Below are 144,179 nucleotides of genomic sequence, written 5' to 3' on the forward strand. Positions count from 1 at the left end.
TATGCCTTAAATAGATTCTAGATATAGGTGAGACTCCTTTGATGGAGTTCCTTCTTCATCTAATGCTTCAATGGAACTAGCTTTTACTACATTAGGCTGTAATCCTTTTGACATAATTGGGGCATGAATTGGGATTATATATTTTTTTCATATGCCTTAAATAAAACCACTTCTTGATTGGATGATTCATCCTAAACTGATGCATGTAGAAATGTTACATAACAAGAAACATCTAAGTTACTTCACTTTTGGGGTACTAGTGCTTATTTGTACGAGAAATCATCATCATCTTTTCTAAGAAAATATTGTGGAAAAGGTTAATCAAGGTGACACACACTGCTAGTAGAGGAAACATTTGATTGCTTGATCCACTTCTTGTACCACCTTTGCTTACTCTGAGGACCATTTATCAGGCCAAAGGCAACCATCATGATTTCGTCCCAAATTGTAGGATCTCTATCTTTTAAGGTCTCCATGACTTCATCATCCTTGACATCCTCTTCTGGTTGGATATATTCTTCCTTTTTACTATCATAATCTTTCTCTTTACTTTCTTCATCTTTCTCATTAGACTCTATCACTACTTTTGGAGAGGCTTCATAAGGGAAGGATAATCTCTCTGTTGCTAATGATAATTGAGCCTTTTTCTATCTAAATCTCAACCAAAGCCCTGATACAATTGTATTCCAATTCTACTTAGCAATATTCAAAACTTTTATATGAAACTCTCGATGCTTAGCAACTAGAATAATTGATTCCTTGAATTCAACATCAAGATTATTCAAGACTTGCCTCTCTAGCTATTGTAAAGGCATCAACTACTTATGCAATGTCTAATATTGCACCAGCAGCTCAACATAAGTCTTCTATACAAGAGCATGCTAATCTTTGGAGATTTTCAATCTCAACTCTTCATACCATTGATTGAATAACTTGATATAAAATTTTCCTTAAATAAGATACTTGAATGTATCTATTGTTTTCTACTAAGAATCATTTTCCTTGCATGCTCCATGTTAGTTTGTTGTAAATAGATAAAAAGCTCCACCATCTTAGAGTGCTCACGATCATAACTCTATTTGAGATCAACATATACAGTCATATCCACAAAAACCCTAGATGGAAAGTGCTATATAAAAGTCATAACCTCCTACAACGTTTTCAAGGCTTCTAAAACATCCAAATCCTAAAACTCCAATTGATTAGCTACTAGAGAAAAACTAAACTATCTAGTTTTCTAATCCACAAGGTTACATAGAGTAATAAAACCTTTTGATATAGCACTCACTATAGCAAATTTTGTATCCAAGTTAATATTTCCCAATTTGAAAAACTAGTTTTTTACCTACGGACTTTGTGAAAATAACAAAGACAAATGCATCAATAGATAAATCCACATTACTCTCCTTAGAAATTGCATTCACTACTTTCTTTGTAGTTTCCATATCATAACTAGCAAATAATAAGTCGTCTAGAACTTGTTGCCTTGTACTATTGGAAGCAGATAGATTTCCAACATCCTTCTTTCTTTCCTAATCTTCTCTACAAAAGATAATGACAGTTTCCCTTTTCCTTTTCTAGTAATAGGAGTTATCTACAACATAAAGGGATTCATATATGTACCATATTCATGCAATGTTCCCAAGACTATGCCACATTAGGAGGAATATGGACTCAAAAAGGGCCCTTTAACTTAAGAGTTCATGAATCTCCTAATGATAATAGATTTGAGGTGGACCAATGGGAGAGGAGGTGGTATGCATATTTTATCCAGTCCCTTTTCCTTCTGCCCACCAAAAGTAGGCTTGTCCCCCTAGATCCATCCCCCGAACTTTTACCTCTAGCAACCTTGTCCCCCATCCTAGCTCGACCCCACAAGGTGTCCAAAAGTGAGGGACCAAAGTTGAAAATTTTTCCTCCTCTACCAAAAGGCTCCATTTCTCTCAAAAAATGCATTTCATATTGTGTATACTTCAAAAGAATATTTTTTTGTGTGTTTCTTTGAGAACTACTACTTCTTTTGGCATTCTTTCTCTACATTCTACTACTCCATCCATTCAATCTTTCCTATACCTCCTTTCTTCCACAACAATAGCCATAGACACAAGGGCATCATTGTCAATTCGTACTCAAAAGCCACCATTTTTCCCTTTCTTGTATTCATCCCATTTCCTTTCCCCAAAAAACTACAAGTTTTTTCCTACTAAATCATTCTAATAACATCATCATCAATGGTATCCTAAAGATTTCATCAATGCTATCTATGTTTGTAAAAGAAGGATTAGAATGGACAATGGATATGAGCAATGTTCAAGAAAGAGTCATTTGTGTACATGCAACCAAGAGCAATAGGCCCTCACAAAGTAAGACATTGTGATTTATTAAATCTAATTCCATATGGTGCTCTTAAACTTCTTCCATGCCTATCATTTGGCTCAATCAAGTAGTTGATCCTTGATCAGTGGTCCATGTAGCTCCATGAAGTTCTCTAAAGCTTCAAGATCCATGGGACTCCAAGTCCTAGTTTGTGTCAATTCATATTTTTGTGCATATTTTTACGGCTATTAATATGCATTGATGTACTTCTATGTATAGGTGAAGCATTCCTTACATCTATTTTTGGAGAAGATTGGGATCAAGAATAGATTGTATGCATAGAGACAATGTATACTCATATCTGGTTCTTGGCAGTAGCATTATATTTTGTTATTTAATTCAATATTCTATCTTGTATGTGTGCTTCCATTATTAATATGTAACCCAGGACATGTCTTAGCAGTCCATCGGAAAGGATGTCTAGAAAGCTCCGCCCAGCACTCCCATGGAATGTTACGAGATTTGCGATCTAGGGCTTTCTGCGTCTGCCACGTAGCGGAAGGATTTCGGCCGTTTCCACTTAGGATCGACCTGAATTAGGGTTTTTCCTAATTGGTAATTTTCGAATAGCAACTAGCGTCAGACCCAAGCAAACTACTTTACGCAGAAACGCCAGGTCTGAAGCGGATTCATGGTGCACTTGGTTCAAGGAGAATGGGAAACGAGAGGGATGCAAAGCTCAACCTCTCTGCCATAAGGCATAGTCCCATTCCGTTCCCCCTAAAACAGCGTAAATCGGGTAAGACATAACTCTAGGTCAACGTTTTTGTTGTTTGTGTCCTTTGACGATCATCTCACTGTTCTTCGAGATTTGAGAAAAGTTCCCAGCCAACCGGGACCACCCAACTGTAGGACGGACCCATGGCCCATCCTCCGCACTTTCCTCGGTTTGTTTTAGTTATGTAATTATCTAACACATTAGTTGGACATATAACAACCAGCTTCTTTAATTAATCGGATAAGCACTGGTTCCTTCACGTAATCTTATCAGGTGACATAGAAAAACAATATCAGACAAGTACTTTATTAACATGTCATCATATTTATCTTTGAAATACAAGGAGTTCCGCCCGTAGGCTTGTCCACAATCCGGTCCACAATCCACCCGAAGGCTATCCAACAATCCACACGGATCACTATTCCAAGTTTCCGCCCATAGACTAGTATGAGGGCCTTGAGATCCAATCCCGAGTCACGTTAGCCTCTTGTGCAAGACCCGAAAGGCGAGGGATTTACGGCCAGAGCCCCCTTGGCACCCAAGCGTCCTCCTGCTCCAAGTAGTGCCCAACGGAGAGACCTCTCGTGGCGGGTTCGGTCCACGTTCCCGGTGCGGTCAACAACCCCCTTGGTTATGTCAAGAATCGCGTGGTGGAGGGGGTTGCTCAAGATGCTGCGCCGAACACACACAGAATGCACAAGGAGAAGCTCACTCAAGAGACAAGAAGAGAGATGGAGGCCAAAACGTTTTCTTGCTGATTTCTTCTTCTTCTTCCACACACTTTACAATGTACACAAAGTATAGATAAGATACAACATGAAATGACAGTGGCCTACTAAGTCAAACAATGACTAACCGACTACACTAGTCGACTGGCACTATAACTATGCCAGCTGTAAATAGGTGTAACGACCTGAATATAATAAGCAATGAGTTAGTGGCCATGTGAGATGCATAATGACCACCAATGTGCTAAGTGTAGACGTGTGGACCCATCTAACCAGGCGGTCCATCATCAATGTCCGCATGTGTTGAGCTTGTCATCTCAACACTCCCCCTCAAGCTCAACTGCATCTCTGCAACTCCAAGTAAGCTTCTAAACTTTTGAAGCTTCTCTGTACCCAATGCCTTCGTGAAGATGTCAGCTATCTGATCCTGTGTGCTGACATACACCAAGTCAATCTCACCTGCTAGTACCTTCTCTCTCACAAAGTGGTAGTATACCTCAATATGTTTTGTCCTGGCATGGAACACAGGGTTCCTAGCCAACTGTATACTGCTCATGTTGTCACAATAAATGACAACTGGACCTTCCACCTGCACATCCAAATCAGCCAATAGCTTTTGCAGCCATACTACCTCACATGCTGCAACATCAGCACCTCTATACTCAGTCTCTGTACTCGACAAAGCAACTGTAGATTGCTTTTTGCTGCTCCATGCAACTGCTGCACTACCAAGAGAGAACATGTATCCACTGGTAGATCTTCTATCAGACATACTACCAGCCCAATCTGCATCTGTGTATCCAAACACCTGTACATCTGTACCTGCCTCATAGAAAAGTCGATAATGTAATGTGGACTTCATATATCTCAATATGCGTCTGACTGCATCCAAATGTGGCTTTCTAGGTACTTGCATAAACTGACTCACAAGACCAACAACGTAGCTCAAGTCTGGTCTTGTAATGGTCATGTAGATCAAACTCCCCACTATCCTCTTGAACATAGTAGGGTCTTCTATCTCATCCCCAACATCAGCACTCAGCTTTACATTCTGCCCCAACGGGACTGAAAGTGGTTTGCATGCAGTCATACTATACTTGGACAACATATCCAAGCCATACTGTCTTTGGGACAGCCATATACCATCATCACATTTGATCACCTCAATGCCAAGGAAGTACCTTAGCTCACCTAAATCCTTCATCTCAAACTTCATCTTCAAACAGCCCTTGACTTCAGCAATCCCACTATCACTATCACCTGTAATAATCAAGTCATCCACATAGATGACTATGATGACCAAACTTGCATCTCCCTTTCTCACATAAAGTGAGTGATCAGCATCAGAAACATAAAAGCCAATATTGACAAGATACTCTCTAATCTTGTCAGACCATGCTCTAGGTGCTTGCTTGAGCCCATAGAGCGCCTTCTTCAACCTGCACACATACATGGGATGCTCTAAATCTTCATAACCTGCTGGCTGATCCATATACACTTCTTCCTGCAAATCACCATGCAAGAAGGCATTCTTCACATCCATTTGCTGCAACCTCCAACCTTTGGCTGCTGCCAAAGCAATCACGCATATGACAGTTGTCATCCTAGCAACTGGACTGAAGGTTTCATCATAATCTATGCCATATGTCTGGGCATAGCCTTTTGCAACCAGCCTAGCTTTGTACCTGCTAATAGAACCATCTGCATTGTGCTTAATCTTATAAACCCACTTACATCCAATAGCTTTCTTTCTCTTCGGCAATGATACTAGATCCCAAGTCTTATTGGCCTCTAATGCAGCCATCTCCTCATCCATTGCTGCATCCCAATGAGCATGACCAACAGCCTCCTCAAAACATGTGGACTTAACATCCTCAACTAGTTTCACCATATAAGCATAATGGTGAGCTGCATAACCTTCAAAACCAAATCTTTTAACAGGGTATCTCACCCTGCTAGACCTGCGTACCACTGGATCACTCAATGGAGTCTTTGCATTAACGTGTGCTCTCTGCACACCTGGAGTCCTCACTAAAGGAATGCCAAGATCATCATCCAAGCTCTCTGAGCCACTGGAGTCTCCATCAAGAACTACATCAATGCCTTCTGACACTTTACTCTTTCCTTTGTCTTTACCTGTAGTGCTACTAGATGCACCTGAAGATGTAGAGCTACTCCTTAGTCTCCTAGACCAAGGACTACCAGATGATGTCTCTGGTCCACTAAGAGTTCGTGATTCTTTCTTTTCAGCCTGCACATGAGTGTCATGATCATCATCATCATCCAATGCATCACCACTAGATGCATACCAACTGCTCATTTCATCAAAGATAACATCCCTGCTCACTCTGAGCTTACATGTGACAGGGTTGTAACAGCGATACCCTTTCTGCTCTAAAGAGTATCCAATAAAGACACACTTTTCAGCCTTTGGATCCAGTTTCTTCCGCAATTCATCTGGCACATGAACATACGCAATGCAGCCAAACACTTTCAAGTGTGAAACATTAGGCTTCTTACGTGTAAAACATTCTTCGGGGGTCATACCATGAACTGCAGCTGGGGAGTTCTGTTCATAATATAAACAGCAGTATGAACAGCCTCAGACCAAAAATGCTTAGGCATATTCTTTTCAGCCATCAAGGCACGTGCAACTTCTGCAATATGCTTGTTTTTCCTTTCTGCAACCCCATTTTGTTGTGGGGTATACCTGCATGTGAACTGTCTCTTTATCCCATGAAACCTTAGAAAATCACTGAACTCATTTGAGAGGTACTCTCCCCCTCCATCTGACCTCAAGCACTTTACTTTCAAGCCTGTGTTTCTCTTTCAACTACAGCCTTGAAAGTTCTAAAGTGCTCAAAAGCTTCACTCTTTTCCTTCATAAAATATACCCACAGCTTTCTAGAACAATCATCAATGAATGTGACAAAGTATGAACTCCCTCCAAGAGATACATTTTGTGTAGGCCCCCAAATGTCTGTATGCACAACATCAAGGATATTTCTGCTTACATCTCTGTCATGTGAAAAGGGTTGTCTTGCCTGCTTACCAAACTGACATGCTTCACATACCTTCTGAAATTCTGCAACTCTAAATGTAGGCAAACCTGTAACCAACCCTTTGGATTGCATTAATTTCAGCCTCTGTACATTTGCATGTCCAATGCGTTTGTGCCAAATTTCAATGTCTGCAACAACACCTTTTCCTTTGGCATACATAGCAGCATTCATAGTCGGAATTCCAGCATCTAGAGTGAACATACGTCCAACTCTACTTCCCTTTGCTACAATCTACACTTGTCATTGAAGTCTTCTACAAAGCAGCCCTTTGCATTAAATTTGACTTGCAGCCCTTGCTCTACCATTTGACCGACTGACACCAAGTTCTTTGTAATAGATGGCACATGTAATACATCTGAAAGACTCTTTGTCTTACCATCATGCAAGGACAAGGGAACTTTTCCAATGTGTGAAATTGGGTGGCATGAGTCATCACCCGTTTGCACATAACCTGCATTCTGCAAATCTTGCATCTCTCCAAACTATTCTGCATGGCTGGTCATATGATTGGATCGGCTGCATAAGGGCTTGTAATCCACAGATCTTCTAGGGTTTGGACAATTCGAGGAGATATGACCCTTTTCTCCACATCTGTAACATTCCACCTTTGATCTCTGACCACCACTAGACTGTCGTCCTTTATAACTTTGAGAGAGAAACCTCCTTGGACCAAAATTAGGACCAAACTCCCTAGGCTTTGGTCCAATGTCCTGCGTTGTCATTTTAGATTCTAGCAAGTTGAATCTTGCATTTTCATATTTCTGTCTTCATTCGTGCATCTCTTTCAGAGAGCAAATATCCTTTGTATGATTCTTCCACAAACAGTAGGAACAAAAGGCTCCAGGAATGGTTGGTTTTGTAATGGGGCTAAGATGTGTATATTATATGGTCATGGACCATTAGAGGTGGAAAATACCAATATTTGAGAGGGGAGGGGAAAAGTCATTTTTTGAGGTCATAATTAGTCTTTCCTACTGGTGTGGCACTTAGGAAGAGTAGTATGACATAAAGAGGATATATAACTACCTTTGAAAGGTCCTAGAAACTAATTATGACGATATAAAAATATATAAATTGATTTGGAGGCTGTTTAATGCAAAAAGGTGTATCGAAAATAAGTTGGTCACCTTTTGAGGAAAAAAAACTATTTTTTGTGAGAAATTGTAAAAAGTCATTTTTGGGCCAAAAATAAATCCAAGTTATTAATATGGCATTTTTGGAAGAGTGATTGGAGGATTATAAATTCTCGTTACAATGGTGAGTAGAAAAGAATATCCCCTCCTTTCAAGGTGGAGCCTACAACAAAAAGTAGGGTGGAGCATCCATGGAAGAGAGAATCCAAGATTAAGGATTCCTAATCAATTTCTTATGATGCTCTTTTTGAGTAAATATTTTTCCTAATGGATGGCTTTGTTGCTCACATTTTCTGATCCCCAACAAGTAAATCTCGTATATGATACATTTGTAAACTACCCTTGTGCAATTCAGTATGGCTTTTTTAAAAGCATTGCATAGGATGTTGTAAGTGCCTCTTCCCACAAAGTTTATCTATATCAAATGTATGATGTATTCCATAAACCAAAGTATATGGAGGTTTCTCAAAGGATGCAGATCTTTAAAGGTGTAAGCATTGTGGGTACCTCTAGCTTCACCAAACTCTTCTCACATCTCCCATGTAGAGCACTTCCATAATTGAGGCTTCTCACTGCATGGAGTTTGAGTACCTCACCTAGCAAGGGAAGGTATTAATTCAACTACTCTTTCCTACCAATCCTTTGAATACCTCACTGCATACAAATTCTACTGCCACTTGACCCAAGGGAGGTTTGCATAATCCCACATTCTAATTTCCTTAAGCCATGCTTGGGTTACATGTGAGTCTTGAAACAATGCTTCCTAGACAAATGTGGTATGATTGAAAACCCCTTGCTTTGTGAATATTCTTCTAATTTTGTCATGAACTACCCAAAAGTCACATCCATCTTCTCATCACTATCAATCTTTCCCATTGAGGAGAGATTGCCTTACCTTAGTACTAAGAAAGGGGACTAGCTTTTCATATTGGTGCTTTTGCTACTCGATGCCCTAGAAGCAAGTTTGCACAAATGGTTTAAATGTGCAATGGAAGAGAAAACGTCCTTATGTAAGGAAGAAAATGAATGATGTCCCATTTGAAGAGATGGGTCACTAAATGAACCATGAAAGGGTACTTTAAATAAAAAATTTCCTTCTTTACAAGCACATTTTCTAGATTGGCAAACCCACACAATTAATAGAACAGTGGGTTTCCTGTGGTAGCCATAGCCAAGAAGCTTCAAGCTTTCTTATTTTCTTTTTTTTTCAATCTACACATTATCAATAGTGATTTTAATAACTAGAAAACGCTTGTCAAGAATTGTTACCGTCCTGTGGAGATAAAATTCAGAGTCTATTCTCATTACATGGGCACTACTAAGCTCATAAAGATCGACCTACATTATGAGTAGAAGAATGGAAGATGGTAAAAGTGATTCTTAGCACTGCTGATGCTTCTTACTATTTGCTACTAGTAAATCGGACAAATGAGTGTTATTGTACTCTCTTCTGACTCATCCCATAGCATAGATTTGATTGATAAGCCTTGTTCCAACAAGGACTCCTCTAATATGGCACATTATCAAGAGCTCGATTAGGAGGAGCCAGAAGTGCAATCTAAGTTCACCTCACTAAAGCCAAGGAAAACAATCAAGCACAAAAAAAGGGTTGGGGTCAAAGGCAAGGACCACCTAGGTCCTATTTCGATAAACTTCATATGTATGATTTTCAGCCATTCTAAACCTTGAAGTTTTAATTGTAAATCTACATTGTTTTCATCCTTGCATGAGTGGTCCTTTGTAAAGGATTAGACACTATTACTTACACTAAGAAGTAGTAAGACCTTCCTACGACTTTCTTCAATGCAAGTACCAATCCATGATGAGGATGCTATTGTCATTCTTTTAAAAGCAGTCAAAAAGGTCTTTCCTACACTTGTAACAACCCTTACTAATATTCCCAATCCTACCTTGGCAGGTACATCCAATCCTATTTGGATGAAGAAAAAAGGAATCACAAAGAAGGAAGCACTAATCAGACATCTACTCCAACATCCCATGACCAAGTCTTGGTGCATATAGTTGTCAATAAATGTATTCTTTGTAAAAAGAAGGGGCATATTGCAAACAACTATTGGAAAAAATAAATGGAAAAGATTAAATGTAATCAATGCAAGAAGACACGACATTTTACAAGTAAATTTCCTAACCATCCTGAAGTACCTAGGGAATTGGAGGTCAATTTTTCCTCCCAATCCACAGATCATCGACTCTTCTAACTCTTGTATCCCTTCTACCTATAACTATTCTTGTAAGCCTGTTCTATAAAGGCATCCTAATTTGGGTTAAGGGGGCGCGTTCTCTTATGCTTTTTATTACAATGTCACCTAGCATTGAGGGGGGGGTGTTGAGAGTATAGGCATATGAACCCTCCTTATGCAAGAGTGGATAAGGGCAGGTAGGTGTGAATGGTCCTGAGGGGAAGGGAAAACCCTAACCCTAGCCAGTTGGGGCTATATAAATAGCCTAGGGGTCAAGATCAACCTTTGAGTGAGAGTGATCCAAGTTGTACTTTCATGAGCAACTAAATAAGTACGACTTGTTCTTGTACTTGTGAGCTCTTCTCTCCCTCTTGTGCACACTTCAATCTTGGCTTTCACTCTGATTTTCACATTTTCCTTCTTCCCAAATACACCAAAATCATCTAAAAAGACTCTCATAAAAGAGGTTAAATATGGATTGATATTCTGCTATGAAGCTCCTTGGAATTCTATAGGATCATTATTCAAACTGAAATTCATGACCATGCTAGCAGAAGCACTTGACTTAATTATATCCATGTCATCAAGATGCATGCAAATGTGATTATAACCTAGAAACCCATCAATGAGGTTGTACAATTTCTAATCACGCATAGGATGGCCTAATTGGTGACCCAAAATAGCATTCATGGCAAGATGGCCGAAAGAGATCATCAACTTCAACAACAATGGTGTAGAATACAAGGCGACATATTAGCCCATGCTTTTGAGAGAGGGGCTTCATGATAGTCCCTATTTTCTACAACTTCTCCTTCTTCTTCTAAATTCGTATTTACATGGAATCTCTCTCAATTCATCCCTTTCCTCTCGACTTCGCACCCATCTATCTTCCTCTTTGCTTTCTCATTCAACCCGTTGTTTGGGTATTGACCTTTCATGAACCCTAATGATCAACTTGTAATCCTTCAATACTACATACTTCTACTAAGAGTAGTGCGTAAATTGAGTCCATTGAAATGTAATTCTTCTAAATAATTACTTTCAAGATGAACTTTGTGTTGTGATGTATGTTGTTATTCCTTGTAGATATTTTATGGAATATATGAGCATTCTCCTTTCAAAATAATCTCTATTTATGATAGCATATCCCTATGTCAGGTCTGGGTATGATAACATTGTGCTAACCTGCAGAACAAGTACAACCTATTTACACCTAGGGACTATACCAAGAATCTAGACCCAAATTTATATATGGTGACCACACTGACCTTTCCCAAGTGTGTTCTCACAATGCTCTGGGCAAGTAGCGGTAAATCTCTATTCTAAATCCTTCAAGAGTACTTCCTTTACCTAATAATATCTTATTTACTCTATTACAATAGTAGAAGAGGAATATCCCAAAACAATCCACATAAAAACCATATTTAGGATAAGAAAAAGCCATACTCTCTTTCAAATTCAAATTGGATCACTGAATTTCTTTCATGAACATCAATAGACTATCTATTTTCTCTTAACGGATCAACTCTACCCTCCTTCAAATTCAAACTAGATAAGTGAATTTGTGACACTAATAGCAATAGACTATGTTTTTTCTCAACACCAATGAGTCCATAATCCCCAAGATCTCTAATCAGTCCACTTCATGCACTCCAAAACAATCACATAGTCTTTTATTTAATTTGTTCAAAATTTTTCCTAACATTGTAGTAACACACTATATTTTTTCATTTGCAATGTAGACCAATTTAAGAGTAACTAAGAAGCACTCGAAAAACATGGCACAAATCATGGATGTTGTACTTGAGAGTTCCACACTGACCAGTCCCTTCAAATTTTTATCCAAGGTCCATAAATTAACCACTTTCTTACCCAAGAACTAGTTCTTGAGAATACCATTAACATTGAGGCATAAATCCAGTTCTAGCTTCATGACAACCAACCTTAAATAGTTTGAATTTAACACACATATAAGGAAAGTAATCCTGTAGGCATTAGGTAAGAGAACGTGACTACCAAAGTTCTTGTAAGTTTCAACTACTAGACACAAAACCACGTGAGAATGTGATGTCCATCTCCATCTCTACCAATCCTCATGACCCTTCTATGCTCACATCATGCCTCTCCCTCTATAGGTGTGCTTGTAAATTTGGCAAATATTAAAAATCTTCTACTTCTCAATGGCATATCACAAAGATTTTTTCACCTCTTGTATTTTCTTTGATCAGGTTTTTTTTTTTGCAAAACATACTTATGCTAGTGATTGCCATGCATAAAAGTAAATAAAAAGGCTAGAGAATAAGATTCACTTTTAAAAGAGCTAAGCTTTAATTCTTAGTCGTAAAAAATCATACACTTCCATTCACATGATGTTTATGTCCATGAGACCAAAACCTCACTTATTTGATTGTCCCAGCTCCTTTTCCAAAATCAAAGCATTGCCATCAAATATGATCCACTAAGACTAGTTGAATGATAACTAAGTATCAAACATCCATGCTCTATCTCTTGGATGACTACCACATTTTACAATACCTTTGCGCTATGGAGTCCAGCTTAGTGATCATGCACGTCTCTAAGTTTGATTTATCAATTCCTCAAATTTTTGAGTCTATGAGTATCAATCAAACCCTTATTACTCATTTATATGTTAACTTGGAACCAGCATAATGTATTTTATAGCTAATACAAAAAATTCTATCGCAATGTCCTTTAAAAAAAAGTTTCTAATACTTATGCCCTTTCCACTTCGTGCACTTATAGCTTGAGGGCATGAGAATAACATTTATCACAAGCCTATCCAAAAGGCACCATATGAAAGCCAATATGAACCCTTGTGAAGAAAAAGGTGGGTGTGAAAAATTAATAACTTACCCAAAGAAGAGGATAAGAAGAGGAAGAGAAAATTCTACGATGAGAAAACACAAGGTTGAATGAAGGAGGAGCTCTAGGAGGAGGTCGTCATAGAAACTTAAAAAGGGGGAGAGAAAAGGACCTACACATGGATCAAGAAGAAGAGAAGCGCCATAAATATACATGCTAGAAGAAGAAACGTGCCAACCTGCTAAAGAACAAGGAGGAAGAAATAGATAGAGCTTGGTAGATATGCATGTGAGCTTGTATCTTTGAAGAAGAGGACGATCAACATAAACCTTTGAAGTAAAAGAAGGATGGCTTTCTAAAGTGCTAGGAGATAACAATAGCATACGAATATTGAAAAACCAATAGCAAAAGTATCATATGTATTGGCTCTAGATACATTTACATATGGGGTTCATCAGCCATTCGATGTGGCGATGGACCCCATGGTACTTTTGCATTGGAAAAGGCCCATGGTGAATATATCATGAGCACATGCCATGGATGGCATGATGCATCCTACCTCTGCATTACAATGGGCCCATTTGGACTACCAATTGCATTTGGATCTCACTCTACTAGCCATTACAAGTCTTGTATGTGCTTGCCTTAGTGCTCCTTTCATAAGCTTTGTAAAAACACTCATGTAATGTATGGCACTATAGCCTTTGTACACTTTGTGAAGCCTCTAGATGTCCACCATGTTTTTGGTGCCCCCACTTAGTCTTGTTTGTGACAATCTCTAGATGATTACCATGTTTGTAGTGTGCCCAGACTTTGCAAGTGGTTGTTCACTAAAGCCTCTACACAATTTGTGCCTTTTAAGTTGTGATTGAGGAGGGGTTTTGAGAGTTTGGCAATCACACCCATTTGTATGCCTCTTTTTATGGAGTAGTGGGCAAGAGATACGCAAGAAATCTAGGAAGAGATGCCTAAATCCCATAGGTATAGTGGAGAAAAAGGAAACCATCATGAGCCTATAAAGTATTGTACTTTCTTATAATTTGAATAAATGTTGTTGTCCTTTATCCTTTTAGTTAAGTGTCATTTTCATTGTCCATATAAACAAGATTGTGTTTATAAGTCCAAGTTTTTAATCTTGGAACCTAATTCACTTTTGTGATAGTCATTGTTCTTGTTTATGTCTTCATGAGTTTAGTCTTTGTCTTTCGACCTCCATAGCCATGCTCTAGATTTGCGTTTATCAATATTAAATCCATATTTAATTAATCTCATTTTATTCTTTAATAACTCTTTTTTATGCCTTCATTGATTTTACTCCAATTTATTTTTCTATATGTTTAGCTATAGATCTCTTCATTTCATTGAAATCTCACACTATAACTATCTTAGCCCATGTGCATAAGCATTGTACTAATAAATTAAGTGTACAATATAAATAAACATGACATATGGACCCTTTAGGTAAGGGTAGATTAAAACATCCAAAACCAAATGTAACATATATATAATAGATTCTATCATTATATATAAGAGTGGGATCTTAAGCAACATGCACACATATACCAACCTTAGATAGGTATAGCACCAAGCCTAAAAGACATTTTTTACAAGACTTTTAGTATTACTTTCATAATTTTATTATTAAAAAAAGATTCATCTCAAGGCACACCATTACTTTAGAAAAGAATCTCACCATTGCATAGTTCAAATAACATGTGATAATTAACTTCAATGACATAGAAGACCATTAACCACAATCAACAATAAGGTTTTGTTTTAAAACAATGCTTAATGGGATAAGTTAATCTTGTGAAAATGCTAGGGAGGATCTTTTAGATAGGAAAGGAAACATCCAAAGGGTAGTACTAACACAAATGAAGTATATACTTGATCTCTTGTCTTGATAACATAGTGGTCCTCCTCTTGAGTCTTCCTCATAAGTGTTAGCTATATATAGTCTATCTATACATAGTGCCCAGGTCCCCTCTCTATATTCCTATCATGTGTGCTCAGTTGGACACACTTATGGGGTTTCACTTCCGGTGTCTCATATCTCTCTTCTCTCCTCTCTTTTCATCTCTCTCGTCTTCCTCGCAGTTTCCAACATGGTATCAGAGCGCACAAATACGCTCGAGCTAGAGGAGAAGGAATGAGTGCTCTCCATCAAGGGCATGCTCGATGCCTGCTTGTGCAGGCCGTGGGACTCCTCCCCCTCGATCTTCATGGCCTCCAGCCCCCTCCACAGCCTCAAGCACGATGCCTTCGTTCCCCAGGTCATCGCCATCGCACTCTCCTTCACAATCACGGTCAAAGTCACAGTCCGTGTCCCCTATAAGGTATCGGCGTGGATGCTCTCTCTCTCCAATTTGCTACAGGCATGACTATCATTCACCATCTTGGGCAAGAGATTATCACGGGTATAGAAGTCGTGGCCACAGGAACTATTACACGGGAAGTCATTTTGATTATGCACGCTATAGATATGGAAGGGACAGAGATTTTTACTACCGCAGGTGGAGTAGGAGTAGGCCAAGAAGACGGTCAAAAACCAACTCTAGATCTCTTGTGCAGAGCACGAGCAGAGGTATTTCTTGTCAAGCTCACTGCTTCTATGGGCAGAGACTCCTTTTTCCCTTGGACTACATCTCAAATCATTTCTCTAGTCATTCAAAACTATATCACTTTCACTTTCCTCATCCAAAAAGGCATTAGGAAGAACAACAGGCTTTCTAGCCCTATTTTGCTTGAGAGAAAACTGTATTTCGCGTTTGAACATGGGGTAGTCATTCTTCTTCTGGCAATCGCATGCTTCAATGGACTTTGAAACCGGTTCTTTGATTGAATTTTTCATTTGTAATTCTGCACACCATTTATGCTCAGTACGATACACATCTTGAGATTTACACTTGACATCTTGCAAATGTTCCTTCAGACAATCTTTTACCTCCTTTTGATGGACTGCTATGATTCCTGCCCTGATTACTGTGCTCCATAGATGGTCTTATTTTCCCCTCTTCAGAGAAATTATCAATATAATCGTTGCTCTGCCTTGCTTTCTTAATGCCAGGACTACCACTTTCCATTTTCCCAAGACTAATACTTACACTACTTTGTGAAGGACTTCTTGCTCTCTCTGTGGATGCAGATCGTCTGATTGCCATGTGCCTTTTATTTTGATCCCTTTCCTGCTTTGGAGAATCGTTTCTCTCTCTTTGATGGTTAGGAGATGGAGAGTGAGATCTCCTCTTGGGGAACGTAGAAACACTGTGGGATCTCCTCCTACCTCTGCTCCTGCTCCGCACAGGAGATCTATGTTAGGTATATATAGTCTGTCTATATATAGCGCCCCAGGTCCCCTCTATATATTCCTATCATGTGTGCTCAATTGACACACTTCTTGGGTTCCACTTCCCGTGTCTCATATCTCTCTTCTCTCCTCTCTTCCTTTCGTCTCTCTCATCTTCCTCGCAGTTTCTAGCAATAAGAACATGAAACTCATCAATGATGCCCATGTTTTGTCTCCCTCTAAACAAATGAAAGCATACATGAGAGTTATTGGAGAAGACAATGAGATTCTTGAATGTGTCAAAAAATTATTTGGTAGAAGATGAGGAGATTATTGAATGAATTAATGGTGTTTTTGAGAGAATAAAGTAAGCATTAGAGAAGCTAATGAGATGTTGCTAGTTGTGAAAAACGCTTTTTTTGGTTTTATTAAAAATTAACTTATTCATTAATCCTCTACTATGGTTTTTCACAATTGATTTTATTTGCTAATCAATGTCAATATAGTATTTCATTACTTAGTTTTATGTATTGTTTATCCAACCATTCATGATTGTCTTTGGCAATTGCTCTTTAACCCTTCATCGTATTGATCATTTAAATAATCCATTAGTCTCATGACTCATTAGCCTTGGGATATTTTAAAAGAATTAAATTATCACTATATCCAATAGTGCAATTAATTAGCATTATGAAAAGAGCTTCGAGTCAAGCCACAAATCCATAGAGGATAAGAAGAAAGCAAGAAGGAAGTTGAAGAATAATCAACACTAAATCTCACTACAACAATTTGCTTTTAGGCTTTAAGCATTATAATCGACTCCTTACTTTGAGCAAAGCATCACCAAAGAAAAGATGCTCAAGCGAGTCATCTTTAAGGTAAGACTCTTCTTTGGATTGTAGTTCCATCCATCAACATTATGGGTTCATAAAAGCTTACACAAATATTGCCATTTGAGGTTTGGATGCAAGCCTTTATAACACAATACATGAAGGCCCCAAACTCATTAAGAGTAATCAAAATCATTTCATAAGGAACTTTGGACACTTTCCTATATCGTAAAATGAGAGAAATTTTCTAGAAAAAGTCTCAACTAGTAAAAGTGGGACACTTTACAAGTTAGTAATATGGTAAACTATTCTTATATAGAAACTCCAAAAGTTTTTATATAGTAAAATATTCCTACATAAGAAAACTAGTTAGAATCACCAATATAGTAAAATATTTTCATATATTATAGGATAAAAGTTAATTATTAATTTACTATATGTTAAGAAATAAAAAATAATTAGTAAAATTGAGTTTATATTTTTAAGACAATTAAATAGCATAAATATGAAGTCCTAAATAGTGGCTCCAAGAATACAGTAGTATGAGACCCATCAAGTTCTCAGAACATCAAAACCAGTTACTAAATCCACGTGTAAAACATGGTCAACACTCCAATATTTCATGAGATCCAAAAAACTAGTAGACCTAGTTAATCAAGATAGCTATTCATTGAAGATCCCCAAAGGAAAAAACTACATGAACCAACCAATAGATAAGGAAATTTTTCATCCATCCCTCCAAAATCTCGCGGGTAGCTAAGCCCCTTTTGGTCAAGAGAGAGAGGCAAAACACCAATTCTATGTGGACTACAAGCTACTCAATAAAGTAACAATCAAGGATGTGCATCCTCTACCTATGATAGATGATCTCTTTGATCAACTTGGGTAGCCAACATATATTACATTCATTGGCATGGCTTCCACCTATTGGTATATACCTTTAAAGCCCTTTGGATTAGCTAATGCCATTTGGATTAACTTTGAGCACTTTCCAATGTATAGGCAACACAATTTTCCAAGACTTACTCAAAAAGAAAGTCTTAAGTATTTACCTTTATGCCAAATTCACACCAAGACTTATGATGAGCATCTTTATGTGCTTTAGGGAGTTCTCCATCATCTTTAAGAAAATAATATGTCAATCCGATTCAAAAAATGTAAGTAGACTAAAAAATCATTAAAAAATTTAGGCTATATAATTTTTAATACATGAGTCTAAATAGATCTAAAAAAATACTAGCAATTCAAGAGTATCCCATGCATGCCAGTCAAGCAGATACAACAATTTCTTGGACTAGTTGTAAGTGCCACAACTCATGCCACCACCATTACAAACCCTTTAAAGACCTTGCTAGAGAAAGGAAACAAATATAAATGGAGAGAAGGGTGCCACACAACATTTGTAAAAGAGTGGGGATAGATGGGTAGGACACGAGGCTAGCACAGGAATACTCAGTTACACTGAGAGGGTATTTAAGGTATTGAGAGACCAAATTAGGGTATCAATTATCAATAATCGAGCCTCTTTTTATCTTTTCTTCCAACTTCCATGGCTTCCCTTCTCTTTCTCTCCCTTCTCTTGTCTTTCTCTCTCTTCTTCTCCCTCTTTCTTTCTCCCCTTTGCAATCTCTCCCTTCTCTCCTTCCCTCTCGTAGGTATCCTTCATTATAGTTGGTATCAGAGCTTTAGTCTTCGGTCCCTTCCTCCTTCTCTTTCCTCATAGTAGGTTACATTTTACAAAATAAAAACCTAGTTCAAATAGGTATAGTTGAGAGAGGAGCTATAAGGAGTAGTGATGGAGTACCATAGGGTATTGGCAGCCTTATTTGGACATCTCACAGGAGCCATGGCCAAGTTGGAGGTACTCATATCAAATTTAGTAGCTCATAACCAACTTTGAGGTAAATATTTAGGGGTTCTTGGTTGAAGAGAATGCATAGGATTGGGAGAGAGTTTTGGTTGTAGTGTTGGGGGTAAAGGAACATCTTTGCTAGTCACATGTATATTAGTTACATTGACAGTATCCGCATACATGCACACCTATATATTGCAAGTGGCGGGTGCCCATAACTATCACTTAATTATTTATTCTTTTAGTGAAATTTGAATAAAGGGAAGTCCGATCACACATTGTGAGTATTGGAGTTCCCACATTATGTGTGTGTCTCTCTCTCGCTCTTGCTCCTTCCACCATAGCTCTTGCTTTTGTTCCCTATTTCCACTTCATGGCAAACTCCCTTGAATTGGTATCAGAGCAAGATTGTGGAGCTAGACGGGACCTTCTCTCAGCTTGCATTTGAGTACCTACAACGGAGGTTTCATGGAAACTATGGCTTAATTCCAATACTATATGTGTTTACCCTCCCCACTCCCAGACTTGTTTGGCATTGCCATTGTTGAGGCTACTTTGAAGCTTCTTGAGCATTTGTGTGACCAACCAACATAGCAGTAGCTCATTGAGTTCTCAAGTTGTTGGTGCCTAATCATTGGATAGCACAAAGAGCATTCTTCAATTGCTTTGGTTGACATTTGGGCTGCTTGAACTCTTTGTCTTCACTCTAAGGTTTTTTTGGAGTTTGCATTGGCCCTCCCTTGTGCCCTCCCTAATTTTCAGCATATGCCACGACTACTTCAATCAGTGTGAGCTGAGAAATTTGCGCTTACCATTCAGCTGATCTTATGAGTTATATAAATTTCAGCCCGTGCTCATCATTTAAAACTTGTGAAACCTCTTAGCATTGGTTAGTACTCTTGGGCATTGAGTCTTGGTTTTGGCATTATATGCACTAACTTTGAGCTCTTCTACTTCAATGCACTGATGTACACAGTAGTTACCTTGTTGAAACTGGTACCCCAAGAGGAACACCAAGGAAAAGGGAATTCTCTTGCAAGAAAATCTATCTTGTAACATCAACAAGCTTGTTTATCATGTTTCATATGATCACAATGAAGAAAAGAACACCAGGCATAACAAATCTTCATACAACATCATGTAGATCTCCCACGGTTTTAATAAAATCAACCATATTCTTCAACATCTTCACAAAATCCATCAATAGAACAAAGAAAGAAAAAGAATACACCATCTTTGAATGGAAATACATCACATAGTATTCATCTTCAATATCTTCATAGTCTTCTCTCTCAATCTCTCATATACAATCACTCTGTTTTTGTAGAATTGGCTATCTCTGACTCTCTCTCTCTCTCTCTCCATCAATAATACATCATATCCTCACTAAAATCTCTCAAACATCACTCTCAGTAATCCTTCTTAGGTCGTGGATACACCTCCCAAGAGGTATGTCTGATATGAAAAGTCACCAGAGCCACTACAGTGTCTTTTCATAGCTCACTACTGTCACTTCACTCTAGTCTTCACTTGAGTCTTCAGCAGCTACTTCTTTCACTTCTTTCAACTCTTTTGCACTTGTATTCACCTCTTTCCAAGGCTAGAAAACTTTCCCAAGCTACACTCTCATCCATTAGAAAACATACAGAACGAGAACAGCTACAGTACAAAACAGAACAAAAACAGAAGCTCTACAGAAGACCTACAGAAGGTTACAGAAGATCATCAAAACCTCATAACTCATTCTCAAACCATGCCAAACTCTCACAAACCATTCAATAAGCTTTCTCAAGATCTCAATCTTCATCAATCAATACTCCATCCCTCCTTACAGAAAACAATAAGAACAAAACAGACCAAAACAGAGCAAAACAGAAGGTATACAGAACCAATCAGAACCTATCAAAACATCGCAGAACCACCAATAATCATCATGAACTTCCAAAACACAATCATTATCATCCAAAACACTCTCAAACCACTTCTAAACCAATCAATCATTTCATAAAATCAACCATTCAGCTCTCAAAAACAACAAAAATCAGCCAAAAAACAAGTCATTTCAACACTCAACATATCCCCACACTTAATAAGGAAGCGTCCTCGCGACCCAGGAAAAAGGAATACAAGTTCAGGTAAAATCGCAACTTTAATCTTCAATATATTTTCAAAAAGAATCCATCCACCACGACCCCAACTTATAACCTGTTTCTGATATAAAAATACAAAGAAAGGAAAACCCTTTATACATTAACACCTCTTATTAAACTAAAAATCACAACAAATTTGTAAAGGATATAAGAGTTTGCTTCTTCGTCATCAGCAGCAACTTCAATTCTGCATCCACGACCCCATCACCACAATTCTCCAAAATGTAGCTCGTACAGAAATCCAATCCAATAGGAATCCACCACGTTCGTTTTACATAAATTAACTCACAACACAAACACTAATACACAACACAACCATCTGAATGACTCCTCCAAAAAGAGAGTTTTTCATTAGAAAGCATCCACCATACATTGGAAAGGTATCAATGAAGATGATCCCTCTTAAAAGATTGATGTTGTCCGAAACGATCCATAGACAAGGATTCATCTACAAAGTTTTTGGGAGGATTTTGAAAAAACTGGAGATAGCACATCCTTTCCAACAGGACCAAGTATCTGCTAGGCAAACAAAGGGCATGAAAATACAATATATCCAGCTGTTGGGAATCAATGTTCACATTGACATTCATGCACAACTTTGGAATAGGCTTGGAATCATTATGAGAGTGCCTATGCATATATGCCAGGTACCAAGCAAAGTGAGCAGTTAATCTCACTGAAGGATCTGCAGACTGTGAATACTGCCGAGCAAAATGAACATAGTTCTGATAAGCTTGACTGGAAGCTCTCCATTCTCCTGGAATTACGGGCCAATTGATCTGAGGTCCTGTAAGGCAATCATCCGAACTCCATCCCCTTCTTCTAGAAATCTGATTATCAAACCCGTCATAGTCACTAACCAACTGAGGTGGTTGAGATAGAGAAGTGTTAGGAGAGGGTAGTGGAATAAGGAAGAGTGGATGAAGTGAGGGATAGGAAAAATCATAAAAGGAAGAAAATGTTAAAGAAGGAGTGGCAGAAATTTGAAGGGAATCACTAAGGAAGGGTGTTAACTGATAAATAGGAAATGTGGAGGGCACATTAATGGAGGGAGAAGGACAGGGTGGAGAAGGGGAAAATACCCTATCCTCAATAAAGGAGCAGTATGTAAAAATGGGAATTTGAGGGAAAGATGAAGGTTGGAAAAGAAGGGGTAAAATAGTTGTGGAATTAGATTGACAATGGGAAAGATATATAACATAGCGGTGAGCCATTTGTTGGTAATAGAGGAGGGTAGGAACAGAAGGTCCTAAGAGAGATCGTCTATGATAGGCATCAAAGAAGGTAGCATCAAATGGATTATGCTTTGAAAGATAGGCTAAGAGATCCATCCTCATGTGATTAGTACTCTGGGCAGAGGTAGGAGCTGTGTTTTGTCTTTGATTGAGGACCATCGAATCAATCATGGGATGCCAGGAATGATCATGACAATCAGCCACTTTGGAGGAATAACCCTGGAACATGTCAGCTATGCGCAACTCCAAATGATTGACATACAAAACAGCCTGTAAGACCACATCCCCCACATACCATGCCATATCCACCTTATCTGGAATTAACAAGTCTCCTCGTAGATACATGTAGGACATCAGCATGGTATCTGGCGTGACAGAATCTTCAAACACCATTCGTACTACCTCTCTCAACAACTCAGCAGACCAAGCCCCACTCCAACCATCCTCTGGAAGAGGTAAATCCATCGTGGAAAGCTTCATGTAGAAGACCAACTTCTATAAGTGGTAGTGGACAAAGAAAGAATGGTCTGGGGAGACATATTCCTGAAACTGCTCAAATGTAGACCATAACAAGTCCATTCTGGACTGCAATCTTTCCACTTTATCTTGGAATAGAGGGCACAAAGTAGCTTGTCTCTGAAGAGCAGCCAAGTCCTGCTGTGAAAGAGGAGGAATCAAGGGAACATTAGGGCTTGGAGGAACAGAGCGGGACTTGGCCAGTTGATCTTGCAACTGCTGGATTTGGGAGGCTTGGTTTGCCACTGTGTCATTAGCCATCTGTAAAGCTGAAAGTTTGTCATCTAAGATAGCTTGGAACTCCTGCGCTTCTCTGGACATCCTCTCCTTCTCCTCTGAAAGGCTAGTAACCTGTGATTGAGCCTCTAGTAACTGGATCTTCAAAGAAAAGATCTCATCGCTTTGGGTGGCAACCAATTGGGTTTGTTGTTCCATTTGCTTAAACAAATCTGAGAGGGTATCCTTAGCAGAAGCTAACTCAGATGTTGCCTTATGCAACTGGTCCTTAGACTGCATGAGTTCTTCATAAAAAGACGTGTACAGCTGTTGAACACAGGCTGTCACTGACAACTCAATGGAACTCTGAATATCCTTACAGAGGAAAGGAATTGCATCGCCTGAAACTAGATTGTTCAGGGAGGGAACTGAGATCTCCAATGATCCTTCGCGATGTGCTCTGAATAGGTTATTACAAGTGAGATACCCAGGGAGTTCACTGCCAGAGGTAGCATGAATAGGTACTGAAGGAAGTACTGAAGGAGCTTTATCCACTACCCTCTTCAAACGTTTGCGCTGGATGACTAGGGGAGGCGGAGAATCATCATCCTCTATGTCAATGGGTTCTGACTCATCTGAAGGTGGAGGAGGAGGTACTGGATCTGATGGAGGAGGTGGAGGCACAGTCTTCTGTAAACCTGAATAGGTCAAGAAGGCAGACAAATATGATCCATATGTGACATTGGTAACATTACCCCTAGTGACTTTAACGAAATGCTGATCCATTTTAGTGAGGAGGTAAGTGCTCCAATCAATAGCAACGCCTTTCAACACCATCCTGGAAGCTGTAAAAAGCTCTTTGGACAAGTACTGGGATGGCGTTTTGGCAGGCATAAACCTGTCCTGAAGAAACTGACAGATCATCTTCTAGACGGGATCAGTGATCATAGAAAAGGAAACTCCTGAAGAGTTGATCACCTTCTTAACATCGAGGATTTCCCTTGTCTGCTTTTGCAACAACTTCAGAATCTCTTCATTAGAGAAAAGCTGACGAGTGGTCACAAAAGGTTCACCTTTGGAGGGTAGAGACAGAGCCTTCCCTAAGCCTCGAGGTGTCAAAGTCATAGAAATGCCCTCGACTAGTCCTGTCTTCTTGCTGTAAGAGGCCAGAAACTCATCACATAACGACGGATCCTCTGGAAGCAGGGGAAAAGAAGTAGCCACAAAAGCAGCAAGTCCCGCCTTCGTGAGAGGCTCAAAAGTAAGTAGGAAAGAGTAATCCCTACTAACTAATGGGACGTACTGGATAGGGGGAGGAGCATGAGAAGGCGCCATTCAGATGGTTACACACACACCACAAACACAGACAATCAAGGAGAATGCCTACAAAGCAACAGACAAAAACCAAAGATAAGAGAACAACCAAAACAATAAAACATGACGCGACCAACTAACCCCAAGCAAACCACATCCTAGAAAAAATTCGACATGACCTTGAGACATATGCGACCGAAAGCTTCATGCGATGCATCAGACAAACACCCAGAACCCTGCATCAGGCAAGAAAAGAAAAAACTGCATACCGTACCCGTAACCGTAACAAAGACAGTAAACCAAAACAATACCATATCCGACACATATCAAGACTACATCGGTGATAACCCAATGATTGACTATGGAAAATAACTCTAATGACTGCGCATACCCATCCCACGAAACGGTTCATTAAAAAGGGGAATTAAGTGCAGTAAGGGGGAATTAATTTAATGAAGGGTTGATGTTAATAAATTATTAAGAATGGGTGAATTTTTATTAGGTGATAAACCTTAGCAAGAAAACGGTGGTTCCTTATTATAAATTAAATTACCAATTATTAGGTGAAGCGGTGCATTAATTCGATTCCCGGACTTCGATACCCGACTGGGTCTCTAAATGCAAATTCATTTATTACAAATTAAGGTGATGTGGAGCGCTTTTCTGCCAGCGCGTGCTCATGTGACGGCTGGTTCATTTTAATTAAAAATTAAAGTGCCTCTGTAGCGCATGTAGCGCGTGCGAAGTGAACGACGAGTTTATTTTAATTAAAAAGTATGTGTGTGTTTTTAGCGCGAATGCGCGTGAAAACTGTGGGTGAATAAAGAGTTTATTTTAAGAATTAATGTGTGATTAAGGGGAAAATGAAAATAAATAAAACACATAAAATAAATACTTGGAAGGGGTGTGTATGTAATGCAGAAATGCGCACGGAAGAGTCCCCCAAAAGAAGTGAATCCAGTAAAGGAAAAGGAAAGACCACTGACGAAATAACAAAGACATCACCTTAGCGGATGGGTTGATTTGTTTTTTGGTTGGTTTTTTCATTTTTGTAATTTGGGGTTATTTATGGTGGTTGTTTTGTTTGTGTGGTTGTTATGTGTTGTGGATGTGTTTTGTTGTTTTATGTTTGTGTAGTTTGTTTGTTTGTTTGTTTTTTTCTTTTTTTTTAAAATAAGAAGAAAAATAACAATAGGAAAATCGAGATATATAACACATGAATATGGAGGAAATATCCACATTGGAGTGGATGCAAATAAAATAGAGAGTGTTAAGGGAAATTTCCGGTTGTTGGTTTGTTGGTTGGTTTTTTTTTTTTTAACAATAGGGGTACCATGTATGATAATATTGTAAAATGAAAAATAAATGGAAAATGGTCAAGGGGAGTGAGGGGGATTTTGTAAAATTTTTGAGACTTTTTTTAGAATGTTTTACTATTTTTAAATGAATTTTCTACATTTGTTGGGAATTTGGGGGATAAATTAGGAAACATTTAATTTTCAAAAATTTTAGGGTTGGAAATTTCCAGCGGAAAAATTCCCAAAAATTGGCAAAAAATGAAGGGAATTTTTAGAATTTTTTTTTGAATTTCTATGATGTGAAAATTAATTTATAAATTAATTAAATCAGATAAATCAGCTTAGTCTGGTAAGTAAGTTGAAAGTAAGTCAGTTAAGTTCTATTAGTTTGTGTAAGTCATGGTAGTTTGACTAAGTCAAGTCAGGTTAGTCAGATGGAATTAGGTTAGTCTAGGTGAAGTTAGATAAGTCAGTTAGGGGGGACTAAGTCAATGGAGACTAACCTAAAGGGGGTTAGTTAACCTAAGTTGGGTTAGGGTTAGGGTTAGGGTTAGCCTAACTAGGGGTAGTTAGAACTAACCTAACTAAGGTTAGTGAAACTAACCTAACTATGGTTAATGAAACTAACTAGGGTTAGTTAGGGTTAGAGTTAGGGGGGTAGGTTAGGTTAGTGGTAACTAACTAGGGTTAATTAGTATAACTAATGTTAGGTTAGTTAACAATGGTTAGGTTAGTGGTAACTAACCTGAGGTTAGTGAGGGAAGAGGAGGTGGAAGAGGAGGAGGAGGATGGCGGCGCGTCCGGTGGTAGGGGACTCGACGGCGGCGGCTCAGGCAACAACGGGCGTCCTCAGCAACGTGGCACGGGCTCCGGCGACGGCGGCAGCGCCCAGGGGCTCCGGCAACGGCGGCAGCGCCCACCCAGCGAGGGACGGCGACTGGCGACGGCGGCAGCGCCCACTATTGGCAGCGACGACCTGCGCGGCGGCGTCGTGGGCGACGGGGACGGCGGCAGCGCAGGAGGCTGCATCGAGGGCGACGGGGACGGCAGCAGCGCATGAGGCTGCGTCGAGGGCGACGGGGCGCAGACGGCGTTGGCGGGCTGACGGGGCAGGCGGGCGGAGGAATGAGGAAGGTGGGAGGAGGAAGGAGGAAGGGGAGGGGAAGGCAGGCGGGAGGAGGAATGAGGAAGGTGGAAGGAGGAAGGAGGTACGCAGGAAGAGGGAGAGGAAGGGGGGTAGGCGGTTCGGGAAGGGAGGGGTGGGGGTAGGTTGGGGGTGGGTAGGGGGGTGCCCAAGGGGAAGGGGCGTACCCCCTCGTCCCGCGCGCGTGCGCGGGGCGAGGGTAAAAAAATTTGCCGGGACGAGATTAAATAGACGCCCGGATACGAGGACGAGACACGCGAATGCGACCGGGGCGCGTTAAGACGCGTAAAAGTGCAAACAAGCGCGTGCGCGCGCGGGACGAGTCACACAAAAACACATAAAATTAAAGAAAAATTAATATCTCCCAATTCGGACGTCAAAATGAAAGGACATAAAAATAAAAAGTGGGCAGGACGATAGGGGGAAAACAAGAAAATATGTGACGGAGGTTCCGGGGGGAGAAAGGGCGGTCACGTGCAAAAAACACAAAAGAAAAACCAAAAAAGCAATTAAAAATTAATATCGAAAGATCCGTGCATCGGAATGAGGTGCAAGAAAAAGGAAAACTGTGCAAAAAGATGTGCTCGACAATCCTATCACATCAAAACAGAGTTCCGACTCAGATAAGACGCGTTCACGTGGAAAAAACCCAAAAAATAGACCCAAAAATGGGATCGAAAATTCATAGCGGACGAACTGTGCGCCGGAATGACATGCAGTAAGAAGGAAAAATGTCTGTAGGAAGGAGTGGCATAGGGTTATCACGTTAAATCGCAGTTCCGGTGGAAGTAGGAAGGGTCCACATGCGAAAAACGCCAAAAATACTCCCGAAAACTGATTTAAAAATTAAGACGTAAAAATCCAGAAGGCGAAAGAGGGGGGAGGAAAAAGGAAAAAGGTGGGGGAAGACACAGGGATACAGATGTCAAATCAAATGGGAATTCGGATGCAACAGGGCAGGTTCACATGGAAAAATGTCAAAAAGATGCACGAAAAAGTCTGAAAAAAACCGAAAAATGAATATTGGACAAACCGTGTATCGGAATGACACGGAGTAAAAAGGAAAAATATCATGGAAAAAGTAGTTGTCAGGGCTATGACGTTAGATCACGGTTCCGAAGCAAGCAAAGTGCGTGCACATGGAAAACCGGCTAATTTGCGCAAAATGCTTCAAAAATTAATAACTCAAAAATCGGGCACCGGAACAGGGGTAGGTAAAAAGGAAAAATAGTCAGTTCAAAGGGAGGAACAGGGCTATAAGGTTGCATTGGGACTTTGGTGAATGTAGGATGCATTCACATAGCAGGACCTTAAAATCAGGGAATGAAGGAAAACTGTAAGGGAACAGCCCCAAGGGTGGGTGGAACATAACCGGGTGGGTGGGAAGGGATCCCATTAGGGTAAAAGCAAGGCATGGCAAACATGCATGAGCAGGTTAAGGCATAGGCAGAGGGGTATACAAGGTAGACGCGCAGGGACGCGTCCCCACACTTAAGACCTTAACGGATAGGGTTAACCGAGCAACAGGGACCTAGGACCACGCCACAAACCATCCACTAACTTCCCCACACGTAAAACATGACCGTCACGAAGAAACCAACGTGGGAGGGTTAGAAAAACTTGGCCCATTTTGTCAAGAAGCAAGGTTGAGTGTCGATGGCACTTCCTGTGTTGTTGTCGGCTTCTGGAGGTACCAAGGCATCTTCGCTGTACACGTCCATCATGGCAGGGACCACGCGGCAGCACCCAGGGAGGTAGCTGATGGAAGGAAGCGCATAAAATTTATCGATGATGAGGGATATTGTACTCAACTCACAATCACTCATAGGGAATGAAAGAACAGTCACGCGCCCCATGACTAATATCACTCGAGGAATAAGGAGTGAAACCCATGTCTCGTACCCGGTTGAGAAATCAACAGAAGAATGGTGCAGAAGGAGTATGCCAGGGTGCACAGTTGATGGTGCATTAGTGTATCCGACCCGTCTGGCATAGGTGCAAGAAGGAAGGCAAGGGAGCCTTACAGTGTAGTGTACAGAACAGGGTGATGTGTCTTGTGATGATGGTAAAGACCCATCCCGTGGGTGCACAGGGAAACTGGAACATACCTGACTCCATGTGTCGTAACGTCCCTCAATCTCACCTCTCGGTAATTGATTGAAGAAACTCAGTCACACTCATCCCACCCTCTGTCTCACTCTCGGTTGATAGATACAGGAGGGCAGCCTTTTCCTGAAACCCATTGATTTAATCCTCACAGTCACTTGTGCAAAGATTGTATGCCTTGTGCGCATTTGATAGTGCAACGGTGCATCCCGCCCTGTGCCGGCATACTGCGCGAGAAGGAAGGCCAGGGAGCCTTATGGTGCAGTGCACAGAACGAATTGTGCTTTGTGCATTGAGAGGCCCATCCCGTGCGTGCAACACTTCAGTCACACTACTCACCTCTCATTTGATTTGAAGGGAAAAGACTGGTCTCTCGGCCTGCCCTCTGTCTCACGCTTTGTTGATAGATACAGAAGGGTAGCCTTACTCACTTTCCCATCTGGTTAGGATGAAAGCTCACGTCACTCTATTGTTTGTCGATGAAGATCGCGTCGTCAGTTGTTGAAGAGGCGTACCCAGGGAGGTAGCCATCAAATCGAACGTTGTATTGGACATGAACATGTCGTCTGCTAGAGGACAGGTAGTCACTTTGTAGAGAGACCCAGGACAGAGTGTACGAAGGGAGGCAGCTTCGGAATTGGATCCTGGGAATATCAATTAATGAATCCCTTTCTGGACTGCTGGGTGTTGCCACCTTTTCCATAGCCAGCTTCCCGCCCAAGGGTGTGTACCACCTTTTCTCGGAACGAGGCCTGTTATGACAGGGAAGTTCTTCCTTTTCTCTCATAACAGTTTTGTTTTTCTGATTTTTTTTCTTTTTCTTTTCTTTTGTTTTCCCCTATTCCCGAGGGTGTTTCCACCTTTTCTCGAAGAATAGGTCGGCATGACAGGGACCTTAGTCCTTTTCTCCCATGACCGATATGTATCTTTTTCTTTTTTTTTTCGAATTGAGCAAGGGAATGGTAGAACTACCATTTGTCAGAACCAACCTCGCCACTGATGCTGGTGGAAAATAGAGGATAAGAGATCAAGGCTGGAAGATGGAGTTGAGGGGACAAAGGGTTGCGTCCAGTTCATCCAGAATGACTGAAGAACGGCTATTAGAAGTAGCATCATAAGAAGTACAGTCCCGCGCCAACGAGGGAAAGGATCAAGTGTCCGTAATTGTCAAGATCCCCAAGGAGGAAAGTACTTCTTCAGGCGATATCCATTGATCAGAAAGGGATCATCAGAGGCATCAATGGTCTGTACTTGGACAGAGCCATTAGGGTTAACGGCAAGTACCTTATAGGGGCCCATCCACCGCTGTTGAAGCTTGCCAGGAAACTTGCCAAATTGTGAATCATAGGCTAGGACCAAATCACCTTCGTTGAACTCCTTGTGCTTGATGAAGCTATCCTGGTAAGCCTTACGTCGAGCTTGCGTGGCTTCCATGCACTGTAGAGCCATCCTACGAATTTCGTCCAAACATTCCAGGTGCAGGAGACGGCGTTGCAGTGAATCATCGTTCCCCAAACGCTCTTTGATAGCCATCTCAAAGAGGGTAGTTCCAGTTCAACAGGAAAAACAGCTTCTGTACCATATACCAACTGGAAGGGTGTCTGTCCTGTTGCTGCTTTATGGGAGGTTCTGTACGCCCAGAGGGCCTCTGTAAGTCGATCATCCCAATCACGACGATGTGCGGCAATTGTTCTTGTCAGAATCGAGTAGAGGATGCGATTGGTGACTTCGACTTGGCCATTGGCTCTAGGGTAATAAGGAGTGGACTTGCAATGGCAGATCTTATACAACTATGTCAATTCTTCCATGACTTTATTAAGGAAATGAGTGCCTCTATCACTTACCAGCTCTAAGGGACTGCCAAAATGGGTAATGATATTCTCGTACATGAACAGGGCCACGCTGTTACCATCGTCCCGCTTTAGGGCTTTAGCTTCACACCACTTTGCGACATAATCCGTACATACGAGGATGTATCGGTTCTGTTTCCTTTTGGTAGGAGGATCGATCAGACCTACGAAGTCGATGCCCCACTTCTTAAATGGCTTTAAAGGAAGGATAGGTTGCAGTGGCATGGCACTTGTCTTGGTGGGTTTCCCCATTCTTTGACAAGCATCACATCTTTTACAGTAATCATAGGCATCCTTGTGGATGGTAGGCCACCAATATCCTGCCAGCAGAGCCTTCCTGGCTGTAGCTTCTCCTGCAAAGTGACCTCCACATGGCTCGTCATGGCAAGCCTTCAGAACAATCCCAATATCATCTCCTGCAACACATCTTCTGAGCACTTCATCTTTTCCTTTCTTGTACAGTGCGCCACCTAGCAGGGTGTAGGGGGCTGATTCTAGCATGAGCTTCTTCCTTTCCCGACTAGAAATACCAGGAGGATACTGTTGGGTTGCCAGCAGATTGGCAATGTCTGCATACCAGGGAGTTAGAGTTTCCACCAAGAATAGGGAAGCATCAAGGAGGTCTGGATCATCCTGCTCCTCATCTGCAGTTTGTGGGATACGCGACAGATGATCAGCCAGAACATGGGAACGACCAGGATTAGTAATCGCCTCAAAGTTGAACTCCTGGAATAAAAGGAGCCATCTCATCATTCGTCCTTTCACATCTTCTTTGTTCATAAAGAAGGATAGGGCCTCATGATCCACATAAAATTTAAAGTGGGTGGATAGGAGGTAGTGGCGAAACTTCTCTAGGGCAAACACCATTGCCAAGCACTCCAGCTCTGTCACTGTATAGTTCCGTTCCCTATCAGTGACTTTTCAGCTTGCGTAATAGATCGGTTGATCCAGCTTCGAGGAGCCCTTATGGCAGAGGATAGCACCTAAACCTTCAATTGATGCATCAGTGTGTACATGGAACTCTTTCGTCCAATCAGGAGGTTGCAGAATGGGTGCCTCAATCAGACACTGCTTTAGAGTGTAGAAAGCTTTGTCACATTCTTCCGTCCAAGTAAATTCTGCAACTTTCCTCAAAAGCTTATGCAAGGAAGTTTCCTTTGTCGCAAAATGGGCTATAAACCTTCTGTAGTAACCCACATGGCCTAGGAACCCCCTCAACTGTTTAAGGTTGGTGGGTGCTGTCAGAGCTGCAATCTTTTCGATCTTTGCAGGGTCTGTTGATATCCCTTGTGCAGAGACAATGTGGCCCAACAGAACTCCGGAAGAGACCCCAAAGATGCATTTGTTGGGGTTGAGGGAAATCCCATACTCCCGGCATCGGTCAAAGCATTGTTCCAGGTGTTCCCAGTGTTCACGTATCAAACTATAGACACAGAAGTCATCCAAATATACCTCAATGAAGTCGTGCAGATGATTCTAAAATCAGGCATCATGACTCGTTGGAAAGTAGCAGGGCCATTGCAGAGTCCAAATGGCATCACTCGGTAAGCGTAGGTCCCCCATTCTGTGGTGAAGGTTGTTTTGGATTGGTCCTCTTCTGCGATTTGGACTTGGTTGTATCCGCTGAATCCATCCAAAAGGGAGTAAAGCTCATGTCTTGCCACTGTGTCCAACAGTTGGTCTATGAAAGGGATAGGAAAGTGATCCTTCTTCGTTTTGGAATTAAGCTTTCGGAAATCCACACATATTTGCAATTTGCCATTCTTCTTGGGTACAACCACGATGGGTGAAACCCATTCACTATTTGCCACTGGATAGATGAACTTGGCTTCCAGAAGCTTTAGCAGCTCCGCTTTCACCAATGTGGAATAATTCGGGTTCATTCACCTTTGTCGTTGCCGTACTGGCTTGGCATCAGGCTCCAAGTCAATATGATGCTGACATATTGTGGGATCAATCCCCTTTAGGTCTTTGTAAGACCATGCAAACACGTCCGAATTTTCTTTCAACAAGTTGTACAAAGGTTGACAACTCCTCTTCTGGGAGACTGCTACCCACCTTCAAGTGGCGTTTAGTGCCTTCTGCATCCACAAAGGTTAACTACCTTTCACCTTCCACTTCACGGATGAAGGTCCCACGGACTGCTTCTGGGTACAGATCCGACTCCTTCAAGGGAGTGGTGTCCTCTTCTGATGTCCCACTAGAACCAACTTCTTATTTTGGTGGAGACTTAGGTTGCTCCTTAAGATGTTGAAATGGGATTAGAACCGTTTCGGGTGTGGTTTCAAAATTAATTACCTCTTGGCTTGAAGACTCCTCTTCTGAAGATGACACATCCAGGAACGTCACATAACATGGACCCTCTGATGCCTGTTGGGTTGGTGGGACTGGTGCTTGTTGGCACGGTGCATCATCATCATCTTTTCTTGGCAAAGATAGGTTAGGACGGCATGAGCCATTGCTGAAAGACGGCTTATTCTTCTTAACCCATTTCTTATAAAGATTTTGCATACGAGAAGATCCATGTACTAGACCAAATGGTACCATTGCCATTCTGTCCCATAGCATGAGCTCTTATGCTTCTGAAGCTTCTGGAACTTCTTCTTCATATATATTCTCTTCAGGTGGGATAGATTCTTCCGTTTCACTTTCATAACCTTCTTCGTCCATATCATATCCATCCTCTTCTATCTCTGTCTCTGCTTCTGTCTCTGTTTCTGTTTCTGCTTCTGTCTCTGTAGGCGCTTTGTAACAGAAGAACAGATTCTCTGTTTCCTCTTCTGATTTTGTCTCGACTTCTGTTATGGCCATGTAACAGGGAGAGCAGTACATCCATGCTTCTATCTCACTGTCACAAGTGATTTTAGAAGTCATTCCCGGTTCAGGCAGGAAGTATTCACCCATTGATAATGGCTTTGCATCTTTTGGAAGTCGGCTTACAGTATCCACTGTTAAGGAATGTGCCACTGTTTTCTTGGGAAGGATCTGTTTGACAGCATCTTCGTCTGCTGATGTTCCATCTATAGCCTCATTAGGGGAGTCAGAAGATAATTCCAAGGAGGTGGATCCATGTCCTTTTTGAGAACCATATAGCTTCAGCACCACTTTATTGGGTCCTCTACCCAAGGTCAAGGTTCCTTTGAACCAATCTGTCCTTGCTCGGGCTTCAAAAAGCCATGGTCTGCCCAGTAACAAAGGATAGGATGTGCCATAAGAGTTTGGCTTCACCACCAAATAGGTTAGCCAATAATCCTTTCCAGCCACTGTAGTCTTCACATATGGGAGAATGCCCAAAGGCTTAATTCTACTCTGATCCGCCAGTTTGATGAGCCATTGGGTTGGTTGCATACCTTGTAGGCCTAGATCCTTCATTGTCACATCCGTCATAATGCTCACTGATGAACCACCATCAATCAGTGCATTTGCAATAAAACATCCTTCTATCCACACGCCAGTCTCTAGAGTACCCGGATCTAGGAAAGCGTTAGCCACATCCACTTCTTTGACAGGCTCTGGAGCCTTGCTGGACTTTGTTGCTGTTGAGGGAGCAATTCTTAAACCACGTCTTTTTGTCAGTATACTTTTGAACCTTTTTTGGCAACTGGGAGACAACATCAATAATTGTCGAAATGTAAGGTTTGGTTTAAAGGTATCTAGATCTCTAACCAGATCGTATTCCTTAATAGGATCCACTGGCTTCTCTAACCGGTTAGGGAATGGGGCAACACCCATTTTCATTTTTCCTCTTTCTTCCAACAGAGAAATTACAGGAACTTCTTCTGCCACTTGTGGCACGTCCTCCTCTTCTGTATCCTGGACGTCTGGTCCTGTCTCTGTAACTGTCTCTGTAACTCTCTGTGGCACTGTAGGGCTCTGTACGGCACTGTTAGGCTCTGTTCTATTTTGTTCTTCTGGTGGAAGATTGAACTTCACTGTTCTGGTAGGAGGGTTATTTTCTTTCTGGATAGGTGGTTCCTTCTGCTTTGCACGCGTGATGGCAGCAACTTCCAATTCCACTAAATTGGAGGTAGGCTCTTGGGCCTTGGCTGGACTATCAATAGCACTGTTTTTCACTGGGGCTGGGCTTGGATAGTCTTTTGCAGTGTGGCCTTCTCCTTTGCATCGACTGCACAAGGGCTTGTAATCCACTGACCTTCGAGGATTTGGACAATTTGGTGAAATGTGTCCGTTTTCTCCGCATCTGTAACATTCCACTTCTGATCTCTGACCACCGCCAGACTGTTTTCCTCTGTAACTTTGAGAGAGAAATCTTCTAGGTCCGAAATTAGGACCAAACTCTCTAGGCTTGGGTCCAATATCCTGTGTTGTCATTTTGGATTCCAGCAAGTTGAATCTTGCGTCTTCTTCCTTCCTTCTCTTATCATGCATCTCCTTCAAAGAGCAAATGTCCTCTATATGGTTCTTCCGCAAACAGTAGGAACAGAAGGCCCCGGGAATAGTTGGTTTGCGTGTACATTCAGTGGCTAAATGGCCTGCTTGATGACACTTACCACACCAAGTATTTGACCGTATCACATCTCTTCCTGCTCTTGCAATGCTGGATATGCTAGCGGTATTCACTTTCAACATCTGTAGTTATTCTGTAATCACATCCATCAACTCCTTTTTAAAGTTTGCAACTGAGTTGGATAAGTAATCCTTCAAGCTTTCTCCTCCAGAGGTACTGGCAGGAGGGTTTTGAGGAGTTTCTGTAATCACTGCATAAACGGGTTGGGCTGGTACAGAGAGGTCTCTATTCTGGTTCTGATTCAGAGCTCCTGTTTGAACTGTTGGTTGTTGGCTCCAGTTTGGTAGGATTCCACTGTTGCTGCTGATTTGGCATTGAGGAAATTGGTTGGGACCATGGTTGTTGTGGTTGAACCACCATTTGAGGCATGGATTGTGGCCACTGCGGATTTGGTGCACTGTACTGTGATACTGGGGGCATCTGCTGGTAGGGATAGGGAACAGTCCCTGGAACTGCATTTGGTGGATACATCATTCCTGGCATCAGAGGAGGTAGGACTCCTCTTCCTGTATTCATCGCTAATCTAGCTTCCACTTCATCGTACAGTCTTGCACCTTCTGTTGCAGCTTGCAGTGTGGCTGGTCTTTGCAGCTCCACAAACTTACGGACTTCTGGTTGTAATCCTCTGAGAAACACCCCCTTCTGAATACCATCATCTAAATTATGGTTAGTCCATCTCTTCAGGATGGATTCCATTCGTGAGACATAAGCTTCCACTCTTTCTCCAGAAGACTGACTTAGGTTCATAAATTCCTCTCGCATCCGTTCTTCAAAACCTTCACGCCTGAATTTAGTGAGGAAGGCCAACTTCAGGTCGTCCCATGTGCCAAAAGTTCCTGTTGCTTGTCTCTCATACCACTGAAACACCGCGCCCTTGAAAGTGGCAGGAAATATTGCCAACCAATGCTCAGGGGTTCTGGCATTGTTAGCCACATATGCTACCATAAATTCTGCTACATGAAGATCGGGGTCTTCATTGTACTCTCCCTTAAAAACTGGCAATGGGACTACATTCGTTGGCCTGTCATCATCAATATTTCCAGGACGGATCTGGCTTGGAAGTGGACCTCCAGCAGGAGGAAGGGCTTGATGTGCCATTGGGACTTCTGTAAAGAGTTTCGCAAGGGCGTCAAAGGCGGCTTCTGCTGCGAGCTCGCTCTCGGTTCTGATTTTTGCTTTCTCTCTTCTCACGTACCTCTGGACTCGTTCTAATGCTTGCCTCTTTATTGCGTCATTCATCAGGGGGTTGGTTCCACTATGTTGTTAGTGCTCCACAGAGGGTTAACAGAAGGCTTCAGTCTCTGGAGGACTCTCTTGCCAACATTTCTTCTACTTCTTTATTTTCAATGTCCCTGAATTCTACTTTCATTCCACTGCACAGAGGAAGGTATTCGGTTCTGAAGGTGTCAAAATGCATACGTCTGAGCATTGTGGTGGTGCCATCATCATAGTAATGCCAGCTTCTGATAGTTTCAACAGTGTATGTTGTGAAAAACACTCTGTCTACCAACTTCCAGTGGGTTGCTAATTGAACAAACAGAAGATTATCAGTACACCAAGCATCCCATGTATCTTACTGTTGAGCATCCACGAACAAATTCCAACTCTTTTCCTTCTCGTCTTTGTGAACCTCTACAGACCAAGACTCCTGAAGCTTCTTCACAATCTCCCACTTGATGTTATCTGGAAACTTCTCAATGAATGCCAAATCTTCCATGGATGGTCATTCTCTCTGTTTCTGCTCTTCAGTTTGTTCCCAAACAGTTTGCCACCAAGATGCAAGTTTCTGCTGCTTCAATAGGAAGAGGAAACTGTCCACTACAAAGAGCATGCATCATGATGGTAATGTGTTTCCGCCATTGTGGGATGAACTTCTTGTGGAAAGTGGCTTTGATTATGAGAAATTCCAACTCTTCAGTAAAAGAAGGAACTTTACAAACATCCATTGAATTCTTCTCTTCTTGGCAATGCCATTTCCTTCATTTTCAGCCTCTTCTGGTGCTTCTTGATGGCAAGTTTCCCCGGCTGCGCACCAAAAACATGGTACCTCAAGAGGAACACCAAGGAAAAGGGAATTCTCTTGCAAAAAAATCTATCTTATAACATCAACAAGCTTGTTTATCATGTTTCATATGATCACAATGAAGAAAAGAACACCAGGCACAACAAATCTTCATACAGCATCATGTAGATCTCCCACGGTTTTAATAAAATCAACCATATTCTTCAACATCTTCACAAAATCCATCAATAGAACAAAGAAAGCAAAAGAATACACCATCTTTGAATGGAAATACATTACATAGTATTCATCTTCAATATCTTCATAGTCTTCTCTCTCAATCTCTCATATACAATCACTCTGTTTTTGTAGAATTGGCTATCTCTGACTCTCTCTCTCTCTCTCCATCAATAATACATCATATCCTCACTAAAATCTCTCAAAAATCACTCTCAATAATCCTTCTTAGGTCGTGGATACACCTCCCAAGAGGTATGTCTGATATGAAAAGTCATCAGAGCCACTACAGTGTCTTTTCATAGCTCACTACTGTCACTTCACTCTAGTCTTCACTTGAGTCTTCAGCAGCTACTTCTTTCACTTCTTTCAACTCTTTTACACTTATATTCACCTCTTTTCAAGGCTAGAAAACTTTCCCAAGCTACACTCTCATCCATCAGAACACATACAGAAGCATACAGAACAGTCACAGAACAGTACCAGAACAGCTACAGTACAGAACAGAACAGAAACATAAGCTCTACAGAAGACCTACAGAAGGTTACAGAAGATCATCAAAACCTCATAACTCATTCTCAAACCATGCCAAACTCTCACAAACCATTCAATAAGCTTTCTCAAGATCTCAATCTTCATCAATCAATACTCCATCCCTCCTTACAGAAAACAATCAGAACAAAACATACCAAAATAGAGCAAAACAGAAGGTATACAGAACCAATCAGAACCTATCAGAACATCACAGAACCACCAATAATCATCATGAACTTCCAAAACACAATCATTATCATCCAAAACACTCTCAAACCACTTCTAAACCAATCAATCATTTCATAAAATCAACCATTCAGCTCTCAAAAACAACAAAAATCAGCCAAAAAACAAGTCATTTCAACACTCAACAGAAACCTATCAGAAGCACTACTTTTCTCCATGTTTGGAGCCCATATGATGATGTCATTGTTGCCCATATACAATTTTATTGATGATAGGATGTTATGGGAACGTTGTGCCCTGTTTTTGGGACTGATCTAAGCCCACATTTGGCTTAGTCTTACACTGATATCATTGTTGAAAGCAAGGAAATATGATGGTTACTCATAGGGACAACCAATAATTCATGTCACATGCTTTATTGATGCTTATTGTGGAAATGGCTATGATGTTGGATGCTATGACAAGGCTTGGATATGCTTTGATCTTCATGTTGGGATGGCATATGTCAATTTGTGCAAAGATTTCTACTATTGGTTGTTGCTTGGATATGCTTTGAGCCTCATGCTTTGAGCTAACATATGTCAATTTGTGCAGAGATTTCTACTATTGGTCATTGCTTCTAGCTTGTCACTTACTTGGGTAGCTCTATGTATTGAAGCACTTATGCCATTTGGGGATTACTTTCATTCGATGCCATTGCTCCCACATGTTGACTTATGGTAGAAATTTGAACTTCATATTTGGGCTACATTTGCACTTTTGAAGCTGGAATACATTGCCTTGGATGTCAGGGGGGCTGTCACTTCCTGCATGGGTTATGCTTTAATGCAACATTGGTTTACACCTACGAGCTTGAGATTACCTTGAGGTCTATGCTCCTATCACATGCTACATGATCTTGGATGTATGGATACCTTCCCCTTGATTTTTTGAGCTTTGTTTGCTCGTCTGGCACTTAACTTTTTTTCGAGTGGGAGATGCTACTTGACACGTTGTTAAGCGTTTTTCTGAAAATGTAAAACCCTTAGATAAAATGTAGTTAGGTTTGATTTATGCTAGGTTAGTTGCTTGCATGACTGATTGCTTTGATGTTTTGTAATTAGATTTCTTATGTTTCTACTAGCTTAGTTGTTTGCGTGACTCATTGCTTTGATGTTTTGTAATTGTATTTCTTGTGTTTGTTTAGGTTAGGATTTTTTTCTATCATTTGGTTTGATTTGTTGAGTGTGAAACTTGATAGCTTTGGTGGAGCTTGGTATTTTTTTGGATAGGTTGAAGCTAGAGTTTTCTATTAGCTACCAAACATTGTGGAACAAGGTTTGTTTTACTCTTGCACATCATGGGGATTATGGGTTCACAAGCACTTTACATTGCACTTGTTGATGCACTGCACTCGGGGATCGTCTCCTGTTCTTATAAAATACTTCCATGCCAAGGGTTCAGTTTATGCACATTTTGCAACATCTTTGAGCAGTAGCACGGCATAAGGTTCGCTGCAACTATATGCAATAAATCTTAGATGCACGTGCACTTGAGAGAGCACCTACCTTTGAGCACACACTGTTTTCTTGCATGCATAATATTTATGATGTTCATCACCAAATTAGGAACGTGTGGTTAAGTGTGTAAGGTGGTTGGGTGAGTTAGATGGTCGTGAAGGATGCTGCCATTTGTGAGATCGGTTGTTCTTATTTGGTCAACATCTTGAGGACCATCATTTCTAGAGAGATTGTGATGTTTTGGATGGCTGGAGTAGAGATTGACATTTCTTTTGTTACACATATGTTGTCTTGCTTTTTTTCTACTCCATAATTAAAGTTTTATCTCGTTTGGACAAAATGTATGCAACCTATATGCATACTGAGTTTTCCTTTGTTTTTTTTACTCCAAGAGTCTTCTTCTTCAACTTCTTTGGGATTCTTTGCAAAGAGAGCCATAGGTATAATGCCACTTTTTTCTATTGCTCCATGGTTAAATTTCAACTCATTTGGACAAAGCCTATGTAAGTTATATGTATGCTTTGACTCCATATTTCTTTTGTTTTTGTACTCTAGGAATTTGTCACTAAAGGAACAATGGTCTTGTTATAAGTCAACTTCTTATTCAACATCTCTGGGCTTCTCTGTGACAATAAGTGCAGGTACAATGTTTTCTTTTTAAATTGCTCCATTTATATTTCATTTCATTTGGAGGGAACATTTGCAAATTATACACATGCTAATAGGTAAGTTTTCTATTTGGTTATCATAGATGTCTTCATGGAGGAAAAACATCAGTAACATACTTGCAGTGGAGGTCTTCAATAGGAAAGGTAGTGGCGGTAATTGGATTTGTGATAAGTATTATAAGTTGGATTGGATTTTGATGCATCGAAGTACTCGATGGAGTTTCAAGGTCAGGTGTAAGGATGTTGCAAACCCTAGAAAACATTGGAATGTAGAATTTTAGAGTTTAGAAAAGTGTTTAATGGAACAAGTACATTAATAGAAGTGTTGATCCAACATGTTTATATGCACAAACAAATCTCTCTACACGAGAAGAACTACATTGCAAATTATAAACAAAATAGTAAGGTTTTAAATTTTATCATTGTTTATTCTTTTGCATCAGATTTGTTTTTAAAAATCTTTGCAGTGTTCTAATTCAATCTTGTTTTACTAACAACTCTATATCCATAAACTTTGCATGAATGGCTAAATGTGGAATGTTTGAGCGGAAAGCTACATGTTTAGCATGAAGACGTAGGTTCTTTGATCTATGATGAAACCTCTACAAGTCAACTTGCAACTCAAAATATTTTTTTAAATAATTCTTTGTATGTAGTAGAAAGCCAAAGATTGCAACATGTCCCATTGCTGCCACTGTCGACTAGTGAATGGTTGATTTATAGCTTGGAGTTGTCAGGAGCATGTAAGTCCAAGATAAAATCTGACATCAATAGTGCTATGAAACCCAGCACAAGCTCCAAAGATGTGCATCTTAGTTGGTTTATTCCATTCTCATTGTCTGCACATTTGTTTGGTTCATGTGATGTTCTAAAGAAAACAAATACTACTTATCAATGCAAGTGTCCATCCGAGGAATGGATGAGTCAACTATTGAGTGAGTCCTGCAAGTCAAAAGAACACATTTTGATGAGACGATTGAGTGCGCGGTCAACCAATCTAATCTCACATTGAGGTAAATCTTTTTTTACTACTTTGAATGCCTTGATTTAATTGACATAGATCTTGCTTAGATGAATTGTTGTGTTATTCACATTTACTTACCATTAAATTCATTTTTGTTACACGTATTTCATTACTAGACTTGGATTGCTAGTACTTTTTTGGATCTATTTAGACTCATCTATTAAAAATTATATAGCCAAAAAATTGTGATGATGTTTTGGCCTACTCACATTTTTTGAATTGGATTGACAGATTGTTTTCTTAAAGATGATGGAGAACTCCCCAAAGCACATAAGGATGCTCACTATAAGTCTTGGTGTGAATCCGTAAAGGTAAATACTTAAGACTTTCTTTTTTATTAAGTCATGGAAAATTGTGTTGTCTATGCATTGGAAAGTGCTCAAAGTTAATCCAATATGGCATCAGCTAATCCAAAGGGCTTTAAAGGTATCTACCAATAGGTGGAAGCCATGCCAATGAATGTAATATATGTTGGCTACCCAAGTTGATCAAAGAGATCATCTATCATAGATAGAGGATGCACATCCTTGATTGTCACTTTATTTTCAAAAGGGGCTTAGCTACCCACAAGCTTTTGGACGGATGGATGAAAACTTTTCTTAAGGTGCCCTCTATTGCTTGGTTCATGTAGTTTTTTCCTTTGGGGATCTATAGTGAATAGTGATCTTGATTGGGTCTACTAGTTGTTTTGATCTCATGAAATATTGGAGTGTTGATCCATGTTTTGTGCGTGGATTTAGTAATAGGTTTTGATGTTGTGAGAACTTGATGGATCTCATATTGCTGTATTCTTGGAGCCACTATTTAGGACTTCATATTTATGCTATTTAGTTGTCTTGAGAATACAAATATAGTTTTATAAATTAATCTTTATTTGGTAACATATAGTAAAATATTAAATAAATTTTATCATATAATATATAAAAATATTTTACCATATTGGTAATTCTAACTAGTTTTCTTATATAGCAAAATTTTACTATATTATTGGTTCTAACTAGTTTTCTTATATAGCAAAATTTTACTATATTATTGGTTCTAACTAGTTTTCTTATATAGGAAAATTTTATTATATAGAAACTTTTGGAATTTCTATATATGAATATTTTACCATATTACTAACTTGTAAAGTGTTCCACTTTTACTAGTTGAGACTTTTTCTAGATAATTTGATAAGTATCTAGAAAAATTCTCCTTTTTTACCATATGGGAAAGTGTCCAAAGTTCCTTGTGGATAACAAACCTGGATTAGTCCTCCCTCGTGGCTATCATCACACAAAGTCCCATCGACTAGCTGGTAGTCTCGAATATTTGTCTCCACTCTCCCTCCTCAGACACACAAGCCATGCATCCATAGCCTTCAGTTGGCCAGCATTTCAATTGTTTCCTTAGCTTTTTAAAAGCTAAGATGTTTTTAACTTTCCCCTCATGCTTTTAAGTGTGTTAAGTGTTCCCCATAATATCCAAATCACTTCCTCTTCTTCTACAATACATTGAAATTTTTCACAATCCTTGTGTACATTCTCATGCTCATTATTCTTTAGAATATCCAACTATGTCCTTGTTGAGTTGAAATAAAGTCCACCATAATAAAAAATCCATCTCATAACTACAAATCTCTTGGCCATACCAATGCAATTCTCATACCATTCATCAGCTGCTATGCTAGACAACATATAATAATGGATTCCTTATGTCTAACTTGCATGTCATGCTATTCAAACCTCACTTCACTTGGATTATATTTTTACCTCATTTAGAATAAACTAAGCTTTTGTGAAAACGTGTGACAGCACTAGCAACTCTAGTTCAGAGAAAAATTAAAGAATATATAAATATGTGTACAACACTACTTGGAGTAGATCCTTTGTAGATAGGGTGGCCAAGAAGTTGGTATACATGTGTTACAACAAGAGGATTTTATGGATTCTTGAAATCAATGACTCTTAGGAGTCTGTGCCCCTATGGATGTACAATTGTGATGGTGCTGAGACTAACGCATCAATCTTTGACGGGATCAAGCAATATGAGGGTAGGATTCAAATCATTGCAATGGACATTGAGATTCAAATAAACCCAGAAGAGAATGGACACAAACATTGAGTGTCTTGCTCTTTTGATGACTCAAATCCAAGTAGCATTTGTGGAGTTGGAAAAACCTGATGTAGCAATGGATTAGCTTGGAAACATTTCTTTCGTTTGACCTTGATATAAAAGGCTCTAAATGTTGTAAATGATTGATTCATGGATATTTATAGCTTTTTTATAGTAGTAAGTTTGTCATATCATACTTATACAATGAAAGAAGTATTTATATTTTCCACAATTTACACATTTTGAAAGTTAGCCATTTACAAAGAATCAAAAAGTTGTACTCCTTGTTATTCAATGCAATGCTTGACATTCAATTTTTATAAAAATAAGATTACATGACGATTTTGATCAAATTGGTTGTAGATAGCACTAAGAGTACTCTCTTGATCTACTTTTTGAGGTTGTTATAAAACATTTTTAATATCTCAGATAAAACTTCCAAAAATGGGAGTTGTAATTAAGAAACTTATTGTTACAAATCATTTGCCGACGAGGCATACAAGGTGCATGTAATGCCTACACAATAAAAAGTATGGGCCCATTTCGTTGTCAAATTGCTTAAATTAACCCATAAAAATATTGCTTGAATTCATGGGGGCATCTACATTTTTTATGATGGCATGGAGATGGAGTATGTTGCTCATGAGGTTATCTCATAGAGTAATGCCCCCTAAGAAGCACCCTCCATGACATGGTCATGAGTATGTCAATTCACTCATCAGTGTGGGTATACACTTGTGGTGGTGTTTGGGATTGTAAAACCTACTTAAACTCTAGTTTTCTTTGGGCTAGCATATTCTTCAAGGCCTCTTCTCTTGTCTGTAAATTCAATATTACACCTTGCAGTGCCAGTTGCAAATCATCTCTTGTGATTATCACACTATATGTCAATATGTGCTTGATAGAATGATGGATCTCTTTGATGAGTAGTCCACCAAGTGCTCCATCACAAAGTGATATATAAGATATTTTTCGGGAAAATGAAAGAGTCAAAATTGGGATGAAGAGATTGACCAAAAACCTCAAGAGCTATATGCTTGATGTTCTCCCTAATATCATCATGAAGGCAGCCTTGATAGGGATCCGTACGCAGTGCTCTTGGCCCCAGACGATAAATAGAATATTCCCTAGCTAACTAAGGAAAGTTCATAATATGGTTGTACAAGCCAATCATAATGCCAAACCCTTTTAGGCTACTCTTGAATACATGATTATGTAACCATGAATCTTTTTGCAAGTAGAATCCTAACTCTTTTATGAATGTTTTCTAGCTCGTACTTTATCTTTTCAACAATCTTTATGTTGTCTCATCACATTGTATCCTCCTATATGAGACATCCTCCTACATATCTAAGAAATAAAATATACATTATTAGTTATACATTTTTGTTTCGAACTAGTGCCAATAATAGAACATGAATTTGATTGCTATGCTAAATTTGTTTCCCAAGGGATTAATTTTAGAGTTTCTCTACCTCCTTCTCTTTAAGTATTGTGGTTGAATGATTGAATGACTTATGAAACTATTTCATGTTCTATTTGGGGAAGGGATCACAATAACATGATTACATTTTTATGATCTCATAATAATATGTCTTGAACTACTATGAAATGTTATGTTAGAATTGCTAAAAATAAAATTAATCATGTGAATTCGGCTATGTCAGTCATTCCACCATTTGTGTATGTTGATAAGCCCTTCGAGCTTCTTGTTGAGCCCAGTTGACCGCCTAGCAAGAGGTTAATAGAACTTGGCAATTTTTCTAACCTTAGAAAAACCACTAAATAAAGAGGACCCTCGATGCATTTCTCACTTTTCTAGGTTCGAAGTGAGCCTCTTGGGTAATGCATTCTTCAGGCTAGGTAAGGAACTCTCTTACAAGACAAAACTGTGAGACTATCTTGTGCATTGAGTGGATGGTGTTGCCAGAAATTGAGCATGGAATCCATGATATTTATTAAGAGATGTAAAAATTAATTAGCATGTTATTCCAAGAAGTTGGGATACTCCATCCAATGCTTTCCATAACTTTCTGTTTGGAATTTGTATCTTCTATTGAGCTTTTCTATTGCTTCTATAAGGCTTTGTATATGTTTTGCTTGATGAGTTTCTACAATGGGGATATCTTTCCACTTTGAAAAGAGGAAAATAAAATATACTATTAGCTATTTCAAGTGAAGATACTAGCAATTGAAGATTTAAGTTCAAGGCTTAGAGTGAAGTGATAGCAGTTTGATGTGAAGTGTCCTCTAGTGGCTCTGATAACTTTTTGAATTAACCATACCTCTTGGAGGGTGCCTCCATGACCAAATAAGGATTAGAAAATATTATTCTTTTGTATTCCATTGTATAGTTGAAGGAGAGTGTGTGAGAGATATTGAGAGCCAAGTTTTGACACAAAAAATCAAATATAAGAGATATTGTGAGACTATAATAAGAGAAGGATATGAATTCTTTGTGAAAGTTATAATATGAATACAATGTGATTGATTCCATTTATAAAGTAGTGAATATGAGTTTTTATTCTTTGTGGTTTGTTGGTAAGAAGAATGTGATGTGTCTCATTAAGTTTGCTACCGTGATGGTAAATACAACTTGTGATGTTACATGAACATCTTTTTCCTAGTGTTTGTTTTCCTTGTATGGTTTCATAAAATACAAAAAACATTCTTATTATTGAGACAACATAGATTTTTTTTCACTTCTTTCCTTGTGTTCTTGATGTTCTTTGGAGAGCTCTAATCTTTTTCCTCATTGCATTATGGATGTAGTTGCTCATAATCAACAAACATCTTACTCTGAACTTATAAAGTGTGACACAATATTCCTATCTCTATTAAGGAGACAATATGCCTAAGGGAGAAAACTAGTAATGGCTAAGAAAAAATGATAATTCAAACAAATAGAGAATATACAATGAGTGCACTTGAAAGTCTTATGAGTTCTTTAAGAGTTTGGCAATCACATTGAATGAAAGGAAGGCCCAACACATAGCCCACCAACTCTCACAATGGGCTAACCTAGCTCACATGTAGTGGAAGGAGGTTAACAAGACAATGAAAGTTGAAATGGTGAAGATAATGTGGCTAGTATGCTCAAATGCTAAGATAGAGAAAGGGTGATGGAAAGTGAGAAAATTCCTTCATGATGGTATAAGGGAGAACATCAAGCATATAACTCTTAAGGTTCTTTGTCAATCTCTTCATAATGTTGACTCTTTCATTTTCCTAGAAATGATGCTATATATGCACTTTGTGATGGATCACTTGGTGGACTACTCATCAAAGGATACCCACCATTCTACTAACGACATATCGACACATAGTGTGATAACCACAAGAGATGATTTGCAGTTGGCATTGCAAGGTGTAATATTGAATTTACATTCAAGAGAAGATGCCTTGAAGAATAAACTAGCCCAACAAAAAACATAGTTTAAGTAGGCTTTAAAATCCCAAACACCACCACAAGTACATACCCACACTAATAAGCGAATTAAAATACTGATCACCATGTCATGGAGTGCGCTTCTTATAGGGGGCCTTTCTCTACAAGATAACCTTATGAGAAACATACTCCATCTCCATGCCATCATAAAAAATATAGATGCCCCCATTAGCACAAGCAATATTTGTATGAGTTAATTCAAGAAATTTGATAAGGAAATGGGCTCATACTTTTTATTGTGTCTTACAACAACCTGAAGAGGTAGATCAATTAGAGAGTACTCTTAGTGCTACCTACAACCAATTTGATCGAAATCTACATGTAATCTTGTTTGTATAAACATTGAATATCAAGCATTGCATTGAATAACAATGTGTAACACTATATTAGGGAATTTGGGAAATTCCATGCACTTTGGGAACCCCCAATACCTTTATTATTTGACCACATGGTCAAATCTTGTTCTCTTACTTAAAGGTGGAGTCTACCCTATATGCTACATAAGCTACCTTCCCAAATCCCACTTTCAAATATGGATCAAGATTTAGCCATATGGTCAAATATTTAGCACTTATTTGAAATTGGGACTTGGCGAATTCCCAAATTCTCTAATATGGTGTTGAGTACTACTTTTTGATTCTCTATAAATGGGTGGCTTTCAAAATGTGTAAATCACAGAAAACATAAATACTTATTTTATTGTATAAGTATGATACTTGGATATCCTAAAGAATATTGGGCATGAGAATGTACTCAAGGATCGTGAAATTTTTCGAAGTATTTTAGAAGAAAAAAATATGATTTGAATATTATGGGAAAATTTTAACACACTTAAAAGCATGAGGAGAAAGAAAAAAACATCTTAGCTTTAGAAAAGCTAAAGAAGGGATTGAAGCATTGTCCAGTTGAAGGCTATGTATGCATGGGTTGTGTGTTTGAGGAGGGAGGGTGGACATAGATAATTGAGACGGTCAGGTCTTCAAGAAGTCTCTTCCATCTTGTGGTGATATAGGAGGCCTTTGGTGTGATGATGGGATATTTTGATTTGGATTCCAAGTTTTGTGAGGAGGATCTTGATTTTTCTTTTGGATTTGGTGATGTGTTGAGTGGAGTTGTTAGTCATCATGATGAATATATGCATGATTGTGGTAATGTTTCTAATGTTGATGATGATGAGTTGGTTGCGAAGATGGTTGATGAAGATTGTGTGTTTGTTGGAAGTAGATTTGAGTAGCTATCCATAATGCTAGAGCATGTGTTGGGATTTTTTAGGAGCACTCTTTGGACATGGATGATACTTCTTATGTTGAAAGGATGTTCATGGATGAGCAAGAAAGCATGGATATTGATGTTGGGCATGTTATGTGTCAAAAGTAGATGCTAAGTGGTGTGAATGGGGAAGAATTTCCACTTGTTGTCTTTTCCTCTACTTTCGATAAAGATATTTTTTATGACTTGTACTTGCAAGGTTTGCTTTTAGATGACTATATAGATGGTAGTAAACTTAATCACACAAATGAACCTTGTTGAGAAATCAGAATACCACATGAAGGAGCCTTTGCATAAATATTACAACTTGATGCAAAGATCGTGATGCAAGACTTACAAGTCCTTAAATACAAATACATTCATACAAGCTTGTACAAATACCTTGACATAGTTGTATAAATATTACAACTTGATGCAAAGGTTATGATGCAAGACTCACAAGTCCTAAAATGCAAATACATTCATACAATATTTTTGAGGAATCAATACAAAGTGCATTAGAATATGTGGTATTCTAATAATCAAAATATAGATCATTGTAGCACAATACTAGGAAAACATAACATATAAATTAATATGCGAAGTAGATTCTTTAAAGAGGAGAATACAAATTTCCTGCTTAAAGCTCATGCTTAGAGAAGCATTAGAAAAACTACCAGTAGTAACTATAGAGTATAGAGTCAATCCATAGAGAGGGCAATCTCAAGTGAAGCATGCATGAAACAAGAATCTAAGTCTAGGTTACCCATCTCATACAAAGCTCAAGTGAGTGGAAAATGGAATCTTTGGTGAAAGAGTGTGGCAACTTACTCACTCTAATACAATAATACTTTCTTCAATTTGTAACTAGATGAGCTAGAGCATGTGCATATATATATATATATATAGAGAGAGAATCTCTCTCTCTTTCCATCTCTCTATGTATATAAATACATGCATAGAGCTTAATGTCTACCCAAAAAAAAAGGCCATTCCTAAATAATGAGTCATGATACTTTTCCTTACTAGTCTATCAAGACTCATTACTAGGAATGGGTTTGAAGAGAAAGATTATGCTTCTTGTAGAAAAGAAATGTTAACCCCTCTTTCCTTTTGATACTAATCTCACATTTCCTTTAAAGAAAAAATTTCCTAATAACTTACACATCTTTGTTGGCCTTTCTTCATATATTTAAATATAAATAATGCCACAAATTGGTCTTTATCAATAAGATAGTGCTACCTCCAAAATTCAAAGCATCAATTTTTATCTCATTAGAATGCATGTTAACTTGTTCCATGTAAGAATCTAGAAATGATAAATCCAAAGGCTCAAATTTTGCAAAAGCAATATGAGTTAGAGGATAGATATTTGCTTCTTACCAATCATATATGATCAAGAGAGCTTGAAGGGAGCATCAAGGCTCTCTCACATCATATATCTTCTTCTTATCAATCATATATGAGTGAGAGAGCTTGAAGCCTGTATCAATAGTATTAATAGTGATATTATAGTTAATTATCTACATCACTAAAATAAATGAAGGAAACACCAATGATATCTAAGATAAGAAATAAATGTGATTTTTTTTGAAATGTCAGGCGCCACCATCAAAATGAGCATTCGTAAAAGCTTGAATTTCTATGCATTAAACATGTGTTTAAAAATAGGTTTGGCAAGTCAAATAGCTATTTTGATACACATGGAAAAAACTTGATGTTAGCTAAATATTTTGATGTTGTCATGTGGCTTTGAAGGTATAAATTAGAATACCAATATGACTAGATTCAATTGATCAGATAGGAGATACTTAATGAGGCCCAATATACATGTAAGTGGGAAGAGGAGAGAGATTAGTAGTGGAGTCACTAGGTTCCATCCGATAGGGTTTGTCAATGGATTTGGCCAATTTTCTCCCTTTTCCACTCTTGTCTTTGGCTAAGAAAATCTCAATACAAAGTACACATTTGTAAAAATAATCTAGATCATGACCCAATAGGTCTTCTATAGCTAAGGCTTTATAGATTTTCCTATTCAAGCCTTGTGCATACAAAGAATACAACATTTTTCCATTGGGTTGGGCATGTTGGGACATTCATTATTTCAAGACTTTAAATTGAGTTGTATAGCTTTGGACTATGACAATATCTTGTTTTAGCCCACATAGTAATTCTAGTGCAAGATTAGATGCAATAGTCTTTTCTAAAGCATGAGTCCATCATGACTAAGGTACTATAGACTATTGAGAACCATGTTAAATTGTTTGATGGTTGAAATGTTTCCAATTACATAAAGGTATATACAAAAAGCTCAAATTCTTTGGTATCCTTGCTCAAAGGATAAGTTTGTATTTATGCGACTTGGAGTCTGTGAGGGATTGCATGGTACAAATTTAAGAAAGCTCTGAAGGAAGAGGAATTCATAGAATATCCATGCTTGGTTACTTGCAGAACATTCATGGAGTGGGTTTTGAAACACAATAAATATATAGAGCTTTTGCACAAGTTTGAGTGTAGGTATGAGTAGTTGGATAATAGAGAGTAGCAAGCTTTCGAATCTAAAAATATATAATTATTTTTCCAATCAACCAATCTTTCATCAGAATTGAGCCTTGAAGAGATCCTAGAAAATGAAAGTACTAAATTGGGATTAAAAGTTGAATGGTAGGATATTAAAGATATTATCCTTCTATGCTTGCCAAGAGGTAGAGAAGAAGAGCTAGGATGCATAATGCGCCTAGGCTTTAGCCGCAAGTGAGGAGATTTCTAGGAGCTTGTATGTTTTATCTTATCTGGTTTTAGAAGTGAGGAGATTTCTAGGAGCCTATATGTTTTATCTTATCTAGATACCTCATTTTCACATATTATAGATGCTCCTATCAGTTATGAAGAAAATAGTAAAAATTCCAATGGAATGGGATATACATGAAGGCTATGAGAAAATTGAAGAAACTATTGAGGACTAGACCTACTATGCAAGTGAAAGAACCATTATCATGCATATATAAGCCCTATAGGCATTAGGTGGGCTACTGTTGGTGGAAAGGATTATGATGAGAGAAATAACTATGCAATCTGATTTGGGACAAATGTATTGAGTTAGAGACAAAGAAATATCCACAAATTAAGAGAGATTTGTGGGGAGTGGTTACAAATCTTAAATGCCTCAAGGAGGATTTTTTTGGAGCACTAGAGAATGTGGAGATAGACTATTTCCCTCTTCTTGGGATGATTGTAAGTTGTTCTACTCCTAACATTGCCATGTTGTAGTGCATTGCATACAAAAAATCTATGAATCTTGAATTTTGACATATTAAAGGAAAGGATGACGTAGTGGTATATATGTTATTTAGAGGTAGTTATGAGGCAAGGAGCATATGATAGGTGATGATGAAGAGGCTAAATTTTTAGGTACTATACTTGAAAATAAATGTCTTGTCTCTTCTATAAAGTCTTTTACAAAGAAGCTATATGATGGAGATGGTTGCAAATTAGGAAGTATATGAGAAATTTGATAAGGAAAGATAAATGGATAGATGTTGAGTTCAAGAGAATTCAAGAGAAGTAAAAGAAATAAATATGGCTACTTTTTGAAGAATGGATTTCTTTTAAAGCATTCAAGACAAAAAAGAAACTCCTTTGTAGACGTGTGATAGGGCAAGTCATCTGTGATAATACATGAGTTTCATGAGAGTCTATGGTCTTGTCATAGAGGTGTATGGGTGACATTGGAAAAGATCAAGAGAAGGTATTGGCTGAATGGCATGAATAAGGATATCTTAAAGTTTATTAATACTTTCAATAAAACACAATAGTAGTGAGTTTGGTAATATCCCAATTCCCATTTTTTGAATACTAAAAAGGTGGCACCGAGTTAACATATCCATAAGTCTCTCAAAATCACATGAGTGACCTATCATTGGAAAGAGCTTTAAAAATGGAATCTATTGAGCTATACATCACTCGATTTGGAGTTATAGTTTTCAAGTTATGAAATTCCAAAGATTTGACCATGTGTCCGGATCTTATGGGAAATTCCCATATTCCCCAATATGGTGTTATACATGTCACATGTATTTGCCACAATGATAGTTTTCATCCTATCTACCTTCTCTCTATGAACTATAAATGGATTGTAGATTTGGTGACCATGCCTCTAGGATTATGGCAAATAAGATATATTATACTTTCAAAAGAGGACCTTAAAAATCATGTACAAGGTAGCTGAGATATGTTTTATCATTATGCATGTGTGGGTAAGGTTACAATTGACAAAGGACAGCTAGATGTAAATGAGGCTAGGGATTTCTTATGTAGTTTGGGAATTAAGATTGCACTTAAATAAACATATTACCTATACGAGAATGGAAAGAGAAAAAGGGGACATCTATCTATTATCAAGGCATTAGAAAAGGCATGCAGATTGAAGATTTGAGAGTGGCCCTTATTATTTCCATATGCATGATGGGATAATTACACTACTCATAGTGCTAAAACAAGATGCATGCCAACAGAATTTGGGTTTTCAATATGTACATCAAGCCATTTCCATTAAAGAGCTTACTAATAAAACTCAAAGATATATGGTCATTTTTTTTGTTGATTTTGAGCATGAAAGGATGCTCCAATATAACAAGGGTCACTTTTTTTGGGACACTACTTTCCAATTGGCTATTACTATATATGAATTGGATAGCTAGAAAGGATGAGGCTTACAAATAGATGGGATTCTCTTCAAGTGATAATGACTTGCATGGTTAGCCTAGTGATAGTGTTTTAGGTTGAATATCCTTTTCCAAAAAGCTAATTGCATATTATTAGAAGAAAATGTGAGTTTGTAAGGAAAATGTGTGAAGAAAAGTCATGGGGAAGCTTCAAACAATGGTTATGGTGTTTGGAAGGGAGGAACCTAAAGTAGATATCTCTCCAACAATGGATGGCCTTTTGAAGTTACATGTTTGAAGTTGAAAATGATGGTTCTCCATGCAATTTTCTCATTAATTACAAGATTATTGTTTGAGAATGGTGAAACAAGTTTTATTATGCTATTAAGGCCTTCCATGGTTGCACTAACTAACACTACAAGATATAGGCCTTATACCGATGTTTAAAGCGACGAAAATACAAATAACAAAATTTGCCCCCGTCGTCGCAAAAAGCGTCGTTATTGGCGACGCCATAGAACAGTCGGTAGTACCGTCGCTATCAGCGTCAATTACTGACGCTGCTACTGACGCCAATACCGACACTGATAGCGACGGTTTGCGACGTATATGACGACACCAATAACAACGCAAGCAGTAAAATTTGTGATGCTAATAGTGACAATAACAGGGAAAAAAAAATTTGTGGTAGGGAGGCAAGCTGCCTTGCCACATATAGCACCGTGTGCTTTATGGGAGCCATACGAAATAGTTTCTGCACTACAGTGTATGATGCGCTTGCAAACAAAAACAATGTATATTGAAATCATAAAATTGATACATGAAATAAATACATGATCGCATAATAAGCGATTGGTACAATCATGACAGGATATCACCGATACATAGAAAATGTCTACATAGATTAGGCGACTCAAAAATAAAGGTGTGTGAGCTCCAAGGATCCAAGGGCGAGCTACAAATCCTCATCCCCCGAAAGCTCATCCCGCCACAAAGGAGCATCGAACGGACTCTGCAGAAAAAGAAACAACACATCAGTCCACCATACAATAATGCATTCAAATATCTCATGGTAACTACGGACAAGAAAGATGAGTGACTTACAAGGCCGCCGCGTCTATACAATCGGTCGATCAATGCAGTGAGACTGTGCCTCTCTGAATATCGAGTCTCAAGGCCATCTGAATCGCGATTTGTAATGGAGTGCTGCAAAGAAAACAAAATGCTAACTGTTAGAAACATGATTGTCAGTACAAAGAATATTTCAAAAAAATAAACAAGGAAAATAAAAGAAAAACGTACAAAGTACTCCAAATATGTCCTATGGCCGCCACTCCCAAGATGATGGACCACTCCGGTCTTGAGTCGTACCATCGCCGCCTCGCGCTATTCACTCCAACATCCTGGAGAATCTGTAGCCTTCTCTCTCAATTGACGCCAGTCGTTTGCATCTAACCACTCGGGCTTTGCATCCCCACTATTGATTGCCTTGTGTGTGTTGGATCGTCTATGTGACATGTATGCACGCATGCAATCCATCATCCAGTCCATAGAGAATCTATCTACTGCAGCTGGCACCGAAAACTCCTCTTGCAAGGATGCTACTATGTAGTCCTTGCTCCCCTCTGGTATGTTCTTCCAATGATCCAAGACGTTGTGCCGAAAAACTTGTTGGCACAACTCTCTCATGAGAGCTATCACCCTCCTCCCCTCATCATTCATGATGATGGCTCCTGACCTACTATTGACTAGATATCCATAACCCCCTGGAGTTTGCCTAAGATGGGTCCTCTCCCATCTGCGTCCATGCTCTTGGGTATATCCTGGAGACCCCTGTGCATCCGGTGTACCAACGGGGGTAATATCTCTCGGAGTGGCACCTATAGGGATGCCACCTGTAGACGGTTGCACAAAAGCCGGAGTAACTGGAGTAGACATCCCCACAGGTGTGACAAATTGACGCAGCTCCAGCTCAATGACGAGATGGAGACACCACGTCCGTGTCTCCACAGCATCCACCTGAGCCTGAGGCACGCTCCCTGGAAGGGCCACGAGAGCGAGGAGTCGCACCTGTATCTCGTGTCGACCGTGGGCTCACTGCCTCTGTATCTTTGCAGCATCCCCCTGATCCTAATGCACTCCCTCCCTCTGGCCCAAGTCGTGAGCATTGAGCTCGTCTGCTCGAAGCTGAAGCATCCAATCGCACTGAAGCAGATCTAGCAGAGCGCCCTGACGAAGACTGAGATAGCTCCTGGTCTGCCATCTCTTTGAATCTCGCGATTTGGTCTGGAGACATGCGTGCGAAGATGTCCTATAACTCCTCATCCCTCATCCCTCGACTCATGCTGAAAATGTCACCTGCACAAACAAAAAATGATGTTAGAATAATCAATTTAAATCATACAAGGTACAGTAATATAAATAATTTAAAAAAAAGCTCACTTAAAATGAATATCTTATGTACCCTTATAAGCGATTGGTCAACGAATTGAGTAAGTGGATGTTCCAAGTATGAAGTATCCTATGGTCCCATGTTAATCTCCTGTCACAACTCTGCATATACTCGAAGGTCGATAGATATGTCACCACAAAAGAATAAGTCTGCCTCATTCTCAAAGAATTCTTGGACTCCTGTATTTCCATCATTGTTAGCCGATGCTGGCTCCAAGCTTTCGACGGCCTCCACCCCTTGCAATATCGACCCCTCTATTTGCATATTATCTTTATCTATGCTCGGAACATTGCTTTGATCATATACTCTTGCACTTCGAGGAGTTGAAGGTATAACATACCACCATCGAGGTTGTTAGGGGTTTGGATAGAAGATTACCTGTTCACAAATACGTACAAGAGAGTTCAAACCATTGTGACATAAACTATGTCGTAATACAATTAGCAAGCAAATGAGTCCATGCACCTGTTCACAATGGGCCGGCAACACAAAGGTGTCGTGCAAATCCGTCCATTTTTTTTCGGAATCTATTTCGAGAAATCTAGATGGACCTCGTCGAATTGTTGCTCCAGCTCCTCCAAGTACCACTTTGAACCACTACACATCGAATAGTATTATGGAGAAGCTACGGTAATCCACCATAACAATACTTTGCAAGTTTCCAAAATACTCCATCTCATCCACAATCGTGTTTGGATCCGTTGCTCGTCGCCGGCTCTCTTGCTCAAACCTTGCCATGACACCACAATCCATTGTGGAGCGCATTTTGTCAATACGCTCCACGCGAAAATACCATCCGCGCAACCACGCTACACTATATATTTTGTACTATACATTGAAACACTCAAATTAGACGTCTTATATAAAATTTAGATACGACAGATTCTAAGCCCCTCATCATCTTTGGACTACATCCTCTTGAGAATTCCCATTCCTCCATTGAGACCTCTGTCCTTTCGCGAGACGTTGCAGTCAAAGCTCCATGCAACCATCGCATTGACATAAACCGTAGCATTTCCTCCATGCCTTCGAAATATCAAATCAGTCGATGACACGTACTACGTCGGAATTCAGCTCACACTTCCTCTCGATCTTGCCTAGTGATCTAGTACTTGGCGAGCCACGTCTCCATAGAGGCATGATGCAACATACAAAAGTGATTCACCTTCTCTTCCATTGAGGCATCCATTCTTTTTTCTACCCCATTTCCAACCACCACATCTCTAGTCAGTCTATCATCATCCTTCAGCGACCATAGCATTTCATTGTTTGGTTCCATCGTTGGTAGCCATTATGAAATATGCACTAGCACCTTAGACACCAACCAACCTTCGGCCATGCTACCTTCTAGCCGAGCTTGTTGTTGCACAAATCCTTTCAGGGTTTTCATGAAGTGCTCCAAGAAGAACATCCATCTCGTATGGACAGGTCCAACAATCTTCACTTCATCCACAAGATGCACAAGAAGGTGGATTTGTATCGTGAGCATGCTGGTGGGCAGGTATTTCTCAAAGAGACAGACCATCTCCAGTACTCCCCACCTCGCGGATTCAATAGAGGACATCTTAATCTCCTTATGTGAGATCCATTGCACCAAAGTCGACAACCTGTAAATGGCACTGCGTATTTCTAGAGTAAGACATCTTGCGATCGTGATCGGTAGTACAAACTGCCACAAATGAGAAAGCATTATGAATAATGGCTACATTCCAAATAGCAAAATGCCCACGCTAATTACAATCCATTCGTAGTACAAACCTGACATATCTTATGCCAGTCATGGGATTTTAGCCCTGATACTTGGTTGTCTTTAGAAAATGCGGACCTGAGAGAATGCATCATACCCGTCGGGGTGTGGATAGACTTGATTACTTGCTTCACAATGTGCTCTTCTTTAATGGACAAAACCCAAGGAGTGCGAGGAAGCTGCACGCGACCATCAGCACTCGACTGTGGCCAAAGCGCCTCCATCTTACCTACCTCCTTCAAATCCATTTGTGCCCCTATAGTGTCTCTCTTTCCTGTGACGTGGTCCCATAACAAGCTACCCACATTCTTGAAAATATGCATGGGATCCAACAAGTGGTTGACCTGTAAGTGGGTCCAATATGGCAACTCGTAGAAAACTGAGAACTGCCACATTCCATTTGGATGTGATTCCGTGTGGACCATTTTCAGCTTGTACCAGCTTGCGGCGTTCATATGTATTGGAGGTCGTCCAAGGAAACCTTCCCTAAGTTCATGATCCTCCGGCAAGAAAGCAGTGTGTCATTGATATACTATCTTCTTCATGGTTCGTGACCTTCGAGAGTCTAACTGTGGCCCGCATAATGGACATGCATGATAATCTGAGGTAACTAGACCTGTTCCAATACCATGACCTAGTGAATACTTGCTTGAATGAGATAAAATGTAGATATTACCATCGAGAATGGAGGCCTGCTCACCTGAGCACTCTCCCAATCCCGGAAAGTCATGCATCGTCCATATGAGAATGGCTTGAATATTGGCTGACTGCCGACCATCGCGCCTGCTCATATCTTGCATGGTGACCCCTCCTCCCACAAAATCTTAAGCTCATCAACTAATGGACGAAGATACATGTCCATATTTTTTACTTTGTAGCGCCCAGGGATGAGCAAGCTAAGGATGAGATGTCCTTTCTTCGTGGAAAGCCATGGGGGGATATTGTAGTTGACAAGGACTATAGGCCACACACTGTGAGAAGTTGAGTGTATACTGAATGCGTTCACGCCATCCATTGCAAGACCGAGCCGAGATTCCTTGGCTCTCGCGCAAAGCCTGGGAAGATAGAGTCAACGTGGCTCCATGTGCGCGAATCCGCTGATATTCGTTGAGCTCTATTCATGGACCTATTCTGCGCATGCCACGTTGTCAAGCTCACCATGCCGGACGTATGAAACATGGACTATAGGCCACACATTGTAAGAAGTTGAGCACAGACTGAATGGGTTCACGCCATCCATTGCAAGATCGAGTCGAAGATTCCTTGGTTCTCGGGCAAAGCCTGGGAAGGTAGAGTCAATGTGGCTCCATATGCGCGAATCCGTTGATATTCGTTGAACTCCATCCGTGGACCTATTCTACACATGCCACGTTGTCAAGCTCACCATGCTAGACGTACGAAACATGTGGTTTATGTGGGGGATAAGCAGAAAGTGTCTGAGAACTTTTTGAGAGATGGTTTGCTCTTGCAAGTCCTGTCGATACCTGCGAGCACCGCACTTTGGATATGTCTCCATAGTCTCGTATTCTCCTCGAAACAGTATGCAATCATTGATACATGCATGGATGTTATTGTAGTCCATGCCAAGCTTCCGTAAAACATGTCGTGCATCATCACGACACTCAAGCATGGTATTTGTAAGTGGTAATATATGATATTTCAATAACCTAAAAAAAATCATAAAACACCTTGAAAAAGCACAAATGCTTGTAATAATAGTGCCGAAAAAAAATCAATGAAGCATATGTACAAGGTACCTGAACAACTCGGTCACACTCATATCGCTCCAACCGTATTTTGCTTGCACACTTAAGAGTGCAAGCAGTGCCTTCAGCTGAGATACTCGGCACCCATCATATAATGATATGGATGCTTCCTCTCTAAGTGGATCACAAGTCTCGACATCCATGGGAATCAATGTATCGATCATTGCCTCCATCTCAGGCTCCAAGATTGTAGGTAGGTGTGGAAGGTTGCCTGTGATCTCCTTTGGCATTGACGGTATAGATTGGCCTTACGAGTCGTGGATTGGCTCCTGCACTTCATCCATCGCACGCCCACGTACTCTTCTAATTGGACGCAAAGGGTGCACTCCCCCTTGGGACGATACATCACCTCCCTGGATAGAAAATTTGCCAACAAGACCCAATCTTATTGTATATGGTATTCAATTAGCTTGCGAGTACAATGCATGATTGATATTAACTTCAAATTACCATCTCTTTCTCTCTTTCCCTATTAGGTTTAATGGTTTTTCTCTCTTTTTCTCTCTCCTCTCTCTCTCTCATTTCGTTTTCTCTCTACCTCTCCCTCTCTCATTTCATTTTCTCTCTACCTCTCCCTCTCTCATTTCCTCTCCCTCCCTCGCTCTCACCCTCTCTTTCTCTCTTTCCCTATTAGGTTTAATGAAATTTCTCTTTTTCTCTCTCCTCTCCCTCTTATTCCTCTCCCTCCCTCTCTCTTTTTCTCTCTCCTCTCTCTCTCATTTCTCTTCCTCCCTTGCTCTCTCTCATTCCTTTTTCTCTCTCCTCTCCCTCTCTCATTCCTTTTTCTCTCTCCTCTCCCTCTCTCATTTTCTCTCCCTCCCTCGCCCTCACCCTCTCTTTCTCTCTTTCCCTATTAGGTTTAATGGTTTTTCTCTCTCCTCTCTCTCTCTCTCATTTTCTTCTCTCCTCTCCCTCTCTCATTTCCTCTCCCTCCCTCACCCTCACCCTCTCTTTCTCTCTTTCCCTATTAGGTTTAATGGTTTTTCTCTCTTTATCTCTCTCCTCTCTCTCTCTCTCTCTCATTTTTTCTCTCTCCTCTCCCCTCTCTCATTTCATTTTCTCTCTTCCTTTCCCTCTCTCATTTCCTCTCTCTCTCTCTCATTTTTTTCTCTCCCTCTCTCATTCCCTTTCTCTCATTTTCTCTCTCCTCTTTCTCTCTTTTTTTTCTCTCTCCTCTCCCTCTCTCATTTCGTTTTCTCTCTTTCTCTCCCTCTCTCATTTCATTTTCTCTCTCCTCTCCCTCTCTCATTTACCTTTCTCTCTTCCTCTCCCTCTCTCATTTCCTGTCCCTTCCTCACCCTGACCCTCTGTTTTTCTCTTTCTCTATTATTTTTAATACTTTTTTCTATTTTTCTCTCTCCTCTCCCTCTCTCATTTTTTTCTCTCTTCCTCTCCCTCTCTCATTTCCTCTCCCTCCCTCGCTCTCACCCTCACCCACACCCTCTCTTGCTCTATTTGCCTATTATGTTTAACATCTTATCTCTTTTTCTCTCTCCTCTCATTCTCTCTTTTTTGTCTCTCTCCTCTCCCTCTCTCATTTCCTTTTGCTCTCTTCCTCTCCTTCTCTCATTTTTTCTCCCTTCCTCTCCCTCTCTCATTTCCCTATTATGTTTTCGTCTCTCCCCCCTCTCCCTCTCCCTCTCTCATTCCCTCTCCCTCTCCCTCTCTCATTTTCTCTCTCTTCCTCCCCCTCCCTCTCTTTAATTTCCCTCTCTTTCTCCCTCTCCCTCTCCCTCATTTCTTCTCCCTCTCTCATTACATACAAATTATACAAAAAATAAATAAAAAAGAGAGAGAATACACTCTCCCTCTCTCATTTCCTCTCTCCCTCTCTCATTCACTCTCTCTCTTCCTCTCTTTCTCTCTCTTATTTCCTCCCCCTCCCTCTCCCATTTCCTCCCTCTCCCTATCTTTAATTTCACTCTCTTTCTCCCTCTCCCTCTTCCTCATTTCTTCTTCCTCTCTCATTATATACAAATTATACAAAAATTAAATAAATAGGAGAGAAAATACACTCTCCCTCTCCCTCGTTCTCTCATTTCATCCCCCTCCCTCTTCCATTTCCTCCCTCCCCTGTTTCCTCCCTCTCCCTCTCTTTCTCTCTCATTTCCTCTCCCTCTCTCAATATATATACACAAATTATAAAAGAAAAAGATAGAGGAAGAGAGAGAATGCACTCTCCCTCCCTCTCCCTCTCTCATTTCCTCCCCCTCCCTCTCCCTCTCTTTCTCTTTCTCTCCCTCTCTCATTTCCTCCCCCTCCCTCTCTTTCTCTTTCTCTTTCTCTTTCTCTTTCTCTTCCTCTCTCCTTCCCTCTCCCTCTCTCTCGTTCTCTCATTTCATCCCCCTCCCTCTTCCATTTCCTCCCTCTCCCTCCCTCTTCCTCTCCCTCCCTCTCTCAATATATATACACAAATTATAAAAGCAAAAGGGAGAGGGAGAGCGAGAATGCACTCTCCCTCCCTCTCCCTCCCTCTCCCTCTCTCATTTCCTCCCTATCCCTCTTCCTCTCCCTCTCCCTCTCCCTCTCCCTCTCTTTCTTTTTCTCTCCCTCTCTCATTTCCTCCCCCTCCCCCTCCCCCTCCCCCTCCCCCTTCCTCTCCCTCTCTTTCTCTTTCTCTTTCTCTCCCTCTCTCTTTCTCTTTCTCTTCCTCCCTCTCCCTCTCCCTCTCTTTCTCTTTCATTTCCTCTCCTAAACAAGCAAAAGAAGGAAAGAATTAAACCCTAAACAAGCAAAAGGGAGAATAGACTCACCGATGAGATATGGCGAGGGTTTGGCGGCTCCTCTTTCTCTTTGTGATGAAGGCTCCTCCTCTCCTTTGAGAACGGCGGCGGCAGCGGCGGCGGCAAGCCTTGTTCCTCTCTCTCGCTCATGACGGTCGCTCTCTCTCTCGCTCTCCCTCTCGAAATGATTGACGAAAATGCGCAAAATGAACGTGCACTCGGGTTTCGGCCTTTTTTTCCCCCTGTGGAGCGTCGCTATTTGCGATGCAAATAGCGACGCCGCTACCTGCATCGCTACACGCCGTCGCTATACATTTAAATCCTTGTAGTGTAACATGCTCATATCAATCCGCTATCCTAGAAATGCAGAAGGAAAACTAAATCAAAACTTGACTAAAGCAAGAAACAAGAAAGCCTTAGATCACAAGAGGGGAGGGTGTCACAAACCTTGTAATCATGTTCCAAACTATAGAGGCAATGTCAAAATGACATGCACTGTTTGAGGAAACAATTCTAGTTGCATAATTAGATGAGCTATGAAGTCAAAGCTAGTTGAAGTAGCATGTAGAAAGGCAATGAAAGTAGGTTGAAGTATATTAGCTCAAGTGTAAACATGAGCATAGATGCCTATGTTAAGGAGATGACGTATGTTGGATTTGCAAGTGTTGCGAATAATAGTGATAAGTTATTTGTACTATAGTATAGTTTGAGATAGTGAAAGTACATGGAAAGAGAAACAAAAACGGCTATGCAATTGCAAAAAAAAGTGAAAATAATTACATGGCTATCAAATGAGAGGAGAGAGTTTTTCAAAACAAATTGATTTGAGGCAAAAAACTTGGTGATGGAACTTGAAGCATTTCATGTTTTGATGGATAGAGATAGTGTGTAGATCCCCTTTACATTGAAATTTTGAAAGAGACCAAATGGAAAACGATGAAGGCCCTGATGTTCAAGATCGCTAGGCATATCTTAATTAGTGTGTCCCATGCCCTTGCTCTCAATGTAAGTTGGCAATTAGACAAAAACTTCAATTGTCTATGGAATACGTACGATGCTTCAGTGAGTTTCAATCAGAGATCATTGATCAAGTGATCTCAAATTTTCAGCAAACGGTAAGAAAAGTGTATATCAATCATGCATTATATTCACAAACTAATTGAATGTCATATACAAAAACATTAGATGTGGCCACAAAATTTATTACAGGGAGGTGACGTCTCATCCCAAGGAGTGCACCCTTTGCGATCAGTTAGAAGAGTTTGTGGGCATGTGATGGATGAAGTGCCTAAGCCAATCCACTACTTGGAAGGTACTACCCAATCTATACCGTCTATACCAGAGGAGACATGCAGCCTTCCATACTTTCCTACAATCTTGGAGCGTCAGATGGAGGCAATGATTGATGCATTGATGCCCATGGATGTCGAGACATCTGATCCGCTTAGAGAGGAAGCATGCATATCATTATATGATAGGCATTGAGTATCTCGCTTAAAGACACTGCTTGCACTCCTAAGTGTGCAAGTAAAATACGGGTCAAGTAATGCGAGTGTGATCGAGTTGCTCACGTACCTTCTACATACGCTTTGTTGATCTCTTTTTAGCACCATCATAAAAAACAATTGTGCTTTTTCAATGTGTTTTATGATTTTATTTCTGGTTACTAATGTATCATATATTATCACTTGCAAATACCATGCCTGAGTCTCGTGATGATGTGCGACATGTTTTATGAAAACTTGGCATGGACTACAACAACATCCATGCATATATCAATGATTGTATACTGTTTCGAGGAGAATATGAGCCTATGGAGACATGTCCAAAGTGTGATGCAAGGGCAAGGGAAAACCATCCCTCAAAAAGTTCTTAGACACTTTCTACTTATCCCCCGTATATATCACATGTTTCATACGCCCGACACGGCGAGCTTGGCAATGTGGCATGCACAAAATAGATCCACAGATGGAGTCCAGCAAATATTAGTGGATTCACGCGCATGGAGCCACATTGACTCTACTTGTCCAGGCTTTGCCCGAGAGCCAAGAATCTACAACTTAGTCTTGCTATGGATGGTGTGAACCCATTCAGTGTGCACTCAACTTCTTACAGTGTGTGGCCTGTAGTCCTTGTTAACTACAACATCCCTCTATGGCTTTCTACAAAGAAAGGATGCCTTATCCTTAGCTTGCTCATTCTTGGCTGCTACAAAGTCAATTAGAATATGGATGTGTATCTTTGTCCATTCGAGTGTCCATTAGTCGATGAGCTTAAGATTTTGTGGGAGGAGGGGGTCGCTGTGGAATATGTGAGCAAGTGCGATGGTCGACAGTCCGCCAATATTCGAGCCATTCTCATGTGGATCATGCATCACTTTCCAGGATTTGGAGAGTGCTCAAGTAAGTAGGCTTCCGTTCTCGTTGGTAATATCTATCATAGCTCGTTGAAGTTTGTATTCACTGGATAGAGGTATTGGGATAGGTCTGGGTACCTCAGGACATGGGGGGTTCACTCATAGTAAAGAAGACATGTCACCTGTGTGCAAGGACTTCTAAAAAAATCCCTATTTATGAAGCTTGTAAGACTAATATATCCCCCTATTTAAGCTTATAAGATATATATATGTATGACTTTTTATGTATCCCCTTTCTTAAATGTAAGTCTTCATAGAATATATACTAACTTTCTTTTTAAAAGTTGGAATTATCCTAAGTAATTAAAAGTATCAAAATGGTCATATCACAAAGTGATTTATGTAGTGGCACTTGGATTCTACTTACTAGTGAAAACAATTGCCGATTAGTGACACAAGAAGTGAGGCCTTCTCTTTTTACAAGTCTAAAGTGCTCACGCTGAAGCTGAAAAATGAAGGAAAAGAACTTGGAGCTACAAAGGACGATGATCCAAAGTTGCGGCGGGAGAGAAACAACAGTCCATGCTTATTCAATGTTTGCTAATGTGTTTTTTGGTTAGAAACCTTAGGTTCAATAACCCTACTATGTGAGGGTTAAGGGTTTTAACTTTACTTGTCAAGGTCTCTTGTATGCCATGGAGAAACCAATCTATAGACACAGGTGATGAAATGCACACCCCCCTTTTTTTTTCCCTCTATTCCCTCCTTAAATTTAAGTTCAATATAGGAAATTAAGAGGGGTCTACCTCTAATGTATACGCTTAAGTTTCCCCTTCAAAAAACCCCCCTCTCTTACACTCACGTGATACCATACAACATCTATAGTGAACCCCTCAGGCCTCAGGTTATCATGCATATCCATTGTGTGGGCCACAGTTAGACTCCCAAAGGTCACAAACTAAGAAGAAGATGGTATATCAAGGACATGCCACTTTCTTGCCAGAGGGTCATGAACTGAGGAAAGGTTTTCTTAGATGACCTCCAGCACGAATGAATACCCAAATCTGGTATGGGTAAAAAATGGTCCACACGGAGTCACATTCAAATGGAATGCGACGGTTCTCATTTTTCTATGAGTTGCCATATTGGACCCACTTACAAATCAACTAGTTATTAGATCCCATACATATTTTCAAGAATGTGGGCAGGTTACTATGGGACCGCATCACAAGAAAGAGAGACACTGCAAGGGCACGAATGGATTTGAAGGAGGTAGGCAAGATGGAGGCGTTTTGGCCGCAGTCGAGTATTGAAGGTCACTTGCAACTACCTTGCGCTCCTTGGGTTTTGTCCACTTAAAGAAGAGCACCTTGTGAAGAAAATTATCAAGTCTCTGATGGGTATGATGCATTCTCTCAGGTCCGCAATTTCTAAAGATAACCAATTATCAGGGCTAAAATCCCATGATTGGCATAAGATATGTCAGGTTTGTACTACGAATGGATTGTAAGTAGCCTACATATTTTGCTATTTGGAGTGTAGTCATTGTTCATAATGCTTCTTCATTTGTGGCAGTTTGTACTACCAACCATGATCATAGGATGTCTTACACCAGAAATACGCGGGGTGATTTACAAGTTATCAAATTTAGTACAATGGATCTCATAGAAGGATATCAAGACATCCTCTATTGAATCCGCAAGGCGGGGAGTAGTGCAGACGGTCTATTTCTTTGAGAAATACCTACCCACCAGTATGCTCACGATACAAACCCACCTTATGGTGCATCTTGTAGATGAATTGGAGATTGCTAGACGTGTCCATATACGATGGATGTTCTTCTTGGAGCGCTTCATGAAAACCCTGAAAGGCTTTATGGGACAATGAGCTCCGCCAAAAGGTAGCATGGGTTGAAGGTTGGTTGGTGTATGAGGTGTTAGTGCATATTTTAGAGTGGCTACCAACGGTGGATTCAAACAACAGTATGCACTATAGTTCAAGGTTTGGAAACCCAAGCATTGGGGTTGTTATTGTCTAAGAGGCTCAAGGCTTGGAGATTGAATGCTTGCAAAGGGTGTGGAGTTCAATTTCAAGAAAGAGGTATATTTCCCCCATTGTGCTCATTAATATACTCAAATCCATTTTAAAGGTTTTCATTGTGAAAGAAGAAGAAGGATTGCAATCATTGAGGGCTACTTTCAAGTGCAAATTAGTGGCATTTCTTAAAGGCTAAAGCCAAGGAAGGGGGTTTCTTGAACCCTTAGAGTAAGGGTGTTGGAACCCAAAATGGACCTAAAACTGGCTCTAGGGCTCTTGCCAGAGGGCTCTAGCCAACGGGCCTCCTACGCTCACCAAACCACCCTCACAAGCTAGGAGCATCTAGAGGCTACATACTGCTCTAAATAAATCATGTGTTTGTGTCAATTTATAGCCCAATGATATTGCCCCTTCCTAACACTGTAGAGGGAATATCCAAACATACAGGTGATGAACACCTTGATTCACATACACAAAGAGCTCCCCCCAACAGAATGTTGTAGCTCTTATGGCTTTCCTACACCCTGCGGATTGGCCCTAGGTTGTGCTATCTTACACATAAAACCACGAGTGTAGCAGAGTCCTCTCATAGTATAAACGTAACAATCCAGGAGTCTGTATATATTCCTCATTTAATCATTTTCCCAAGATATCATACTAGCCTACAACAAAGGGGAATCTTACACTCTAAACGTTGGTCATCACCTAGACATACAATTGCAATGCATCCAATAATTTTTCTTCTAATACCATATTTAGATTGCATATGAAAAGTGTATGGCACTCTGTGCTCAAACAACTTAACTAAAAACCAACCAACACATAAAGTGCACAAACAATCTTTTCATGATTTCTTTCTACTAGTGTTGTGCTGTGTTGCTAAGGAATAGCACACTAGCTAAACTCTGCTACTAATAAACCTCTTAAAACTTATTATAAACCATGGCCTATATGCTAACATATGCAAAGAAATCGTAAACTTAATCAAATATATTTTCATTTCAGCCCCACACCCCTATCGTTTATATTTAGATTGCTTGTACAATGTAGGGACATTTCATGAAAATTTTTCATAAAAACAAGCCCTAAATATTCACTTTAACATATGAATAAAGGAAAACTGAGGCAAATCTTCATACTTTACCTTCATACATAATTATAACCATTCTCCCAAATTTTTGTATTTTTTAACATGTAAAAACTATTTTTCCTTAAATTTTCACTTCATTTGACTATTTTCCATGAAAATTTTCATTTATTTCAATATAAGTTATTGATTTTTCTAAGTTTTTTGATTTGTATAGCTTATGTGAAGTGTAATCTATCAGCATACTCATTTTCATGCCATGTGAACAACATTTGCTTCTCAAAATTAAAAAACAAGCCCATTTTTCATCAAAATCCCGTGTTTTGAGTTTTACGATTTTATTATTTTTAATGTACGTGAAGAAAAATGAATAAATTTCTAAAAGTGCAAGCACTAGCAACATATTTCAATCTTTTACAACCATCTTTCCATCATATGCACAAAAGATTCATCATAAAAATTAAATAAGAGTCGCTTTCCCAAAAATTCGCATACATATGTCTCGTATTTTGAGAAAATGGAACTGCTCACACGAATCCAAATCATGCAATCTACATGCCATTATGCTCCCAAACCATCATTCATCATTGTTCCATTGAATTAACCATCCCTCTCGCTCTCGTACGTATGAATAAGGAAGAAAAAGGAGAGAGAAAGACTGAAATTGTATCTTTTTGTTTACTACATCATTTTACACGTAGTTTGAAGTGATAGAGTGACCAAAGAAGTGGTGGAAAAAAGAATAGATGTTGCAATGGAGGAGAAAGTGAATCATTTTTGTATGTTGCAATATGCCTCCATGGAGATATGGCTCGCTAGGTACGAGCAAGCCAAGAAAGATTGGGAAGAAGTGAAATCTAAATTTCGACGTAGTACACGCCATGGACCGATTCAATATCCCAAGGGCATGGAGGAGATACCTTGGTTTATGTCAACGCGATGGTTGCATGGAGCTTTGACCGCAGTGTCTCACCAAGAGGCGGAGGTCTTAACTAAGGAGTGGTAATTCTCGAGGGGATGTAGTCTAAAGATGATGACGCATTTAGGGTTTGTCTTATCTAGATTTTATATGTGACAACTAATTGGTCGTTTCAATGTATAATACAAAATATACAATGCGACATGGTCGCGCAGATGGCATTTCCACGTGGAGCGTATCAACAAAATACGCTCCACAACAGATTGTGGTATGATGGTAAAGTTTGAAAGAAAGCCGACAATGAGAAACGGATCCAAACACCATTATAGATGAGATAGAGTATTTTGGGAACTTGCAAAGTATTATCGTGGTGGATTACCATAGCTTTGACTCCATGATCCTATTCGATGTGCAGTGGTTAAAAGTGGTACTTGAAGGAGTTGGGGCAACAGTTTGACAAGGTCCATTTGGATTTCTCGAAATCGATTCCAGAAAAAGATGGACGGATTTGTACAGCACGTTTATGTTACGGGCCCATTGTGAACAAGTGCATGAACTCATATTTTTTTGAAATTTTATTACAACATGGTACATGTCACAAAAGCTAAATCTCTCTTGTACGTGATTTTAAACAAGTAATTTTCTATCCAAATCCCCAACAACCTCGATGGTCGTATGTTGTATCTTCAGCTCCCCGAAGTGCAGGAGTATATGATCAAAGCAATATTCCCATCGTAGATGAGGATAGTATGCAAATAGATGGGTTGATATTGCAAGAGGTGGAGGCCGCCGAAAGCTTGGAGCATGTAGAGGAGCTAGAATCAGGTAACAATGATGGAAATATAGGAGTCTGAGAATGAGGTCAACTCATCCTTTCATGGTGACATGTCTATCAACCTTCCAGTGTATGCAGAGTTGTGTCACGAGATTGACATGGGACTGTAGGATACTTCATACTTGGAGCATCCACCTACTCAATTCGTTGACAAATCACTTATAAGGGTACATAAGATATGTGTTTTAAGTAAGATCATTTTTTAAAGATTTATATTATCGTGCTTTGCTTGATTTATATTGATTATGTTAACATCAATTTTTGTCTATATAGGTGACCTTTGTGGATATTTGGATCTGCATGATGAGTCTGTTACAACTATATATATCATCTCTCACTTGACTTGGGTCTCACCTATATATACTAACTCTACATCAATATGAATCATTCTTTGGGAGCATGTCTTGTGTATCTCTCTCTCTCTCTCAACATGGTATCAGAGCTATGGATGCGTAGCAACAACAAGGAAGATAAGTTGTTTCATTGTTTATACTTGATTGAATTCTTTGCACAAGTGATGATTTGATACATGAACTTGTTCAAATTAGAAGTATTAGTTAATTTTGTCTTTAAAAACCACTTGTCAATCGGAGTTCTGGATCAAAAGTTATGATAGTTCAGGATTCAAGACAGCAATTCTGCTCGAATCTGCGATTCTTTATTTAAAACTGTATTTCTAATTTCAGTTCCTTAATCCCCAATTACAGTTTATTAATCTCTCGTCTTCGTTAATGATGTTGATTACGACAAGCAAACATCTTGTTATTTTTAGCGATGTTTTATTATCGTTCACGTTCTTTGCTCAACCGAAATAGTACTTTTCTTATATGCGTCATCTCGTCTTGCACGTTACGCCTCTCTATTTCGGGCTTTCTTTTTAGTCACTCAATAATTTTCGTCGTTCTTACGTGCATATCCCTATTTTGATTGTCATGCGTCTTAACTACGCTCGTCTTGATCATGGTTTGCAGATTCTGCGATCTCATCTTATTTGTTTTCTCTCGACATAGAGGCATGGCCAATTGCGTAATTGTTAACGGATATCTGTCTGGCCAATATTCAGTTCCCTTCTTCCAAGGACAAGGATTTCCTGGGTGGAAAGCAAAGATGATGCTAATTCTTGAAGGTGACGAATTATTCGATATTGTTTTGGGCGACCTGTCTTGTGATGAATAACAATTCTGTGATTACTGATGGTCCATTATTTGAACAATGGAAAATTGATCATACTGATTGGATTCGTCGTGACAAAGCAGCTCGTCGTTATATATTGTTTGCACTTCCTGACTCACTTATGTTGGATGTCTTTCATCTGGAAACCTCTCATGCTATTTGGGAGTATCTTATCTCAACGTTTGAGAAGAAATCGGTCACCGAAATTTTATATCTCCAAACTTGTTTGAAGAATCTTCAATATAAGGTTGGTACTTCTATGCACTCTCATATCAAGGCTTTTAAAGACATTATCAATCACCTTGGTGCTGCCGGCGCTCCTGTTGCTAAAAATCAGATTGTTACTCAACTTCTTCATACCATCAAAGATCCTTTATATGACAATATCATCACTATTTTGTCTAACAAGGATGATATCCACTTTGACAAAGCATGTATATCTCTTATTGAATATTCTAAACGTCATGAGCATCATTTGGAAAAATCTGATGCTGTTTTGGTCACTCGTGAATAAAGGGATTTTGATGCTGCTTTTGTTGCTCGCAAGCGTCCTGCTTCACGTTTTTAGCAGGGTGGGCACCCTAATCCAGGTAGTAAATCTTCTCGTCTTGCTTATCCTAACAAACATTATTCTTACTGTGATAAGAAAGGTCATGTGGCTTCTGATTGCTGGGCACGTCAATATGATGAGGAGCATGGAGTTACTACAAAGCAACCTCGCTCGTCCAAAAGTTTTCCTCCTTGTGATTATTGTGCACATACAGATCATCCATCTCATCGTTGTTATAAACGCAGATATGATGAAGAACGTTCTTGAGCTTATATTGTTCAACAAACTACAACTGATGATGATCATACTCATCAGGAGCTCAATTTCGTCCATTATGATATCTCTCCAGAAAAGGTACTTCATGAACTCATCGTTGATTCAGGTGCCACTAGAAACATGACATACCAATCGCAGTGGCTTCACAATTATCATTCTCTTCCTGTCAAGAAGTTTGTTTACCTTGCGGATGATACGACTTGTCAAGTCAAAGGAGTGGGTGAATTATATCTGGGGACTGTTTCATCCACTAGAATATTAAGAGGAGTTCTTCATGTTCCAGATTTGCAAAGAAATCTTCTTTCTGTTGCTCGTCTAGTTGATCTTGGTTTGTTTGTTGGCTTTGATCATAATCAATGTCGTATAGAGAAAGACGGGCATACTATAGCAGTGGCTCCTCGACATGGTAATCTATTTGAGCTATCATTGAATGATACAGTTGCAAATGTTGTTACTGTCCCTGGAGATGCTGATTGCAAATTATGGCATCAACGATTTGCACACTCTGATTTTGCCAAAATTCTTGATCTTTATCGTCATGGTCTTGTGCAAGGTATGGATCTTAAATCTCATCCACGTATGGGAATATGTGAGTACTGTGCACTTGGAAAAAACCATCGTTCGCCTTTCCACACTTCTACTTCATCACATTCCTATGCTCTCTTGGATTTGGTTCATACCGATATTTGCGGTCCTTTTCCTGCCTCAAAGTCTCAATATCGATATTTTATAACTTTCATTGATGATTTCTCACGGTACACACATGTCTATCTTCTTCGACATAAGTATGAGGCTTTACCTATATTTAAACAATACAAGATAAGTGTGGAGCTTCAAACTGGATTCTCTACAAAGACACTTCGCAATGACAATGGTGGTGAATATATATCCAAACTATTTGATGACTTCTGTAAGGATCAAGGTATTCATCATGAGTTTACAGTTCCTTATTCTCCTCAGCAAAATGGTGTTGCTGAGCGCAAAAATCGCACGATTCTTAATGCTATATGTTGCATGCTTATACACTCTGGTTTGTCTCGAAAGTTTTGGACTGAAGCACTTATAACAGCTGTTTTTATTCAAAATCATCTTCCAACTACTGCACCTGCTGGTAAAATTCCTATAACAATTTGGACAGGGAAGACACCTTCAGTCTCTCACTTTCGCACATTTGGCTGCATTGCTTATATTCATGTGCCCAAGGACACTCAACATAAGTTGGATCCTCCAGGTTTAAAGGTTATTTTTCTTGGTTATTCAGATCATTCCAAAGGTTACAAATTTTATGATCCTTCTTCTCAAAAGGTTATCATTAGTCGTGATGCTATATTTGATGAGAAGACTATGGGTGGCACATGGTCGTCAGATGTTTCAGATGATACACAGTCTTTGCTTAGTGCATTTCCTTACTTGCTTTGTGATTCTACTAATTCTGATGATCATAAACCTCCTTCACCTCCAAAGAAGATTGATGAAAATTTGGAGATCTATGTCGATCTTCCTATTGAGATAGAGCATGGATTCTATTCTATTGAATATGATGTCTTTGATGATGCTATGTCTGTCCAAGAGGATCCAATATCGTATATGGAAGCTATCAATTCGTCTCAAAGGGATCAATGGCAAGAAGCTATGCAAGCTGAGTACGGTTCTTTAATCTCCAAAGGTACATGGATTCTTACTGAACTCCCCCCAAATCGTGTTCCTATCAAATGTAAATGGGTTTTTAAAACCAAGACCAAAGCTGATGGCTCGTTTGATAAGTTCAAAGCACGACTTGTTGCAAAAGGTTACTCACAGATTGCAGGAGTAGATTATCAAGAAACATTTTCTCCTGTTGTGCGCTCCACAACTGTTCGTATGATTTTGGCTTTTGCAACACTATTTGATCTAGAAATTCACCAAATGGATGTTAAAATGGCTTTTCTCAATGGAGATCTTGAAGAAGAAATCTATATGGAGCAACCTGAAGGTTTTATGATTGCAGGAAAGGAGCATCTTATATGCCAGCTTCATCGTGCATTATATGGATTGAAGCAAGCCTCTCGTGCTTGGTATATTAAGATTGATCAGTTCCTCACATCTAAAGGATTTGTTGCATGTTTTGCTGACCCAAATCTTTACATCAAAAGGGATGTCAAATATTTTATTATTCTTGCTCTATATGTTGATGATACTATTCTTGTGTCAAATAATATTGCTTTCTTGGATGCTATGAAGAAGCTTTTATCGACTGCATTTGAAATGGTGGATCTTGGTGAGATACATTCTTGTTTGGGTATTCAAGTTCAACGACACCGACAACAAGGCATTCTTCTTCTTCGCCAGACAAAGTTTATTAATGATATTGTTAAGAAGTTTGGATTGACAAATGGACACTCTGCCAACACTCCCATTATTTCAAGCTCTACCAAGGGTACATCTACAACACGCAATGAAGAATCAGCCATTCATCAACCTTTTGCTAATCTTGTTGGTTGTCTTCAATTTATTGGTTTAAACACAAGACCAGATATTTTATTTGCAGCTAACTTTTTGGGACAATATCTTTCTTCCCCTTCCACTATTCATTGGAGTGCTGCAAAACGTATTCTTAAGTACCTCAAGGGTACTAAGGAATTTGGTCTTATTTATCATCGTCGAGAGGATTCTTCTTTATCTTCTTCAACTTCTCTTGACCTTATTGGATATACAGATGCTGATTGGGCAAGTTCACACTTATCCATGCAATCTACAAGTGGGAATTGTTTCTTTGTAAATGGATGTTTGGTTTCTTGGTCCAGCAAGAAACAACGATGTGTTGCGGTTTCTACAACTGAAGCCGAATATGTTGCTACATCATTAGCAGCTCACGAGCTAGTTTGGCTTCGACAACTACTTGCAGATTTGGGACATCCTTCATCATCTAGTACGCCTCTTCGATGCGATAACCAAAGTGCTATTAGACTTACCAAAGACTATATACAACATAGTAAATCAAAGCATATTGCTATTCATTATCATTATGTTCGACATGAAGTCAAGAAAGGTTCCATTATGGTGGAGCATTGTCCCAGTGATCAAATGGTTGCAGACATCTTCACAAAAGCTCTTAGTGAAGCTCGCTTTAGCTCATTAAGACATGCACTTGGTATTGTTCCAAGTTCTTGTCTCACTGATTGAGGCATGTATCATTGTATTCAAGAAAACTTTATAGTAAATTATTTTTGTATCGTAGGTATGTGTAGGGGCTCGCGTTTTATATATACCACTAGGTCATCCTTTCCTTTAGCATGTCAAAATTCAAGATTCATAGATTTTATATATGCAATCCACTACAACATGGCAATGTTAGGAGTAGAACAACTTACAATCATCCCAAGAAGAGGGAAATAGTCTATCTCCACATTTTCTATTGCTCCAATAAAATACTCATTGTGGCATTTAAGATTTGTAACCACTCCCCACAAATCTCTCCTAATTTGTGGATATATTCTTTGTCTCTAACTCAATACATTTTCCCCAAATCTGATTGCATAGTTATTTCTCTCATCATAATCCTTTTCACCAACAGTAGCCGACCTAATGCCTATAGGGCTTATATCAAAATGATAATGGTTCTTTCACTTGCATAGTAGGTCTAGTCCTAAATAGTTTCTTCAATTTTCTCGTAGCCTTCATGTATATCCCATTCTGCTAGAATTTTTACTGTTTTCTTCATAACTGATAGGAGCATCTATAATATGTGAAAATGAGGTGTCTAGATAAGACAAAACATATAGGCTCCTAGAAATCTCCTCACTTCTAAAACCTGATAAGATAACACATACAAGCTCCTAGAAATATCCTCACTTGCGGCTAAAGGCTAGGTGCATTATGCATCCTAGCTCTTCTTCTCTACCTCCTGACAAGCATAGAAGGATAATATCTTTAATATCCTACCATTCAACTTTTAATCCCTATTTAGTACTTTCATTTTCTAGGATCTCTTCAAGGCTAAATTGAAATGAAAGATTGGTTGATTGCAAAAATATTTATATCTTTTTAGATTCGAAAGCCTGCTACTCTCTATTATCCAACTAGTCATACCTACACTTAAACTTGCGCAAAAGCTCTATATCTTTATTTCACAACCCACTTCATGAATGTTCTACAAGTAACCATGCATGCATATTTTATGAAGTCCTCTTCCTTTAGAGATTTCTTAAATTGGTACCATGCAATCCCTTTTTCATAAATCTCATTTATATGCCGCTTCCACTCACGGACTCCAAGTCGCATAAATACAAACTTATCTTGTGAGCAAGGATACAAAAGAAATTGAGCTTTTTGTATATACCTTTATGTAATTGGAAACATTTCAACCATCAAACAATTTAACATGGTTCTCAATAGTCTATAGTACCTTAGTCACGATGGACTCATGCTTTAGAAAAGACGATTGCATCTAATCTTGCACTAGAATGACTATGTAGGCTAAAACAAGATACTGCCATAGTTGAGAGCTATACAACTCAATTTAAACTCTTGAAAGAATGAATGTCCCAACATGCCCAACCCAATGGAAAAATGTTGCATTCTTTATATGCACAAAGCTTGAATAAGGAGACCTAGAAAGCGTTAGCTATAGAAGACCTATCGGGTCATGATCTAGATTATTTTTACCAATGTGTACTTCATAGTGAGATGTTCTTAGCCAAAGACAAGAGTGAAAAAGGGAGAAAATTGGCCAAATCCATTGACAAAACCTGTCAAATGGAACCTAGTGACTCTGCTCCTAATCTCTCTCCTCTTTTCCCACTTACATGTATATTGGGCCTCATTAAGTATCTCCTATCTGATCAGTTCAATCAATTCATATTGGTATTTTAATTTCTACCTTCAAAGCCACATGACAACATCGATATATTTAGCATTAAGTTTTTCCATGTGTATCAAAATAGATATTTGATAACTTGTCAAACCTATTTTTAAACACATGTTTAATGCACAGAGATTCAAGCTTTTACCAATGCTCATTTTGATGGTGGCACGTGACATTTGAAAAAAATTCACATGTATTTCTTATCTTAGATATCATTGGTGTTTCCTTCATTCCTTTTAGTGATGTAGATAGTTAATTATAAGAGGTGCTCGTCCCTTATCCCCGCCCCTGTGTGTGTGTGTATGTGTGCACATGCTCTAGCTCATCTAGTTACACATTGAAGAAAGTATTATTTATTAGAGTGAGTAAGTTGCTACTCTCTTTCACCAAAGATTAATCCATTTTCCACACACTTGACCTTTGTATGAGATGGGTAACCTAGACTTCGATTTTGGTTTCATGCATGCTTTACTTGAGATTTCCCTCTCTATGGATTGACTCTATAGTGTATAATTACTACTAGTAGTTTTTCTAATGCTTCTCTAAACATGAGCTTCAAGAAGGAAATTTGTATCCTCCTCTTTAAAGAATCTACTTCGCATATTAATTTATATGTTATGTTGTCCTAGTATTATGCTACAATGATCTATATATTGATTAGTAGAATAGCACACATTCTAATGCACTTTGTAATGATTCCTCAAAAATCTTGTATGAATGTATTACTCCCCGCCGTAAACCATGTATTACTCTCTCAGTGTTCTTTTGTTTCTAAGTTTCTCTTCTCTTTCAATGTTTTCTGTACTCACTATATTACTTCCCACCGTAAACCCTATTGTCTCTCTACAAGGTCACTTATTTTGACATGGTATCAAGCATACTTGTTATTTTTGACATCGTAAAACTAACGGATCCTCAAAATGCAACAAGAGAGCCTCCAGATGTTGTGCAGCTGCAAACATAACAGTGTTGTGTAGTGCTTGGTTAGTGTCAAATAGGCAAAGGAGAAATAAAAATACAAATGCAACAAGCTGATAATGACATGCCAAGCTAACGATAGCAAAAATTCAGGTATGATGATGCGGCAGTTCGTACAACAACCATAGATCACAAACACACTAGTCCAGGAAGTCACCAGTTGTACACAATGTGGTTGATCAACAAACCCAACATAGACTGCATGATGGAGGGTGGAAGCAAGTGCCTAATGGATGTAGACAACAATGGCTGCTTCAATTGAGATGTCCTCTGAAAGCAAGATGTTTGCAAAGCTAGAGGACCTCAAACTAAAAAAGTGAGATTGGGCTGAATGGAGGGAAGCATGCCTATTTACAGAAAGTTTCGGAACCTCGTAGCACACAGTTTTAAAACTCTCTTGAACCATGTATCATTTTAGGGTTTTGATTAATTAAGTATTTTTGGGACTGTTTAAGAGACTAATTCAACATATAATGCTTATTTTAGCTTAATACCCTCTCTCAGGTCCAAAAACTAAGTTAGAAAGAAAGACCAACCCAAAGGTTTGAGTGTTTTTAGTTTTTATGTGTTTTTGCCTGAAGGCATCCCACCCCAAAGTTATGCCACACAGGTACTTGGTGGTATTTGGTGCCAGTTGTTGGCCTAGGTCATTCATTTGGCCATAAGTGTCAGTTAATGACACTAGAGAAGTGGCATTTAATGGTACCTAATGCTAATTTGATGGTTGAAGATGGCACAGACACTTGGAAATGGAAGTTGCCTAGCCAATGAGATCAATAGAGGCTGAGAGATTTAAGACTCCTCTACTATAAACCCTAATATGCAACAAAAATTAGGGTTTAGCAATAGCCTCAAAAAGCGTGCTAGAAATCGAAAGCTCCAAGACTTGGATTCAACAAAGCTGAACCTGTTTTTAGTCAAATTCAAATGGAGGGACCAACAAATCAATGAATTTGGGGCATTTTCCATCTCCATCAAAGAGGGCAAAGGCTAATTAACAACCCAAATGAAGGGGCAAATTAGATTGAAGACTTGCTGGTCATTTTGGACAGTAAGGGGAGAGGGAATACTGAAAGGGGATTGGGAAATTCCATTGTACATCAACTTCTTCTTGAATTATGTTAAATAAATACCAAAAGGGATGCAATTTTTGGGGCCAACAAGATGTCCATTATCAAGATTGTAAGTTAATTTGCATTTCTTAGTTTCGTAATAAATGTCACTGCTATAAATAAGTTGTAATTAGGAAATTACCACTCGTCCACAAAAGAAAGGCTGGTTTTAGGACACTAATTGAGGATATATACCAAAGTGTTAATAGCCTCGACCCAATGGCACTCAAGGAGCTTTACTACAAATAGCATTGAGCGTGCCACGTTCATGATAATTCGGTTCCTATGCTCTACAACTCCATTCTGTGAAGAGGAGTTAGTAGAGATACACTAGCATTGGATATCGTGCTCCTACAAAAACTTTGAAAACTTGTAGGAGCTTAATTTGCCCCAACTATCACTCCTCATGCATCCTACATGATGACCAATCTGATTATACACCAGCAACACCCAAGCTAAGAAAGTACACCCACATATAACAAGAATGATTATCCACAATAAAAAAGAAATACAATGCACTCTTCAAGGCCACAGTGGATGCCAACCCACAAAGATCAACATGAATCAATCTAAGAGATGCCTCAACTCTATGTGGACTTCGGATTATTTCTAGGTATTCTAGGTACATATTGGATAACTGGTAGTTTTGAGATCCATGAATTGTGTGACTGATTCAATATCTTAACAAACAATGGTTAAATGAGTTCCCCTGTTGAGGAAATGGGATATAGTGTTACTTCCCAAGTTGACAAGCTTTACAGACATCTCACAATAGCTTCAAATGGGGAAGGCTATCAACCAACTATCAACACAACAACTCATAAAGAAAGTCGAATCTAGGATGTCCCAAGCAAAAATGCCAAAGACGCTCAATGCTCATAGGCTCTCATGTAGTATCTAAAGCTTGGAGCTAGTGGAACTTAGAGCCCTCGGCTATCCACTCGGAAAGAAACTATCTCATGTGGTACAAGCCACTGGGCTATGCCTTACCACGAGCAATCACTACCCCGGTCTAATAGTCAAGGACCTCAACTATAGTCACCATAAAGAAGACTGTTCGACCTAACGGACAAAGCTACTAAAGAGATAATAAGTTCACCCTAGTTGAGAAACATGGTATATATCATTCAACATAGAGCAATCTTGGCTTTGGTCAATGGGGGTAGAACCGAGGCAACCATGAGCTTGAATCATGACAGAGGAGTTATTCCCAACTAGGACATGCTCAGCTACCAAGGCTTAAGAAATAAAAATATCCATGATAAGGGTCATATAATGGGTAGCTCCATTGTCCACAATCCAAGGAGTAGTTGATGTACTCAGCTATGACAAATGTGCCTCTATTGTCACCTCATCAGGAGGCGACTCCTTGATGTGGATAAGACTTGCATCCTGAAATATCCCAATAGAAACAATGTGGACCTTTGCAAAATACTAGTCAGGAAATTTATTTTAAAAAGAAACACAATCCTAGAGAGTTATTGTGTGCCATATGTAAAACCCTAGTTTGGGTGTCCCAAACTTCTTATAAATTGGCATGTAGCCCACCACTATCCCTAATCTCATTTTTGTAGATTTTAGGTCTTTTAGCTTGCTTCCCACTGCTTGAATGTGAAGGACATTGGAATCCAAGCTGGCCATTGTTGTCTACAATACTGGGCTCCTAAGTCCTCGGATGATTAGGTCACATTGTTAATAAACAAGTTGCTGAGGAAATGCTTTCATTTTGTAAAGCACGTGATCTCATAGCCCATTATGTCCACTTTCAATGAGTTTGAGTGTCAGCTACTCTGTTACGCTTGGCTGTTTGATTAGTTTCATAGTTTGACCTCTACAGATGCAGCTCTTGTTGCCTCTTCTCAGAAGGGGTAGCAAGGGACAGGTTTTAAAAAAAAAACTCAAAGTCAAAATTAAAATCAATCTAATGAGATCCAAGGAAACTTCCAATCATCTCTAAAATCAGAGTAGCAGAATGAGAAAATTTGGTATTGTCAACATTGTCAAAAGGTTGACCACTTTGACAAGTGTTGATCAAAGGCAAGAGGCATAACACCAAATGCTAAGACTCAGACTCTTGCCCCTCAGTTGAGCAACTCCCAATAGGGGAGGAAGATACTCGCAACCTTCAGTAGGGTTAGCGGCGAGGCTAAACCCATACTGCTACTAGTCAACCCATCATAGTTGAAAATAGGTTTGCTTCATTAATTAAGCATGTTTTGGGACTGTTTAATTCAAGCTAAAGTATTTTTAGGTCAACAATCCGCCTATGCAAGACTTGGTAGGACCTTGGGAAATTGACGAGCACCCTTGGTCCAATACCTTGGCCTCTCTCAAATGATCACTTGGGCTCCCTTGGTAAGATAACCATCACGTAGGTCATTGGGCAGCCATCTCGCACCCTTTGCCCATTGCACTGGCTAGTTTAGGGTGGGATGCCTTGGGGTAAAAGAAATAAACCAAAAGGGCTTATTTCTCATAGCTCAGTTCTAGGTCTAAGAGGTGAGGCTTGCCACCTCTCCGATCATGGAGGACATGTAGCATTCGGAACGTCTCTTGATCCATCTTCATCATCTCGGCCAGGTCCAATGTCAGGTTTGTACAATTCTTTTTTGTTGCATGAATCAAAACCCTTGCCTATTTCTTCTTTTGAGGTATAGGATTCAGATGGCTTTGCATATGTGAAGTTCAATAGAGGGGGCTCATGAAGCAGATGGAATTCAGGTACATCTATAGCTTCTATTTCATTTAAGCATATCACACACACTTCTCACTTCCCTCCCATCCTGCCCTCTTCTATATCATACCTTGATTACCTCTCCTCATCTTTCCAAAACCTTAGATTACACTCCACATCTGCATCACACACCCTAGGGGTTGGATCTTCCATCTCCACTCCTAGCACCTTTTCCTTCTCCACCCCATTCTCTACCTCTTTGCACCATGGTACTTCGTTAGGGGGAATGCCACCCTTTAACACGATGCCTCTCACCCTTTAGCAAAGGAGAACACCTATAACTCCTGGGTCAACTATGATGGGAATCCCCCCCTCACTATCCCGAGCTTCACATCTCACATGACCACTCAAACATAGGGGTTTCCATCCTCTACTTATGGTGCGTCTTCACACTCTCCTTGGGTTACACCTATGTAGGGATTCCCATCTTCTGCTCCCCGTGTTCCCACCTCATCTCCTTGGCTGTAATGTGCCCACCCCTGAAATTGTGGGACACGTCTTAGCAGCCCATCGATCTAGAACATGCCGCCTGACACTCCCAAGGAATGACACGGGGTTTGGCAACTACGGTTTCTTGAGTTTGCCGTGCAATGGAACTTATCTGGTCGTTCCCACTAGGATCGACCTAAATTTCGGGTTCCTAATAGTCGAGTCTTCCTAGTAACCTTCTAGCGTCGATCTACAGCTGCTCCACTTTGCGTAGATACAACTGGACCCAAGCAGTACACTTGGTTCAAAGAGAATGGGAAACGAGAGGGATATATCGCTCGACCTCTCTGCCCATAGGGCATAGTCCCATTCTGGTTCCGTAAAACGGTATGAATCAGGATTCTAACCAACATTGTCTAAGGCCATTGCCCGTCCTTCCCTAACATTACTCGTTAACATTTTCTTTTAAGGAAAGATCTTGGCTAACTGAGCCCACCCTTCCGTAGGATAGACCCATTGGTCACATCCACCATGCTTCCCTCGGGGGTTGTTTTAGTTATCTAATTACCTACTACATTATGTTTGACACATAAAAACAGATTCATTAATTAACCCTGATAATCATAGGTTCCTTTACGTAATTTAGGGCACTGACATGAAAACAAGATAAAACAAGATCAAACACTTCCTTAACTTATCTTCAGATTAATGTTTATCTCCTACCCATAAAGGAGAATTAAGTGTTCCTTTCTGCCTTTGTAGAAAAATCCTTCCGTCTCCCGGCAATAAAACCAGAAGGTTTATCCTCCCAAGATTCCGCCTTGTAACTAGTATCAAGGCCTCGAGATCCCATCTTGAGTCACGTAGAACACTTGTGTAGGTCTCGGAGGCATTGGGATTTACGGCTAGAGCTCCCACTGGCACCCAAGCGTCCTTCTACTCCAAGTAATTTCCACGGAGAGACCTCTTGTGGTGGGTTCGGTCCACATTCTGGGAAACACAATATTAGTGAGTTTGGGAATCTCCCAATTCCCATTTTTTGAATACTGAAAAGGTGGCACCTAGATAACATGCCCATAAGTTTCTCAAAACCATATGATGTGACCTATCTTTGGAAAGCGCTTGAAAAATGGAATCTATTGAGCTACAAAGCGCTCAATTTGGAGTTATAGCGTTCAAGTTATGAAAAATCCAAAGATTTGACCATGCGTCCCAAACTTATGGGAAATTCCTATATTCCCCAATATGGTGTTGGGAGCGGATTCATAAACCCCTTGGTTAGGGTTTGGCAGCTCGCGGGGGGATAGCTGGCGCCATCCTTCCTTAAATTTTCCTTTAGGGAATCAATCACAGTTGAAGCACCCAGCTTACAAACAATTACTAAGGAAAAACATCCCTTTCATTTCCAATCAAGAAAATATCATTTTCTATATCAAGCAATCACTTTGCTTATAAACCACTTGTCCTTAGTAGGATCTCCTCTTACCAAGGCAACCAGCCAAATTCAGTTAGAAATATCCTTTTCAAGACAACCAAGCATAAGCATTGATCAACATTCCATTTGGAGTCAGGTTACTATCCTAGCTTAAACTAGGAGGGTATCCACTTCTAATAATCCAAGACAAGATCATTAAGAACGACTCACAACACTTGTGTTTACTTCTTTTGAATCTCTCTTTCCCCTGGGTTTTATTCTAGGGCTCCAAGTTGTGAACCCTGGATTCTTTGCACGTCTTTTAACATACTTGGTAATCTTCAAAACACAATATATTGCAAGACTTTGTCATACATTCTTTCCATCCTCTCTTAGTGCGATGCTATGCAGAATTTCCTAATCAAACTTATATCGCATGCACATGGTGCGTTTAATATATTAGTATAGCCTAAATAATCTTTAACTCTCTTCATATCTGGCAATAAGTACTTGTTGCTAAAGTGCAGGGTCTTGAGTATATAAGAGTTTAAACTCAAATCGCTTATCACCTCTATGATCTAACATAGGTAAAAGATAACCATATAATGCATAATAATCTTTCCTTGTAAGCGATCCATGAAAGTCTAAGAACCTAATAGTGCCCTAATTGCAAATTTTCCCTAATATTTCATGTGGTCCCCAAGCATAAACATTGGCTATCATATGATAAGACAACCTATTTGAGCAAGATTAAGACCTATCTTCCGCGTGGAATGCAAGATAGATGAAAAGTTCTCTATGCTTCTAAGCGGTTGCATCCTATGAATGGAAACTAACATTTTATGTATTTATTTTAATCACGGAAGTAAACAATGAATTATAGTTAACAAATCATGCACTAAACTAAGTGAAAGTCTATCATTTTATGTGACATATTATGAAACCCTTATCATTTCATGTGGTGGAATGAAATCAATAGTTCTTCTCTAAGCCAAGGAGAACTTGGTTCCGTAAGACGGGGTCTGGAGTTGCGCCAATTCGCATGTTGGCTATACCCGGTGCTCCATTAACGGCCGCAATTCCAACAGCTCCAACTGCACCATGAATTCCATCTGTACTTGTCCCTTGAGCAACTAGGGTAGCTCCTGCGGTCTTCACTCCTTCTTTGTGCTTGGGGGCCATGGTAGGTAGCTAGCCAAAAACTCTCACTCTTCTTCCCTTCTCTTCCTTCTCTTCTCCTTCTCCTCTCTCTTCTCTGTCACCCTTCTTCTTCTCCTCCTCTCCTTCTCATTCTCTCACTCTTATTCCCTTCTCTTTCTCCTCTTCTCCTCCTCTTCCACTATTGTTTGTTGTTGCATTGTGCTTCCCTTTTGGCTCACAAAAATGCGACTTTAAGCAAGGCTGGCAATAGGCAAGCTAGTAATAATGACAATCATAGCAAGCAAGGGAAAAAGGAATGAAAAGGAGTATCATGAAGAAGGGAAAGTACATGGAACACCGATGGGCTTTACGAGAGGATCTAAGAATCAGGCCTCATTTTCTGAGCCACTATATAATCCGACTGCGTACACTGCACACAGGCCTGCAATTATCGATGGTGCGAATGTGGAGCGCGGTGCCAACCTCCAAGGAGGGAGGCAATACTTGCCAGTACAGCCATGTCTGGAGCTCAAGCATTGCCCTCGTGCTAGTCTGGCAAAGCGACTGTTGATGATCGGAGGCCTTTGGTACAGCAGCTTTTGATACCCCCAATCGACAGCCAGCCCCAGCCGTGTCGCGTCCCCATCGTCGATGAGGACCTCGACAACCTCTATTACGCTGATGAGCCGGAGGAGCCTCCTCTTCCTAGGAAGGAAGTGCCTTCTGGAGACATTTATGAGGCTGCCAGAGCCGGCGACGTCGAAAGACTCCATGTATTGCTTGAGCAGGGTGTGAATGTCAATGTAAGAGATGCTTGGGACTCAGTTGCCTTGTATTATGCCTGCCTTGCGGGCCATTTAGATGCTGCCCGCATGCTCATGGAGAGCGGCGCCATCTGTAGTGAAAATACTTTCGATGGCAATCGATGCCATTATGCTGCTTTGAACTTGAGTGTCCGTAAGCTGCTTAAAGCCTTTGAAGCCAGGCCGCCTCCCCTGGAGCCCTTGCCAAAGTCTCTGCGGGAGCTTTTCCTTAGTTCTGTATCAAACTTCAGATGCCTTGAGGGCTTGTCAACTAAGGCCAGGGATGAAGCAGGTGGCAATGATCAGGTCATATTAGCATAATGCACCTTTTGGTGACACTTTTAGTGATTTTGATCCAGATATCACATTCTATGTTGAAGGCCAACCTATTGAGGCACACCGAGCTATCCTGTTGGCTCGATTGCCCTACTTCAAACAAAAGTTTGAGAATGAGTGGAAATATAAAAAGGAAGTATGCTTCTCCAGCAAAAGGCTGACACATTCTACACTTCTTAGCTTGATTCAGTTTTTCTACACACTCAAGGGCAGAGCAATCTCGGAGTGTGACATCCATCGGAGACGGATCCCAAGTCTGTGACCGCCAATCGGAGTATGAAGAGAGAGGAAACTGCAAAACACTGACATCAAGGGTTGTGAGAGACAAAGGCGACAGTTGTAGAGGGGTGAGATGACACCAGGCGGCTCCAGAAGGACACAAACGTAGGCTATAGGATGTCACATGATGTTGAAGATGCTCGCGATGGCAGCTGGAGGCCAAATGCAGCCTAGGAGATGGCACCAAATAGTGAGCGACAGCTTGAAGAAGGCACCAGGGCACTGCAAGGCTTAAGGGAGAGGTAGCAACAATCGTGAAGACTGAATAGCCACATGGAGGTAGACTGATGGCTGCAATCTGCACTGGAGAGTGTGAAACCTGCACATACAGAATGAGGCTGAATGGGGGCAGCTTGTCTATTTATAGATGTGGAAGGGTGCCCCAAAAATTAGGGTTTTCGGGAGGCCACTGAAACTCTCTTGGATCGCTCCCCTTTTTATGATTTTTCATTAATTAAGTGTGTTTTGGGGCTGTTTAAGAATGCTTATCAACTGAAAAGCGTGTTTTAGCTCAACACCCCCTCTCAGGCCCAAAATTGAGCTGAAAGGTTAGGCTAGCCCACTGTGATGTTTACTTATCCCAAGGTGTCCCACCCCAAAGGAGTCAGGACATCAGACAAAGGGTGCACGTTGGCTGCCTAGTGGCCTACCAAGACTACAAAGGCAATGGTTATCTTACCAAGGGAATCCAAGTAGTCACCCCAGAGAGGACAGGGTATCAGACAAAGGGTGCGCGTTGACTGCCCAGTAGCCTAGTAAGGCCTACAAAGGAAAATGGAACCACATTGAACTTTTTTTTTGGGTAAATAAGTGAGCTAAATGTTGTGAGATGATGCAGTTGATTGAGAAATAGTGACCCAAAAGACGGGAGTAGGGAGGGTACACCCAACACATCACAAAACAGAACAAGCTAATCCATCCACTTAGGGTGTCGATGACGAGGGAAAATAGGTGATTAGATATCCATGTGATGAAGGAGGATGGTGATGTGGTAACAACAGCCGCTAGTGGAAACAACTTAGGATCTGCTCAAGTGGCGCTTTGCACAATGAGATGCAAAGTATGCCACATGCTGAAGAATACTCATGCAACAGGTGCCACTTAGGTAGTGTTCCTCATGGGAAAATTGTTCACTTGCCCAAGCGTCCCAGTACAAAGATGATGAAATCATGCAATGCAAAGGGTAAGATACAACAGGGGGGACGAAGCCGATGTCGAAAACAAACTGTTGAAGCTTGTAGAATACCAAGAAGGGTAGGAACCCCCTCTCAACCTAGATGTATAGTGTAGGGTATTCGAAAGGGCCTAGAGATATGCTAGTTTAAGAAAGTGGTCACCATCATGTATACTTCCAGTAGCTAGGCTTTGCCAAGGGAACACCTGACAAGGTGGGGAAGAAGATGAGATAGATACATGAAGTGCAATGGTATCGGAACCTGCAAACCAATCAGCCAGTCCCTCAGGGGTAGTGAAAGAGATGGGTTGCTAAGGTTATACTCCAGCTGAGAGCGGAATTTAGGTGACAAGAAGTGCTTAAAAATAGCTAAAAATTATGAATATCAAGGGAAAAATATTCAATGTCAAAGGCGGCGGCTCGATCTAGGACGATTTTAAGCATAAGCAGTCGACGAGCGCCCAAGTGATACCTCCAGATTTTTAGTAATTTTTCTGTCAGTCAGGACAGGATGTGGGAGCTGCAGGCCTATTCGGGATGCCGAGGCGGAAGCCCATAAATTTACAGCACGTCAATCGGAGCTCGTACGCGGAAGGTGGCTCGAAACCGACCGGGGTGCCCAAAAGGGGGGCCAAATTTGAAATTTGAAAGGGTGTGATTAGTGGGGGGTGCCCTTTGGGCCCTCCACCCCCCTAATTTTTTCGTGGGGGGGAAGGTAGTGCCGTGCAGGCAGCCGCGCGCAAAAAACGCGCCGACAAGCAAGCTATGGAGTGCATTATGCCAGGCTTCTACACTTATCATACGCTCCATGTCACTTCAATCCGCGCACGGAATGGTGGCCTGTAGAGGGAGAGAGAAAATCAGTCTTTCTCTCTCCTCCCTCTCTCTCTTCTAAGGGGGAATTCATGTGGGAAGAAGAAGGAAGAAGAAAGAATGATGGAGGCTTGTCCGGTATGGATCGGATTGCTCCACGGGCTGGAAATGGTGATTGGTGATTGTGCTGGACATGAAGTGCTGCTGATTTCCAAATCTACAGCCATGGACATGAAACCCGAAACACGCAAATAAGCGGTAATTTAAAATTTTCAAAGGAAATTTGAGCTTTTATGGCTTTTGATTGATGAAAAGTTGTTCATGTGGGATAAAAACTGTTCATGTTACTGTTTTCCATGAGTTCTTGCTGGTCATAATAAAAAAATCAGAAAAATATGCATTTTATGGTTCAAAATAATATGCTAAAACACGTAAAACATGAAAAAACAAGGGAAAATGAGGGTTTTTTGGCATAAAAATGGGGAAGTAAATAGGATCATCAACTAAACTTTCATTTTTCTGCAAGAAGGAACTAAGGGCCACAGCCCATAACCTGTTTTGAATTTTCAGTAATTAAATAATGCAGGAAAATAGGGAAAAATACAAGAAAATGGTGGAAAAACCCTAAAAAATAGGAGAAAAATACATTTTGGGTTCTGAAAAATAAGGATAAATAAGAGCAATGTTTGTGGATGTTTGTGGGGACTGAAGCATGAGGATTTGCCTTAGTTCAACCCCACCTTCTTGTTCTAGTGTGTGTTTTCCCGCTTTTTATACATAAAATGGTGTCAAAATACCCTATAAATCCATCCAACGACGCAATATTTAAACGGGGAAGGGTAGAGAAGTTGAAATATGTCTAAATGCCGTGTGAAATGATGGGAAAGTTACTGATTTCTATGCATAGCATTTAGGACGGATGATTATTAAAATTAAGAGCTTAGTAGCACGGCGATCACCTCGGTGCTAAGCCCATGCAACGAAGCACGAACGGTAGTTGGAAACCATTAAAAGAATGTTTTTGCACTTGTGCACAATACTGTTTTGCTAAATGTTTGAGCACTAGGCATCCACCAAATGCATAGAGCATGAAAAGAATTTAAAAATATCGATGATCAGCTCCTGGACATACATTGCAATTGGTTTATTAGAACATGACCTACGTTGAGAGGCAGTGAGGCACCCATGCTGTAGGTAGAGGCGGATCCTAAAGGGGAAATCAAGTAAGGACAATGGTACATTCCTGGACACGTTTATTTGGTACCTTGAGCGACTTTTGTGCGATGTGTCTATTTGTTGAGCGACACATCGAGGGGCCAATCCCCAAGGTGTAGGAGAGTCGCAGAGGGTTGACGGCATTTTGCCGTAGGAGGAACCCCATGTGTATGTGATTCGAGCCTTTTGGCTATGTGAAAGGGACTCCCTCTGAGGAGTAATATTGGGTTAGGATCAGTTGGACTACAACGTATTACAAACGCAATGTTTAGGAAGGCAGAGATTTTGATAGACGCTCCTGGCCGCGAGGCCGAGGGGTTGTCTTGTGCATAGTGACGAGGCCCGGCTAGTGCATGAGCCAGTGCCGGCCCGTTTTTAGGTCCATCACCAGCCACAGGTCCAACAACAACGGGTGTTGAAGGAGCAGATGAAGCAAGAGCATAAGACATAGCCCCTTTGGACTATGCAATTGCAGTGGTCTGGTGAGGCTTTTTAGGTGGAAGAACTTGGGCCCTCGAGTGACACTCCTCATCCACATGGCATGCTCTCTGGTAATGTGTGCAAAACCAGTTTTTCTTTGAGAGTTGCTGCCAGATAGGTCTAGATTCTTTTGTTCCATCTGAGGAAGAGGAGTCACCCTTTGATTGGCTTGCCTTTGCTTGCCTTTGATTGGCTTGCCTTTGCATCTTGCGAGTTCTTGCCACTTGTGGTTTTCCCTCTCGAAGAAGAGGCAACGAACCCCCTCTACTCTGAATAAGGCTATGATGAGGATTTCTTGTGGACTTGGTCATGCAGCCTTGGGTAACGCAAAAACTAGCACTCAAACTCGTAGAAGATTGGCAATTGAGGTTGGGAGATGATGTGTTGAATGAAATGGAAGTACTTTTCAGGCAACATATTCAAGAAGAATGTAACCTAATCGTCATTTGACTTTGGAGAGCCAGTAGTGGCGAACTTGGCAAGTAACTGCCTATATTCAGCCAGCTTGACTTTCTGATCATCCCCTTCCTTAATAGAGAACTCTTGAAGCTCAAAGTCAAGATTGATGCGCTGAGGATAATCTTAAGCCACATAACGGTCGAGAAGTTGACTCCAATGCTCTGAGGCAAGTGGGAAGTGCTGTAATTGAGAGTGAAACTTAGGAAGCAGTCCCTGCATCAGCTCAACACTGGTTGTTGCATTGCCGGCTCTCCATTGACGAATGAAGTCAGGGTGATCTAGTTGAGGGTCCGGCATAGGTTCTAGACCCAATGATGAGGCTCCAAAGACCCTAAGACTCAAGCACTTGTTGCATGAAATTAGACCAAGTGGTGAAATTTAGCTCGCTAAAACGTGTCTTATCTGTAAAGGCATTTTTGGCCATTGCAACACGAGTGGTAGTGCTTAGAGATGGATAGTGTTAAAAAGTATAGTGAGGGTAGGATGTGGAGTACAGTTGGGAATGGGCTCCTGAGTGCCCACTAGGCATGCGGGTAGTGTGCAAGGTGGATCCATAGGTAGGGATGGGCTGAGTAGGCATTGGGCATGGTAGCCACATGAGAAACCCAATGTAATGTCCCGCTATGGGCCGCCATCGTGGAGGAACACACCCCCCTAATTTTTAAAATAAAATAAAAGAAAAATTTAATCGCCCCCTATAGTCGTCGACATGTGGCCCGGGGGGGGGGGAGGAAGTGGAAGATGACGGCAATAGGAGGGGACATCGCAATGAGGTCGAATACAATGATGCAACAGCTCACAAGGATTAGACAATTGTAACGAGGGAGGGGTAGACTACATGGCGACATGCCAAATTTGGCTACCGAGATGGAGGACAAGGAGAGGGACTCCATTACCCCCCCTCCCCCCCAACTATCATTTTCTCCCTAATTAAAAACCCCCCCTCCCTCTATATAGCTCCCCTTAAGCGAATGATAAAGATACCACCTCCTTATCTCTTGTTGCCACCGTTGAGAAAGAGGAAGGGAGGGAGAGGGAGGGAGGAAGAGAAAGAGGAGAAGAAGAAGAGAAGAGGGAGAAGAAGAAAGAGGGAGGGAGAGAGGAGAAGAAGAAGAGAAGAATAATAATAATAAGAAGAAGAGAAGGGGATAGGGAGAGGAAGAGAGAGGGAGAATAAGAGAGAGAAGAGAGAGAAGAGGAGGAGAAGAGATAGAGAAGGGGAGAAGAGTGAGAAGGGAGGAAGAGAGAGAAGAGTGAGGAGAAGAGAAGAAAGAGAAGGGAAGAAGAGTGAGAGAAGGAGAAGGAGAGGAGGAGAAGAAGAAGGGTGAGAGGAGAGAGAAGAGTGAGAAGAGGAGGAGAAGAGAAGAAAGAGAAGGGAAGAAGAGTGAGAGAAGGAGAAGGAGAGGAGGAGAAGGAGAAGGGTGAGAGAGAAGAGTGAGAAGAGGAGGAGAAGAGAAGAAAGAGAAGGGAAGAAGAGTGGGTGAGAGAGAAGAGAGAGAAGAGTGAGAGGAGGAGGAGAGAAGAAAGAGAAGGGAAGAAGAGTGAGAGAAGGAGAAGGAGAGGAGGAGAAGAAGAAGGGTGAGAGAGAAGAGTGTGAACACCACAACAGAAACGAGGCATAGACACGCAAAGTCGGGCACGTCTATCATTGCGTCTACATGCGCATGTAAAAGAGTGTGTAAATAGACGCGAATTTTGCATCTATATATCCGCGTAAATAGACGCAAATATAGACGCATAATTATTTAACCACCTGAAATTGGACTTAATATAATAAAAAAACCAGAGTTAATAATTATTTTTGCATTGCTCTCTAATGAATGGCAATTCCTCCAGTTGACAAGCCTGATATAAGTAATTAGCGGCAGCGACAGAAATCTTATTATACAATTAGTAGCAAGCATTGCATGTATCTCGTAATTTCTCTACTTGAAGATGATAAAAAATACTTCCTTTTTATTATGGACAATTCAATTTAGCTTTAAACTTGACTATTGATTCTTGAGTATGTACGTGTACGCATGATATTTTCCATAGAATTAACAATACACACTGAATCATTAAGCAAATTAAGTATGTTACAGTGAATGATCCATCTCATCTTCAATGAGATCAGCCCTTGCTAAACTATCTACTTCTAGGTCTATGTTACCAAGAGGCAACGAAACAAATAAGTCTATCCCACTATCAGATGTGTTGCTATATTGCTCAATAACTTCATCAATATCATCAATCACATTATTGTCCTCTTCTATGTTTCCTTGAACATCCTCGTGAGGTTCATCTTGTACTATATCACGCATATCATCCATTATGGTGTCATCATGTACATCATCATTAATTGTTGGATTGCCATCTGCTATCTCTATGTCAGTAATATTACCATTTATTGGTTTTGAACGATTAGATACAGGGATGACATACCACCATCAATTATTGTTTACCATTGGATGATATACAACCTGTATTTGAAAAACAAAAGCAAGAAACTTAAATACTTATTATATTGTGTATATGTATGACATGTATACATATAAAAAAATTAGCTTTTGCATATATACATGCTCGCATTGTTGAGGTAGTACTAATGTGTCGTTCTTATTTTAGTGAAATTTTGTAGAGTCAATGATTACAAAATCACTTGGATGACGTCTGATTGTGCAATGCTCACCATTTGTTACCACTTCTTTAAACCACTTCACATCCAGTACATATATAAAGAATCGTCTGAAGTCAAGATTCAAAATATCTTTCTCTTTTCATCTATACGTTGAGTTCGAAGATATTTACCCTCACACCAAATAGCATTGAATAATGTGCACTAGTAGTAAAAGATTAAGATCAAACATGTCAATTTTTTATATAAAATATAACTTTAAAAAATAAATTAATTGATAGTATGTCTCACCTTTGATAAGCAACCTCGTGCGTATTTCCACTCTTCTTGAGATATATTAAGTTCCTCCTCTTTTTCCATTCTCTCCATTTTCTCATGTAACCAATCTATATCAATATGACGTGGGAGCGCATTTAGATGATCTGGAAATGAGACATTACATCCATATCTATACTCATGCCGAGTGAAGGGTGGCTGTCGGCATTAATCCATCTCTCCTTCCAATCTCGAATGGTTAGAGATTGTGGAGTCACTCCATTAGTAGGGAGAACATATTTGGGATGGTCAATAGGAAGAAATCGATGATGATTGTCTTAGATAACATTGTTTAAACGTGCCGGCCTAGAGGAAACTAGAGAGGGACCGCAAATAGGACATGCATGATATCCTGATGTGGTTAAACCTGAACAAACAAGTGAATTAATAAAATGCAATTGATTTAAGTCTTGAATTTCAAATATGGAGTTATATACATGTACCTGAACACTCTTCATATCTTGGAAAGTCATGCATGGTCCACAACAACATGGCCTTCAACGTGAAATCTCTAGAGGATGTAGATGCACTTGTATCTTGCACCTCAATACCTTCCCATAACATTTTTAACTCTTCAATCAAAGGCTATAAGTAAACGTCCATGTTTTTTACCTTGTGCTTTCCAGGAATCAGAAGGCACAACATTACATGTCCTTTTTTAATTGCCATGGATGGAGGAATATTATAATTCACCAATACTACTGGCCATACACTGTATGATGTGCTTTTGATGCCAAATGGATTGATTCCATCCATACCTAAACCAAATCTCAAATTTCTTGGCTCTTCTTTGAAAACGGGCCACAAATTATCTATATGTTGCCATGCCGGTGTGTCTGTAGGGATCCTCCATTTTCCATCACTTGAACGATGACTAGCATGCCATGACATGAGCTTTCCAATAGACTTACACTTGAACATAAGTTGAATATGTTGAACAATCGAAAAATGTCGCAAAACCTTACAAGGCACATCCATTGACTTCATCTCCAATTCATATCTTGATTCGCTACAAACAGGACACTCTCGTGTGAACTCATGAATCCCACGAAATAAGACACAATCATTGACACATGCATGGATCTTGACATAATCAAGGCCTCCCAGAGATGTCAAGTAATGTCTTTTCTGCTCTCTCTTAGTTGGAAATTTGTTTCCTTTTGGAAGAATTTGTGATAATAACCTACATATATTTTTAAAAGTGAGTTAGAAAACCACCAACATATATTTGTGTCTGATTTCAAAATAGAACAATTAATATTATGATTCATAAGCCAAACTGAATTGATACCTACTTCAATAACGCATTCAAACTGACATTACTCCATCTATAAATTGTTTGCAAGTTAAGTATCTCGAGGGACGCACGAAGAACGGTGTACGTACAACCTTTATACAACTGACTAGATGATGCTACATATAGTGGATCATCTGGCTTCGTAGAGTGACCTTCTCCCTGAACCGGTTGCGAAAATAGATGTTGTACCATGTTGTCCAAAATCTCATCCTCTACAACTTGATGGGGCATTTCATGAGGGCTACTATCATGGTCGTCAGTCTCCACTCTTCTTGAAGACTCTGCCTCCTCGCGTCGACGTTTTGCAGCCTCTCGATGCCTGGGAGGGAGCAGCTGAGGATGTGGCACCGCATCGTGCTCAACCACAAAAGGGAGTTTCATATACAGTGATATATATTGAGTAACATAGACTAGAAATCTTACTGTTAAAAAAAATAATGAATACCGGTGATTTTTCTCGGTCCCATTCTCCATACATGCTGAGGTGTGACATTGCAACTCGGCGTGCTCGAAAAATACACCCTCGACAACGATCACACATGCATTTAATTTTTCGTCATAGCCATGCATCTCGATTATGAAGACATAATGTTTCATCCTCACTTGAGGATGTGCTCGTTGACTCATTAGCATGCACCGCACTAGGTGATGACGATGACACGATTAAACCTAATTCATGACAACATCAAATTTGTTATTGATATGTTTACATAAAAACTTCAAGTTGGTGTATTAATTATTCTAAGATCTCAATTTTAAATACACAAAACTTATCATAAATACATAAAAACTTATGATAAGAACTTACTATCAAAACTTATCTTAAAAACAAAAATTCATGATAAAAGCTAAATGCGCGTCTATATCTGTGTTTATCTATGCGTCTAAATCTCCGTCTATTTGCGCATCTAACTTCGTGTCTATACGCGCGTTTACGTAAACTTAGACGTGCATATACATGCGAAAATAGACGCAAACGTCAAAATTCAAAAGATACTTGAATCATTTCTTTTCAAACTGCGCCTTTCCTTTCCTACATTTTTTGCGCATTCTGAAGCTCGAGTTTAGCCGACATGCAGTCTCTTCATGCCTCACCTCCTCATGACTCACCTCTTCTTTCACTTCAAAGAGACAAGAGGGGAAAAAGGCAAGCCAAGGAGCATTTTGTATAGCACAAATAAATCATGAATGGTAGTTGTCGGATTGAAATTAGTGGACTGAGCGCGTTTGCCAGCGCGTCTACATTTCAGTACAGACGCAGGGATAGATGCGAAGCTATGTTTGCTATCATTGCGTCCGTCTCATAGCGCGTGTATTGTGCTTCTGAGACGTGAGAATGCATGCGCCTTGCACAGAAGAAGCTTTCACTTCAGAGTTGCATCTCTAGGCGCGTGTATCCTGCATGTGAGATGCGGGAATACACGCGCCTTGCCCAGAAGCTTTCACTTTAGAGTTGCGTCTCCAGGAGCATGTATCTGCATTCCACACGTGAGGATACACGTGCACCAGAAGCATTGACTCAGGAATCACATCTGATAGCGCGTCTATACTGTATCGCAGATGCAGATATACATGCGCTCTGACTAGAGGGTTGACTTTAGGGATGCATCTCAGAGCGTGTCTATCCTGCATTTTAGACGCGATTATACATGTGCTAGCCAACTCTGATAAAAAATAATTTTTTATTTTTGAAATTGTACGAATTTGTCTTTTTTCTGTGTTTTTTTTGTAGATGTCGCATCTTGGTTCATCTACCAATGACCCGGATTTGGATCGCATGAATGATATATTGGGCTTGTTCGCGAGAGGGGTCAATGCATTTTTTGGAGGTTTTCCTAGTAAGGAAGACTTCATGGGAGAGATGACCAATTACCTTGGCCGCTCTCCCACAGTAGACGAGGTGTTCAACGTCATGTCTGGAATGCCTCTCACAAACTCCAATTGTAGGTACTCCACGTGCAGCACCTGTACATGCATCGGCTGAAGCACAAGTGTCAGCCGACGCATGTGCATTTACAGAAGCACGTGCATCCAGCAAGGCAGAGGGGTAGTCGACAGAGAGGGAGGAGGGAGAGTCGAGGGGGAGGATGAGGCTTCTGTGGGGGTTTTCTAGGAGGTGGCAAGCGATCACCCTCACCAGAAGATCATGTAGAGGAGCTTGTACGCCAGTACTATAGAGTTACAGATACTAATGGCATCTTCCATGATGATGAAGGAAGGGATGTAATGGCGTACATGAGGAGATTTGTGCATGTGATGTATAAAGATTGTTTCGCTTACTTTAAGAATCAAAAAACTGGCTTGTGGCAGGAGGTGTTGAGGGCAGTCCATAGGAGGTACCCCAATCCTGAGGATCAGTGATTCTCGGATGATTGGGGATGTACAAAAGTGAGGGATTTGCTTCACAACAAAAGATCCCACCTCATGACACGCGCCAGGGAGTCACTACGGAGACAAGAGGAGGGGCGTGGAGCCTATAGCCAACCACCTATGTGCCACCACATAGAGTGAAAGAAAGCCAAGAAGAAAGCAGCAGAGAAAGTGAAGAGTCGCCAGCACGCAGAGGCGCGACGCATCCAAATGGAAACCATGGGATCGTCGCATTACGGATCGGGCGGTAGAGAGTCGTGGGAGGCAGATTTTGTAAGTATATTTTTATTTCTAGTTTTTTTAAATTTATATTTCTTTCAATTCTTTATATAATTTGTTCTAATACATTGTGTCTCATAATTGTTTGTTTATATCATAATTGTTTTACAGACTACTATCATTAGTAGGATACCTTCTCCTAGAGAGGTAGGTTACCATCGAGGCCATAACCGTGCAGCCACATGGCTTCACTTCTGTGAGGAGAGTCTCATCACTGAGGAGCAATACAACTGGGCTATGAGAATTCGATAGCCAGAGGAGGTATGTTTTTCTTAATTTCCTATTAAAAATGTAGCTAATTATAACTTTTTCTCCACCATGTGTACGTAAGCAACCTTGATCTTTTGTGTGTGTAGGCGAACCCCGATGTGGAGCATAGCGAGGAGGGGGATAGCGACACTAGTAGCCATGGTGGTGCTATTGAAGATGTTTCTTCTTCAGATTCATAGAGGAGCACCATACCTCCTCTATGGCCTTGTTTTCTTGTATATCTATTATCCATCTTTGAGCCTACTACTTGCGACCACGCTTTAGGTCGCAAGCACTTAAACTCCCCATGTAAATGTGTTTTATCTATTATGAGCATATAGATTTTTGTTTTCAATTCTTGTGCTTTCAGATCCATTGTGTTTTTTCCAAACGCACAATTTGATGTATGGGAGGGGAAAAAAAAACCCTATCTATAATGAACACATGGATTTTTATTTTCAATTCTTGTGCTTTCAGATCCATTGTGTTTTTTCCAAATGCACAATTTGATGTATGGGAGGGGAAAAAAAAAACCCAGAGAGCATGTGGTTGCAAAGCTCTCTGGGTTTTTTTTTCCAGTTCTGTTTTGTGTTGAGAGAGAGAGAGAGTACGAGAGAGATACACAAGACATGCTCCCAAAGAATGATTCATATTGATGTAGAGTTAGTATATATAGGTGAGGCCCAAGTCAAGTGAGAGATGATATATATAGTTGTAACATCCCCACTCAAACAAAGGTCTCTGGCTGCGAGTGAAAAAACCCTTGGGGAGAACAAGGGAAAAACCCGAGCCCCTACACATACGTACGATACAGAAATGATTTACTATAAAGTTTTCTTGAATACAATGATACATCCCTCAATCAGTGAGACAAGAACTTGGAACAATACCAAGTGCATGTCTTAATGAACTAAAGCGAGCTTCACTAAGAGCTTTTGTGAAGATGTCTGCAACCATTTGATCACTGGGACAATGCTCCACCATAATGGAACCTTTCTTGACTTTATGTCAAACATAATGATAATGAATAGCAATATGCTTTGATTTACTATGTTGTATATAGTCTTTGGTAAGACTAATAGCACTTTGGTTATCACATCGAAGAGGTGTACTAGATGATAAAGGATGTCCCAAATCTGCTAGTTGTTGAAGCCAAACTAGCTCGCGAGCTGCTAATGATGCAGCAACATATTCGGCCTCAGTTGTAGAAACCGCAACACATCGTTGTTTCTTGTTGGACCAAGAAACCAATCATCCATTTACAAAGAAAAAATTCCCACTTGTAGATCGCATGGATAAGTGTGAACTTGCCCAATCAGCATCTGTATATCCAATAAGGTCAAGAGAAGTTGAAGAAGATAAAGAAGAATCCTCTCGACGATGATAAATAAGACCAAATTCATTAGTACCCTTGAGGTACTTAAGAATATGTTTTGTAGTACTCCAATGAATAGTGGAAGGGGAAGAAAGATACTGTCCCAAAAAGTTAGCTCCAAATAAAATATCTGGTCTTGTGTTTAAACCAATAAATTGAAGACAACCAACAAGATTATAAAAAGGTTGATGAATGGCTGATTCTTCATTGCGTGTTGTAGATGTGCCCTTGGTAGAGTTTGAAAGAATGGGAGTGTTGGCAGAGTGCGCATCTGTCAACCCAAACTTCTTAGCAATATCATTAATAAACTTTGTCCGACGAAAAAAAGAATTCCTTGTTGTCAGTGTCATTGAACTTGAATACCCAAACAAGAATGTATCTCACCAAGATCCACCATTTCAAATGCTGTCGATAAAAGCTTCTTCATAGCATCCAAGAAAGCAATATTATTTGACATAAGAATAGTATCATCAACATATAGAGCAAGAATAATAAAACATTTGTCCTCCCTTTTGAAGTAAAGATTTAGGTCAGTAAAACATGCAACAAAACCTTTAGATGTGAGGAACTGATCAATCTTAATATACCAAGCATGAGAGGCTTGCTTCAATCCATATAATGCATGATGAAGCTGGCATATAAGATGCTCCTTTCCTGCAATCATAAAACCTTCAGGTTGCTCCATATAGATTTCTTCTTCAAGATCTCCATTGAGAAAAGCCATTTTAACATCCATTTGGTGAATTTCTAGATCAAATAGTGTTGCAAAAGCCAAAATCATATGAATAGTTGTGGAGCGCACAACGGGAGAAAATGTTTCTTGATAATCTACTCCTACAATCTGCGAGTAACCTTTTGCAGCAAGTCGTGCTTTGAACTTATCAAACGAGCCATCAGCTTTGGTCTTGGTTTTATAAACCCATTTACATTCGATAGGAACACGATTTGGGGGGAGTTCAATAAGAATCCATGTACCTTTGGAGATTAAAGAATCATACTCAGCTTGCATGGCTTCTTGCCATTGATCCCTTTGAGACGAATTGATAGCTTCCATATACGATATTGGATCCTCTTAGACAGACATAGCATCATCAAAGACATCATATTCAATAGAATAGAATCCATGCTCTATCTTAATAGGAAGATCGACATAGATCTCCAAATTTTCATCAATCTTCTTTGGAGGTGAAGGAGGTTTATGATCATCAGAATTAGTAGACTCACAAAGCAAGTAAGGAAATGCACTAAGAAAAGACTGTGTATCATCTGAAACATCTGATGACCATGTGCCACCCATAGTCTTCTCATCAAATATAGCATCATGACTAATGATAACCTTTGGAGTAGAAGGATCATTAAATTTGTAACCTTTGGAATGATCTGAATAACCAAGAAAAATAACCTTCAAACCTGGAGGATCCAACTTATGTCGAGTGTCCTTGGGCACATGAATATAAGCAATGCAGCCAAATGTGCCAAAGTGAGAGACTGAAGATGTCTTCCCTGTCTAGATTGTGATAGGAATTTTACCAGCAGGTGCAGTAGTTGGAAGATGATTTTGAATAAAAATGGCTGTTAGAAGTGCTTCAATCCAAAACTTTCGAGACAAACCAGAGTGTATAAGCATGCAACGTATAGCATTAAGAATAGTGCGATTTTTGCGCTCAGCAACACCATTTTGCTGAGGAGAATAAGGAACTGTAAACTAATGATGAATACCTTGATCCTTACAGAAGTCATCAAATAGATTTGATACATATTCACCGCCATTGTCACTGCGAAGCGTCTTTATAGAGAATCCAATTTGAAGCTCCACACTTATCTTGTATTGTTTAAATATAGATAAATCCTCAGACTTATGTTGAAGAAGATAGACATGTGTGTACCGTGAGAAATCATCAATGAAAGTTATAAAATATCGATATTGAGACTTTGAGGCAGGAAAAGGACCACAAATATCGGTATGAACCAAATCCAAGAGAGCACAGGAATGTGATGAAGTAGAAGTGTGGAAAGGCGAACAATGGTGTTTTCCAAGTGCATAGTACTCACATATTCCCATACGTGGATGAGATTTAAGATCCATACCTTGCAGAAGACCATGATGATGAAGATCAAGAATTTTGGCAAAATCAGAGTGTGCAAATCGTTGATGCCATAATTTGCAATCTGCATCTCCAGGGGGAGTAACAACATTTACAACTGTATCATTCAATGATATCTCAAGTAGATTACCATCTCGAGGAGCCACTGCTATAGTATGTCCGTCTTTCTCTAGACGACATTGATTATGATCAAAGCCAACAAACAAACCAAGATCAACTAGACGAGCAACAGAAAGAAGATTTCTTTGCAAATCTAGAATATGAAGAACTCCTCTTAATATTCTAGTGGATGAAACAGTCCCCAGATATAAATCACCCACTCCTTTGACTTGACAAGTCGTATCATCTGCAAGGTAAACAAACTTCTTGACAGGAAGAGAATGATAATTTTGAAGCCACTACGATTGGTATGTCATGTTTCCAGTGGCACCTGAATCAACGATGAATAGAGAACCATCATGAACATGAAGTACCTTTTCTGGAGAGATATCATGATGGAAGAAATTGAGCTCCTAATGAATATGATCATCATCAGTTGTAGTTTGTTGAACAATATAAGCTCGAGAACGTTCTTCATCATATCTGCGTTTATAACAATGATGAGATGGATGATCTGTATGTGCACAATAATCACAAGGAGGAAAACTTTTGGACGAGCAAGGTTGCTTTGTAGTAACTCCATGCTCCTCATCATATTGACGTGCCCAGCAATCAGAAGCCACATGGCCTTTCTTATCACAATAAGAACTATGTTTGTTAGGATAAGCAAGACGAGAAGATTTACTACCTTGATTAGGGCGTCCACCTTGCTGAAAACGTGAAGCGGGATGCTTGCGAGCAACAAAAGCAGCATCAAAATCCCTTTGTTCGCGAGTGACCAAAATAGCATCAGATTTTTCCAAATGATGCTCATGACATTGAGAATATTCAATAAGAGATATACATGCTTTGTCAAAGTGGATATCATCCTTGTTAGACAAAATAGTGATGATATTGTCATATAAAGGATCTTTGATGGTATGAAGAAGTTGAGTAACAATCTGATTTTTAGCAACAGGAGCGCCGGCAGCACCAAGCTGATTGATAATGTCTTTAAAAGCCTCAATATGAGAGTGCATAGAAGTACCAACCTTATATTGAAGATTCTTTAAACAAGTTTGGAGATATAAAATTTCGGTGACCGATTTCTTCTCAAACGTTGAGATAAGATACTACCAAACAGCATGAGAGGTTTCCAGATAAAAGTCATCCAACATAAGTGAGTCAGGAAGTGCAGACAATATATAACGACGAGCCACTTTGTCACAACGAATCCAATCAGTATGATCAAATTTCCATTGTTCAAATAATGGGCCATCAGTAATCACAGAATTGTTATTCATCACATCAATAGGTTGAACTGGGCAAGACAAGTCACCCAAAACAATATCAAATAATTCGTCACCTTCAAGAATTAGCATCATCTTTGCTTTCCACCCAGGAAAGCCTTGTCCTTGGAAGAAGGGAACCGAACATTGGCCAGACGGATATCCATTAACAATTATGCAACTGGCCATTCCTGTATGTCGAGAGAAAACAAATAAGATGAGATCGTAGAATCTGCAAGCCATGATTAAGACGAGCGTAGTTGAGACGCATGACAATCAAAATAGGGAGATGCACGTAAGAACGACGAAAGGTATTGAGTGACTAAAAAAAAAGCCCGAAATAGAGAGATGTAACATGCAAGACGAGATGACGCATATAAGCAAAGTGCTATTTCGGTCGAGCAAAGAACATGAACGATAATAAAACATCGCTAAAAATAGCAAGATGTTTGCTTGTCATAATCAACGTCATTAACGAAGACGAGCGATTAACGAACTGTAATTAGAATTACAGTTTTAAATAAAGAATCGCAGATTCGAGCACAATTGTTGTCTGAATTTTGAACTATCATAACTTTCGATCCAGAACTCCGATTGACAAGCGGTTTTGACAAGATTTGAGAGCACGACGAGAGCTACAATTAAAGACAAAATTAACTAATACTTCTAATTTGAACAAGTTCATGTATCAAATCATCACTTATGCAAAGAATTCAATCAAGTATAAACAATGAAACGACTTATCTTCCTTGTTGTTGCTACGAATCCATAGCTCTGATACCATGTTGAGAGAGAGAGAGAGAGTACGAGAGAGATACACAAGACATGCTCCCAAAGAATGATTCATATTGATGTAGAGTTAGTATATATAGGTGAGACCCAAGTCAAGTGAGAGATGATATATATAGTTGTAATATTTTGCACGTCTATCTGCGCGTCTAAATTGCAGAAAACACGCATTTATAAGTGCGTCTAAAATGGAGAGTACACGCGCTTGCGCTTATACATGCGCTAGATAATTCAAATTTAAAAAAATAAATTAAATATATATTTTTTATAAATGAGATTTTTTGTTTTGCGTTCGCATCTATGGGCGCTTGTAAAAGGCATCTATGGGCATGTCTATATGCCCATCTAATTTGCCATGTAGACGCGCTGGTAGACGCACAAAAGAAAGCAACCACATCCTCTCTGGTTTTTTTTTTCCAGTTTTGTTTTGCACATCTATCTACGCTTCTAAATTGTAGAAAACGCGTGTTTATAAGCGCGTCTAAAATTCAGAGTACACGCGCTAGATAATTCAAATTTAAAAAAAGAAATTAAATATTTTTTTAAAAATGAGATTTTTTGTTTTGTGTTCGCATCTATGGGCGCTTGTAAAAGCGCATCTATGGGCGTGTCTATATGCCCGTTTAATTTGCCATGTAGACGCGCTGGTAGACGCACAAAAGAAATTAAATAAATAACAATTTTTGTTTTTATATGCGCTTGTATTCACGCACATATATGCGCGTCTATTTCTTCGTGTAAATTTCTTGATACATGCGACTATAGACGCGAGTTTGTAGATGCACAAATAGATGGGCGGGTAGACGCGCCCGTAAGATTTTCTCTCAATTCAAAAATCGCGTCTAAAAGTGCGTCTAAGAGTGCGTCGCTACTAATATGTGAAATCTAACCACTCTTAGAAGGCATGTGCATTATGATTGAAAACATATGTCTATTTACATGCATGAATGGATTCACATTTGTGTTTCTTGACGAATATGTATATATGAATGTGCTCTTTACTATTGGCCAAACTTCTACACTATGACACGTGTGTGTGTGTGTGTGTAGTAAGGAGACATTGATTTGTTCATGTCATAGATTCAACTATTAGCATGTGAAGGTATGGGGAGAGGGGTGTGTGTGTGTGTTGTGCACACACATTAAGCTATGACATAAATTTTCTGACAAGTTCAGGTTTGACGGGATAACAACGACGCTCATCTTAAAGTTGTAGTGTTATGATTCATCTGGAAGTGTAGCAACATTATTACTTTTGGCTCTAGATCTTGTGGCATCCCAATGGATAGGATTAGAGATCTTAAGGATAACACATTGGCCATTTTCTAGAAGCTTAGATCTACAAGTTTATTCTTATTTTGGGTATCTTTGTAGTTGATGGTGCAAATGTTCATGCTTCCTCCTTGTAAAAGAGTGGGGATAGATGGGTAGGACACGGGTTAGCATAGGAATACCGAGTTATACTAACAGGGTATATAAGGTGTTGAGAGACCCAATTAGGGCATTAGTTGATCAATAATCAAGTCTCTTTTACCCTTCCTTCCAGCTTTAATGACTTGTTATTTCTTTTCTTTCTCTCTTTTTTGCTGGTCTTTCTCTCCCTTCTTCTCTCATCTTCTTCCCCTTTCTCTCTCCTCTCTGCAGTCTCTTCCTTCTCTCTCCTAGGTATCCTTCATTACAGTTGGTATCAGAGCCACGTTTTTGGTCCCTTCTTCTTTCTCTTTCCTCATATGCAGTTATATTTTACAAAAGAAACTAGTCACATAGGTACACCAGTAGGGACAAGAGCTATAAGAAGCAGTGATGGAGTACCACATGGTGCTAGTAGCCTTTCTTGGAGATCTCACAGAGCTATGGCCAAGTTGGAGGCACTCAAGTCAAATTTAGTAGCTCATCACAAATTTTGAGGTAAAATTTTAGGGATTCCTGGTGGAGTTAGAGAAGAGTAAACTACTACTTCTTTTCAAGAAAGACCTTCTTCCTCTTCTTCCCTCAAGCTTGCTTCAAGTTGCCATGGTCTCTCTTTTGAGTATATCTCTCATTCCTTGCTCCAAACCATCTCCAACGTCTTGAAGGGAAAGCTCCCTTGTGCTTTGCTCTATCATTTCAAGCACCCTCTTGAGGTGGATCAGTTCAACTCTCGTTCAACTATGTGGGAGACATCTTCAAGGAGATTTGTGCTGGCTCCAAGTAGATATAATGGCTATTTTGTGAGAGTCCCATGGTGAAAAGAGAGGTACATTTGGCAAGGGTTTGTTGTTTTCTGTAGGTAGCCACTGGAGGCCATCCTATGACTCAGCTCTTCAAAGGAGACACACATTTGCTTGCCATTGTAGCTGCTGAGGGTCCTATTGATCCAGTATGTTGGCAGACCCTCAATGGGTTAATGATTCTGAGACCATGCTTGCTGTGCCACATAAATATTGAGCATTTTTGGAAAAAACTCAAGATGATTTGAGATATAGCTCATGTTGTGCCCATCAATTGCAAGGAAGAAGCGACGCGATTTGTTGGGCCTTTCTACTTTGAAAGGAGAATCTCCAAAGTAATCATTGGCATTACTTGTCATGTTTGATATAGGAGGTGGAACTGGCAGAGCCTTCATACCATTCACATTGTCCATCGAACCAAACAAATCCACGGTTGGAAAATTTGCCGGAGTTGCAATTGTTGGAGCAACAGGCACTGGAGATGTGGAAGTAGGAGGATCAAATTCATCAGAACCAACCGAATGTACAATCGATAGAGAAGCTTTAGCCATATTTGTACTTTTTCCATCTGTAGTAGTGTTGGACTTTGAAGCTCGAGCAACAGTTGTAGCAACACCATTCCTAGCATTTGTAGCTTCCACTACATTTCTAGCATCGCCCTATGTCTTATGTTGGTTGCTGATGACAAGCAGGGATTTGCCATTCCCCAAAGCACCCTTGGCTCCTTCTTTGAGGTCAGCTTGGTCATTCTCATCTTGGTGAAGTGGTGCTACTTGCCTGGTCTCATACATTTTGGATTGTTGTCAACTACTTAGGTACATGGCCAGAAGTCAATCCTAGCTTCCTTCACAATACCAACAGCATGTGTCCTTTGTAAAAGTAGACACCTGAAGTTTACCGCATAAGAGGTATCTACTACCATAGAGGAACAAGCTTTAATGGTCGTGTTGACACGAAGAGATACCCCAACTCTCTGCATAGTCTCTTGTAATAGACGAGCACCCAAGCATTATGTTCCTACTTATGGTTAGCATGTATATGATGACTGTGCCTATTTTGAGCAGTAGCATGCATGTGATGACCATGTATGTTCTTAGGAGCTACATTCTGGTCACATACATGGACAATCATCTAGGCGGCCTTATGTACATGGATAGCATCCTGCAAATGTATACGAGTATGCACTTGGGAAGAAACATCACTGTCACCAAAAACCGAGTGCTCGATATCATCCTCACTTGATCATTCCTATGAGCAGCATGTGCATCCTTATGAGCAATGTGGTGCTTCGGAGGAACAATGCCATGATGAGAGCATCTCACTACAACTTCAGGAACAAGTGCCCCATTAGCCTAAGGACCTTAACTTTGAATTCCTAGTAGTAGCCATGCATGTGTGGACATGAAATGTCTAGGGGTCGATGCAGTGAATGTTGTAGTGATTGCAACCTCATCTACTCAACTTCTACATGGCACACTAGTTCCCAATGAGTTTGTGGACAAGTCAATGCATACTATTGTATGGTTTAATGAGGATCTCATGCCGCCATTAGTGCTTGAAGATGACACCATGAATTACTTCTATGATACAACAGATGCATTGGATCACAATTATCCTTTTGATCCCGATGGTAGTACGGTGACCCATGCTTGTATGGATGACCCTTATGCTCTTGATGCTTATCATGTAGGTTATCCATTTGATCCCGGGGAAGGAATGGATTCAAAAAAGCCCTACCTTGATCAACATTTCACCAGTTCAGCCCTTCCCCTACTTCAAGGGTATAATTTTGACTGAGGATTAGCTAACTTTGCCCTAGTCTACACTATAGACAACTTACAGATAGCACACTATTCTAGAACAACTTTTACCCTACATTAATGGCAATCAAGTATCACCTATATGGGGTGAAATTAAGCTTCATGAGATTAGTTTTGACATGTCTCATGCCTTAATTGGGGATGCACATAGGAAGTTACGACCAGTTTTCTCCAGCATGCCTGTTTTGGACAGCATGCTATCCACTATTTGTTAGCCCCGAATTGTCAAGAATTGGTGGCCAAACTCATATGCTATCAACTTTCACATGTCCTACACATCATATATGCATTTTTATGCCCCAATTCCACATGAGATTGTACTTCCCCATACCTATATTCTCATTTGTACTGCTGAATAGAGTAGTACTCTGCAACCCCCCCTTTTGTTATGAGCCATAATTCCTCTTTTTGTTTTTGAGGGCAAAAACCTTCAAGATCGGGATGTAATGTAAAAGAGTGGGGATAGATGGGTAGGACACGGGTTAGCATGGGAATACCCAATTATACTGACGGGATATATAAGGTGTTGAGAGACCCAATTAGGGCATGAGTTTATCAATAATAAAGTCTCTTTTACCCATCCTTCCAGCTATCATGGCTTCCCTTCTCTTTCTCTCTCTTTTCCTAGTCTTTTTCTCTCTTCTGCTAGTCTTTCTCTCTCTTCTTCTCTCATCTTCTTCCCCTTTCTCTCTCCTTTGCAATCTCTTCCTTCTCTCCTCTCTACTAGGTCTCCTTCGTTACACTCCCCTTGGTATGAGAATTTTTGAGAGAAGAATGGGGGAGGCCCCTAACTAAAGTGAAGGAAAAAGTGCAAGTGTGGATGCTTTATGAATGTTTCTCTTGTGAATGGGCTTGAGCAAATAGTGTTCAAGACTTAGCTTATTTTCAATTTTTATCATATTTGTGTCTATGTATATTTTCTAAAAAATGCAAAGTGTCATTAGTCAAGGATGACTTAGCGAGCCTTGAAAAAGTAAAAAACTTTTTGACTCAATTCTTTGAAAACAAAGCTAGGCTTATAAACAATAGAAAACAACTTACAAGCAATGTAATCAATGAAGGGAACATACATTGTTTTGGACTTGGCTAGGGATTTTTCATGTTTGCCGTGGACTCATGACAATGGGAGATAAACATGTGTCTCAACTACAACCAATAGAATAATGAGAGAAGTACTAATACAACAACAAAACTACTTTGATAAACCTAGAATATTACAAAGACAAAAATTTTCTTTTTATTTACATAGCTTATTTGTTTTAGATACAAAAGTACTTTAACATATGTAAAAGTACTTTTAGTGCCGATAACATTGTTAACTATTTAATAGAGCTATCCCGACTCTAAACCCAAAAGTAGCACTAAGCTTCTATTGAGCAATGCATAAAAGAAACCTTTTTAGCCTAAATAACTAACTTACATGAAGTACCCTTTAAGGCAGCAAGTAGATGCAAGATCACTTTGCTCAACATAGGTGAGCAAGAAGACGACCAGAGTATTGTGGAGATAAACATATATATCTGCTATTCCAAATGTAAGAAGATTCATGAACCTCAAGAGATAAATAGTACGATCCTTTGCATTAATTATATCCATGAGCTTCTATTTCTCTTCCTTCATGTGGTGCAAATGATGATGTATGCTATGTCCCTATGTTCAACTTTTCGCTATTTTATGGTTTGCACAGTAAACAAACATTTTGGTTTGTGTCTACAAAACTCCAACAAAAATGGCTTTCTATATTTTTTGTTTTTGTCAAGATCTTTCAATATTAGAGGTTGAAATATTTGCTCATATGAAGGAGTGTCTAACATAGCCAGATTGCCTCCTTTGGGAATCAATAGTCGTGATTTTCTATTCTTCATTGATCCTATAACACTATGTGCAGTTGGTTGGTAATCATTTGTTTTCTTACTAGAAGATGTCATTTCAAATATGTTGCCTACATATGCATACGACTCAACAAGATTGACTTATAACTTCAAATGCTTTCAAAAACTCTACTCATTTAAGAACAAAACAATGCATATGCATAGAATTAACCCAATTAAAAAAATGTGACATAGACATCCAAAACTCAATCAAAAGAACATGACAATAGTTCTAGTTTGAGAAACTCCACATCATAGGAAGAGAATAGAACTCGCCATTAGACAAGATCACTTTTCTTCTACCTATAACTTCAAAGCTTGAGACTAATGCTATATAAGTGTCCCAATGTCTTAATGTATTTTCTTGAATATCTACACTCCAAATATTTGGATGCATACATTCATGTTTTAATTGAGCTAGCATGCTATCCTTTGTTTCTATATTTAATTCTCTAACTATGGCATTAAAATACATATTATTTAAATTAGTGACAATTTCATTTTTCCCTATAATGATATCATCTTTCTCCAACAAAGGAGGTACATAGCCAAGTTTCCCTAATTGTAGTTATCTAGTGCAATATTTTGTCTCATAAGATATAATTTTAATATCCTTAAAAATAGGAATAAACTTTTGTGGCAATGAGCTTATGGGCCATATGAAATTCCAATCAAACATAAGCCTTTTTTATTATAACACTTTTATTCTTTTATTAATATCAATTAATAGCCCCTTTATATCATATTTTCTTGTTATGCATTACATATAACACTCTCTACGTATGAAACTAAAGTATGACCCTATCAATTGTAGAGACAAAAAATTAGTTATTTGAGCCTTCCATTGACCTATCATTGGGATATCTTCACATGTATTATTTGGTTTAAAGACTACATGATCCCGAGAACATATATTTTCTCTTTGCACAAAATTCCTCTATGTACTATTCTTTTTTTCTAGATATTTGAATTTATTTATGTTTAATCATGTTGAAATATGACAAATAGAACTCTCACAAATATCAATGATAAAACCATCAAGAAGTGAAATACATTGGTGATATTGAATAAGCATTTTTTTAAAATGGAAAAAGACCATTGATTCCTCTTGTAATATCTTAAATACCATGGTTAATGACTTTCTTGTATAAAAAGATACAAAATGTATCTCATTTTTTTGGCTATTCATTTTTGTCTCTATATATGATAGTACCAAACACTCAAAAGTATAACATGAAAAAATGTCTTGTGAGAGCCATGTCTCATAATAACTTGTCATTTCTTGGTACATGCTTTAGTGGTGAAGAGTTTTGACTAAAATATTCATATTTTTGAATGCCAATCTATAAGAAAAGTATAGATTAATTCTATACTTTTCTTAAACCAACCTTTTTCTCTATTACAATTGTAAAATGCATGTGCTACATCCACTAAAAGAATATCCCAATCACAAAATTCCTTTCGAATATCCTATATAGTGCTTATGATGCATGGCAAGCACCATTATATAAAGCTTTGATTCTCTTGTGCTTTAAAGATTTCATAGTATTTACTTGGAGCATGCGACCACTATCCATATTAAATGGAAGGAAGAACAAGCTTATAAATCATTGTTTAGAACTCTCAATAGCTTTTTTTAATCGGTTGATGAAATTTTCATCAGTGTACTTATATATTTACTAAATAAGTTAAGTGTATATAGAACGTGCATTATATCATATACTAAATCTATTGATTAATCTAACCCATACAAGTCTGATAATCTCCAGAGTGATCACTCTCTAGACAACCCGTCATCTTTAGTATATTCTCTCTCTCACCTATTGTGGAAGCTCTCTTTGCTTTAGACAAGGCTATGCCATGACATCACTGGCTTTTTGTTTAACTGGTGGATGCCTAAGCTAATATCTATTTAAATCATAGATTTATCTACCTTGAAAGGATGGATTAGTAATAGCTAGGCTTGCATGAAGAATTGACCACCATCTTCAAATGAACCTATGCTACACTACTTTTGGAACCATTATTAACATCACACAAATTGTACATGTTTTGGAATGGCCTATTGAGTCTTCAAATATACTTTTTAGTGAGTAATTATAAAAAAATTAAAGTCCATTAGCATAAAGTTCTACTAACTCACTAATTAAATATCATAAAAACTAATAAAATGGGTCACTAAAGTTTTTAAATTATTTTACAAGTACTAAACGGTAGAAATAAGATAGGAAGGACACCTATTGTGAAATCTTTTTCACTTTCGAATCTTAGTTTCTACCACTTCACAATTGGGTTGTTTTTTGAGTTGCTTGGAACCCATTTCAATGTCGAAGAAGAGCAAATTTATGAGTATCACCTTTTAACATATGTTTTTAATTTTGGTTACCAGAATGACACTATTTACAGGCAAAGCTATAATCTTGATTTATGTCATTATACCCTCTTTATAGGACTTTGAAAAAACAAGTTCTATTAATTGTAGTTTATACTTTCTTACATGATTCATTTCTACATACAATAATCATCTTACATTTAGCACTTGGACTCCAAAAATTTTGAACTTCTCTAGAGTTTGACCCATCCCAAAATTCACTTATATATTCAAGATAGTCATCTATTTCTTTACCTAACCACCTATGCTTTTGTTTGTATGTACTTTTGCTTTGAGCTAAGTATTTGATTTTTTTTTTCCTATAGGTAAATAATCAAAAGGTATAGCATCCTTTCTAGGCTTTAAAGAGTGTTGACACTTCTCACAACAAGTCAAATAGTTATGCTTGAGCTTATACTTTTCCATGCTATCTTTACCTTTGCACGTGAGAACATTTCCATAGCTAAAGTCTTCATTGCAAGGTAAAAAGTACTCACTTTATGGTGATTTGTTTCATTGCCTATAAATATTGTAATGTTGTGGTTAAACCATTCCAAGTTCATGAAACATGGAGTTTAATTATTTTCAACATATTGGACCTCTCACACCATCTAGATCACCATTCCATGCCTCATGGTAGCTAAACTAGTAGTTTACATAAGCTCAGCTTTGGTTTTTCTATCCTACATTTTCCAATTATCTTGCCACCCATATCCCCAAATAAGAGTTGAACCATATTATCTTGAGCAGTAATTGAGATTCGGTGTTCATCTCAAAGTGATTGAAGCTCAATGAGTCTCTCTATACTTTGATTAGCTAATGATTACATAGTAACAATTTCCTCTACTAGATTCACTCTCATCATGTTTGCTATGGAAGTTATAATAACTCTTATTGTGTTCCTCTTGATAAAGACCATTGTCATTCTTAGTAGGAATGCCAATAAAAGAGTCACATGGTGAAGCTTCATTTGCATTATTATTACTCTACTACTATCTATAAGACCATTATCATTATTACTATGGATATGATCATTATCATTACCACAGTCAAAATATTTCTTGAGGCTTTTGAGTCAAATACAAATTAAAAGAGTATGTATGATGATTATATTTTATATAGTACAAGACTCTATGTATGTGTGTGTGTGTGTGTAATTAGTCAATTTTAAAGAAAAATATGATATTTTTTTATAGAAAAGTAAGAAAGTATACATAAATTTGAAAAATAACAAGACATATTAAATAGATTGATCCTTCTACTCACACCACAAGTAGATACCTCTCACCCAATTCCACACTAGGGAAGGAATTGCATTTGCCTAACCTATGGGTGATACTTTCAAATGGATAGCATAAGGATGTGATTTACAAGTTAGTTTGTGAATTATGTAATGAGTTGAGAAGTGGGATATTGTTTGTGGTGGTTTTGCATATTGGGAAAAGATCATTACTTAGGTTAAATAAAGAGGCCCTTTCATTAGTCCATAGGCCTTTATGGAAGATCAGGCACCACAAGAAATAGGAGATTTTGGGAGGGATGACTAGTGACCAAATTCTTGAAATCTTGTAATACCATTCTTATTCTCTGACCAATTAATATTCCATCTTATTTTAAGGGGGAGTGAGATTATTTTGGAACTAGATTTGAGTGCGGATGGTGAAGGAGGTTTTAATTTTGTGCTATCACGGGAAGGGAAGGAGTAGTATAATTAAATTTTGAGGATAACTTTGAAATAGGAATGGAAATAGAGAGAGAGAGAGAGAGAGAGAGAGAGAGAGAGAGAGAGAGAGAGAGATCACATTCTTTATTGGTCATAATTGATGGTAATAGTTTTTGGTCTTGATGGAAACTATTATCAATTCGACACCTAAAATAAAGAAAGAGACTCATATATCATTTATTAGGAATAGAAATGGTTGCAAAATAACACTTAATGGCAAAGTATCAGTTTTCTTATGCTATTATCTATTTCACCTAATGTGGCAATGTTGAAACAAATTTTTTTCTTGGTAGCACTTTCAAGTTTTACATGACCTATAACATGAAATGCATTGATGAAAGAATCTAGTTAAGATTTCCCAATACAGAGGATATTTTTGCTTTTGATTAAGGGAAAATTCCAAACAAGAAAAGCTAAAAAATGGCACCACCCTTCAAACCCACTCCTTCAAAGATTATGGGAGTAAATAATTGGTCAAAGATGTATTGAAAGGGAGTCCTCGATTGCTACCAATACTTATCCAAAATTTCCCTTAGAACAACAATGACCCCCAACTACTTTCATAATTACAATGACAAATGAAGCAAAAGAAAATAAAATTTTGTCACCAATCCAAACAACCCACTAGAGATCTTTCAAAGGTAAACAAGAACCATGTAATTCATGTGGAACAACTAACCCCAAACCTCTTGTTAGATTAATGCAAGTTAGAAAATAATATATATTATCAGGATGACTAGAGATATATGTATTAAGACATGACAATATATAGATAAATACTATCAATGCACAAATGAAAAAATGAACCTACTTGTCTTGAGCTATGAACTTGTAGACATAGTTGTGGTTGAGGACACAAGCAAAGAGATAATAGTAGCACTCTTTATCAAAAAAGAAGAGCATGCACTAGCTAAGAGACTCATGACACCCATAATTGAACATACAATAAGGAATACTAGCATTCCTTATGTGCTTTGAACACAAAAGAGCATTAGGCTACTTTGCAATACCATAAAGTGACAAGCAAAGCTCACTTCCTTCCTTCTCTTTCTTCTATGAAAGGTCTGGATTGAAAGGGGCAAGATGGATCTCTTTTTGCATGTAATAGTGTTGTTGAAATAGCTAATCTGATTTCACTTGGACACTCAAAACAACACATTTGTGGCCTACAATAGATTATGGTTTCTTGTAGTCATCTTGTTAGACTCTGGAGTGAGGCCAACAATTACGCTTTCATAAAAGGTCCCAAACTTTAATTTTTTTTCCATAGACATCGCATCCTATTCCATGTAGAATTTTTATGTGCCAAAACATTTCCCCCCTAAGCGTACATGGTGCTAAGGTTTCTAGTAGGGAAATAAATTGATAATAGAGACATTATCATTTTAAAGGATAAAAAGAATATATTTGGGAGGTAGATGTGGAAATAAATTAATACTAGAGACATTACTATTTTAAAGGGTAGAGTGAATAAGGTAAACATGGACACACTTCATTGTTCCTTTAGAGTGTTAGTGTACTCCAAGTACATTGGACTGCGTGCATGCTTCTAGTGCTTGTTCTCTTTGATCATATTATGTAGGGCAAGGTATCTTACTTGCACCATAGGCATCATCCACACTTGTTCTCTCCTTGTTCCCTACGTGGGTTGGCACTCTTGAAGAGTACCTTGTGTTCTTCATTTGGTAGAGCCGCAACACTTAAATATGAGCACTAGCTATACATTGGCAAAGGCCACTCATGTTAGAGAGCTTTTCTAAATCATTTAGGGATACTATTTCTAAATGGAGGAAAGGAAGACTGTTCTAAGAGAGGTGCATAGAATAGCAATGAACTAGTATAAGAAATTAAAAATGGCCTATTAATCGAGAGTAGAGATGACTCCAAATAGATTGGCTCAAAAATAGATGTGATCATGCACAATTTTTAGCATTCTAATAAGCATGATTTTAATCCAAGTCATCTTGTAAAGAAATAAAATGACAATAGTAGTAGCATCCCTTATATAAGGTGTATAGGTTGAGGATCTTTATGATTTGAATCTAAAAGAAGAGACATCATTATGCTGGGAATGTCTCTAGAGAGAAACACTAGAATTAACATGCTTTAAAGACAAATGCTCCTAAATATTTCACACTTTTGTATGTAGGATATTCAATGGAAAGCCAAGGTTGTTGGGCCTCAAGGGTTTTCTCCAGGTATGCCATATATGATCTATCGGTCTTGCTACTATCTTGTTTTGAAGACTTTTTGTGTGTCTAAAAAGCTTTTTTTAATCATGCCCTATAGTTGGAAAGAGCACCAAATAGAGAAACTCTGATACTACACATAGTGTACCTACGCTCTTAGAGATAATAAAATGGTTCTTCAATCTTTGAGTGACTCACATAGATAGCACATTTAAGAAATAGGCACCAAAATTGACATATTAATTCATGCACACACTCACAATAAGAATCTTGGGTGGTGGTTGATGGATATGCTTATGTATTATGATAGTATGCTTAGGAGGAATGTGAAAGAATGGGGTGTTGGCCATAGAGCATGATAAAAATTATGCATAAGCTAGATCATTTTAGAATATTTAGATAATGGCATGATCTTATCTGCAAGACTAATGACAATGAAAGTCTTATGGCATTCAGAGATTGATGGAAATCCACGATTGATGGGCAATTGATCTAATTAAATGTATGAATCTCTAGTATACATGATAGTCCAGAGAAGCTATGATTCAAACCATGTAATTTGTGATGACGCTTTATTGTTGGGTGGTTGTATATGCAAAGCAAGGAGCTTAAAAGTGTTGAGAGAGAGAGAGAGTACGAGAGAGATACACAAAACATGCTCCCAAAGAATGATTCATATTGATGTAGAGTTAGTATATATAGGTGAGACCCAAGTCAAGTGAGAGATGATATATATAGTTGTAACATCCCCACTCAAACAAAGGTCTCTGGCTGCGAGTGAAAAAACCCTTGGGGAGAACAAGGGAAAAACTCGAGCCCCTACACATACCTACGATACAAAAATGGTTTACTATAAAGTTTTCTTGAATACAATGATACATGCCTCAATCAATGAGACAAGAACTTGGAACAATACCAAGTGCATGTCTTAATGAACTAAAGCAAGCTTCACTAAGAGCTTTTGTGAAGATGTCTGCAACCATTTGATCACTGGGACAATGCTCCACCATAATGGAACCTTTCTTGACTTCATGTCGAACATAATGATAATGAATAGCAATATGCTTTGATTTACTATGTTGTATATAGTCTTTGGTAAGACTAATAGCACTTTGGTTATTGCATCGAAGAGGTGTACTAGATGATGAAGGATGTCCCAAATCTGCAAGTAGTTGTTGAAGCCAAACTAGCTCGCGAGCTGCTAATGATGCAGCAACATATTCGGCCTCAGTTGTAGAAACCGCAGCACATCGTTGTTTCTTGCTGGACCAAGAAACCAATCATCCATTTACAAAGAAACAATTCCCACTTGTAGATCGCATGGATAAGTGTGAACTTGCCCAATCAACATCTGTATATCCAATAAGGTCAAGAGAAGTTGAAGAAGATAAAGAAGAATCCTCTCGACGATGATAAATAAGACCAAATTCCTTAGTACCCTTGAGGTACTTAAGAATATGTTTTGTAGCACTCCAATGAATAGTGGAAGGGGAAGAAAGATAATGTCCCAAAAAATTAGCTACAAATAAAATATCTGGTCTTGTGTTTAAACCAATAAATTGAAGACAACCAACAAGATTAGCAAAAGGTTGATGAATGGGAGTGTTGGCAGAGTGCGCATTTGTCAACCCAAACTTCTTAACAATATCATTAATAAACTTTGTCTGGCGAAGAAGAAGAATGCCTTGTTGTCGGTGTCATTGAACTTGAATATCCAAACAAGAATGTATCTTACCAAGATCCACCATTTCAAATGCAGTCGATAAAAGCTTCTTCATAGCATCCAAGAAAGCAATATTATTTGACACAAGAATAGTATCATCAACATATAGAGAAAGAATAATAAAATATTTGTCCTCCCTTTTGATGTAAAGATTTGGGTCAGCAAAACATGCAACAAAACCTTTAGATGTGAGGAACTGATCAATCTTAATATACTAAGCACGAGAGGTTTGCTTCAATCCATATAATGCACGATGAAGCTGGAATACAAGATGCTCCTTTCCTGCAATCATAAAACCTTTAGGTTGCTCCATATAGATTTATTCTTCAAGATCTCCATTGAGAAAAGCCGTTTTAACATCCATTTGGTGAATTTCTAGATCAAATAGTGTTGCAAAAGCCAAAATCATACGAACAGTTGTGGAGCGCACAACGGGAGAAAATGTTTCTTGATAATCTACTCCTGCAATCTATGAGTAACCTTTTGCAACAAGTCGTGCTTTGAACTTATCAAACGAGCCATCAGCTTTGTTCTTGGTTTTATAAACCCATTTACATTTGATAGGAACATGATTTGGGGGGAGTTCAGTAAGAATCCATGTACCTTTGGAGATTAAAAAATCGTACTTAGCTTGCATAGCTTCTTGCCATTGATCCCTTTGAGATGAATTGATAGCTTCCATATACGATATTGGATCCTCTTGGATAGACATAGCATCATCAAAGACATGATATTCAATAGAAAAGAATCCATGCTCTATCTCAATAGGAAGATCGACATATATCTCCAAATTTTCATCAATCTTCTTTGGAGGTGAAGAAGGTTTATGATCATCAGAATTAGTAGAATCACAAAGAAAGTAAGGAAATGCACTAAGCAAAGACTGTGTATCATCTGAAACATTTGACGACCATGTGCCACCCATAGTCTTCTCATCAAATATAGCATCTCGACTAATGATAACCTTTTGAGTAGAAGGATCATAAAATTTGTAACCTTTGGAATGATCTAAATAACCAAGAAAAATAACCTTCAAACCTGGAGGATCCAACTTATGTCAAGTGTCCTTGGGAACATGAATATAAGCAATGCAGCCAAATGTGCGAAAGTGAGATACTGAAGGTGTCTTCCCTATCCAGATTGTTATAGGAATTTTACCAGCAGGTGCAGTAGTTGGAAGATGATTTTGAATAAAAACGGCTGTTAGAAGTGCTTCAGACCAAAAATTTCAAGACAAACCAGAGTGTATAAGCATGCAACGTATAGCATTAAGAATAGTGCAATTTTTGTGCTCAGCAACACCATTTTGCTGAGGAGAATAAGGAACTGTAAACTCATGATGAATACCTTGATCCTTACAAAAGTCATCAAATAGATTGGATACATATTCACCGCCATTGTCACTGCGAAGCGTCTTTATAGAAAATCCCATTTGAAGCTCCACACTTATCTTGTATTGTTTAAATATAGATAAAGCCTCAAACTTATGTTGAAGAAGATAGACATGTGTGTACCGTGAGAAATCATCAATGAAAGTTATAAAATATTGATATTGAGACTTTGAGGCAGGAAAAGGACCACAAATATCAGTATGAACCAAATCCAAGAGAGCACAAGAATGTGATGAAATAGAAGTGTGGAAAGGTGAATGATGGTGTTTTCCAAGTGCACAAAACTCACATATTCCCGTACGTGGATGAGATTTAAGATCCATACCTTGCACAAGACCATGATGATGAAGATCAAGAATTTTGGCAAAATCAGAGTGTGCAAATCATTGATGCCATAATTTACAATCTGCATCTCCAGGGGCAGTAACAACATTTGCAATTATATCATTCAATGATAGCTCAAATAGATTACCATGTCGAGGAGCCACTGCTATAGTATGCCCGTCTTTCTCTATACGACATTGATTATGATCAAAGCCAACAAAAAAACCAAGATCAACTAGACGAGCAACAGAAAGAAGATTTCTTTGCAAATCTGGAACATGAAGAACTCCTCTTAATATTCTAGTGGATGAAACGGTCCCCAGATATAAATCACCCACTCCTTTGACTTGACAAGTCTTATCATCCACCGCAAGGTAAACAAACTTCTTGATAGGAAGAGAATGATAATTGTGAAGCCACTGCGATTGGTATGTCATGTTTCCAGTGGCACCTGAATCAACGATGAATAGAGAACCATCATGAACATGAAGTACCTTTTCTGGAGAGATATCATGATGGACGAAATTGAGCTCCTGATGAGTATGATCATCATCAGTTTCTATCTCTTTCTCTAATTTTTCTATCTCCCTTTTGCAATCTTCTGTCTCTTTTGTTGTCTCTCATCGATCTTCTTCTTTACAATTGGTATCAAAGTTGCAGCAGTAAATTTGTGACACTAATAGCGATGGTTATAGAGAAAAAAAATTCGTGGTAGGCAAAGTATGTGCTATATTTATATTCTACAAATGGATTACATGTTAAGTGTACAATGGTCGTTAGAATGGGTGCAAAATGTACTTGAACCCACAAGACTGATATATAGAATAAATACAAGATAGCTAATGAAAACTCATGGAATCATGGCAAGATACAAAGGATGATAATAATTTAGCACATAGAAGATGCCTACATAAATCACAGAACCAAAAAGGAAGAGGATGTGCACACCACGAATCCAAGCGCAAGCCATAGATCCTCGCCATCTAAAAGCTCCTTTCGATGCAAAAGAACAAATACACATCAATCCACCATACATAATGCATGTTAATAAAAATAGTAATTACAAACAAGAAAGATGAGTAACTTACTGAATTGCCACATGCATTAGTCTATCGATCAATGCAATGAGACAGTGTCTCTCTGCATATCGAGTCTCTAGACCGGTGGGATCATGGCTTGTAATGCAGTGTTGTAAAGAAAACAAAATACAACTATTAGAGACAGGATTGTTAGTACAAGCAATATTGCAAAAAATAAAGTGAGAATAAAAAAATAAAAACTTAGAAAGTTCTCTAGATAAGTCGTGTGGCCACCACTCCCAAGATGATGGACCACCCCTGCCTCCAGTTGTACCCTCGCTACCTCACGTTGCTGTCTCCAACGTCCTTTGAGAATCTGTAGCCTCCTCCGTGAGTCTCCGCCAGTCATCTATGTCTAGCCACTCGGGCTTTGAGGCACCACTCTTGAGTGCCTTGCCTGCATTTAATTTTCTGTGTGACATGTACACACGAATGCACTTCATCATCCAACCTATGGAAAACCTCTCTACTGTGGTGGGTACCGAAAATCCCTCATGCAAGGATGCTACTATGTATTCCTTGCTCCCCTCGGGCATGTTCTTCCAATGGTCCAAGATGTTGTGCCAAAAAACTTGTTGGAATAACTCTCTCATACGAGCCATCATCCTCCTCCCCTCATCATTCATGATCACGGCTCTATCCTGTCATCTACAAGGTATACTTACCCCTCTGAGGTAAGTCTAAAATGTGTCCTCTCCCACCTACAATTGTGCTCTTGGGCATAGCTAGGGGACCCCTGTACATCTGGTGTACCTAGGAGGGTGATATCTCTCGAAGTAGCACCCATAGGGGTGCCACTTGTAGACGACTAAGCAAAAGCTGAAGTCACTAGAGTATGTTAGCTATATATAGTGTTAGCTATATATAGTCTATCTATATATAGCGCCCCAGGTCCCCTCTATATATTCCTATAATGTGTGCTGAGTTGACACACTTCTGGGGTTTCACTTTCAGTGTCTCGTGTCTCTCTTCTGCTCTCTCTTCCTCCGTTCCTCGTCTTCCTCGCGCACTGTTCAACATGATATCAGAGCTGCTTGCATATCCGATGAGAAAGAATCGTCTGATGGCGAGGAGCTGGATTGGACAACAGGGCCAATTGGTCGCAATTGAGGGCTAAGCAAGCTTCCTCTCTCTGCACCAGATGTCCGACCAGAAAACCCTACCTGATGCTACTCCTCAACCTGCCTCGACCGAGCGTGTTGTGCTTCGGTAAATCGCTCCAACGATCCAGAGCAAAGTTTTTCAGCCTCCCAAGCCATCAGGCCCCTCTGAAAGCCCTAGTATGTTCCGAAGCTTATTGAGTTCCTCCTTGTTGTCCTGTCCATTGACTCTGAAGCTCCGCGAGGAGTCACAATGCAATACGCGGAAACACGCCGAATCTGGCATTCCAAGAGAGGAGGGGGACGAATCCGAGGGGATAAAATCTATATTTTTTTAAATCACATTGCTTCTCCCCAGCTTCGGCTTGACGGGAGAAGATGGCTTTAACAAGAAAGCCATGGTTGGCACACTGCTGCCAGGCTTGAATGCGATCGTGAACGGGATCGCCCTCCTGCGAGCCTTCATTCGGCAGCTTTTCTTCGGTTGACTGGGCGACAAGTTGGGCCGCAAGAGGGTCTACGGCATGCTCATGATCTTCAGCTCCATCGTCTCGAGCCTCTCCTTGTTGCAGAAATGCAGGCAAGCAGAAGAACCTATGTATGACTCGACACTTACATGCCTACATGCTTGCATGCAGCCTCGATACTCATTGATTCATCGGCAACTACCTTGTGCCGCTCCTTGTCGAGTGTGCTGCCCTGTGCGATGCCCTGCAGATCTTTAGCAAACTGCCCCATCACGATGTCTACTCCTAGACATCCCTCATCTCTGCCGCTGCAGAATGTGGAGAAGCATAGGACGCTTGTTCTCTGTATCATGGCATGCTAGATGAGCCTGTACGACCGAGTAACTACACATTTGTAGCCCTGCTCAAAGCCTGTGTAAAACAAGAAGATGCTGACAAAAACAGAAAAATCCATGCCGAGATCATTAGACATGGATTTGATACAGATCTTTTGATTGGCAACCTCCTGGTGGACGTGTATGCAAGACTTGGCATGCTTGATACGCAGCATATATTCAATAGTTTGCTCTGTCACAATGTGTACTCCTGGACTTCCCTTATTTTCTACTACATCAATTATGAGGAAATAGAGTATGCTTTCCATCTGTACCAGAAAATTCAAGAGACTTGCATACAACCTAACAATTATACGTTTGTTGCCCTGCTCAAAGCTCGTACTAAGCTACAAGACATGGAATGAAACAAAGGCATACATGTTGATATTGTTAACAATGGACTGGAAAATGACCAATACATTGGTAACAGTCTAGTGGATATGTACGCTAAAGGTGGGTCATTTGCAGAAGCATGTAGTGTGTTTGGAAAGCTTCCTTTTTTGGGATACCGTTTCTTGGAATTCTCTTATTTCAAAATATGCTGAACATGGCCTTGGTAAAGAAGCACTGGGTTGTTTTGAACAGATGCAATTGGAAGATGCACCTCCAGATGTCATCACATTTGCCTGTAGCTTCAAGGCTTGTGTTGATATACAATCCATTGAAGTAGGCCAACGACTAAGCACTGATGTTTTCAAAAAGGGACTGGAAATAGACGAGCTTGTCACCAACACAATGTTTGATATGTACGCCAAGTGTGGCTTACTTGCAGAAGCACAGGATGTGTTTACTAAGCACCCGCAGAGTACAGTCTCATGGAATACACTGATTTCATCTTATGCTGATTGTGGGATTGCAGACAGCAGACAATGCATTTACCTATCAGGCTATAGAGGCTGAGGATGTTGGTGGCCACCAGAGACCCTATCACCAAGGAGTTACAATTTGCCTCGTTTTGGTCATGTTTTGAGTTCAAGAGTAGTTTCTCAAGCTGATTGTTATCTATGGTAGTAATTCAGGGTACTCATTGTGAGAGTTTTTATAATGTCTTGACTTTTACTCAGATTCATGATGATCGTCCTCGTTCGTTATTCCAACTGATGAGGGTCTATATTCCAGCTGATGACACATTATTTCATTTATATTCTTTCGAGCGGATGAGTGTCTATATTCCAACTGATGACAAATTGTTTTATTTATATTCTAGCTGATGACACATTATTTCGTTTATATTCTTTCCAGCTGATGAGCGTCTATATTCCAGCTCATGACAAATTGTTTTATTTATATTCTGTTCATGGGGCCCCACATGTGTTATGTTGTCTATAGAGCGGCATCGTGAACCGTCTAAATAGATCTTGTGTTGTTCTAATGTCACTGTAACATTTTTCTTTAAGTTTTGATGTGACAGATATACTGCTTACATCCCAATTTCAGTTGAAGGCATTTCTTGGAGATTTTATCTTTTGCAGTAATGTCGCTTATCCTTATTTTACATGTTGTATATTTAGGAGTGATAAAGCTCTTTTGATGCCTCTGAATAGGCTATTGTAATTCAGGAGTGATGTAGCACCTTTGATGCCTATGAATAGGCTGTTGTAAGTTCAACTTTGTAATTTTATATTTTGAATATTAATATAATGGTAGGCCTATATAGAGCTGTGGGTTTTTCCCTTGAGCCCCCAAGGGTTTTTTTATCCATAGTAAGGGACCTTTATTTGAGCGGGGGTGTTAGCTATATATAGTGTTAGCTATATATAGTCTATCTATATATAGCACCCCAGGTCCCCTCTATATATTCCTATCATGTGTGCTCAGGTGACACACTTCTGGGGTTTCACTTTCAGTGTCTCGTGTCTCTCTTCTCCTCTCTCTTCCTCCGTTCCTCATCTTTCTCGCGCACTGTTCAATAGAGTAGACATCCCAATAGGTGTAACAAATCCTACAGGTGATGTAGCTCCACCATAATGATGAGACAGAGACATTGCATTGGTGCCTCCACAACAACCACTTAAGCCACCCTCTCTCAAACCTGCACGAGAACAAGGAGTAGCACCTATATCTCAAGTCAATCGCAGGCTCACTGCATCCATGCCTCCATAGCATCCCCCAAAACTACTCTGTGTGTCTGGTCCAAGTATTTAGCGTGAAGAAATAGACAAATGATGTATACTCTAGGAAGAACTATTCTGAATCCCATATGCATAGCGAGGAGAGTGGAACAACCCGAATTCTATAAAGCATTGTACTTGACTATCACTGTTACATGAAATGAATATAATGTTATGATGCTTTGTACGTTCATTTAAGTGTCTTGTTATTGTCGATCTTACACAAGATTGTATTTATAAGTCCAAGATAATCTATCTTGGAACCTAATTAACTTGTGTAATAGTTTGTCTCTACTTGTCCATGTCATTATGAGTTTGGTCTTCATTTTTCATCCACCATAGCTTGTGTCATGCTCTAGATCCGCATCTTGTAACATGGTATCAAAGCCTAGTTGGGCATAGCACCGCTCATACTCTGAATCTCTAGTCTCCCTTCACCTTTGGTGATCTCTAACTAGCTCACATTCAGCTCATGTCTCTAGTTTCAACTCCAAATCTGAGTTGGACCTTGTGGTAGCCAGAGCCAAGACTGTACCTCCCCACCTTGGAGCTTCTGGATCCCTCTCTATAGGGCATATCTTTAAGTGATTCCTTCTGGAGGTATCTTTTTCTGCTCAAGATGCTTCATCCTGGAACTCAGTAGATCACATTAGTACTCCCCAACTCTAGCATTGTAGAAATCAAAACACCTTCTCTTGTTTACGCCCCATCCTCTATCGTATGCTTAAATCTATTCATACATGCCGCTATTGATCCTGTGGATATAAGGCAAAGGAAGCCCATAAAGTAGGCTTACTTCTCACAAAAGGACTCCTAGAAATATTTATTGTATGAGTTGCACCAACTGAATACTCAGTCGCTTGTTAAACCCTAATCTAGGAAGCCATAGCCAAAACTTTAAAAATTTGATAATTTTCACAGGTTCTTCTCACTGAAGTTATCAACAATGATTTTAATCACTGAGAAATACTCTTTGAAGTTCATTAGAGTTCTGGAAGTGCCCAAGAAGCTTAGAAGTCATCTACGGAGTTTGTGAGAGAAAGCAGATCAAGTAATGACTAGTATCTACTAATACTCAACTAGTGTCAATTTGACACTGATTCTCTTGTGTCTCTTGACACATTTAAATACAATATTTTTCTCATTAACTGAAGTTTAGCAACATGGAAAAGCTTAAGCAAATAGCTAAATTCAATGGTGAAGGATTTCATGCCTGGAAGGAGAAGACCATGTATCACCTGAAGCGAAAGGACTTGTAGGACTTGTTTGATGATGATGCAGATAGCAAGATTGAAGATGATGAAGACAAGTTCGTTGAAGAAGACTAGTTCAAAACCAAAGAATGAAAGAAGATGAATAACAAGTCACTAGGTATCATTGCCTGGGGACTAAGTGATGATGTGCTGCATCATACCTCTGACATAAGAAATGCTAGAATTGCTTGGGAGAAACTTGACAAAATGTTTGGCACCCAAGCAAGGAACTCAAAGGTAAAATTACTCATGCACTTTTATAAAGTAGATATCAAATATAGTGCTTCTATGACCACACACATTAACAAGTTTAAGAGCCTAAAAACCCAATTTGCAACTCTTAAGAAGAATATTGATGAGATGAAGCAATAGTCGTACTACTTGCAAGTATAAGCAAGGATCCATATGAGAACCTTGTGTCCACTCTAAGTAATGTTCCTAGTCTCTCACTCAAAGATATTGCGCAATCACTGCTTGATGGAGAAAGAAAATTTAAAAGCAAAGATGTAAAAGAGACCAGCTCAAGGGAAAATCTCCTACACACCAAGGGAGCTATTGGACGCAAAGGAAGAGGTCAAGGATTCAACACCGACAGCAGAAGTCGGATGCAATGTCATTATTGTGGTAGGACTGGCCATATTGCCGATGAGTGCTTTCACAAAAAAAGAGCACAATATATGTAGAATGACCACAACCAAGGCCAATTCATGAATGAAGAAGAAGAAAAAGATACTTCCGCTACCATCACCAACTCTGATAGATTGTTCTAAGGAATTTGTTTCCCATAGTGGATGTAAAAAACCTACCAAGATGTAAAGTTTCAAGCCTTAACTTGACTAGGCTACCAAAGAGCTAGTCTCTTGGTCCATGTATACATGCAAGGGGGGCAAGAGCCAGCAAGGGTAGAGACTCATCATTTGAGGGGGGGTGTTACGAAATAGACAAATGATGTATGCTCTAGGAAGAGCTGTCTTGAATCCCATATGCATAGTGAGGAGAGTGGAACAACCCAAATTCTATAAAGCATTGTACTTGACAATCACTTTTATATGAAATGAATACAATGTCATGATGCTTTATACTTTCAGTTAAGTGTCTTGTTATTGTCGATCTTACACAAGATTGTGTTTATGAGTCTAGGCTAATCTATCTTGGAACTTGATTCACTTGTGTAATTGTTTGTCTCTACTACTTGCACTAAGCAAGTAGTAAGACCTTCCTATGACCTTCATCCTCATATTTGTAAATTTGATGGCAGAGATTTTCACCCGTGGCAAGTACTCATTAAGTACAAAATGATGGAGAAAGGTTATTGGCCTCTCATTCAAAGTACTAGAGCTCTTGATCCTACAAATCTTTGTGATGTGGAGGATGATCAACATGCTCAAGTAATAATCATGTTACAGTAAGATGAATCCTTGTTTCATCATGTTGATCAACTCTCCACTGCCAAGGAAAAATGGGATGAGCTTGAAAAGATCTATGGTGCTATAGGTGAAAACACTAAGATTTTCCTTAAGATTAAATTCTTCAGCTTGGAATATAGAGAAGGAGAAGACTTGGGAAATTTTATTCCTCATATGAAAGGCCTCATGACACATCTTTCTTTAGTGCAAGCAACAATCCATGATGAGGATGCTATTGCCATTCTTTTAAAAGCAGTCAAAAAGGTCTTTCCCACACTTGTAACAACCCTTACTAACATTCCCAATCTTACCTTGGCAAGTACCATCCAATCCTATTTGGATGAAGAAAAAAAGAATCACAAAGAAGGAAGCACTAGCCAGACATCTACTCTAACATCCCATGACCAAGTCTTAGTGCATACAGTTGTCAGTAAATGTAAATTTTTGTAAAAAAAAGGGGCACGTTGCAAACAATTGTTGGAAAAAATACCCAAAAAAGATTAAATGTAATCAATGCAAGAAGATAGGACATATTACAAGTAAATTTATTAATCATCTTGATTTACCTAAGGAATTGAAGGCTAATTTTGCCTCCCAATCCACAGATGATCGAGTCTTTTGATTCTTGTATCCCTTCTACCTATAACCATCCTTGTAAGCCTATTCTATAAAGGCATCCTAATTTGGGTTAGGGGGGGAATTCTCTTATGTTTTGTATTCCAATGCCACTTGGCATTGAGGGGGGGTGTTGAGAGTACAGGTTCATCAGCATATGAACCCTCCTTATGCAAGAGCGGATAAGGGCAGGTAGGTGTGAATGGTCCTAAGGGGAAGGGAAAACCCTAACCCATGCAAGTTGGGGCTAGATAGATAGCCTAGGGGTCTACATCAACCTTTGAGTGAGAGTGACCCAAGTTGTACTTTCATGAGCAACTTAATAAGCAAGACTTGTTATTGTACTTGTGAGCTCTTCTCTCCCTCTTATGCACACTTCAATATCAGCTTTCACTCTCATTTTCACATTTTCCTTCTTTCCAAAAACACCAACATCATCTAAAAAGACTCTCATAAAAGAGGTCAAATATGGATTGATATTCTGTTATGAAGCTCCTTGGAATTCTAGAGGACCATTCTTCAAACTGAAATTCATGACCATGCTAGCAGAAGCACTCGACTTAGTTATAAACATTATATTATCCATGTCATCAAGATGCATGCAAATGTGATTATAACCTAGAAACCCATCAATGAGGTTGTACATTTGGTTATCAGGCATAGGACGGCGTGATTGGTGACCGAAAACAACATTCATGGCAAGGTGGTTGAAAGAGATCATCAACTCTAACAACAATGGTGTTAAATACAAGGCGACGAATTAGCCCAGCATTGTGAGAGAGGGACTTCATGATAGTCCCTATTTTTTATATTTTCTCCTTCTTCTTTTGAATTTGTATTTACATGGAATCTCTCTCAATTCATCGCTTTCCTCTTGATTTTGCACCCATCTATCTTCCTCTTTGCTTCCATTAAACCCGTTGTTTGGGTATTGACCTTTCATGAACCCTGATGATCACCTTGTAATCCTTCAATACTATATACTTCTACTAAGAGTAGTGAGTTAGTTGAGTCCATTGAAATGTAATTCTCACAATGGTCTGGGCATAGGTAGAAGTGCCAAATTTTGTCTCCTGAATCAGTAGTGATTTTACCCAAAGGCCATACTCTCTTTTAAATTCAAATTGGATTAGTGAATTCCTTGCATGAACATTAATAGACTATCTATTTTCTCTTAACAAATCAACTCTACCCTCCTTCAAATTCAAAGTAGATAAGTGAATTCATGTCACTAATAGTAGTAGACTATGTGTTTTCTCAACACCAATCAATCCATAATCCCAAAGATCTCTAATGAGACCTCTTCATGCACTCCAAAACAATCATATAGTCTTTAGTTTAATTTCTTCAAATTTTTTCCTAAGATTGTAGTAAAACACTATATTTTTTCCTTTACAACATAGACCAATTTAAGAGCAACTAAGAAGCACTCAAAAAACCTAGCACAAATCATGGGTGTTGTCCTTGTTGAGAGTTCCACACTGACCAATCACTTCAAAATTTGATCCAAGGTCCATAGATTGGGATTTTTATTTCTAAAAAATGTTTGACTTCTTTAGCCTTTTGAAAAGCTAAAGGCATAAAAGCCTTAGGCTTTTTGGGAAAGAAAAACACAATGTGTATGTGAATGTAGATGAAAAACTATATAGGGAGGTGTGAGAGGAGTCTTAGGGGCCTTGCTTCTTGATTCCAATTGTGTCTCGTGAGTGAGAAAAGAAGAGGGATGCAAGCAAGAGTGTGAACTCTTGTCATGCTAGTGTGCATATTTCCTGCATTTTGCTGATGGCATCAATCTTGATTGGAGAAGGCTTTCGGCCATATGGGCCACACATATGCCCAGCCACAAGAACTTCTTCAACTCCAAAAACAGATTTAGCTCCTGAAAGAGTAAGATGGACTTCTTCTAGTTTAGACAAGATTTGAGCACAATCATTAATATGATCGAAAACAAACTTGCGGCATCCAAGCTCATTGAGCTCTTCATTCTTCTCATGAATTTCACATCCTTTGATCGGTACATCATCAAGAAAAGAAAGAGTAAGTTGGGGAATATAATCTCTCAATACTTTATGCATGGCATTCATCATGTGAGCCACTGAATTTGTAGCTCCTTGGGGTAGAGTACACATGCGGACTAAACCAAGAGGCATCTTCATTGTGGTAATGTCTCAGCTTTCCAAAGCAAGCTGAAATTGGTCATAGCTCGAATATAAATCACCCATGGAATAAATTGCTCTACCTGCAAAAGCCTCAGTAAATTCATCAACAATTGGACCCAAACCAACATTTCTAATAGTGACTTTATTGACATGCTGTAAATCTTGAATGAATCGCAAAGATCCATTCTTCTTAGGCACGGTAAACCATCGGTTAGAATACGGAGCTGAAGATGGCTCCAATATTCACATCTTTATCTTTTCATTTAAAAGCTCTAGTAACTTAGGAAAATGAGCCCTTGGTACTGGAATGGGTTTAAGATTCCAAGGGATGTGTGGGACCGTGAAAATCACCATTGGTGCCACAACACTTGGATCTACACAGCCAATTTCATGAGGCTGAAATGAAAAAGCTTTTCCATGTTTCTTCAATATTTGCATAAAAGATTGCTTTTCAACTGGCAAGAGAAAAGAGTCTTCACCATTTTTTAGCTCTCGTAAGCTTTCATTTGTAAATCGGTGACCAATGTCTTTGGGGTCACGAAGACTTGGCTGTTTGGATGCTATTTCAGCCAGTCCCTCACTTTCGAGGGGTAGTGGAGTTGCCACCGGCTTGACCTTCTTGTTAACTATCTTGTACTTCATTTCTACTCTTGCCTCATCCTTGTTTGGTTGTCCAAAAGCTTCATGATCAGCAAAATCTTCAATTATGTCATAAATATCCAATGTGCATACCTGTATGGACTGATTTTCAGCCTGATTTTCAGCCTGATTTTCAGCATGAACAGCTGCATAGATTTCAGCCAATGTATCATTAAAAATCAGCCCATAAAATAGTCTTGAAATTTTTTCATTTTCAGCCAAAACATCAACTTGCTTCAGCTCCCGTTTCACATGACATAAATGCTTTCTTTCAACCCTATTCATGGCTGAGAACCGTTTATAACAACCCACACTGTTGGCTGTAAATACTTGCAAATCAGCCTTTGACATAGCCCCCTTTACATGTGGAGGCAAATTTTTATTACATGAAGCACTACCATAGCCTCCACTTACAGCAATGCAACCTGAAAACCCTTAAATTCTCAGGCATTAGAAGGTGCAGGATGATCTCTCAATCGATCTCTATTCCGGTGATGATTTACACAAACAGTCAGAAATTGGACAGCTTTGTCATTATTCTTACTTCTTATCTGAGCATAAGATGAACCATCATAAAGGGCCTTTGTCTCCAAACGAGACTCAGAAATAAAAGGTTGACCAAGAATGATAGGATAGCTACAAGAATCTTAAACAAAGAAATGAAATTCATCTTTTACATCACCAATAGTAACCCGTACATAAGGACATGCCGCATAGAGATCGCCAGAAGAATTATTGGCTGCTCTTATGCGCCATCCTAGGTCCGCATCTATGGGCCATCCGCCATTCTCATAGAGACTTCTTGACATGACATTGATCTTTGAACCATGGTCTATAAGGGCAATGCATGGAGTCTCTCTTTCTCTGATCTTGACAATGGTTTTGGTAGTCGCCCTTGCCCAATGGGTACGGGAGTAGTGACTACTTGGAATAAAACGAGCATCAATCTCTTCTTGCATGTTGTGAAGACGAGCTTCTTTCTTATGCATGGGCTGCTCTTGGGATTAAGAAGACCCCACCATAACATTCTCTGCAATAGCTTCTTCAATTTCAGCTTCATAGATGTCTTCATCTTTGGTTTCTATGGTTGCAATCAATTCTTTGATTGCCTCCAATTGAATCCCTTGAGTATTCAGATTCTCTTCATCCTGCAAATACACATGAAGAGCTTGCAAAAAAGTATGCATAGATTCTTCTGTTTCTTCACCAACATATTGTCTTTTCCGTTTAATTATATCAATTATTACATCATGAAATCCTCGTTTTGCGATTCCGAGAATTTCACCCAATGTAAATTCAATTTTGCTTCCAAGAATCCTTTCTTCTAGGACCCGCTTGAGATCCGTCGCAGTCTCTATGTGAGACTGCAGCTTGTAGCCGGTGTCGAAGAGTTTAATGTTCATAATATAAATCATGGGATTCTTATGAACACAGAAGAGCTTCACTAGAAATTAAATAAGAAATTTGCATACAAAATTCAGACATTGTTATCCAATAACCACCTTAGTTACACAAGTTTTTTTGTATTTAGCATATAATTTTAAGTTATACCATGTATACTTATGAAAAATAAGTCTATGGGAACCTACATCTGGAAGAAATTGACAGTCTGCAGGATAAATCACATTAATCAAATATGGTCAGAACCCAAGAAAGATGCCAAAAACTGCCAAAAGTCCACTAGGTCCACATGGGACCTGGAGTAACAAACTAAAGTGACCAGCAAGTGACCTAGGCTGGTCAAAAAGTGACCAGGGACTGAGCAGGGAGTAGCCTGCACTTTTTAGCGCAAAATGCGGGCTGCACTGTCTGAGGCAAACTGGAGAGAGCTGGAGCTATGGTGCATGAAATGGAGCATGCAAACTGAAGATCAACAGGCCCAAACTACTGAAGATGTAAACTTGGTGAGAGCTCCACTTCTCTGCCTCTTTGGTCTGACGAAAATGCATGCTGAAACAATCTATAAAAGAGGGAAATCTGAGAGAAGAGTATTTCAGCCTACTCTTATGCACGACTTCTCTCATTTTGTCTACCATATTCTTGGTCCAATGAAGCCCGACTTGTACCCAAGTACTTGAGTGACTTCGGGGCAAGTAAAGGGTGAGGATATTGAAGACATACGAGCTGTTATGGGCTGAAATAACCAGTCATAAACAGGGCAGCCCACTATTATGGTCCATTTTTATGAGCAAACATGGGTTTTTTATGGTTGTAATGGAAGGAAATGACCTCTTTTCTTCAGGACATTGTTCATGAATGATCAGAAGTGCTTCTTCTTGAGATTATGCACTCATTTTGAACTTGATTATGGGCTGAAATTTTCTGTTTTAAAACAGGGCTGAAGCTAAAATTATACTTTTTCAATTCATTTCATGTATCTTTGGCCCAAATCTTGGATGCATTTGAATCTATCAACAATATACTTGATCCAAAGGGTTGAAATCCATCTATGTACTTGAAATAAATGCCATTAGAACTTGCATTTGACATTCATAAATGAATTGAGAATCTATGTATGTATCCAGAGGCATTTGATGTAATCAAGGTAAGACTTATTCCTTCCGTTGATATATGCTAAGTACAAAGTGAAAAGGCTTGAACTCTTCTTCCGTACCTAAATCATTTCTAAATCCCGGATCTTATTAAACCCCAATCTATTTTCCCTTCCTGAATCTTGAATCCTAAACTCTTCTTCTGCACAAAAAGCCCCAGTGGTAGACCTTCAACTCTTAACGCGATGATAGTGGTGAACCCGACGTGAAGGTTTGCTGCGGAAGAAGAAGTCCAATGGGAGAATCATCATGTTCGGGAGGAGATGCTTTGCAATAGTTAGTTCGTCTAATGCAAGAGAGCCAACAACAACAGCTGCAATTTCAGCAGCAATTGCAATTGCAACAACAACGGAGACAAAAAGAAGAGCGGATTGATGCTGCTGCCATTAAGGCCTTAGAAGCAGTTGGGCATGAGCTCAAGCAATTTAATGGGAAAAATGTGTCCTCTTTTATCCGCCTCTACACTGACAAGATGGTCTTCTTTGGAGTGCCTCAACATGCCTGGAGCCGTTACTTTGCCCGCCTGGTTGTGCATGGTCTCCAGGACCGAATTCACGGTCTTTTCCAAAAAGATGCTGGATGGACTGTGTTCAAGAAGGCTCTTCGAGAAGAAATTTTCCTTGAAGATTTTGGCCTTATGACAAAGAAAGTCTTCACCGAATGGGTCGAAAGGCCCAATAAGGGTCTAACCACTACTGCTCTTCATCGAGATTTTGAAAGCAAATTTGCCCAACTAGATCCTGATGACCAACAAGGTATGGAAAGTCAAAAGATTGAATTATTTTTAAAGGCTGCAGATTCTTCTCTTCAGGAGAAATTGACTGAGCGACTTGAAGACCCGGACTCTGAGTCGGGATTGAAGACTACTTGGAGTGATGTCATTGAAGCAGTTAATATGATTGCTCGAAGAGAGCAATTGCGCCTAAGATGGGGATCAACCCCTGCAACAACTGAATCTTTGAAGGAGCCTGTTCCAGTTTCTCGACCTCCTGTCTCAATGGCCGAGCAATCAAGAAATTCTGATGTTCCTTCTTCAAAGAAGGATGTCATGGACGAGCTAATTAAAAGCATGTGGGATCTCCATCTTAATTTAACAGAAATAAATTCTAAAGTAGAAAGGCGATGTAAAAGTAGAAGAAAGGGGTCCGTCAACTGCCCAAAGGCCTGCAGGAGAAGGCTTCAAAAGATGCTGCATTTGGTGTGATAGCCTTTAGCATGACAAGAGGGAGTGCGGTGCATTCCGTGAAGCTGAAGCACAAAAATTAGTCTTTTGGAAGGATGGTAGAATTCATGCAACCGAAACCGGGCTTCCTCTTGAGCCAAACTTTGGCAACGGTGGCATGAAGAAAAGACTGGAAGATTGAGCAACAAGAATGGCCTATGCAGCTGTTGATGTTGCAACTTATGGGTTGCAAATTGAGCCAACTAATGAAATTGTTAAAACATGTAAAACTAATGCAGAATCTAAAGTGTGGACGCAGGCCTTGGAACACATGGAGCAAGGCAAGGCAACTAAGGATGATTTAACCACTGCCAGTCAATGTATTCGAGGGAGAACCGGATGGTTTGAGCCTGTGGATTCATTTTCAGCTTTTGCCTGGTTAACTGAAATTAATAATTAAGAAGCCATGATAGAAGAAAAGAGAAGAAGAGAAGAAGATGTTTTCCGGTCCTTCTTCTTCAGGACCGACTAAACGCATAACAAGAAGTAAACCAGACCAACAGAAGGCTGCTGAAAATCCACCGCCACCAGAATATGACATGGAAGATGCCCCTCAAGCAAAGAAGACAGAAGGAAAAAGAAAAAGCAAACATCCCAGTTACAAGTTGCAGTCTGGCATAGAGACCGCAACAGATCTTAAACGGATCCTAGAAGAAAGGATTCTTGGAAGTAGAATTGAATTTACATTAGGTAAAATTCTCGGTATTGCAAAACGAGGATTTCATGATGTAATAATTGATGTAATTAAACGAAATAGACAATATGTTGGTGAGGAAATTGAAGAATCTGTACATGCTTTTTTGCAAGTACTTTATGTGTATTTGCAGGATGAAGAGAAGCTGAAAACTCAAGGGATTCGATTGGAGGCAATCAAAGAATTGATTGCAGCCATTGAAGCCAAAGATGAAGACATTTATGAAGTAGAAGCTGAAGAAGCCGTAATGGTGGGAACTTCTCAATCTAAAGTGCAGCCCATGCATAAGAAAGAGACTCTTCTTCACAACATGCAGGAAGAAAGTGAAACTCACTTTATTCCTAGTATTCACTATTCGCGTACCCATTGGGCAAGGGCGACTACTGAAACTATTGTTAAAATCGGTGAAAAAGAAACTCCATGCATTGCCCTTATAGACTATGGTTCGAAAATTAATGTTATGTCAAGAAGTCTCTATGAGAATGGTGGATGGCCCATTGATGTGGACCTAGGATGGCGCATGAAGGCAGCCAATAACTCTTCTGGCGATCTTTATGCAGTGTGTCCTTATGTACAAGTTACTATTGGTAATGTAAAAGATGAATTTCATTTCTTTGTTCAAGATTCCCACAGTTATCCTATCATTCTTGGACAACCATTTATTTTCGAGTCTCGTTTAGAGACAAAGGCTCTTGATGATGGTTCATCATATGCTCAGATAAGAAGCAAGGATAATGATAAAGCTGTTTAATTCCTAACTGTCTGTGTTAATCACCATCGGAATAGGGATTGATTGAGAGATCATCCTGTTCCTCCTAATGCCCGAGAATTTAAGGGTTTTCGGGTAGCGCTGCTATAAGTAGAGGCTATGGCAGTGCATCATGTCACAAAGAATTGGCTCCACATATAAAGGAGGCAAGGTCAAAAGCGGATTTGCAGGTTTTTTCAGCCAATGGTGTGGGCTGTTATAAACAAGTTTCAGCCATGAACAAGGCTGAAAGAAAGTATTTAAGTCATATGGAGCAAGAGTTGAAGCAAATTGATGTTTTACCTAAAGATGAAGAAATTTCAGGACTATTTTATGGGCTAAATTATAATGATACAATGGCTGAATTTTATACAGCCGTTCATGCAGAAAATCAAGCTAAAAATCAGTCCATACAGGTATGTACATTGGATATGTATGACATAATTCAAGAATTTGCAGATTATGAAGCTTTTGGACAGCCAAGGATGAAGCAAGAGTAGAAACAAAGTATAAAACAATTGATAAGAAGGTCAAGCCGGTAGCTACTCCTCTACCACCTGAAAGCAAAGGACTGGAAGAAAGGGTATCCAAACAACCAAGCCTTCGTGATCCTAAAGATATCGGTCACCAATTTATACCAGAAAGTCTACAAAAGCTGAAAATTGGTGAAGACTCTTTTCTCTTGCCGGCTGAAAAGCAAATCTTCATGCAGATGTTAAAGAACCATGGTAAAGACTTTTCATTTCAGCCATATGAAATTGGCTGTGTGGATCCAAGCATTGTGGCACCAATGGTAATTTTTATGGTCCCACATGTTCCTTGGAATCTTAAACCAATTCTGGTTCCAAGGGCTCATTTGCCTAAGTTATTGGAACTTTTATATGAAAAGATAAAAATGCGAATATTGGAGTCATCCTCAGCTCCATATTCCAACCGATGATTTACTGTACCCAAGAAGAATGGATCTTTACGATTCATTCAAGATTTACAACTTGTCAATAAAGTCACTATTAGAAATGTTGGATCAGGACCAATTGTGGATGAGTTTGCTGAGGCTTTTGCAGGTAGGGCAATCTATTCCATGGGAGACTTATATTCAGGCTACGACCAATTTCAGCTTACTTTGGAAAGCCGTGACATTACCACAATGAAGACGCCTCTTGGCCTAGTCCGCATGTGTACTCTACCTCAAGGGGCTACGAATTCAGTAGCTCACATGATGAATGCTATGCATAAAGTATTGAGAGATTATATTCCTCGATTGACGCTTCCTTTTCTTGACGATGTTCCAATCAAAGGATGTGAAGTTCATGAGAAAAATGAAGAACTCAATGAACTTGGATGTCGAAAGTTTTTCTTTGATCATATTAATGATTGTGCTCAAATCTTGTCTAAATTAGAAGAAGTCCATCTTACTCTTTCAGGAGCTAAATCTGTTTTTGGAGTCGAAGAAGTCCTTGTGGTTGGACATATGTGTGGTCCATTTGACCGAAAGCCTTCTCCATTCAAAATAGATGCAATCGAAAAAATGCAAGAAGAATGTACAAATGTTTCAGAGGTGAGAAGATTTATTGGTGCATGTGTCTTCTACCTTATTTGGATTCCACATTTTTCCCATGTTGCTGAAAGTCTTTATCAGCTTCTAAGAAAGGGCCAAAGGTTTCTATGGACAAAAGAACACACTCAGGCTATTCGAAAACTCAAGAAAATGCTAATTTGAGCCCCCACTTTAAATAGGGCTAACTACTCTAATGGACAGCCCATTATACTCACAGTGTACACAAGTCCTATCGGAATAGGATGGGCAGTTGGTCAAGATGACCTTGAAGACAACAGATATGTAATCTGCTTTAGAGTAAAGGTTCTTAATGAACGACAAAGAAGATATGCTCAAATTAAAAGAGAGCTTTGGGAAGTAGTAACTACATTAAAATGTGACAGGGAGTACTTCATGGGCGCACATGTTATAGTTGAGACAGATTGCCTTCCACTCTTGGGCATGATTGCCAACTATTCCACTCCTAACATAGCCATACTAAGATGGATAGCCTATATTAAATCCTTAAATCTTGATTTGAAACATATTGCAGGTAGAGATAATCCAGTTGCTGACATGCTTTCACCTGCCAGATATATGGATAATGAAAAAATGATGGATGAAGAAGAATCAGAGTTTATAAATGATGCTGTTAATGCAGGTACAAATCAGAAAATAGCAAGTATAGCTGAATCTAATATTGATTCAGCACTCAAAAATGCAGGTACAACAAAAATTACAGCAAGTACGACAGGTTCAACTGCTAAAACAAATTTTTCATCAGCAAGGAAGGATGAAACAACTAAAAAAAGACAATGGACAGCTAGTAAACAGCATAATCAATGTTTTGTCATGGTCACTTCAAAGAAGAATATTATGCAGATGATTGGCTAAAAATTGGCCAATTTTTGAGCACTATGACAAAGAAGGAAGATTGGACTAATGAAGAGTTCAAGAGAATTAAGAGAAAAGCCTATGGTTTTTTTCTTAAAGATGGTTACCTTTTGAGGCATGCAAAAAAAAAAGAAAGGGCGCATGTTCCTGTCTTAGGAGATAAAAAGACAAAGACAGGTCATGCAAGAATTCCATGAAAGCCTATTGGCTGGTCATAGAGGCATATGGGGCACTTTTGCCAAAATAAAAGAGAAATTTTGGTGGCAAAACATGTATAAAGACATTGAGCATTTTGTTGAGTCTTGTCATGTCTGTCAAATGTATTCTATGGTAAAGCATAGAGATGCGCTCTAGCCTACCTATCCTTTATCCATTCACTATAAATGGGTTATTGATTTAGTAACCATGCCTACAAGAATTTGAAACATGAGATATCTAGTACTTTCTAGAGAAGATCTCACAAATCAAGTGGAAGAAAAGGCCTTGACAACAAAGTCCACTCATGTTGTTTGTAGATTTTTACTTGAAGAAGTATTTTGTAGGTATGGATGTGTTGCTAAAGTAACTGCTGATAGAGGGGAATTGGATGCCGATGAGGCTCGCCATTTCTTTGCTCAATTGGAAATTAATCTATCTCTTACTTCAGCCTACAATCCTGAAGGCAATGGTAAGAGTGAAAGGGGCCATCAACCAATTCTTAAAGCTTTAGCAAAATCATGCAAAGGAAAGTTGAGGGAATGGCCTAAAATGCTACCATTCGCATTATGGGCTGATAGAACCACCCATAGTGCAGTGACAGGATATATGCCAGCTGAACTCATGTATGGACAGCCACCCATTATGCCTATTGAGGAATCCATTGTCACATGGAGTATCTTGCCTTAGGATGAAGGCATGAATAGAGAAGAATTGCTGACTTTACGCATAAGGCAACTTGAAAGAAGGCCAGAAGATGTTAAAACAGCCATTGAAAGTCTAAAAACAGCAAGATTAAAGAATAAGAAGAGGTTTGACAAGCATCATCGACTCCGTCCAAGAGCTATTCAAGAGAATGACTGGGTTCTTGTCTATGATACCAGTCTAGACAATCAATATAGTGCTCATAGGAAGTTAGCCAAGCGATGGTTTGGACCATATGTTGTAAAGGTAGTACATAATAATGCTACTTACTCTTTTGGCTGAAATGGATGGGACCATGATAAAGATCCCAATAGCTGGGAAACGAATCAAACTCTTCAAACGAAGAGAATCTTCAACTTATGAACTTGATGACTTAGAAATAAGCCCTTTACTTGAAGACATGCAGGAAGAAAAAGACTTAGAGAATGAAGATGAAGAAGAAGACCCTCCTTGACCTGTAATCTTATGAAATGGCACATGCCGGAGGATGTGCAGGTTAGGAGGCGGTGAATATCAAAGATTTTACTATTCATAATATAAATCATGGGATTCTTATGAACACAGAAGAGCTTCACTGGAAATTAAATAAGAAATTTCCATACAAAATTCAGACATTGTTATCCAATAACAACCTTAGTTACACAAGTTCTTTTGTATTTAGCATATAATTTTAAGTTATACCATGTATACTTATGAAAAATAAGTCTATGGGAACCTACATCTGGAAGAAATTGACAGTCTGCAGGATAAATCACATTAATTCAGGTACAAAAATATGGTCAGAACCCAAGAAAGATGTCAAAAACTGCCAAAAGTCCACTAGGTCTACATGGGACCTAGAGTAACAAACTAAAGTGACCAGCAAGTGACCTAGGCTGGTCAAAAAGTGACCAGGGACTGAGTAGGGAGCAGCCCGCATTTTTCGGTGCAAAATGCGGGCTGCACTGTCTGAGGCAAACTGGAGAGAGCTGGAGCTATGGTGCATGAAATGGAGCATGCAAACTGAAGATCAACAGGCCCAACTACTGAAGATGTAAACTTGGTGAGAGCTCCACTTCTCTGCCTCTTTGGTCTGACGAAAATGCATGCTGAAACAATCTATAAAAGAGGGAAATCTGAGAGAAGAGTATTTCAGCCTACTCTTATGCACGACTTCTCTCATTTTGTCTACCATATTCTTGATCCAATGAAGCCCGACTTGTACCCAAGTACTTGAGTGACTTCGGGGCAAGTAAAGGGTGAGGATATTGAAGACATACAGGCTATTATGGGCTGAAATAACCAGTCATAAATAGGGCAGCCCACTGTTATGGTCCATTTTTATGAGCAAACATGGGTTTTTTATGGTTGTAATGGAAGGAAATGACATCTTTTCTTCAGGACATTGTTCATGAATGATCAGAAGTGCTTCTTCTTGAGATTATGCACTCATTTTGAACTTGATTATGGGCTGGAATTTTCTGTTTTAAAACAGGGCTGAAGCTAAAATTATACTTTTTCAATTCATTTCATGTATCTTTGGCCCAAATCTTGGATGCATTTGAATCTATCAACAATATACTTGATCCAAAGGGTTGAAATCCATCTATGTACTTGAAATAAATGCCATTAGAACTTGCATTTGACATTCATAAATTAATTGAGAATCTATGTATGTATCCAGAGGCATTTGATATAATCAAGGTAAGACTTATTCCTTCTGTTCATATATGCTAAGTACAAAGTGAAAAGGCTTGAACTCTTCTTCCGTACCTAAATCATTTCTAAATCCCGGATCTTATTAAACCCCAATCTTTTTTCACTTCCCGAATCTTGAATCCTAAACTCTTCTTCTGCACTAAAAGCCCCGGTGGTAGACCTTCAACTCTTAACGCGACGACACCGGCATGTTTGCATTTTCTCTTTCCTTCCGTCTTCTTTGCTTGTGGGGCATCTTCCATGACATGCTCTAGCAGTGGTGGTGGATTTTCAGCAGCCTTCTACTGATCCGATTTACTTCTTGTCACACGTTTGGTTGGCCCTGAAGAGGAGGGACCGGCAACATCTTCTTCTCTTTTCTTCTACCACAGCTTTTTGATTATTGATTTCAGCCAACCTTGAAAATGAATCAACCAGCTTGGTCCATCCGGTTCTTCCTCGGATGCATTGACTGGCAGTAGTCAAATCATCTTTGGATGCCTTGCCTTGCTCCATGCTATCTAAGGCCTGCATCCACACTTTAGATTTTACATTAGCTTTACATGCTTTAACAATCTCATTGGTTGGCTCAATTTGTAGCCCATAGGTAGCTACATCAATAGCTGCGTAGGTTGTTCTTATTGCCAAATCCTCCAGTCTTTTCTTCGTGCCACTGTTACCAAAATTTGGTTACCATCCTTCCAAAAGACCAATATTTGTGCCTCAGCTTCATGGAATGCATTGCACTCCCTCTTGTCATGCTATAGGCTGTCACACCAGATACATCATCTTTTGAAGCCTTCTCGTATGGGCCTTTGGGAAGCTGTCTGTCCTCTTTCTTCTACTTTCACATCAAGCCTTTCCACCTTGGAATTAATCTCTGTTAGATTAAGATGGAGATCTCGCATGCTCTTGATCAGCTCATCCATGACATCCTTCTTTGGAGGTGGAACAACAGGATTTCTTGGTTTCTCGTCCATAGAAACAGGAGGTCAAGATACAGGAACATAATCTTTTATGGACTCAGATGGTGCACAGGTAGAACCCCACCTTAGATGTATCTGCTCTCTCCGAGAAATCATATTAACTGCTTCAGTGACATCACCCCAAGTAGTCTTCAATCCTGTCTCTGAGTCAGGATCTTCAAGCCGATCAGTCAGCTTCTCTTGAAGAAGAGAATCCACAGCCTTCAGAAACAATTCAATCTTTTGGCTCTCCATACTCTACTGATCATCAGGATAGAGCTGAGAAAATTTGCTTTCAAATTCGCGGTGAAGAGCAATGGCAGCTAGTCCCTTATTGGGCCTTTAAACCCATTTAGTGAAGATTTTCTTCGCCATGAGGCTAGAATCTTCAAGAAATAATTGGAGGCCATGCACGGCCAAATGAGCAAAGTATCAGCTCCAAGCATGATGAGGGACCCCAAAGAAGACCATCTTGTTAGTATAGAGGCAGATAAAAGAGGACACATTTTGCCCATTAAATTGCTTGAGCTCCTGCCCAACTGCCTCCAGATCTTTAATGGCAGCAGCATCACTATGCTCTTCATCTTGCCTCTGTTGTTACTGTAGTTGCATCTACTGCCGAAATTGCAATTGTTATTATTGGTTCTCTTGCATTAGACGAACCAACTACTGCAAGGCATCTCCTCCCGAACCTAATGATTCTCCCATTGTGCTTTCTCTTTTGCAGCCGACCTTCACGTTGGGTTCACCACTGTCGTCATGTTGGGGGTGGAAGTTCTACCATCGAGGTTTAGAGCAGAAGAGGAGTGAGAAATTCAAAGGGAAGATAGGAAAAAGATTGGGGCTTGATGGATTCTCGGGTTATGGAGAGAGTAGATGAGATAGAGTAACCAATATCTTACATAGTCGTGTCACACAAGTTTATCATAATAAACTTGGATCCAATTACATCAATAACCTTAAGGTTCATGCATAGATCTATGTTAGATTTTGTTCCATTTCCTACAACAAATTCAAGCTCTAATGCCCTCCATTTCATGAAGATACATGTATTGAGACTTCAAGATACAAGATATAGAGAGATAGAACTCATTACAACTGACATAGAGTCCAAAGGATGATAAAAATGCATCAATAGAACCACAAATGTACTTCATCCCTGCATTAAAATAGTAATTTTCAGCCCTCAAACTTGACTCATAAATGTATACAAACTCATGGGAAAGTACCTCATTACAATCTCAACCAATGCCCTATTGTTTCGAGAGCATTGTCTACACAAGGAAGTGATTAGATTTCAAGAAACCCCTTCAAATTAATGAGTTTTAATGGCTGCCCTATTTATGACAGTTTTGGGAGAGCCGATTCAGCCCATACATTGGAAAAAATCACCTCTTGACTTGCCCCAAAGTCACTCAAGTACTTGGGCACAACAAGGGATTCAATGGTACATGAATATGGTAAGAGAATGGAAGAAGAAGCTCATAAGAGCAGGTTGAATACTTTATCTCTGTTTTTCCTTTTCATGGACTGTCATACAACTCATTTTTGTGATACCAAATGGATGGGGCAAAAAGGTCTCTTACCTTCTTTGTTTGTATCTCCTCTTTATCTTCAGTTTGCTTTGTGTTTGCATGCTTTGGATCATTCACCATAGTCTTCAACTCTCCCTCCATCTTCCACAGGTGTGCAGGCCCAAAAAATGTGCTGCAAAATCCAAGCTAATGAACTTCATAAACCAATGTGACATAACATGTAAACTATCAAAGAACACCTGTAGTCCAAGCTGAAGGGCCTCATAGACTTTATTTTTATCAATTTGCATGATACAAACTGAAAATTACATGCCAAGTTACAAAGGAATTATGAACTAAGGAGAAAGCAAGGAAAAAATCTAAAGAGTTTGATACCAAAAGGTAAAAGATTCTACCCAAATGATTCACAAAGTTTAGAAAGGGCGATAGAATATTGATATCACTAGGAGAAAAGAGACAAATCAAACGAGCAAGCCCATCGAAGGACCTGCCAGTTTAAGGAGGTCAACTTGGCTAGCAAAGGTGAAAAACATGGGCTAGTGTTCATAGCAAATGACCTAACCATGGATGAGGAGGTTAACTTCATTAGTCTCCTAAAAGATTTTTTTGATGTTTTCTCATGGTCCATTGAGGAGCTAAAAGATATCAATCCAAGCACAATAACCCACAACATCTGTACAATGCATGATACAATATTGCATGTGAAGCAAAGACCATACTCCATGAGCCTTAAGCATGCTCATGTGGTGAAACACTTGTACAAAATTGATTTCCTTTTTTTTTTTCATTTCTTCTGGTGAGTTGATAATAACCTAGTGCATTCAATGTTCCATTGCCCTACCATTCTCACCCCTACAAACTAAGAAGCATTGCTAATTTTCTCGAGAGAGGGGAGTGTTCAAATGCAAATGCAATCATCTCAAATTCAAACAGTCCATAGATCTATTAAAAATTATTATATTATGACAAGAAAAAGGTGTAAGGCTATGTATAATAGTTCAAATCTCTCTTAACCATGATTTTTTCCATTTCTTAGAGTCATACCAAAAATGGCTAGAGTCGATGTGACAAGGTGGTCTATGAGGGACATGGAAAGCCCCAAATCCCTTTCACCGATGCAAAGTAGGCAAAGGAAAATATGAGTGTAGACATCGTGTGAAATGGAGACTTGAGGTATAGGCAAATACAAAATCTCAGACATGTGGTGGATGATGAACAAAAGGCAAAGGAATTGGTGGAACTATGCTCCCTAACAAAAGATGTGGAAATATTTGGAGGCAAGGTCAACCACCCAAAGTGCACCAAGTTCCTAACAAATTAAGATGGAAAAGAAAAACATGGACCATCATGGTGCAGACAGCTGAAGGGATGCAAATGGTGAAGATTCCACTTTCATAAGGCTTAGTGCATAGGGCCCTAGGATCGCCACAATGCCCTTTCAAACCAAAGACAAAGAAAGATGTAGTCGCCTAGTTTAATTTCACAAAACAACAGATGGGCAATGATGGAATTAAGTTTGGGGCCATACGAGACCGTGACTTGTAACTGCAATTCAAGTTCATCTACATGTTGTTCTCTGGTGCTTGGGACAATGCTACCATGAATAGGATCCACCTCACCATGTTCAAGGATTTGGTTTCAAGAGACTTGAAGGATGTAGACCACCTGAATGATTATACAAGAAGCACCATCCATGCAGTAGCTATACTACTCATAGAGCTTGTGGGCTTTGAGGAAGTCAAAGTCAAAAGTCATAAATCTACTAGGGGAAGGCCATTAGGAAAGTAGCTATGGTTACCTTCGGGGAATACTAACAACCCTTATTGAAAAAGCACTGAATTATTCCAACATCCCTAGAGAAGTAGTGATAGGTTCCCAGGAGGAGCATAGGACACCAAAAGCAAGACACGATCTAGTGACTAGGGATAACAAGAGCAGACACAAAAATAGGATGGACCCCAAGCCACTCTTACTAAGAAAAGGTAGAGAATACAAACACAAAGAGAAAGAAAGATAGAGGAAGAGAGAAGAAAAAGAGTAGAAGAGGTCTAACAAGTGGAGTTGGAAGCCATAAAAAAAGTAGAAAGAAGAGAAAGCCAGAATTGAAGAGGAGCCACAAAAGGATGATCAAGAAGAAGAGCAAGGAAAGGGACTCTAGAAAAGATGGAAAGAAGAATAATGCGGATAAGAAGCATTGTGAACAAAAGAAGACTCCATTAGGAGAACAAGGCGCGCTAGAGACTGCCATGGAGGAGTTCAAAAAGGCTGAGGCAAAATGGCAAGCCAAAGATAAGGAAGATGAAGAGAAGTATCACCTAGCCATACCAAACTCCATAGAAGAGACATGTAGAAGAGAAGAGAAACCATTAAGCAAGGCTAAAAGTATAGTAAGTGCAGAAGGGTACAAGCTAGTAGAAGATAAGAGGAAGCACCTATCCATCTTTTGCCATCACCACCACCACATCCTTCTCAAGTAATAGAGAGAACCCAACTACTAATTGCACCATTATCATTTCCACCACTTTCTAGATCAAAGAGGGACAAACAAATCTCAAATGAAGGCTGGTGCTGGGTAGAAGCACTCTACTCAATCTTGTTCGACATTCCACCAGTATGAACTACCCTCACAAAATCAAAAAGGCATGAAATAGACGAAGTACAATATGAAAGAAGAACAGAGAAGGTATTGCATCTAGAGGAGACATCATCCTAGATTTCTCTCATCACTTAGGGAAAGTGACAAGACTTTGACACGCTCCTTAAGACA

The 144,179-nt window shown here is 39.5% G+C and overlaps 1 protein-coding gene and 1 pseudogene across 1 annotated transcript; both read left to right on the forward strand.

Moving 5' to 3' along the window:
* Positions 1-26,794: 26,794 nt before the first annotated feature.
* Positions 26,795-84,942, forward strand: LOC148038258 (BTB/POZ domain-containing protein At2g04740-like; annotated as a pseudogene).
* A 35,544-nt stretch (positions 84,943-120,486) lies between these two features.
* Positions 120,487-120,870, forward strand: LOC148038259 (pentatricopeptide repeat-containing protein At3g03580-like). Its single transcript, XM_087675237.1, has one exon. The coding sequence runs from the start codon at positions 120,487-120,489 to the stop codon at positions 120,868-120,870; it is 384 nt and encodes a 127-aa protein (XP_087531363.1).
* The last annotated feature ends 23,309 nt before the right edge of the window (positions 120,871-144,179 follow it).

Source organism: Lygodium microphyllum, chromosome 3 (genome assembly GCF_053477565.2).
Source record: "Lygodium microphyllum isolate KBCC chromosome 3, Lygodium_microphyllum_v1.1.10, whole genome shotgun sequence".
NCBI lineage: Eukaryota > Viridiplantae > Streptophyta > Polypodiopsida > Schizaeales > Lygodiaceae > Lygodium > Lygodium microphyllum.

Excerpts from the sequence above, each read along its gene's own strand:
- LOC148038259 (XM_087675237.1), top strand. The coding sequence starts at position 120,487 with ATGCTAGATGAGCCTGTACGACCGAGTAACTACACATTTGTAGCCCTG.